The sequence below is a fragment of the Canis lupus genome, chromosome 28 (assembly GCF_003254725.2).
Source record: "Canis lupus dingo isolate Sandy chromosome 28, ASM325472v2, whole genome shotgun sequence".
NCBI lineage: Eukaryota > Metazoa > Chordata > Mammalia > Carnivora > Canidae > Canis > Canis lupus.
This window is the reverse complement of record NC_064270.1, coordinates 34,826,857-34,971,035: the sequence shown is the minus strand read 5'-3', so window position 1 is coordinate 34,971,035 and position 144,179 is coordinate 34,826,857. Positions and strand designations below refer to the sequence as shown.

General features: G+C 43.9%; 2 long non-coding RNA genes and 1 other non-coding gene across 3 annotated transcripts; 2 read left to right on the top strand and 1 right to left on the bottom strand.

The window, feature by feature from the left end:
- Positions 1 to 39,378: 39,378 nt before the first annotated feature.
- On the bottom strand, positions 39,379 to 72,175 carry LOC112672480 (uncharacterized). The gene is made up of 2 exons (XR_003144303.3): positions 71,711 to 72,175; positions 39,379 to 39,641 (listed from the first exon to the last, which is right to left on the bottom strand). It is a non-coding gene; the product is annotated as an uncharacterized LOC112672480 (long non-coding RNA).
- On the top strand, positions 66,107 to 66,209 carry LOC112672671 (U6 spliceosomal RNA). The gene has a single exon (XR_003144409.1). It is a non-coding gene; the product is annotated as a U6 spliceosomal RNA (small nuclear RNA).
- A 267-nt stretch (positions 72,176 to 72,442) lies between the features above and the next one.
- LOC112672481 (uncharacterized) lies at positions 72,443 to 106,171 on the top strand. Its single transcript, XR_007406773.1, has 2 exons — positions 72,443 to 72,500; positions 105,611 to 106,171. It is a non-coding gene; the product is annotated as an uncharacterized LOC112672481 (long non-coding RNA).
- The last annotated feature ends 38,008 nt before the right edge of the window (positions 106,172 to 144,179 follow it).

Below are 144,179 nucleotides of genomic sequence, written 5' to 3'. Positions count from 1 at the left end.
GAAAGTAGCCGCAGAGGCCTCACCAAGCAAGATCTTGACTTTGGGTCGAGAGTTGAATGAATGGTTGGGAGCCCTTGGTGTGATGAGCTGGGGAGAAGCAGTAGAGGCAGGAACCAATTTGTGGTGTTGGGAAACTAGAAGGGAGGCCTGAGTGGCCTGGGTGCAGTGTAAGAAAGGGAAAGGGTAGGGAGTCAGAAATGGATTCCATTTGTAGGGCCATGGGCCATGATGAAGAGTGAGGGTTTTGATTCAGAGTAATAGGAAGCTGTGGGCAGGAGGTTGATACTTGAGGTTCCAGCCTTTGAAAGATCCTCCTTGCTTTTGTGAGGCTGACCTGCAGGAGTGCAGGTGAGAGCTGAGCAGGTGGTAGCAGGGGAGAGTCTAGAGGTAGAACAGGTGGTTTTCGCTGATGGGCAGGATAAACAGGGTGAAGAATGGGAGGAGACGGAGGACATGGCACCCTCTTCCCTCAGTGCTGCTCAAGGAAAGCTGAGCCTGTTGGCCGCCGAGTGAGCCCGTAGCCCAACTTGGCTGCATGTGGCGAACTGTGTTTTCTGAGTCACTGACAGTACCTGGGTTCTGTCTGTGTTAACTAGGGGGAAAAATCTGAGTCAGAGAATGACATAAAATTTAGTCTTGTTACAATTTAATTCCAGTTGAAATGTCGTTTCTGTGCCAGCAAACAAGCTCTACTCCATCACTATCTTTGTGTGACCTGGGGATTTATTTTCACCATCCATAGTAGTCAAGTTGAGCTAAACCAGAATTTGGTTTGGATGTGAATTTCAATTAAGCAGCTTCAAAGCCCGTGGGTTTGGATGCACATATTATCAGCAGCTCTCAGAATAGCATCCTGTCCTCACCTGAAGCTGGAAGTGCCTTGCAAAAACCCTATTACCACCCACAACTCACAACAAATTTATGGATTCTCTGGGAAGGCACTCCTTTCCCTGCAGGACTCTGTGGCAGGAAAACATAACCCTCCCCTGGCTCTGGGACTGTCCCGTGAGCTGGATTACTTAAAAAAGCGGGGTGGGGGGGGGGATTGCCTTTGGTGATAAATGACTATAACTGATACAAGCATTTCACATAGAATGTGTCATCTGTTCGTCTCGGCAGCTCTGCACGGGTCACAGAGGCTTGTGCCTTTAATCTTTCTTTCTCCTCTCTTTGCTCAAATTCCCCTAAATTAAAAAAGCCCTCCTTCCAGCTTCTTGTGCAGGCTACACATTCTTCTGCCAAAGAGCTGGAGTGGGAAAGGAAGTGGATTTGTGCAGGGCATGGAGTCAAAGGAAATAACATGAGAAAATCCTTCTGTTATAATTTCAAGTAAAAAGAGCAGGATGCAAAATCGTCTATACGATATGGTAGCACCATATTCAACATGTACATGTGCCCAGAGAAAAAGGACTTGGAGGAGGAAATATTCCATGGTGTTAACTGCGGTTGATTTGGGGTGACAGGATGACGGGTGATGTTTTTGATCTGAATTTGTAATATTTTCCATGATTTAAAATAATGAATATTAGTAGTAGATGTTTATTGTCTTGTTCATTCAGAAGAAACTAGAAAGCCTCTTCCTCTGCTTCAACTCTCGGCCTCGGCTGTGGGCTGCCCATCACCGCATCCCATCCCTCTGAGTTCAAGGGATAGAGACATATAGGATCCGAATAGAACCAGTAATGCTGCCCCATTCCCTGACCCCAGCTCAGAAACGGGCATAGGACTCGAGCCAGGTCATCCCGCCTCCTTCCCCTGGTCCAGTAAGTGGAAGAGAAAGGCAGGCCAAAGAGTCAGAGCGATGCAGTGCGGGGAAGACATAACGATGCCACGGCTGGCTTTGACGATGGAAGGGGGCCACAAAACAAAGTATGCCGGCAGCTTCCAGAAGTCTGAAAAGCAAGAAAATGATTCACTAAAGAGTCTCCAACACCTTGACTTTAGCTGGGGGACTTCTCCCCAGGACTGTAAGATAATAAACTTGTGTTGTTTTAGGTCACGAAATTTGTGGCCATTTGTTGCAACAAGCAGGAAGAAACTCATACAGAAGAAGAGAAGCCAACTCCAGATGTGGGGTGTCTGAGCTTAGTCAAAATGTTAAGGCACACACAGCTGCAAGGCAGCTGCAAACTCCACCCTGGGAAACTTGGGGGTGAGCCTTCCTCTCCCACTCCAGCCAGGATATCCAGCAGATGCCGTGGGTTATGGGGCTCCAAGCACACATCTCAGGTCTGTGAGTGCTCACAGGGCCTTGGGATAACTGAGGTGCTGTTGTGCAGAGAGGCAGTCCCTGTGGGGTGGCAAAAGCAGGCCATCTTCCATCCAGGATCTGTGGGAATAGGGTGCCTGGGGGCAGAGGGGGCCTGCTGTGTGGGAGCATCGGTGCCTTGGAGGTCAGCTGAAGGGTCATGGGCAGGGAATGAGCACTGCACTGGCACCTTGGGCCCCAGGGGTTTTTGGGGAAGGTCAATGCTAAGGTACCCTCCCATCCCCGTTTCCACCTCATGGACGCTGAGTTAAACCCAGCCAAGGCAAGAGATGCCTGGTGGCTCAGTTGGTTGAGCTATAGACTCTTGATTGCGGCTCAGGTCGTGATTGCAGGGTTGTAGGATCGAGCCCTCCCCCACCCTCCCCCACACCCCGTTTGGTGTAGAGACTACTTAAAAACAAAATAATTAAGGGATGCCTGGGTGACTCCATCAGTTAAATGTCTGACTCTTGATTTTGGCTCAGGCCCTGATCTCAGGGTTCTGAGATTGAGCAGTGCATCAGGATCCACGCTCAGCTTGGAGTCTGCTTGTCCCTCCCCCTCTGCTCCTCCCCTCACCGTGCATGCTCTTTGTCTCTCTCAAATAAATTAAATTAAATTAAATTAAATTAAATTAAATTAAATTAAAATCTTTAAACCAAAAATACCAAATAACACCAATGTCACAAGCTCTTAAATAAAACATGCTCCATCCTTCTTGCTTTGAGGCAAGATACTTTCTTCATAAGAATAAGTTAAAAATGTTTAAATATGTAGATGTATATTAAATATTAACACATTAAAATGTTATCATATATTAAGAATATGTTTGACTACAGTTTCTACATGACAGAAAGTTGGCCAAAATATCAAAGGTGACCAAATTTAATTATTATTCTGTGTCAAGTAATGGATGGGTGAGTAATAAAGAATCCATAATTCATAAATTATATTCTTATTTAATAAAATGTATATTTCTGACCTTGATTTCAGCAAAATCACTAATTACATTGTTTTAATAAAGATTTTCACATACTTTATGTATTCCCTGGAATAATGTCAAATGAGACATGTCTTGAGCTATCAGAATTCCTAGTTTCTTTTTTTTCCAAGATTTTATTTATTTATTCATGAAAGACACAGAGAGAGAGGCAGAGGCATAGGCAGAGGGAGGAGCAGGCTCCCTGAAGGGGAGCCTGGCGCGGGACTCGATCCCAGGACCCCAGAATCATGCCCTGAGCCAAAGGCAGAAGCTCACCCGCTTCACCACCCAGCCACCCCAGAAGAATCCCTAGTTTCTATTAATTTCACATTAGAGAAACTTTGCTCTATGAATAACTGCTTACCATCAATATACTTCTTCAAGCAATACTTAGATTCTAAAATGGACTGTGATTATACATACCATGTTCATATATTATAATGGAATCACATATGATAAATTATGTTAGAAAATATTATGTTCTATATTTTATATTTATTATGTATTATATACATATTATATATTATTCATATATTATACATATAAATATCATAATATATAATCTATATTATAAAATGTAATTTTATCATATAAATCACTATCACTTATTTAGCAATTTTATCATCTCTTAAAAGCAATGTCTAGATTAATATTTCTTAAATTCTTTCAAAATGTTCAATACTGGTATATTACAAAGAGAACTGCAAATAACAGTAAAATGCTCAATTTTTTCCAATTTTAACTGAGAGTATTCCTTGATCCATAATGACCAGAAAATATTCTCTCTAATAACTAATTTGGGAATTATTATTTTTTTTAAATTTTTATTTATTTATGATAGTCACACAGAGAGAGAGAGAGGCAGAGACATAGGCAGAGGGAGAAGCAGGCTCCATGCACCGGGAGCCCAACGTGGGATTCGATCCTGGGTCTCCAGGATTGCGCCCTGGGCCAAAGGCAGGCGCTAAACCGCTGTGCCACCCAGGGATCCCTAATTTGGGAATTATTTTTATGTGGATATTCATAGTTATTCAATCAGTTCCATTTCTTTGTTCTAATTTCCTTACATTTTAATGAACTGCCACATAATTTGCATGTATTTTCCTTTGATGAAGAAAATTCATTTTCTTTAAACTTCCAAAAATGCTTTTTAATAATTAAAAAGTGAAGTAGAGGGACACCTGAGTGGCTCAGTTGGTTAAGTGGCTGCCTTCAGCTCAGGTCAGGATCTCAAGGTCCTGGGAAGGAGACCCAGGTCCCAGCTCAGCAGGGAGTCTGCTTCTCTCTCTCCATTTGCACCCCTCCCTCGCCCTCCCCACTTGTGCTCTTTCTCTAAGTGAATAAATAAAACCTTTTTAATAAAAGAAGTAGCTATACTTAAATTATTTTTTTCCTTTGGAAACTTCTGATAATATTATTAAGAGCAAGCAACAATAAATATATACTCAACAACAATGGATAATGCAAATTCAAAATTGATTTCATTTTCCATCCATTTACTTTTTCAGTGGATCTTCTGTTCTTTTGCTTAATTCTTCTTGTGTCTTGTTTAAGTTAAATCTAATTGCTTGAGCGGCATTTATTTGGCATTCTCATTTTAAATCTTAGGTTGTAGATTAGATCTGATACATGTTTGATCAAGCTGTTCCCTTTTTGGGCAGATCTAGAAAATACCCTTTATATATTTGTTTAATTATTCTGAAGAATGCATCACTAGCTAACTTGAGACCATGTGTCTCAGTAACAAAGTCAAATTATAAGCTACACATGGGATGCTTCTGACTTCTTGGCCAAAAAATTTGGGGCCATACATTTTTTTATTTACTATGTTTGATGTATTCTCAACATTTTTAGAAGTAATCTCTACACTCATTTGGGACTCAAATTCATGACCCTGAAATCAAGAGTCACGTCCTCTACCAACTGAGCCAGCCAGGTGCCGCTCCTCAACAAGCTTTTAAATCAATGCCACAAACTGAAAGTTATTTTTCCAGTTCTTGAATAAAAAAACTTCTAGGAATAAAGACAGTGTGATACGTTCTTGTTTTCTTCTTCAACAATACATATAATCAATGTTTGTTGTTTGACGTGACTTTTGTCAGTGCATCTAGTTGCACTGAGCAATGTTTACTTGTGTTTTTATTATATGTAGGATTGATTCTCTCACTTTCTTACCTACTGAATTAGTCATCTCATTTTGAATTATTCCATCCTGAAGAGTGATCGTTTATTTTATTACTTTTATCCATCTCACATTTTTGGCCATCCTAGCCTAAAAATTGGGATTATATCTATTATACCTAGAACATTTTTATTGCTTTCTGTAAATATTGGGGCTTCAGTACTGTAAAAAGCACCATAACTCTTGGCTAAACATGGAGTCCAAAATCTATCACTGCAGAAGATCACAATAGTGTTGTAGACTGGCATTTACTAGTCTCTGTTGATCATCATTAGTGGTTTGGTCTCTATTCATCATATTCTTTGATTTTTAGTACTTGCATATGTGTACTTTTCTCATACGTGTGCAAATGATGTTTTGTGTTATTTTAATAAAAAATCCAAATGTTTCTGGCTATAGATAACATCTTTGGCCAAAGCTGATCTTGAAAATCAGTTGTGAATTATGTAACACGTAACAAACTACTTTGTCTTTCACTTTGGAATTTGAAAACCTGCTTTTAGAGGTTCTTTCTCCATTTGAAAGAATGTTAGTATAAAGTGAAATATTCAGTTCTCTGCCATGCTCATCCAATGAAAAATTGGATTTGCTAATTTGAATCGGATTGTGTTTTGCTAGAAACATTCTCATGCTGTCAAAGAGGTTTTGACGCCATTTTTAGTATCGTCCTACAATAAATGAGGGAAGCTCCAGAGATTTCTCTTTCTCATCCAATTTGCTAATTTCATGAATGGATTTTTCTTCATCTTCCAACAGACAGGCCAGAGTTGCACTTGCTGCTTCTGAGTTGTGAATTTGTTATGAACAATCCTCTTTTTCATTCTCATTGCTTTGATCAGTAATTAAATCTTCATGTAGTGGAGAATATGAGGTCCTAGGGATTTCCTCTGACCTCTTGAAGTTGTGAATTTGATTAGAATAATTTTCTCCCTCACTTTCATTGTTTTGATCAGTAATTAAAACTTTATTAAATATAGAATTTCTGATGTCTTACTAGCAAATTTTATGTGGGTCATGCCTGACATAGACTTCTCACTTTAATTGTTTCTAGCTTTAAAAAATTTATGCAGATCACTTATTTGAAGGTATTCTTTTTTTCTTTTCAGGTTTTTTTCTTTTCTGAGCTCTACGATCTATTTTTTATTCCTATCATGATCTTGCCTCATATTTGCTCTCTGTGATTTAAAGATTTAAAATGGAATGTAGTTGTATCTAGAGTAAGTACAACTTAAATATTTTTATATGGAAAAACAAATGAAAGCAAATGTGACCCCAAAAAATCAACATTATTTTTCATGTTTTTAAAAGTCACTTTCTTTTAAATTATTAATATCCATGATATTTATTTTTTAAATTTTTTTAATATCCATGAAATTTAAAAGGAAAAATAGAAAAATATCATTAGCAGGTATAAAAAGTCAAACTATTTTTTAAGAGACAAATTTCTACGTAATTTTGAAAGTCTAGCTAATCCCATCATGTAGTCTATAAAAATAGATTGCTTTTGGTGCTAGCATTCAGTTCACCTAGTTGCAACCACAGGAGATGGTGCCATGCTTCATGCCTGGTATATCTAGATCTACATGTATGCAAATTTAAGGGCAATATGAATTATTTAACTACTGCTAAGTGTTCTTTAGCACATCTGGGCCACAAATTGGAATACAAAGAGAAGCAAGAAAATGGACTCTCAGTATCACAAAAAATGCTTCACTGTGCGAGAATCTCTGGTGTTCATCCTATCTGGGAGGATGGATTTGACAAGGGAATTAATTAGTCCTTTATCTTACCTAAGCACTTCTGCTGCTCAAATCTTCTCCTGTTTTGAAGCTGTGTCTATTTCTGACATCCACAGGCACAACACACAAACCTTCGTGGCATTTGGGCTCAGGTACTTTTCGTTCTGAGGACATAGGGCGAGAGATGTAGAGATGGGCCTGAGCTGTTTCCACCTGAGTGGATGTTTGGGGCTGGAGGTGGTGCTACTAATATCACCTGTTGGACCTCCCCCCAAGACAGCGGCACCCGAGTGTTCTCTGAAACATCACTATGTGTGTGTTTGTGACGTGCGAAGCCCTCAGAAATTCAGAACTAAGAACTAAGGCCTTCTACCATAGATCCAAACTAAACTACTTAAAAAAAAAAAAAAAAGATTCTAAGCAATCTTTACACCCAACATGGGGATTGAACCTGTAACCCCCAGATCAAGAGTCACATGCTCTATACTAAGCCAGTCGGGTGCCCCAGACTAAGCTACTATCTAAATAGGCCACACATCCCAGGTTCTGTGTCAGGTGCTGGAGTCAGAGTCTAGAGGCATCGAGTGCCCTTCGGGGCAAGGAAACCAGAAAGGTGTATGGACCAGGCAACATGGGAGATGCTCTTGAAGAGTGAGAAATCACCAGGGAGAAGGGAGGGAAACAGACCATTTAGAGGGAATAGTCTGCACACACACAGATTGATGGACGGCTGTGATGTCTGGGTGTGAACATGGCCAGAGGGCAGAGGTCCAGGGAGCCAGGGACACACAACCCCTTGGAGAGGTCAGAGGCCTCATTTTGAGTGACCTTGTGGCCGGGAAGGAGTTGGCTCTTCATCCTACAGGCATTAGCCTGATGTGATCGGATGCGTCATGTTGGGGAGGGACCCGTCTCCTCTGCCTTCTCAGAGCAGTGCTGGGGAAATTAAACTAACAAAGAGAGACTAGCAGGAGAGGAAACCAGACAAAATGACACATGTGCACAGGGGTTTTAGAAGAATGTGAGTCAGAAGATGGCTAGAATCCGTGGCTTTTGTCCCATCTGATAGGGGATGGGGAGGGGAGTGGGGCCCTTCTAGGAGAACGAATGCCTTCTTCCAAGATGGGAGAGAGGGCACTGATGGAGGAGCCAACAACGTCTTGGAAAGATAAATGGCCCCTTAGGAGGACAGATGGGAGATGTGATAGTCGGGTGCCAAAGTCAGTTGGGGTCAGAGAAGATTAGAGGTGATCAGGGGAGGGGATGTATGACCACTGAGCTCCTTCAGGGAGGCTCTGCTTTTAGATCAGAGATTTCAGGAACACAAATGCCTTCAGCTCAAGATAATTTGACAGTGGTTTATTCTGAATCCCTGCAATAGTGTGGCGATTGCCTTGAAATAAAGGGAATAGAGAAAAGAAGCCCCCTGGGGGAGCCGACCGTGGATGAGTGCAGGCAGGAGGTACTAAGGCCAAGGTGGGTGCTCCTTACAGTTAAACAGGCACACGACGCAGCTGGGGGTCTGGTTAAAATGCGGGATCTGATCAGAAGGTCTGGGCTGGGGCCTGAGATTCTGTGGCTCCTGAGCTCCCCGGTTCTGTCTGCTGATGCTCTGCTCCCTGGACCCCCCTTGACGCAGGGATGGCTGGGACCGAAGCAGGAGGAGGTAGCTGAGACAGGAAGGCACGTTCTTGACTCTGGCTGCTCAATACCATCATCTGCCTGGACCAGAACCCTCGCATTCGAGTTGTAACGGGGTGGACTTGGAGATCAGAGTCTTGTAAAGCTCCCCAGGTGATTCAAACTGCTGGCAAGGTTGGGTGGTGGGGCTCCGAGCTGGGGGTGGCTGAACTCAGGTTGGGGAGGCAGGCCGGTGCCGCCCAGGAAGTGCTCCAGCTCCTGATGTCTGAGCTGGCCCCTTCCCCTGCACAATGGCTCTGCCTGGCCCTGGTGGGGACAGAAGGACAAGCAGAAGACACACCTGGCAGGACAGAAATGATGACCACTTTCCTCTCCATCGGCTTTGTTATTTTCCATTGTGCTGTCTTCCTGGGACACCGTCTTCCTGTGTCTGATTCCTCGTGGGGTCAGAAAGCAAAAGCAAAAATCTGCTGTTGTTTTCCCATGATTGGGTAAACAGCCTTGAACCCTGGGCCTCCACCACCAGCCGCAGGAGACTGAGCTAGGCCAACAACAAAAAAAAAAACCCGCAAAAAAAACGAGCCTTAAAAAGCCCATTGTTTTCTTCTGTTTTAAAGACTGTCAATTGCTTTTTCTAATTACAAAAATTATATGGGCTCATTGTAAAAACTTTCAAACATGATGATAGGTAAAACCAGAAAGGGCCAGTCGCCAGCATCAAGTTATCAAGTTGTTTTATCTTAATTTCCATTACAAAAAAAAAAGAAAGAAAGAAAGAAAAAGAAGAACATCACCCGAAAGCAGGGCCCTGGAGCTCACACACGTTGGAACAAGAGCAGCCTCCTCGTCAAGCTCTGACTGCATCAGGCATTTGCTTTTTGACTTCCAAACTTTCGAAATGTGAAGCTGCTCTCATTTCCTCACCTGGAGTGATCACTACTTAATGGTAGTGATTAACTCTCCAGCTCAGAAGGCAGCTAGTGATTAAATAACAACCTCCTGCCACGTTATCCTTCTCCAAAACAATGTGCTCCCCAACCCCGGAGTTCTCCTCCCTTCAGCCAGGCCCTGGCTTCGGGGCAGGTGGCACCAGCAGTCCCCTGGGCAGGGCGGGTGGGCGCCAGACCTCACAACCAGCTTCTCTCACTGGGGTTTCAGGACCATGGTGGCCACACTTTCCAGTGTTTCAACTCGCTTTCTCTGGTTCAAAGCCCACAAGTTTGTGCTCACGATGAAATCCCGTCATAAATCTGTGAATGGAATTAATGAAATAAAACATAGATTATTTTTAAAACATTGTATTGGCATCACTGGGGGACATCTGGGGAAGATATTAAAATTCTGTAAATTCTTGAGGATGCCAGAGGAAGGGAGGGGAGAGGCAGGCAGGACTGAGGAACGAGGCAACAGGCTTCTTTCACCAGAGACAGAGAGCGGGGGAACAGAGCCTGCGTGGGGCTGGGGCGCACACACCTACCTGTATGTGCTCCCAGTGGAACTAAGAAGGAGATGGATCCTTTTGGAAGTACCTCTTTCAAAGGGCTTAAGGGATTCATGCAATGATTGAATGAAGCAAGCGGGGAAGGAATGAGGCCTGGATGACAATCTAGCAAGAGGAGGACAGTCTCGATGGGGTGATGATGAACACTACCACAGAGGTCTATAGATGGAATATTCTAGCCAGAATGAACTCTTCCCCTTTTCTCACCTCGTTTTACTTCCCTCCAGAAGGTCAAGAGAATTTCATCAGTTAAGATAATTTAAGGTTAATCCCTTTTAATACTCAGTGGCCGCTCTCTGTACCCCATTGGTTCGTCTGATGCAATTCATTCCGTCCCCCTTGACCATGAATCCTGAGCTCTCTGGCTGATGAGTGAGAGCTCTGCTCAGGATGAGCCCACCTGCAGTGACAAGGTGAATTTTCAAGTGGATCCCAGTTTCCCACAACACATACCGCTCTTGCAAGCGGCCCTCGTTCCCTTGTGAGCAATGGTGCCATTTTGCTTGGAGCAGTTGATCTCCGATTATAGGGTTTGACAAACCTCGTGCCCTGGTGAATGGGTCTCACCTTTCGGGTGCTATTTACTCTTCAGAGTGTCCCGTGGGAGCTCTAGAATATAAAATGGTTCCCATTTAGCCATTTCTCATCTTCCTGAGCCATTGCCACCCATTTGAACTGTCAGTGAATCAATTCAAGCCACAGCTCGGTTATGCTGATTTTTAAAATAAGTTGGGATCAAATTATGATAGAGTATGTCCCTGATGGGAGCTGGGAAAGGGCCGTGTGTTTTTAGACCCACTCTAATCAACCACAATTGACTGGATGATTCAGGTAGAAATGGGATCTCCTTCCACCCAGATGATCCAGGTAACTCAGGCTGTGAACTTTGGTGCGCTCTGGTAGACGCTGATCGTAGACGATTCACATACTTGTCATCAAGTGATAACCAAATACTTTGCAAAAATTACTACCATCGGAAGTCTTGATCTCTTTGTGTTTGTGATGCTCAAAAACCCATCACAAAAGCTCTCCAAATATATTAAGTGAAAAATACAAGGTTTAGAACAATGTATGCAATATGCTACCATCTATGATTAAGGTATGGGGAGAAGGCATATTTGCATTGGACGGTAAATGCTTTAAACTCTCTGGAGGGAGAAAGAAAACAGAAGCACAAACAGAAATCTAGTAATCCTGGTCTCCTGCTGGGAGAGATGGGAAATTAACATCATTTTGAGATTTTTTTCAGTGTTTGAACTATAGAAATGAATAGTTTGGCAAAAAATCAAAAATTATTTAATTAAAAAAACCCTTCATACCACGCATTGGCTATTAGGGGCTAAACGAAGGAAGGCTGTGTTTAGATGCCCCACTGGCTTCTCTCTATTATTTTCTTTAACTGGAGGGAATACTTTGGGCAGAAATAAGGACTGATGTATTTGCCATCTCTCACAAACAACTCAAGGAGAGAACTTGACTGTCCAGCCTGAGGTAGAGGAAGAAACCTCATCCCTTGGAAGATCACTGGCCAATCTGTAGAGTGCATAGCACAAGGCCTCGTGCCCCAGTGTACACTTAACTGGTTAAATTAGCAAATTTCATGTTACATAGATTTTATCATAATCTCAAAACTTAATATACAAACCGCCATTGAATTTTATACTTTAAATGGGTAAATTATATAGTATGTGAGATATATCTCAGTAAAGCTGTTAAAGCAAATCAGGCAAAAATCTGCCTTTCTCCAAGTTCTTGTAAGCTCTCTGGAGGCAGAGCCCAGGTCTTCGACATACTCATATCTCATATTTAGGAAGGCTGGTTGAATGATGATTCAATTAGCCATAGGAAGAGTTCAAAGTAACCTACTAATGCTCTCTGGCTTGTATTGGGAGCCACCCCTGTACAATTATCTGGATCTTCATTTTAGTAATCTAGTTAATTTTTTCTTTTAGTTTTTTATGATTAAAAACAAAACACGAAACCTTCTTATGTCTCTACTTACAAAGAAATCACACTCAGCCACAACAACAAAAAATCAATTAAAAAATGGGCACAGGATCTGACTAGACACTTCTCCAAAGATGATGTACAAGTGGCTAGCAGGTACATGAAAAGCAGCTCAAGATCACTCATCACCAGAGAAATGCAAATCAAAACCACAATGGGATATCACTCCATACCCACCAGTATGGCCACTATCAAGAAACCCAAAGAGCAAAATAACAAGTGTTGGTGGGGATGCAAAGATATTAGAACCTTTGCACACTGTTGGGCGACTGTAAAAATGATGGAACTCCTGGAGAAATTCCACAGAAAGCTAAAAACAGAACCGCCACATGATCCAGCAGCCCCAATTCTGGGTATATATCCAAAAGAATTGAAATCAGGATCTTGGACACCCAGGTATTTGGGCACCTGTGTTGATAGCAGTACTATTCACGATTGCCAAAAGGTGGAAGCCACTCAAGTGTTCATCGACAGATGGATGGATACACAAAATGTGGTCCATCCACACAGTGGAATATTATTCAGGCTTAAAAGGGGGATCCCTGGGTGGTGCAGCAGTTTGGCGCCTGCCTTTGGCCCAGGGCGCGATCCTGGGGACCCGGGATCGAATCCCACATCGGGCTCCCGGTGCATGGAGCCTGCTTCTCCCTCTGCCTGTGTCTCTGCGTCTCTCTCTCTCTCTGTGACTATCATAAATAAATAAAAATTTAAAAAAAATACATTTAAAAAAGGGATGGAAGCCCTGTCATATGCTACCGCATGGGATAAGCCTTGAGGACGTTATGCTAAATGAAATAAGCTAGTCACAGAAACACAAATGCTGTATGATTGATTCCATTAACATGAAGTATCTAAAGTAGTAAAATTCAGAGATGGAAAACATGGTGGTGGTTTCCAGGGGAAGAGGGAGGTTGTTCAGTGGATACAGGGCTTCAGGTTTACAAGACAAAAAAGTTCTGGAGATCTGTTTCACAACAATATGAATATACTTACCACTGAACCGTACCCTTTAAAAGAGTTAAGATGGTAAATTTTATGTTTTGTTTTTTTTTTGCCAAAATAGAAAAAAATCAGCTGTAAGATTGGCAAAAGGTTGCCAGTAATTGAAGCTGATGGGTACCCTGAGATTCATTATGCTGCTCTATTTTAGTAGATGCTTGAAATTTCCTATAACATAGAGTAACTAAGAAAAGAACACAGTTCTTTTAGCAAAAGCCACACTGAGGAAGACCCATTGGGCATCTGGAGTTATGAAACATCCAGAGGGATTTAAGATGCATGAGTTTGGGCGGACACATAGTGCTGCACACAGGACACTTCCAGCATCCAAGGGGCAAGAGACTGCTTGGTGCTGCCCGTCAGACCCCGGACCACATCTGCTAGGACCTTAGCGACAGAAGGTGGCATGTTTTGGCTCTTCAGGTTCTTCTAACACGCTAGGATAATCTGAGCATTATCCCGATTTGATAACTCTCTACTGGAGTGATGCAAATAATACCAATTATAGGACATGTATTTTATTTACATTTTCTAGTTACCTGCCTGATACCTGATTAAACTTCTCTGCCTACCTTCCTGGAATCAGCAGTATCAACACTCTTAATGTTTTATTAAGCTTCTCAAACACACCATCGATCCCCCAGCCAGAATATGCTGCTTTGTTACCATGGCTTTAGTCCCAACGCAGCTTTCCTGGGGATATTTGCCAAAACATTCTTGGATTCATTCGTAATCCACTTACTAACTTACATTTGAAGGATAATTGTTTGTGCAAAATATTAACCACATTATTATGCCCGTTGATGCTACCTAAACGAATGGATGAATTACACAAAAATAACAATAAATAACAACGTAATGATAACCAAATGCGGAAAATCAAAAGTCTGGGCTAGCCTTCATCCAAGAGATCACCACATCATGCCAAAGCTCCAGATGAAAACGGAAGCAGTCACACATCCGGATGTTTTATTTATCTGCTGTCAGATATCTACACGTTGGGACAGATCAGGGATAGTTTTCAGTGCTGTGAGTACAGAGGCAACCACAGGCGGCTCAAAGAGAGACTTCAAAGGTGATAAAGATGATGTTGAAGAGTGAGTTGGCGGGAGAAAAGTCTGGGGGATGTGGCTGTATTATGAGAGGAGAAAGTGCCAGGAAGTAATAAGGATGGAATATATGCGACACGTGCACACACAGTCACCTGGTGTCCAGCTCAGGAAAGCAGTGTCTGAGACGTGGGAGGGTTATGCTGCATCATTGACAGGGGTCTTGTGCCACCTTCTTTGTTGGGGAGGGGGTAGGCTAAGGTACGAGAGCAAGTTCGAAGGGCAATGTATCCCTCGCCGTTCGGCCAGCGGACTGACCTCTTGTGACACTGGCTCATGAATTTCCAACCTTGAGTTATGGGTCAAAAATACAAGTTACCCCCCCCCCCAATAATAATAAAAACAAAGGGTGTGCCATTTTTTTCGGTATTTCACTTCTGAGGCTAGCCTTTGATCTCTGTGGCATATTGAGAAATCAAGTTGCTAGGGTTTTTTTTTTCCACTCAGCCATTTGTCAGCATATGCCATAAAAATCTGAGTTGTCCCTCTTGATCTTTATCAGAGATCGAAGTTGCCTTTGACCTCCTCCATGTGTGACATTTGTGCATGGTTTCCCCACTTAATTGTCTGACTTTTAGTTTTTAGTTGCTGTTTTAGTTTAAAAGTTAACAGGTTTTTTTTTTTTTTTTAAACTCCTATCCTCCAGCCAGCCCTCCGGGTAGAGGACCTGATCTCCCAATGACACCTCGTCAGTTCTGTGCATTCATGAACTTTCTGAAATTATGAAGAGCGTCATCTCACAGAAAGGTGCACGAGCTGGGCACGTCTCCTCTTTCGCCAGGGTCAGTGTAGAAGGCATCCAGGCTGGTTTGCTAAGGTCCCCACGGCAGGGCCCAGTCTCTCCAGTTCAGCCCTGTTCCTCAGCTTACCTCCCTCATTCCCTTCCTTCCAGGTGATAATCACCGGCGAAGCAGGAAGCAGAAACAGGTGACCGCCCGTGTCTGCCCTCCCCACACGGTCCCTCCCTGTTCCGAGGTGGAGATCTGTGCAGATTGCCTGCCCATGGGGGCCCCCAGAGCCCATCCCCATGAACACTGAAGCTTTTTGTATAGTTTACCACACTTGTTTGGGCTCATGCTAGGTTCACAATTGGTACTTTTTTAGAGAGGGTGTGAGCACACACCTAAGGAGGGGTACGAAGGGCAGCAGGACAAGGAGAAAATCTCCGGCAGGCTCCACGCCCAGTGCAGAGCCTGACACAGGGCTCGATCTCACCACCCGGAGATCATGACTTGAGCCAAAACCAAGAGTTGGATGCTTAACTGACTGAGCCACCCAGGCGCCCCTACAATCGGGACTTCTAAATGGCATATCTCAGGGAAAGCGGATGGACATTTATTGGGGCAAGTGATGTATGCAATACTTTGGAAATCTCTCTGTGCCACGGCTTTCCCACCTGACGCAAGGGAAAACTGAGGCTGGGGGTGGTAATTAATGAGTTTCTTGTCTTTGTTCGCTACTTTTGTGCCATTTGAGACTCACACGGTGTCTCCATTGTGCTGTATCACAGGCACCTGTCGGCTCTCCCAGCCCAGCACGCACACCTGTTTGCAAGTTCCCAGTCCAGCTTCACCCCGCGTGGCTGCAAATGATAAGGGAGCAAGTGCTGGGAGGAGGCTGCAGTCCCGCGTGGGGGGTGCAAGGGAAGGCCGAGGAAACGTGCTCGTGCTTTTTGAGAGCAGAACACTCGAAAGCACACTAGAGGCCGCACAAAGCGCTTAGATGTGCCATGGGCCCGAGCACCCTCCCCAGGGCAAGGACCACCACCCAGTGGTTTTCCCCAACCCAGTTCCCCAAGAGTGAGAGAAAACTGGGAGGCCGTGTCCACTTTCCGTCCTCCGAGGCCGGACGATCTCAAAAGCAGGTGCATTTTTCCCGGAGTAGCAGCAGTGAGGGCGCACAGGGCCCGGGGGCCTTACCTAGAGTGAGCACACAGGACACATGTTGACCGACGACAGACTTGCTTTGTCCCCTGCGTGGCTGTCATGCTAAGTGTGCTAGACGTTTGCTTGGTGTGCATTTCCCCTTTGGGCCTCACGTGTCTCGAAAGCAGGGCCTGTGACTGTCTCACTAACCACAGGATCCCTGGTTCTCTGGAGCCTGGTACGTACGCAGAAAGTGCTCGATGAGGAGCTGTGGATTCAATGAACAAGATCTTTACTCAGAGCAGCGCTTTTGTCCAAGAAAGATCCTTGGTGGCAGCTGAAGGGAAGCAAAGGCCCCACCAGGTGAGCCGGGGCTGATGGGCAGGAGAGGTGCCTCCTTATCAGGGCCACCAGGCCGTTAGAGGTGGTGGCTCAGTGGGGACAGGAGGGGGGACATGAAGCAGGGCCGGGGTTCAGGCTGGGGCCTGGGATGGGATGTGTGGGCGGCCGCAGCGGCTCCAAGGGCAGGGAAGGGATGGGGGGCAGAGTGACAGCTTCACTTCCTTTTGGGGAGACATTGGTGACAGGGAGTGGGGAAAGGATGGACAAAGAGAAAGGAAGAGGAAGAGGAGCCAGGGGATGGAGAAAAGGGGGAGAAATCAAGGAAGGAAGGAGGGAGGGAGGGCAGAGAAAGCAAAGACAAGCCAAGGAGAGAACAATGCGGCCTTCTCCTATTAGGTAGAAGAAGCACGAAGGCCAGGAGGACATGATTATTTTACAAAACATCACAGAAGGTGAGGGGAGACAAATAGTGGAGGAGCCGGAGGAGAGGCGCCCGGATCGGTAATGAGAGGGCGAGATTGACAGGGAGAAGATGGGCCAGGCGGAGGAGTATAAATAGTAGCCCGGCTTGTTTGTAACTTTCATTTTTAGGTAAGGATGATTGGCACCTGGATGGCTTGGATGAAGGGAGCCCCCTGATCTTTAACTTGCAGGTCACATGGAGAAAACTTTGAGAAAATGCTCCGACATGGAGATGTCAACTTGAGTGACAGCCCCGCGTGAGGTGCCCTGCACTGGCTGCCTCCTTTACATGCATCACTTCACAGAAATGATGACTGCCATTGGAACAGAAGAATATCCTTCCCGACCGGGGTCAGGAAACTGACAGGGCCCACCCATTAATAGAAATAACTGTCACTTAAAATAAAATGCTTGGTGGAAAACTTCAGAAATCTATTAGGGAACGTGGGGCCTGTGATCAGGGCCCCCATGAGTCACTGGCGCTCAGATGGGGCGCCGGGTGGGGGAGACGACTGCATCCAGAGCAGCTGCCTTGGCCGGCCATGTGACTTCTTCATGCCCCTTCTCCCCATTTCCTGGCCACCTCTGTCGGAATCAGGAGCTTTCCCTGTGGGACAAGCTGGGAGGGGATCCGAAGGGAAGGACCGACGGCCACATACTTTCTGATTTGACGACTTCTGGCAAGATCTCTTCCGGAGAACTTTCGTGAGGTCTTGTTGTTTCTGATGCAGATAAAATGTTGTATTGACATAGTTTGGCTCCTTAAAAGGACAATATAACATCTAGACGATTTTCCTTAAACATTCAATAGATTTCTTAATTAGAGGAGCCCACACTCAAGCCCAAATGATGGGCTTGATGATATTCTAGAGGGAAGTAGCCCTTCGTGGCGTGCTCTCAGGTGTGTGATGTGTGGGGTTTGTGCTCAGGCTGGTGAGGTAAATAAGAGACGTTGGTGTCACGCCCTGCATCCACTATCTGGTCTGATACGATCTTTAGAACAATGATATGATAAGTATTAATGAGGCCCTTTTTACGAGGAGACAGCTGAGGCGCAGAATGATCGAGGAGCCTCCCAAGAGCAACCACCTACCACAGACTCCAGTGAATGAGACGGCCCTGAAAGATAAGCATTATATCCATCACTTTATAGATCAGGAAACTGAGGCTCAGGGGTTGTGCCGCTGATAAGAGCTGGAAGGAATTCATCCACGGTGCTCTGAAATCTACTGCAAAGACTGCATCTGTCTTCCATTGCTGGGTAACAAATGAACACCAACGTAGTGCCTTTCAAACAACACGCATTCTCTCACGGTTCCATAGGCAGAAGTCCACTGGGCTTGGCTGGCCCTGGTTTAGGGTCTCACAGGACTGAAATCAAGGTGTCAGCTGGCTGGGCTTCATCTGGAGACTGGGGAAGAATCTGCTCATTCACACTATTGGCAGCATCTCGTTCCTCGTGGTTGTAGGACTGAGGTCCCCATGCTGACTGTTGGCCAGGGTCACTCTCGGCTCCTACAGGCCACTCTCTAGGCTTTGCATGTGGCCCTCTCCACCTTCAAAGTGAACAATGATGCACTGGATCCTTTTCCTCATCCAATGCCTCCGATTTCTCTTTCTGCCACCAGCCAGAGAAAAGTCTCTGATTGTGTTAGGCCCACCTGGGTAATACCCCTGCCTTATGGTCAATTGATTAGTAGCCTTAGTTACAGCGCACAGTCCCTCTGCCACATCATGTGCCATGACTACGGGATGACAGCTCATCATATACGGGGGAAGGGATTACAGTGGAGTCATCTCAGAATTCCACCCACCACAGACTATGGGACAGGGATCACTGGCCCTTGGGTGCACACCAGTGCACCTAATTCCTTCCTCCCAGGAGGGGAAGAGGGAGACAGCCCCCTGCCAGAGTCCAGAGACACAGCTCCTCCAGAGGCTCTGCCCCAGAGCCTCTGCCCTTCAACACTCGGCCAACAAGCCCTGTTTTCCTCAGAACCCCTTCCCCCACTCCAAGTGTTTCTGAGCCTCTCAAGAATGCTTTCTTCCATGAACTGTCTGGATTACAGTTGATCATCTTGTGTCCCTTCCCTTATGTCACTCTCGTTGTCTAGGCTCTTGGAACTCATCTTCTTCATACCAAGTGTGGATACAGGCACTTCCTTTATGTACACGACCATTGTGCCTTGGGGATAGCATCAAGGGCTGTAGTATAGACGAGGAAACATTTTGTTCTTTGTTTTGAAAGAGAGAGAGCACGTGTGCTTGGACACAAGGTGAGAGGAGAGGTGGGGGAGAGGGAAGGGGAAGGACTATCCAGCAGACAGTGCTGAGCACAGAGCCTGAGGCAGGGCTTGATCCCACGACCCTGAGATCATGATCTGAGCCAAAACCAAGAGTCAGACACCCAACTGACTGAGCCAGCCAGGTGTCCCATAATGAGGAAACTTTTAAAATAGATTCCAGAAATCACATCTCCTAGAGTCCACTGGCCATGCCCTTCACAGGGCCCTCTTTTGAATCTCTCTTTCCTCCTAGGTGTCCATCCCAGAGGGCCACCCTTGGCAGGACCAGCTAACTCCTCCCAGGAGCGAGGAGACAGTTTTCATCACATACCTCTAGCCAGAGTCGATTCAAAGCCATGCCTCCTCTCAGCCCAGAGAAGGAAAGAAACCCATCCTCTGTGCCTGGTTTTCCCAACAAGACAGAACCCCTCGCCTTGGAGAGACAGCCTTGAACATCAGCACACCGTGTTCGATCATGTTGTGGCCTCAATGTCTCCATCCCAGAGCACGCTTGGGGCTGCACACGACTACAAGGACACTGAAATGTCCTTCCCGCTCCTGAACGAACGAGACGAGACGAGATCAGCCTCCATCTCTAGACAAGGAGGAGACGAGATCAGCTTCCATCTCTAGACAAGGAGGAAACTTCGAGCAACCTTAAATCTGTAACTTCCTTCATTGTTAGCCATCAAGGTTTAAAAAAAAAAGAACTATCATGGTGAGTTCAGCCTCAGAGCACCCAGTGGGCAAACAAAATAAGACACAGGGTGCCACGGAGTGTCTCAATTCAGATTCCCCAGAGCCAACTCTGAGAGGAGAGCTGCGTGCGGAAGGCGTAGGGAGCAGTGTTGCTGGGAGGTGGGCCTGAGCAGCAGGAGAAGCGGGTTCACGATGCAGGTGCAATAAGCACAGGCCCCAGCCGATCCCCCAAGAGCTCTGAAGCCAAGATGTGCCGGAATCCCAGGAAATGGGCTGGGCTTGGTGTCCCTGCTTTGGCCAGGCCCTCACTGGCTGCAGGCTCCCCCGATGGGTGTAACCTTGGGCAAGTCAGTCTATTCCCTGTGGTCAAAGGCAATTGCCTGGGAGGCCTAGAGCTGTGGGCAGGGGTGGAGGATGAGTGCCCTCAGGTTAAAGAAGGAAGCAGCATCCACGGCAAAGGGCCACCAAGACAGGGCCTAGGGTTATGGAAGGAGAGATCCATCCCAGCCAGGCTTTCTGGAGAAGTAGCATGTGAGCAACCTCTGGAGGACTGGGAAGACTGGGAGGGAGGACCACGTCACGAGCAATGTGGGACCGGGTCAATAGCCTGCTGCAGTTGTGGAACTTGCCAACCACTCCCCCTGGCTCTGGAAAGCAGGAGGCGTGGGCTTGGTGAGTGCCGGGATGCCTGCGGCCCTAGCAGGGTTTGACCTCGGGGTCTTCTATCCGTCAGAAAAATGCACGGGGAAATAAAAATAATGGAGAGGTTAATTAATGGTGCCTGCAGACTTCTTTTTAACCTCCTCCACTTCACTATGTCAATAATAACTCAAGAGTAGACTTTCCCCAGGATATTCCAAAGCGTGACTAATTGCAATAACACCGAACACATTTCCCCCCTCCACGTCTGCTCCAATTTGGAAAATGATTTTGCCCTTTTCCAGATAAATGATGCGAAATGGGTGAAGCATTTGAGCGTATTTACATAGTAAAAGCTCGGATGCTAAGACCTGGGCACGCTTCGCAAATCCTAGGCACTTCGTCAGAAACCCGGCCCGGCGATGGCCTGACAGGGGGGTGCCCTGCTGCGGGCATGGACCAGAGACCCGAATCCCCCGCTTCCCTTGAGACAACGCTTTCGGGGAACTCATCTCTAGAACCACAGAGGCGAGATTTCTCTTCCTGAAGGTGAATCTTGCTACTAAGAGATTCACCTCGGTTGCCCAAAGGCCATGAAACACATTTCTCCGCTCGTTTTTATTCAACGCCCCAGAGTAAGGCTTATCCGCCGTATGTATGAGTGGAAAGTCAGCGAGGACAGGAAGTTTACGCGGCCCTGCGGGAAGCGCGGTGCATGTCTGGAACACATCAGGGACACAGATGACTTGCAGGCTACGCTTACCACATGCCTGTCAGCCCGGAGAACCAAAAAAGGAAGTCTGCAATGTGGTTACCGTGTGCCCCAAGCGAGGTGCTTTGGTGGATGGCCAAAAGGGCCATCATCGATTTAACTTGCTTTATCTACCCCTTTGGGTCACCCCCTCCCACGCTGGCTCCGGGTTGGCCTTACATCTTGATTTGGCTCCTGGGATAGGACCAAGCCAGCAAACCTAGGCCATCTGCTGGGCGAGGAGACACCCATGGCCCAGAGATCTCTGTCGCCCAGCCGATGGCCAGCCAACCGCCACACAGGTGGGTGAGGCCCGCTCAAACCCGCCAGCCTCCGGCCAACCCGCCAGCTGACCGCTGATGCGTAGTGGCCTCACCTGGGCTCGGCTGAGAGAGCCCGACTAGCCCAGTCCCAGCTGCTGACAGGTGGGCGGCACCGTGAGCTGCACAGATGGTGGTGTTCAGACACAGTCACCATTTGCAAGGGCTTTGTTATACAGCAAAAGCCGATGGTTCAGCCTTGGCCCTCAGTCTCTTCGTCTGTAAAATGGGTTCATGGGGGTTTCTTGAAGCAGAAACAGGTCCCAGTCCCTAAAGGGTACCCAGAATTTGTTTGGTCCATCCTTTTCTGCAAAAGATGAGATGTGAATTAGGGGCCCAGTCCTTTATGGGCTCTCCCACCACATCTGGCCGTGGCCTTCCTGGGGGAGCACTGGCTTAGGGCCTGTCTGGGTGACCTACTCTGGGTGAGGATACGTGGGCAGAAGTGGCAGTGGCTGGGTTTTGAGCATAGACCTTGAGAGACTTGGAGGGCTCCCCCCGACCCCAGCCCCTCAGGGTCCCTGCAACTGCCACGAGAAGGGCAGCCTCTGGTTGCAGGAGGAGGAGGAGAGACGAGTCCTCACGGAGCTGCCCCAGAATCCCCCCAACCAGAGCGGTCTGAAGGAGAGCTCAGCCCGCATTCATGGACACCTGCTGACCTTCACGTTGGTGAGAAGAAATCGCCATCGTCTTAAGCCACTGAGGTCTGGGGTAGCGCGTGATACCGCGTGATTGCGGCAGTGGTGACACACGGGCAGGACGCGGGCCCACTGACCTCACGGCAAAGTCTGCGCTCCGGCCGATCCTCGAGGGGGCCTGGGAAGGAGGCCAAGGGAGAGAGACGGAGGCTGGGGCTGCCCTTCCTCCTGCCCTGCGTGCGTCGGCCAGGACAATGCCTGTGGGGCCTGCAGAGTCCTCGCGGGAGCGGCTGAGATTAAGCCCCGCACAGCTTAATCTCGGGCCGTCCGCCCTGCGATGGGGGGCTGCCATGCGAACTGCACACATCAGCCTGCCCCCTCGAAACAGCACTAAGGGGGAAGGTCCTGCCTTTCCCAGTCGGGACGGAGCAGCCGGGCGAGACAGAGGACCGCAGCCTAGGTGCCAGCGTCCAGCCCACGGCGTGGCCTCCCGCGGCCACCACCCAGCAGCCTGGTCCCCCCGTGGTGAGCCCCACGTCTCCGGGGCTCAGCTGTGGCCGGGACACCCCATATTTCAGTGTAAGCACTGAGGAAGGCCTTTGTGCGGGAAACTGGTCCTTCGCCCCTGGAGTCTGCATTCATGACGGCTGCGCCACAAATTACACTTCTCTCTCTCTCTCTTTTTTTTTTTTTTTTTTTTTTTTTGCAAATGTGCAGCAGAGTGCCGATTTCTGTGAACACCTTCGATTTTCCCACCTGAGCTAGCTGCATCTCCAGAGAGGGCAGGTGTGGCCGGGCAGGACACTGCGGCAGAGCCACCAGCCTGGGGCTCGGGGGCTCCTCTGGCCCGGCTCCTGCACAGGTGATGCCCCTGGGATGCGCTCCTGTCGTGTGTCTGCCCGACTGCGGCACCTAGAAGCGGGGGACGCAGGGGCCGGGCAAACAGGTGTCACCTGGGACCGTCCTGGACAAACCAGGGGGTGCGTCCTCCCCTCCTGTCCTGGCCCCGGGAACTTCACAACAAGACTGACACGTTGCCTTTGGGAAGGACTTTACCCTTTGGGGAGCCCTTTCACCTCCCTGTGGAGCATCATCCGAGTTGGGGGGATCCTGGGACCGGGGTTGGAAAGGCGGGTGACCAAGCACGTGTGTGGCGCTTCGGGGCCTGGAATCTAGGCTTTTCTCACTCCAGATCCGATTCCTTCTCCCACAGGTGTTGGTGGGTCCTTAAAATCGCTTTCAGTGACCCGAGCACAGAAGTCACCCGACGAACGACGAACATTTGATGAGTGAATGGCCAGGAAAAGAACAAGGCCCAGAGCGCCGCACTCTCTGGGGACCTCACCGAGGACCCGGAGATGATGCGTGATGAGCCGGGAGGGCTCTGTTCTGTTGGAGCTTCTCTGAGATCCCCTAATACCTTAATTGCTCCTTAATATGAACTGATTCTGCCAATATCCCCTTCTTCTGTTCTGGGGTTACTAGAAATGACTACTTTGTTCTTTCCAGCGTGGGAGGATTTGGTGGAGCTCTATAATCAGCAAAGTGGGAATAATGTCTTTTTTCATGTGTTCTCTGCCCCCGCCCCCCCCCCCCCCTCCAGCGATCCTTTCCTCCTTTTGAGTTTTGAGACGCTCTTTTATTTGTGGGCCCCCCTTCCACCCGGTGTCAGAGGGGGTGCTGCTGCCTTTCATAAAGGCTTTGAAAGGCTCCCTCTTTCCCTCCAAAGTTTCCACTGAGGCTGTGTTGCTGGAAACACTTAGGAAATTAGTTAAGTGGTGTGATTCCCCAAGTACTTCTAACATTAGCCTTCATTTTTCTGGAGAAAATGCTTTCATTCCTAAGAACTGGAGACAGCAGGGAGTGAGGTGCTAGCAGTCATGTCCTACTAAAATATCGTGGCCACGGCGTCCACGAATATACCTCCTAATGATATTTTTTAAAGTGATGCTTTCTAGAAATAAACCCAAGACAAGGAGGGAAAGTGTGCTCTGATGCACAGTGGGGAGCCCGATGTGCAACGCGCGATACTCGATCCCCGGGGCTTCTGGGGCTGCCTTCTCATTCATAATCTCCACCTGTTTGCCAGATATCTGAGCTACGTGCTCTGATCTTCAGGAAGACCTTTCTCTGCCTTCTTGGATTAACCCAACCACCCCAGCCCACCCCTAACACAAGAGGATAAAGCCCTTAGCAAAGAAACAGAGGACACAGGTGGAGCCCCACTTAGAATTGGACAAGGTTAGGCCACATTTGGGTTCAGCCCACGTCTGTGGCAGTCAAATAGAAACAAGGGGACCCCGTCCCCAGGGTCTTGGATACTCCTGTCTGCACAGGGTGTGGATGCTCCTCACTGACCTCCAGCTCCCTGGCCCTGGTCTCTGCTGGCCCATCCCAGCACCAGGGCTCCTTCAGAGGCCCGTCTGGGCGCTACTGGGGCCCAAAGGGCTGTCGAGGTCCTGTTCCCCTGGGCTCAGCTTTGAGGTGTTGAATTAGGGTTCTCAGAGGAATAGAATCAATGGTATTGATTAAGATCAACAGATACAGATATTTATATTGATACAGATATGGATACAGATAGAGATGTGAGGAGATGTATTATAGGAATTGGCCCCCATGGTCATGGAGGCTGAGATGTTGCCCCAGGAAAGTTGGTGGTGTATTTTCAGTCTGAGTACAAAGGCCTGAGAACCACGGGAGCTGATGGTGTAAGTCCCGATCCAAGTCTGGAAACCCAAGAACCTGGGGTGCTGCTGTCTGAGGACAGGAGGAGATGCCCCAGCTCACACACACAGAGCATTTGCCCTTCCTCTGCCTTTTTTTTTTTCTTAAATATTTATTTACTTACTCATGAGAGACACAGAAAGAGAGGTAGAGACACAGGCAGAGGGAGAAGCAGGCTCCCTGCGGAAACCCCGATGCAGGACTTGATCCAAGGACCCCAGGATCACACCCTGAGCCAAAGGCAGATGTTGAACCACTGAGCCACCCAGGCGCCCCTCCTCTGCCTTTTTGACCCACGCACGCAGGTGCCCAGCAGATTGGCCGATGCCCCCCTGCTTTGGGGAGGGCAAACATCTTTTACTCAGTCGTCGGATTCGAATGTCAATCTCTTCTGGAGACACCAGCAGGGACACACTCAGGAATACCGTTTTGCCAGCTATCTGGCATCCCTTAGTCCGGGAAAGTGGACACAGACAATAAGCCATCACAGGTCTAACTCTTCCTGCAGAACTTTCCGTGGAATCAGGCTGGGGCTGAGATTGTTCCTGAAATTACCACCACTCCCACCTGTGCTTCTGGGAGCACTTCCCCCATAAATCACTCACACATGAAATCTTGTCCCATATGATTCCAGCTTGCAAGAAGAGAACACGTTAGCAGGAAGCAAGTGTTACCGCACGACTCCCTTTTGCCACGGTGTTTGCTCAGGAAACTCCTAATTACAAATCACTCCATCAACACATCTGCCCAACGGGGTTATCAGTAACCTCTCCACGTGACAGTGTGACAGTCGGTGGAAAGGTAGCGTCTCAGGGCTGGATGGTGCCTCGCAGTCCCGCACCATACCTTTGTGGCTAAGTCCATTTGTACACCCACCAGCTCGCTCATGTGTTCACTGAGGGCACAGGACTGTATGTGCTAGAACCTGTGCTTGGGGCGATATAAACATGGTTAGGACCCTTCCCAGGCCTCCAGAGTACACAGCGGGGGACCCAGACAAGAGAGTGTGATGCTCTGGAGAAGAGAATGCTGAAGCACAGGCACAGTCCTGTGTCCCCCACATCACCCTCCCAAGGGCCAAGACCATGTCTTTGTGTCCCCAGTGCCCACATGTGGCCAACACACAGGAGGCAGCCAACAGATGTTTGCTGAATGAGAGTCATTACAAAGAAGGGGCTCCCCGGGATGCCTGGGTGGCTCAGTTAAGTGGCAGCTGTTGGCTCAGGTCATGATCCCAGGGTCCTGGGATCGAGCCCTGCATCGGGCTCCCTGCTGGATGGGCAGCCCGCTCTCTCCCTCTCCCTCTCTCTCAAATAAATAAATAAAATCCTAAAAAAAAAAAAAAAAAAAATGAAGGGGCTCCCCCACCCGGAACCACGTGGGACTGGGGTGGAAGACGATGGTCAGAAAGGCCTTCCAGGAGGAGCTGGTGCCGAGCTGAGTCGGCCACAGCTGGATGAAGACAGGTGAGGGAATAGTGTTGGACTCGGAGCAAACAGCATGGGACAGTGGCGAGGTGCTTGTGACACCCCAGAGGGCATGAGAGGGAGCAGCACAGACTCAACTGAGCGAGGGAGCCTCTGGGTTCAGGACGGATGCTCCAAAAGGCCATTAGTAGGAGGGGATCCCGGTGAGGAGAAGTGGGGAAATAGAAACCATCTAGCAGGACTCAGCGGGGGTGAGCGCTGGGCAGATGGGAGGATGTCAAGGAGGTGCTGGCCGGCACAGATTGCACCTCTCTCACCGTGCTTCCCTGCCATCAGGACAGGGCTGTTCAGGGTGAAGCTCCCCCTCCTTCTTTGGATACAGAGAGGTGTGAGGGGAGCTGGAGTGGCAGGGGCAACAGGAGAACCGGGAGATGTAGGACAAGGCCTTCGGAGCTCTCAGGGATGGGGAGGCACAGAGAGTATTACAGCCTGAGGTTTTCTAGTAGGTTGTCCAGCCTGACTTTTGGAAAGCAGGTGAAGAGATGAGGTTGGGACCAGGGGGCTAGGGGAGGGGTGGTGCCAAAAACCCCCTCTGTAGGGCCTGTGATGTCCCTGGATGCAGCCATGCTGAGAACTTGGGGGGGGGGCATCTGCATCTCCTGAGTGTGATTGCCAGTTCCCTGAACAGGTGCCTACTGTGCACTCGGGCCTGTGGGCAGACACGCAGGGTGGTGGGAATCTGGTCCCAGCCTTGTCACCACCCCTCAGTGTGATTTTGGGCTTTAGATTAGATGAGCTTCAAAGTCACTTCTGGCTCTAACCCTCCAGGATCCAGTTCAAAACCCTCCATTCTCAGAGAGGACACAGGCAGAGGGACCGAGGTGATGGCTCAGACCACACCGGCGGTGGTGGCTGGGAGGTGGGAGACCGGAGCTCACGGCAGTCCCTTCTGGCAGGAGGCGTCGCTGCATGCCTGAAAATTTGGGGGGTGGGGGGAAATCACATGTGTCTAGATCATAAAGTAGAGCCCTCTGCCTCCAAAGCCTGACCACTTTAAACATCTTAACTTTCTGCAAAAGAGATCATCAGCAGATAGACGTCAGGGCCTTGGGGGAAGCCAAATGAGATAACAGGTCAAACAAGTCCCCTGGCAGCGGAAATAGTAGAAACTCTAACAGTAATAACAGGGCAACTGAGTGAGCTGAGAGCCCATGCCCTGCTTGTTCTTCTAGCTCACGGAAACACACACACACACACACACACACACACACATATACACACACACACACCACCCAGGACCACATTGCACCACACTCTTAATACACTATGTTACTTCTGTGGCATATTCAGTATCAAAAAGCCTACATTCCACCCCCCACCCCAAACTCCAGTCTAAAAATATCCAGTAGTACCCACAGGATCCTACTGACTTTCAGAAAGGATTGCTCATACACAAGCTTATCGACCATTAAGCTGAACGACAGGGCCAGGGAGCTCATAGGCCCACGTTCTCGAGACCAAGCGTGGTGCTATGAAGCACCACAATGCAGGCTGTAAAGCCCAGTGGAGGGCAACAGTCGGGAGCCCCAGGAATGCTGCTGAGCATGTGGCATCAGCACCAGGTGAAGTTACAAGTCATCCAGCAGACCAAAGACTTTGTTACAGCCTGACATATGAGGTTTTATTCAACCTTATTACATTCAGGGAGCTATAAATAAATTGTCTTAGGTTGGGGCAGAAACCTGAGTAAGGAAGCCTTAGTGAGATTTAAGTTACTTGTTCTGGGTTACAGGGGTCGTCTCAAAATGATCCAGCACCTCCATCCCAAAAAGGAGAGATTCAGAAGCGTTTTGATGTGTCTACATAGTCCTGGGGATCTGAACACAACCCCCCTTTATGCACACAGGACCCTTGCATGCCATTCCCACACGAGCCAGGCTAGGAGATGCGGGGGGCCGGGGAAGGCACCCACTCGCACTCTTTGTCTCGTGGGCATTCTTCATCATGGCTTTCCCCACCGGCGCGTGCCAGGGAGCTTGGCCGGTCCACGGGCATGTGCGGTGGGAAGAGATACTGTGCGATGCTCCCACCCTGTCACCTGCCCTACCTCCCATCTCTCTGGCTCATCCTCTCTTCCTCCTCTGTCCTCGAAGGGGATGGACACCTTTCCCCACCTGCTGCCAGACGTTTGAGATCCAGACCCAGGAAAATGACTAGAGAGACACAGGGCCTGGAGGAGGAAGAGGGAAGGAGGATCAACAGAAGGAATGGACTTAAAATCCCCCTGGGGGTGGGGGTCAGGGGTGGGGTGGGTGGCAGCCTCTGCACCTCTCGGAAGCAGAATTTTGAGAGTGAAATGTCCCAAATTATTATAATATGGGTTTCCTCTGCAATTCTTCTAAGGAGATTGGAATCTGTAATCCAGTCTTCGGGTGTAGGACCTGGTCCTACACGGTTATCCTGCAAAAGGTGGGAGCAGCTGCTAGGGCTTCTGCAGTCACTTTGCTCCCCAGCACACGAGGAACTGTGTACCACGTTCCAAGGAATACTTGAAGGCGATGGGTTGCACTATATGAACAACCACCTCCCTCTTGCTTTGTCTCCATCCTCAGAGGCTAGCCTGGCTCCTCCCGAGCTCTGTGCCCATTCGCTCTGCCGTAGCACGTCCACAGAACGTGACCTGCTCAAGAAATCTCCAAGGTCAAGTATGTCTGGTTTATCTCTGAGATTTTGCCAAGACCCCCTAGGGAAGGAAGAAAAAGTGAAAGGTAAGAGATGTGATACGGAAAGAAAGAAGAAAACGTGCCCACCCACTCGGTGCCAGACACTGGGCCCGCCACTCTGCACGCAGGACATGATTAATCCCCCACCAGCCAGACACAGCATGATTGACTGTCCCCAATTTTGAGGCAACCGACACACAGGGAGATGGAATAACTTACCCGGGCAGGAAGCAGAGACATTAAGACCCAGTTCTACCTGACTGACAAGTCTGGCCTCTCTGCAGCAAGGTGTTTGCTTTTCCCAGATTCACGTCGTACTGCCAACTGGGTCACTCCGAATGACCCAGTCCTCCCCATCCAGCGTCCCACGGGCTGAGAAAGATGAAGGATGGGTGTCTATGAGCTTCTCCAGGCGAGCAGCCGACAGGCATACAAGTTGAGTCCCAACTCACTGCAGCCCGGCTGGAAATGACCTACTGAGAAATAAAAACATGGCCCTAGAAACCTATCCAGCATCCCATATTCACCTGAAGACAGTGTGGTCCAGTGGGAATTGCGGAGGGTGGGAGGCCTGGGTTCTACTCTAAGACCCGGCAGGTCAAACTCAACACACCTTAGTTTTCCATTCTATAAAATGGGAAAACAGTATTTATTAAACCCTTCCAAAGCTGTTGGAGAATGAAATATACACTAGATGTGAAAGTCCTTTTAAAGAACAATACAGACAGGGCACCTGGGTGGCTCAGTTGGTCACTCGTCTGCCTTCGGCTCAGGTCACGATCCCAGGTCCTGGGATCAAGCCCTGCATTGGGCTCCCTGCTCAGCAGGGAACTTGCTTCTTCCCCTCCTCCTGCTGGTCCTCTCTCTCTCTCTGTCTGTCAGATAAATAAATAAAATCTTTAAAAATAATAAAGAACAATACAGAAATAATTTGTTTGCTTCAGTTATGATTATATCTCGTATGGTAATAAGGTTTTTGTTTCGTGTGCTTTCACATTTTTGTGAAGTAGGCAGGGCAAGGCATTTGTATCCTCATTTAGCAGATGTGGAAACTGAGACACAGGAAGCCTAGGTATCATGATTGGTAGGTGATGGAGGAGCCCTCACCTTCTGAGTCCTCATCACCCGCCTCTCCCCCCTGCTGCATCCCGCACCCGCCTGTCCTCCATCCAGGCCCATCACCCACCTAAAACATCACCAAGGGCTGGCAAGGCCGTGGTTTGATCTACGTGTGGTCCAGAATGTCACCCAAAGGGCTGCCAGCTGTGGCCAGGCACTCTACTGGGCTCAAATCAGGAAGGGAGTGTGAGCCTGGCGGGACACAATCGTTATCATGACTGGGCGGGGGGGGGGGGGTGGCGGTGGATGCCACCAAAAGACCTCATGCTGCCGGTGCCCGGGTGCAGAGTGTCACCTTCAGACAAGAGGGGGAAGTGACAAATGTGAGTGCCCCTCAGTCAGTGCTCAACAAATGAATTTACTACCTCCAGTCTCAAAGCGCTGGTCTCATTTCCATGGAATAACATTTATTTCAGTTTGATGGATGAGACATAAATCAACTTCTCTGTATTTGCTGGGTGTACTATACTGTTTCTTTAAAAAAAAAAAGTTTGAAAGGTAATTCTTCCCAGAACTGGATTGATGATTGCACGTCTCCTATTAGCAGGATTTGTAAGACCAGGATTGACAGCTGTTTTAGTGCTCCCCGGCTGGGAACGGTTTGTTTAACAAACACGGCAGGACACATACATGTTCCCCTGGCTGCCTGTTCTCATTCCCATCTCGTTGCATGGCACTGTGCCCACTCGCAAGCCGTCAGCTCCCTGCCCTTGGGCAGAGGTGCCAGGGAATTGGGGCTGTAAACTGGCATCGAGCAGAGCACTGAGGATGCCTGGCTTTGCCTCTGTCTGAAGTCACTTGGCACCCCCAGCAACCCGGGGCCCTGCATATTTCCATCTGCACGTCCTCAGTCTGGCGCCTGTGTGTCGTGACAAAACTCTGAACAAATGATAACGATTAGCAATAGTCACTAGCGTGTATTGAGTGTTCGTCATGGGTCAGGCACGGTGTTAAACTCTTTAGATTCTTTCTCTCATTTAAAATCCCAGTGACTCTCACAGGTTCTCAGGTGGGTATCATTATTACTCCCATTCTGCAGATGAAGAAGTAGAAGCTTGGAGAGCTTACATAGCCTCTCACCACCTGGAAGTCGTAAGTGGCAGAGCTAGCGGAGACCCAAGGGCAGGACCAAACGATTCACAGGTGGGAAAATTCAAGTGGCAACTATTATATGAAAAAGTGGAGGACTGGAATGGATAAATTATAATGAAGGTAATGCTTATCTAACCATATCTTATCTTTCATATTAGCAAGCAAATTAATATTTCTTACAATAATCCTCGATGCTCTTAGGGTGAATGAGTAGCAGCTGCAAATCTTTTGACATTCCTTCTGCTGAGACATAATGGCTTGATCCTCTCCCTTGAGGCTGGGTGGGCTCTGTGCTTTGACAACAGACTATGACAGAAGTGACACTGTGCCTTCAGAGGCTGGCAGCTTCCATTTCCTTCCTCTGGGAACACTGGCTCACTTGGGGCACCCTGAGCACCTTGTAACAAGTCTGGCTACATGTGGTATAGACCATGTGATAAGGCCTTGAGACCACATGGAGAGGGAAGGGATTTGATGGAGCCAGGGTTCGGGACATGCAGAGAAGCCATCCTGGACCCTCCAGACCAGACCAGCTGCCAACTGAACCCACCCTTCCCCAAGAAACCCCAGCCAGTGCTACTCGGGAAAGAAGAACCAGCCAGCTGAGCCCAGCCTGAATTCCTACCCACAAAACTATGAGAGAGAATGAAATGCTGATGGCTTTAAGCTGCTCACCTGGGGGATAGTTTGTTCTGCAGCAATATATAACTGGAAGAGCTGGTGAACAAGAATGTTGACAGCATCAAACCCCCTGGGAGCAGGGTACACTGAGGCAAACTTCCTAGAAAGCCATTTGGTAATACGTATCTAATTAGGATCCTTCAAATGTTTGTTTCCATGGATTCCATAATTTCTCTTTGAGGAACCTATTCCAATCAAATAACCCAAAATGTGGGTAACACTTTATAAAGATTTCATTTCAGCTCTATTTATATTAACGTAAAATTGGGACAAGCCAAATGTTGAACACGATGAAAATTTAAGTTATAGCGTTAGCAACAATGTCGCATTGCACAGTGCTCTAGGGAGCTGTTGAAGAGCTTTACTGACAGTGGAAAGTACTCTAAATTGTGTTTTTAATGGTGCTTATCAATGTTAAAAATACATACATATATGAATGCTGTAGAGGAATATGCCAAAAATAATTACTATGGTTGCCTCTAGGTAGTGGGATTATGGGTGATTTTTCCCCCTAATTCTTCAAACTTGTCTCTACTTTCCAAATTGTTTATGAGATGGCATTAGTTTTTTCTTTCTTTTTTTTTTTAAGATTTTATTTATTTATTCATGAGAGACTTAGAGGGAGGCAGAGCACAGGCAGAGGGAGAAGCAGGCTCCTTGCAGGGGGGCCTGATGTGGACTCCATCCCAGGATCCGGGGATCATGCCCTGAGCCAAAGGCAGACACTTAATCACTGAACCACCCAGGTACCCCAGCATTGCTTTTTTCTTATGAGAAAATAGAGCAAAACCAAGCAAACACAAAAAAAAACATGAGAGAAGTCTTTAAAACTAATACTAAGTGGGAGGTCCCTGAATGCAAATGGACACTGGGTAAAATAAGCCTTTGACCCAAATACAAGCTGTAGGATGTACAGGTTGACATTCTAACATCTTTTCCATGAATTTACACTTCATCTGTAAAGGTCTGAACAAAGACATCTTGTGAAGTTCTACAGATTACTAGGAGCTGCTAGGTCCAAACATTTCCTTGTTTTGGAAGCCTCAATCCACTGACCTACGCCAAGTAGGAAGTGATCCACCCCCAATCCCAACCCAACTCTGAATTTCCAAAGTGCTCGATGCTTCTTATTCATTTGACCATGTTAACCGAACGTTGGCTCTTGCCAGACCCTGGGCTTGGTGCTGAGATACAAAAAGAGCCGGTTCTTGCCTTTAGGGCATTTACAATGGAGTCTCAAAACCCTTGGTACCTTCTAGGTTGACCTAGATGGTGTGCCTATGGCTCATCTCTTCCATCAGCCTGCAAGGTTCGGGAGGGCAGCAGCCTCCAAGTCAGGCCCTCTTGTGTGTTCCCATGGTACCTGGGCAGGGGTCAGGCACATCGCAGGCACCTGTTAGGAATCCGTGAAAGGAATGATGCATAGAATGCCCTGCCCATTTCTCTGTATTGTTGTCAGGGTAAAATGTGCTAAGGCACAGGAAGTGGTGTGTAAGTAGCAATCTACCATATGAGCAGGAAGTAGTAGAGTTATTAATGACATGGAATGAAAGTCACTGAGCATTTTCACATAAGGTGGAAAGTCTTCCCTCATCTGCGTTTGTCTGGGAAGCAATTTTGTTTTCTAAATAAGATTTTCTTGTCCCAAAAAGTGGGAGCCGAGAAAACAGATCATCAGTGTCCAAGATGTCCATTCCCACATGTAAGCTGCTCAGAGCACATGCATGCGCCCCATGGCTCCCGCTCTTGTCCTGCTGTGGCTGCTGTGGCATCTTCAATACAGCTTTATGGAAGGGGTCAGTGCTGTAAGCAAACAGCAGGGATCGATGAAATGCCACAAGCATTACTGAACACCAGAGATAAAACTTATCTTTCCTTCATATCTGTGAATATTTTCAAAGGCATAATCCCTTCTTATGGTTTTCAATCTAATTGTTTGTAAGGAGATCCCTGAATCGTAAGGATTCACAGAAGGGCAGATATGGAGCATTGGTCTCCAACTGCCATGTGCCCGGGTTTCAACTCCAATAACTGCTGACACTGCATCATACTGGACCCCACCTGGAAAATCTTACTTTGCAGGTTGAGTGGGAGTGGGAGGTGGGCATGGGGGGTGCCCCAGGACCTCAGGCTGAGGAACTATGAGGTCAGGGAAAGGGGTGCTGATTTGGGGGATCTCCAGAGGTAAGCTGTTAGAGGGATGGGGAACAGAGTGGGGAGAAATAGGCTGGGTTATCTTAGAAGATTTTATATACTTGTTTGTTTGCATATTTTACACAGACATTTCTTTTTTTTTATAATAAATTTATTTTTTATTGGTGTTCAATTTACCAACATACAGAATAACACCCAGTGCTCATCCCGTCAAGTGCCCCCCTCAGTGCTGTGCCAAGACAATGACTGAAGTGACCCAGTGAAGATCACTGGCAAGATGAGAGGCATTTCTTTGGGGTGATGGGGGCAGAAGCCAGCTCGCCATGGACTGAGTAAGTGGAAGGTAAGGAAATGGAGCCCATGTGTGCTGGTGGCTTTTGCATGAAGCCTGGTTTTGAGCAGGAGGATAGGAAAGAGTGAGAGAGAGAATGAAGGGGCCTGGGAAGAAAGGAGGAGAGGCAGGAAGAGAGGGAGGCGGGGGAGGGAGAAGACAGCGAAAGACAGAAGAGGGATCCAGGACTTTTGGAAGATGGGGGGATGGCTGGCAGACTTGGGTGTATTTCATTGTTGTTGGGAAAGGGCCAATAAGAAGGGAAAGCTGGTGATCCGGGGGGTCAGGAAGGGTTGTGAGAGTGAACCCCGCAGAAGGTGGGCCGGGATAGGGCCCCGAGGCTGCAGAGAAACTGGCCGGAGCTGAGAAGCTGCTCTTCATCTTAGCACCGTGATGGATGGCCAAACAGTGCTCACGTCCCGGCTCTGACTCAGACTCCGTGTGTGGCCTCCGTGTTAACCCCTCCGTACCTCAGCTTCTCCATCTCTAAAATGGGGATGAGACCAGCACCTACATCACAGGGGTATCGTGAGGAGTAAGTAAAGGAGCAGAGGTAGAGACTCCATGTGCTATGTAGGCGTTGTCTGCGGTTGGCATAATTACTAAGACGAGAAATGAGGAGAGGATGGGTGAGGTCAGGTTAGTTTATAGGGTTGGTCATGTTCCTGCCTGAGGGCTTTTGTTTTCTCTGTGAACTGGGGAGGGGGGGCCGCTGCGGGAGAGCTGGGCAGACTTTTGAGGGGCAGAGATTCATGTCTTCAGTAGGAGCTGGAGGGCGCAGTGCTGAGGCCCACCACGCAGAGGCTCCAACCCGCCTGGGGTGTGACCCGTCCAGGGAGCCGCCGAGGGCCAGGCAGGGACATGGCACACAGCGGGGTCCGTGCAGGGTAGGGCCTGTGCCAGTGGGCAGGAGGGGCAGGGGACTCCCTTCGCCTCGCCCCTGTCTCTCTCCCTCTTCTGGGGCTACAGGTGCACATGTCCCCCCGCTGGCAGCAGACCCACAAGCGGGTCACCCAGACAAGTATGCAGATGGCTCAGGCCAAATTATGGCTCCTGCCAGGCAAACAACACACGTGCTCAGACCATGCTTCTGCGTTAGTAGCCTTCTCCGAGGCCTCGAGAAAATACCCACAAAGTGAGTCAACAGTCACATCACAAAGCTCCCATTCTGCTACAGGAGGCAAGTCCGACTGCAGTCCCATTTCTTTAAATTAACTTTTATTTAATTTCTCTCCACGGGTAACTCCTGTTGGGCACACCTGCTGGGTGCTCCTGTGTCATCAGCACCCAGGAAGCGCTTAGCTGTGGGCAGCCTCAGACTCCTCTTTCCTGTTTACAGCACAGGACACTGGCTCTGAGTGACGTGACACGGACTGTCAGCCTCAGAGCCGAGGAGCAAGCATCACTTTGTACGCACAACTCCTGAGGGCCAGGAGGAAAGCTTTGTCTCCTCCAACATCTAAACCTAACATCTGTTTGACAAAAACGTCTGATTGGATGGATGATTCTTATGGAAGAGAGTCTAGGATAGCAAGCTCCATTTCAAAAGAGCTTTTTCACTGCTCGCCACTTAACATTAGACTAATAACATTCGGCATTTGTATGGTTCATTTATGTTTTCAAAACACACAGAAACATTTAATTAAGCAGTAAATATCTATCTTTTTCTTTCAAAAAGAGCTCAAAGCGAGGTCCGTCAAAACATGATTTTAATTTGATCACCTGCCTTTTGAAGTCAAATCTCTCCGACTCCAGCAAAGTGTGGGGTGGAGGCAATTATCTAAATTATTCAGGAAGCAGAATTTTGGCCTAAATCATCACATTCCTGGAGAACAAAGAATATCTGTCAGTTCAGCCGAAAAAGCAGAAAAATGGAACACTTTGCTCTTTTTCTACATGAAATAGCATATATGCTGCCTTATTTTCTCGGAGCTGATTGGCTAATGAATTCTATTTGACCCTGTCCAAAGATGGAGAAAAATCCTGGGAAGGTGAAGCCAAGTTAAAGATTCCTTTCCTTTGCACACGTCGGAGGGCAGAGATCTACATTTACCAGAGGTTTTCCGCTGTAAGTTTCTGTGCCCAGTTGGAACTTTCTGAGGAACGATGCACCAGGAGTGTCAGTGGACCCCCTCTTCAATTCATAGCTTTTCACCTGAACGTATTCCACACTCGCAGGATGAACCGTAAAGGATTGTTTTGTATTCAAGGAGTCCATCCTTTACAAGTGATGCGGCCTCTGAGAAGTGACTCATGGAGCTGACACTAAAGTTTATAAGATACACTGCTTCGGTTGTGACAACGTAACTTAGGATGAAAACCAGCTTTGTGTAAAAAGCCTCTGACCCTAGAAATGAGGAGCTTAACCTATTCTGTTCATTAAAACAAAAAGTTTCTTCCCGAGATGAAAATGACTTCGACTTTACATAAAATCAAATAAACTCAAGTTTATCAGATAGGAGGGGAGTTTCAGGGGTGGATTATGGTTTTTTTTTTTTTTTTCAAATAAAACAACAGATTACTGGTTACTTAGCATCTGAAAGAACAGAAGGACCTTTGGCATTTCTAATTTTGAAATTCTCAAAGTGTCTTTTATTTATTTATTTGTGTGTGTAAGTCCTTTTAGACTCACAAAGCTTATAGGGCAACACCATATGTTTGGAATAAAGTCTGGGTGGAGTTTGGGTCTCTGTCCTGGAGTTTGTCCCAAGGAAGGAGCAGGAAGGTGCCATTATGCACAAACTGGAGCCACCAGGGTTTGGTCAACGCCTCCCGCAGATGACGAGCCATCAGCTGATTCATCTTGATTTCGATGCTGCTGACACCTGCTCTGAGAGCCCGTCCTGTTTCCATGGTAACCAAGGGAAAGCATCCTTGTCCACATACTTTCGGAACCTCATTAAATCAGGCAGCAGGACAGCAGCTGTGTTCTCCATGCGTTACTCTGACAGCCATGGACTAATTTTACGATGCTCAGGTGATTCTGGGCCCTTTCTAGGCCAGACTGTTGAGAATGTGTAGATAGTGAGACAGATGGCGGAATAAATAAATATTGCCAAAGTGTTTAATGCACACAAATTTTCTGAAAGGTGCTAACCAACAATGGTAATTTTATTGACTGAGGTAATTTGGAGCCAAAATAATAAATACGAAGGGGACGGGAAAGCTCTTGGAAAATGTTAACTTGAGACACTCTTCTGATGATAATAATCCCTTGAGAAAATAAGGCCTCCTTCCACAAGTGCCCCTGATGTGGTTCTAGGGCGGTGTGAGATGTGAACCCCAGAACTTTCTCTGTCCTCCCCACCATCTTAATTTTTGCTGGATTCTGGAAAACCTAAAGACGTTCCCTTCACACACACACCAGGATATAGATGTTTGATAAAAACGAGAAGTCAGTCCAAAGCCCCAATTTATACCACAGTGACATGCGGATTTAACAAACACTGAGGCCATAGCTGGATCATTCCCACAGCTTGTTTTCCCCCAGGGGTGCTCGAAGATACGGGCTCTGTCGGAAGGAGTCTGGGATAGCCTGCCTGACCCAGAACAAACACGTCTTGCTGATTTCCACAGATAATCTGAAAACCTCTTCAAGCTGAGGACAGGAGAGCAAGCGTTGAATTCATCAGGTTTAATGGGGAGGACCAGCAGCCAAGAGGAGAGTCCCAAGGATTTCTGTTGTTCTCAAGTAGCATGGAGGAGTGGCTACTTCCTCTGACCTAGTACCAACCCTTTGGGGGCCAAGATCTGCTCTGCTGCTGCCAGGGGCATGGCCTTGGGCAAGTTGTCCCACCTATCAGGGCTTTTGCTTCACCTCTAAACTGAAGCTAATAATGTTGCCTGCGTCCTAGGGTTGGACTGAGGGTGTAATGAATTCCTACCTGGCAGAGGCTTAGAACAGTGCGTGGTGCATATTAAGTGCTGCTTAGGGGTTAGCAATTGGGGGTTTCTCTTCTATTGTTGTCATATTGGATGAGTACTGTCTATTTCATATGCTAATTCCAATTTTCCCATGAAGCTCTTACAAACAAATGGTTTGGCTTTGGAGAGAGTGAGCCCTGTACTGACACCCCCGTGTTTTGCTAATTTAGTAGCCACGCCATCCTATGTAGTGACCTCGCCTTCCTGAGTCTCAGCCTGTATACCTGCAAACCTGCCTGCAATTGCAGAACCCACCACCCAGGGGGGATTCTGAGGATGCGGCGAGTGACATTCACCTGGTGTCTGGCTCCGAGGAGGAGCTCAGTCCAGGAAAGCTATTAGGATCATGCCGCTCATGGTATTAAGAATTCGTTGTCAACGCTGTGTTAAAATCTTAGGACAGCCAGGCTTTATGTTATCTGACAGAGAATTTTAAAATAATATAGAGTGAGGTAGTGGCCAAATGGATTCTGGATTGCACATGATTTTTGAAAGGAGCAAAGAGACTCCTCCGTTCCTCCTCGAAAAATATGCTCTTGACTTTGTGTGTGTATGTGTGCGTGCATGTGTGTGCAAGCACACGTGTGTGGATTCAGACCTTATGGGAGATTCTATATTTTAGCTTTCAAAAATTGCATAGCAAAATGCTCTCCGTGTTAGAAGAGGTCAAGAATTATGTAAACTGTCATGTATTAATTAGCATCAGAATACCATTAATAAATATGTCAAGAGTTGGCGTTGTCACTAGATACCCCAATTCTCTCTGTTATTAAAAAAAGATGTCCCCTATTAGGTGATTGTTCAACATACAGAATTTTATTGTTACTCTGAAATTGGGTACAGTCATATGCAATCAATTAAAATTACATTATGCAAAGCAGAAAATCCCTACTTTAAGAGGGAGGAGTCCAAAGTCTCATTAGAGAAGACAAATTTGGAGAGAGAATCTGGAGTGGCCTCAGTGACTGGATAAAGCTGCCCGTTCCTCCAGCAGTTGTCCTTCCTGGAGCTCCAGAATTCTTCTGCTCCCTTCTCCACTCTTTCATGCTGAACGGGACTGATTTGGGGGCATGTAAAGAGAATGACACCACTTACATCATTTTAAAATGTGAAAAAAACACTTGTTGACATGTGTCATGCCTACAGTCATGTGCTAATTACCAGAGGGAACTCAGAGGTCCATCAGACATGGTCCTCCTTGGAGAAGCTGGAGGTCCCAAGGGAAGGAGAGTCATACATAGCTCCCATAGCAAGAATGGGATGGAAAGGAGTCGGATAGAAGGGTTGGAACACATTCTGCCGCAGCCTGTTGTGCTAAGTTAGAACCTGGTGTTGGTGTGTACAAGAGGCTGCTCACACTTAAATCCACACGAGGGATATGGCCAGCTCTTAGGAAGCCCTTCTACAGGCAGGAGGTAAAGAATGTTAGGCAGAGGCCCTGGCACCCACCACCTTCTCCTAGACGTTCTTCCCTCTGCCAACAAACTTCCACTTCCATGGAGGAAATGGAGAGTTTCTCTTATTTTGATATTGCCATTTTCCCAAATATGGAAGCAATCCATGCTTGTAGAAACATAGGGGAAAAAATAAAACAAACAAAACCCCCGATCATCCAAGATGACTATTTGAATCTTGTTTGATTTACTCCTAATCATTCTCTTTGTTTTCATCTCTTTGTTTGGTGTTAATGTACGTATGATGACATAGTATATTTTTATCCTGATTTTTCACTTACCATTGAAAGAATGCATTTTCATGCCTTTATAAAAATCTTTGCGCACAGCAGTTTCTGAGTTTCTGACTGCATGATGTTCCGTTCTCCCATAATTTACCTAAACATCCCCCTCTTGTTTACGTTGTTCTCTAATCTTCGCTGTTATAAATAATTTGCGAGAAACAGCTTTGTGCTTACAGCAGCATTTCCAAAACTGATATCTCTTTAAAGATATCGTGTAGGATGTTTTTAATAGGTAAGCTTAAAAAAACGAAGTGTCTGTGCTCAAATTAGTTTGGAAAGCCTGGGTTGAAGAAATAAGCTTCTTCCCAGCAGGAATTTCCAAAGTCTTTGTACCTAGTGTACGGTAAATTTCTAACAGAGGGATATGATTCCCAGACCTGTTGGTCCATGGAATCCTTTCTTTTCAAGAGCTGGTAAGCATGACTGACACTTTTCAATAGAATTAAGATATAATTCATATATTTTTTGCAAAAATACATTTGGAGTGTCTTTCAGACACATTTTAAGTGACTAACATATTCCTGATATCAAAATCAGACAAAGGCAGTTGAAGATAGGAAACTAAAGGTCATTTGCTCATGAACAAAGATGCAAAACCAAAAGAAAATATTAGCAAATAAATTGCAACAGAAAATAAAATGGATTAAAAGTGCAAAGACTGGGCAGGTGGGTGGCTCAATTGGTTAAGCGTCTGCCTTTGGCTCAGGTCATGATCTCAGGGTCCTGGGATCCAGCCCCACATTGAGCTCCCTGCTCAGCAGGGAGTCTGCTTCTCCCTCTGCCCCTCCCCCCTTACTCTCTCATTCTCTCTCCCTCTCAAGTAAATCAATAAAAATCTTTAAAAAAAAAAAGGTTACAAAAGCCATTCACTCTTAAGAAATCTATTAGTGTAAATCATTACATTAAAAGATCAAGAGAAAGTCTTGTGATCATCTCAGGGAACATTAAGACAGCCTACAAAATTTCAGACTTATTCAGGATTTAAATAAAAAGAAACGACTCTTAGAAAATAGCTATAAAACAAAACCTTAAAAATGATATACAATATATATTAGAATATAAAAATTAATATTTAAAGATATTTAAATGAAGATATTTGGGCTGAAGTTAGGATTAAGACAAGAATGTCTTCTCTAAGAACCATTATTCTACACTATGTGGGACCTCTCGTTAGAGCAATAGAACAAAAAAAAGGAAATTAAAGAAACAGGTATTGGAAATCATCATTATTAATAGATTATATGGTTGTTTTTAATAGATTATATGGTTGTTTATCTAGAAAATCCAAGGAACCAAATGAAGAACTATTATCAACTTTAGAATTAGTATACTGGTAATTTTCTAAATAGATAGAAGATGAATATATAAAATTCAATGCATTCCTTTATTACAATGATAATCAGCTAGACAACAGAATGGAAATGGAGATGCCATTCACAATAGCAATGAAAAGTACAGAATTTGGAAAACAAATTTGATATATGCATAACTTTGATATAAAAATTGACAAAGCTTTTCTGAAGGATATTATATCCTAATTAATAGAGACAGATCATGTTTTCAGTTCAGGAAAGTCAATGTTTAAAAATGCCACTATTCCTCAAAATCCACTTAATGCAGTTTCGATCACAATCTCAATTTCCTTTTTGGTTCTGAGCTTGTTAATTTTTCTAAAATTTAATAAATCAGTGCTAAAATTTATCAAAATAAAATTTCAAGAATAACCAAGAACATCTTGAAAATGGTTTGACCTTGCTGGGATATAGGGTAGAGGAAAAAAGAAACAGTGTGTCCTGATTGGGAATACTTAGTATCTTCACTGAAAAGAAAAACTTAGAAATATGTTTCTGTGTAAGAGTTTTTGGGGAAGTCCAATAGCCATTTATTGAAGAGAAATGTTCAGTTAAAGTTCTACATTAGCTACAGAAAAATAAAATGAATAACAACTGGACTAAACAAGAAAATTTTTTTACAGGTGAAAGAGGAAACAATAATGAAAAATCAAAAAGTAAGCATGGACACAGAACAGACACATGAAAAAATGTTCAACATCACTTGGTATCAGGGAATACAAATAAAAATCACAAAGAGATACCACCTCATATTGGTCAGAATGGCTAAAATGAACAACTCAGGAAACAACAAATGTTGGCGAGGATGCAGAGAAAGGGGAACCCTTTTACATTATTGGTGGGAATACCAACTGGTGCAGTCACTCTGGAAAACAGTATGGAGGGTCCTCCACCCTACCATCTAGCAATTGCACTACTAGGTATTTACCCAAAGGGTAAAAAAACAGTGATTCGAAAGGGCACATGCACCCCAATGCTTATAGCAATAATGTCTACAATAGCCAAATTATGGAAAGAGCCCAGATGTCCATTGACAGATGAATGGATAAAGCAGTGCTCTATATATACAATGGAATATTACTCAGCCATCAAAAGAATGAAATCTTGCCATTCGCAATGACATGGATGGAACTAGAGGGTATTATTATGCTGAATGAAATAAGTCTGTCAGAGAAAGACATATACCATATGATTTCACTCATATGAGGAGCTTAAGAAGTGAAATAGATGAACATAGGGGGAGGGAAGGAAAAATAAAATAAGATGAAAACAGAGAGGGAGATAAAACCGTAAGAGATTCTTAACTATAGGAAACAAACTGAGGGTTGCTGGAGGGGAGGTGGGTAGAGACGGGGTAACTGGGTGATGGACATTAAGGAGGGCACGTGATGTGATGAGCTCTGGGTGTGACATGCAACTGATGAATCACTAAATTCTACCCCTGAAACAAAACAAAACAAAAGCCAATTAGAGCACTAAGAATAAATAAATAAATAAATAAATAAATAAATAAATAAATAAATAAATAAATAAATAGGCATGGGCACGGAAGGATAAAAAATAGATAAGGTAAAGGCCATATTAGTATACCAAAATTGAAAAATTAAATAAATATTGACCAAAAATCTTGTGAATTAAGACTCACAGTCCTAGTAAATCCTTAAGTCAAATAAAAAATTAAAGGGAAGCCCACAGTGCAAATGAAACCAGGTCACTATCTTATAGCATACACTAAGAATGACTCAAAATGGATTGCGGACTTGAATGTAAGACCTAAAACCATAAAATTCCAAGCTAACATAGGCAGTTAGCTCTTGGACATCGGTCTCAGTGATGTATTTGTGGATCTGGATCTGACTTCAACGGCAAGGGAAACAAAAGCAAAAATAAACATGTGGGATGACATCAAACTAAAAAGCTTTCTGCACAGCAAAAGAAACTCTCATCAAAATGAAAAGACATCTGCTGAATGGGAGAAAATACTTGCAAATCATATATCCTGATGAGGGTTAACATCCAAAACATATAAAGAACTCATGCAACACCACAATAAAAAAACAAACCCAATTTAAAAATGAGCAGAGGATCTGACTAGACATATTTTCTGAAGAAGACATACAGATGGCCAACAGGCCCTGGAAAAGATGTTCAAAATTACAAATTATTAGGGACACGCAAATCAAAAAACAATGAGCTATCACTTCACACCTGTGAGAATGGCTAGTATCAAAAGGCAAGAAATAAAAAGTATTGGAGAAGATGTGGAGAAAAGGAAGCTTCATGCACTGTTGGTGGGGCTGCAAACTGGTGCAGCCACTGTGGAAGACAGTATGGACGCTCTTCAAATCTACCATGTGATCTTGCTATTCCACTTCTGAGAATTTATCCAAATAATGCAAAAACAGTAATTTGAACAGATATATGCATCCCCATGTTCACTACAGCATTATTTACAGTAGACAAGATAAGGATAGAACCTAACTGTCCATCAATAGAGGCATGGAGGATGTGGCATATATACACAATAGAATACTACTCAGCCACAAGGAAGAATGAAATCTTGTCATTTGTGACAATATAGATGGATGCAGAAGGTGTTACTCAAGTGAAGTAAGTCTGATGGAGACAGACACATACCATATGATTTCACTCCTGTGTGGAATCTGAAAACAGACAAAACAATACAAAGCAAACTCATAGATAGGGAGAGCCATTTGATGGTTACCAGGGAGGAAAGGGGTTGAGGGTTGGACAAAATGGGCCAAGGGGGTCAACAGTATGGTGATGGATGGTAACTAGACTTCGGGGGGGGGGGATCACTTTGTAGTACACACAGATGTTGAATTAGCATGTTGTACATTTGAAACTTAAATATTGTATACCAATTTTATCTCAGTAAAAAAATAAACTAAAATCACTAAAACATGAATGCACACACAAAGAAAATTATAGAGAAATAGCAAATCACTTAGAAAACAATGAACTGACTGTGTGGCTCAGTCGGTTAAGTGTCTATCTCTTGATTTCGGCTCAGGTCATGATCTCGGGGTTGTGGGATCAAGCCTGGTGTCAGGCTCTGTGCTCAGTGGGGAGTCTGCTTGGGGTTCTCTCTCTCCCTCAGCCCCTCCCCATCACCATTTGTGCATGCACGTCCTCTCTCTCAAATAAATAAATAAATAAAACCTTTTAAAAAAGAATGAAGAGAACATTTTATTCTACAAACCTAGGGTGCACATCTGAAAGCTTTATAACACTATAGATTTAAGTAGTTAATCATCAAAGGTGAAAAATACGGAAAAAATAATAAATGTTTTAAAAGACAAAATACTAAAAATAAAGAAACCAGAAATTAGAAAGGAACTATAAAATAAATAAAAAGCCAGGAAGTGGGCTTTTATTCATTTAAAAGACAAAATTAGTGAAATAGAAAACCATAGCAACAAAGACAATAGAAGGATAAATTAATCCAAAAGCTATTTCTTTGGAAATAACACTAAAAAAGATAAATTCCTTTCAAGTTTGACAAAGGAACAGAGAGCGAGGGCAAAACATGCAGGATTAAGAATGAGAAAAGAGATAGAATTGCAAATAAAAGAGAACCTAGAAAAAACATGAGAGAGTATCACATGTAATACTGTGGCAAACATTTTGAACATGTAGAAGGAAAAAACCCAAACTAACTAAAAATTACCTAAATTGACCCAATAAAAAATGGAAATAAACCAATTACCATTGAAGAAATTGTAAAGCTTCTTAAGGATGTGTCATTAAGAAGCATATAGAACATGGTAGGTTCACAGCTGAAATTTATTTAACTTTTAAAGATCAGATAAATAATTCTAATTATGTAAACTATTCTAAGCCAGAGATAAAGAAAGAAATCTTCCCAATTAAATTTATAAAGTTTGCATAACTTTAATACCAAAATCTGATAAAGAGTTGTCAAAAAGAACAACTATACTCTGACCTTACAAAAATAATTGTAAAAATTCTTAATAAATATGAGCAAATAGAACCTATCAACATAGCAAATGAATAATAAATTTTTATCAAAAAGAATTTTTTACAGGAAGGCAAGAGAGATTCAACAATCCTACAGTTGTCAACACAATCCATTACATCAATAAATTAAAAGAGTAGAGTTATTTGATCAAATCAACAGATGCTACAAAGACAATTGACAAAAATATAGTGGTAATCTCATTCCTAACGGAAATTTTAAGTCAAACGGAAAAAGAGCAAATAATTTAATTTAATAACTATGTTGTTTGTTTACTATTTTTGACTATGTTATTCAATAGATTATTTACCAAAAATAAACAGGAAACATATCCTATAAGAGGAAAACTTAAAATAATTTCAACTACATTAGAAATTAGACAGTGATGCCTGCCATTGCTGCTATTAATAAGCACTGTCTTAAAGATGATAGGACAGGTGTTGTGGGTTGAATTGTTGAACTGGGTACCCCCACCCCCACAAAAGATGTCCTAACCCCCAGTACCTGCAGTAGGACCTTATTTGGAAATAGGGTTTTGGCAGATGATCAAGTTAAAATGAGATCATTAGGGTGGGCCCTCGTCCAATATGACAGATGTCCTTATAAAAGGGGGAACACACAGAGAGAATGCCCTGTGAAGGGGAAGGCAGGCATCAGGGTGATTGACCTGCTAGTCAAGGAATGCACCAAAGGTGGCCAGCACACCCCCCAGACTCTGAGGGACAGACACAGAACAGGTCCTTCCTCAGTCTGCAGAAGGAGCCAGCCCTCATGTCTCTGCGATCTTGTCCATAGAACTGTAGGGCAATACATTTCTGCCACTTAAGCCGGTGGATTTATGCTACTTTGTCATGGCAACCTTCACAAGTAATACAACAGGAGGATGAAATGATGGATCTAAACAGTGGAAGAGGATCGCCTGTTTTAAAGAATGATAGCATTGTACAGCCAGAAAACCCAAAGGGATTCGATTTTTTTTTAAGTTACTAGAATTAATAAGATGTAAAGTAGCCCAATACAAGACAAGGGCCCAGGAATTCAGTAGCTTTCCTCTGTTCTAAATTTGAACATGGTCCTGGATGGTCTCCATTCGCCTTCCTGATCTTCCCTCCTTGCCCCTCTTTGCTCTCTGGCTTCCTGCTGGGCTCAGGCACTGGGAGGCACTGGGAGGCACTGGGAGGCACTGGCAGGAGGCGGGAGAGACAGGCCGTCTCCCTTTCTGCTGGATGGAGGGTGGGCCACGGCTGCCTCCTCTGCCAGGGGCTCCTGGGCAGCTGTCCTTTCCTGCAGCTCTCTCTCCAAGTCTGTAAAGTGCTCACTGCCAGCTCCTGCTGTTCCCACCTGGGTCTGCCCTGCTGTGCTTCTCCATCATTTCTCTTACTCATGTCCACACCTTTCCAAACTCTTTCTTTTAAAACTCTTCTCAGTACCCCATTTGAGTATATCATGTGCCTCCTGCTGGGACCCTGATGCAAGGCACCTAGAAGTAAAAACTACCATTCTCAATGGCAACAAAAGCCACACATAGTTGGAAATGCATTTAACCAAGAAGTGTGGTCACTAAAAGAAGAAAAGGAAAGACCCTTTATAAACGTATAAAACCAGATCTGAACAGATATTCTTCTTGGATTGGAAGACATACATAAAAAAAGTCAATTCCTCCAAATAAATATGTAAAAGTAATCTAATTCTAATTAAAATCTCAGAGACTTGTTTCCAAATTGGATGGCATGATATTGAAACTCACATGGAAGGATAAGTGTGCTCAGAATAGCTAAGAAACTTATGAAAGAGAACAGTGGGTGTACTTGCCTTACAAAATAACAGGTCTGCAATCAAGTCATGGTGGATTCAGGAACAGGCAAAGAGATCAGTGAAACTGAATAGAGAATTCAAAATCAGATCCCAGTAAATACAAAAGTATAATAAATGACGAAGTTTCATTTCAGTGGGACAAAGATTATTTGATCAATAGTGTCAGTACAAGGGCTATCTGAAACAAAATATAATTGGGACTTATTTACATCACACTAAAAAAATATAATCTATGTGGACTGAAGATACAAATACAAAAAAAAAAAATAGAACTCTAAAAATCTCAAGAAAATCTAGGGGTGTACACACACCATCTAAGGGCTGAAATGGCCTTAACCACCACTGGAAACCTAGACGTTATTCTATATGTTGGCAAATAGAACTCCAAACAAAACAAAACAAAACAAACCCCCCCCCAAAAAAAAACGAAAAAGTAAACCTAGAAGTTATAGATTAAAAAGAGAGAGAGAGAGACATGGATAGGACTAGAAACAGTTTTTAAACTCTTAGAAGACAAATTGGAGTCTGTACAAAGTCAATAGACAAGTGGTAAATTCAGAAAAAAAATATTTGTAAAGAAGATTTTTGGAAAACAAGTATTTGTATTTGAAACTATTCGTAATGTAAAATATTACCAAACGATTGTAAAACTGTCATGTAATTAGGCACCAGTTTTGCTGGAGGGGGCTTTCTTCCCAGTCTCAGTATGTTGCTGGCCTCCTCCTGCCGAGTCCCAGCAGTTGGCCGGACACTCCACGGTGCCACCCCCAGCGAGTCTCAAGGGCACTAGCTCTGCAGATGGCTTCCAAGGAGCACTGAGCTGGGGGGTGGGGGGGTGTCCCCGCCAGCCGCACTGGGCCCTCACTGTTCCTCATGAAAGCCATGCCAAACATGCACCAGCCTTAGGACCCTCACTGGCTGTCCCTCCTTCCTGCAATCCAATTCCCTCCTTTTTCTTTTCTTTTCTTTTTTTAAGATTTTATGTATTTATTCATGAGACACAGAGAGGCAGAGGAAGAAGCAGGCTCCCAGGGAGGAGCCTGATGTGGGACTTGATCCCAGGACCCTGGGATCACGACCTGAGCCAAAGGCAGACATTCAACTGCTGAGCCGAGGCATCCCAATTCCCTACTTTTTCAAGTCTCTGCTCCAGTGCCACCTCTGAGATGTCTTTCCTGGCACCCCATCTCAAATAGCACTGCCTGCTTCACTGCCTCTGTCAGCCTTGTCCTGTTCTCTCCAGGTCCCCTCTGACTCCACACCTGTCTGCTGTCCATTTACCTCTCTAGAATGGGAGCTCCAGGAGCACAAGAAATAAACCTGCTCTGCTCACAGCTATATACAGCTGCCAGCAACAGTGCCTGGTATGCAAAAGGTGCTCAAAAAAATGTTTTTTAGATGAGTGAGTAAATCACAGCCATTGACCTAGAATCAAGCTTAAATAACTCAATATTAATTCTTAGTGTCATTAGGAATGATCAAAAAAGGGGTTATATACCTTGTAAGTTGTCATAGCCTTTTCTAAGAGGTTATGTTCCCATTCCTGGGAATCTAATCCAGAAAAATAAAAGCAGAAGGACACAGGACATAACAGAGATGATATTTATTTGTGCATTATTTGTCCAAAAAAGGAAATTAAGTCAGACTCTATCAATAGGAGAATGACTGAATAGATTATGGCACATCCATGTAATGAAATATTATGCAGCTCTTTAAAATGAATTAGAGTTATACCAGTTGTTTCAAAGGGATTTCCATGAGGTTTTGTTGAGATTCAAAAGCAAGATTCTGAAATATGTGTGTAATATGATCCTTTGTATGTACATTTAAAATCCTAATGCAATTATTAGTATTAAAAATATTATGTTTGCTAAAAACATAAAATGAGTACATTCAATGCGTTGAGGAATAATGCTAACATACCAAAGAAATAGAAATAATTGTTTCACTTGAAAGATGTTATATCATTAATTATTAATACTAATACACTGTTTATTTTCTTATAGAGTAACAAAATGATTATATAACACAACAGGAGTGTGGAAAAATTCCAAGGAAGTGTGGGGGGTGATTCATGACTCAAAGATTTTCTTGAGGATATAAGCTATAACATAGTTTTAAAAGATATGAAAGTTTGGATCAAAAGGAAGATAGTAAATGGCAGGGGTGCCTGGGTGGCTCAGTTGGTGAAGCATCTCACTGTGGCTCAGGTCATGATCTTGGGATGCTGGGATTGAGCCCTGAGTCAGACTCCGCTAAACAGGAAATCTGCTTCTCCCTCTGCCTCTTCCCCTTCTCATTTTCTCTCCTCCCCCCAAATAAACAAATAAATCTTAAAAAAAAAAAAAAAAAGATAGTAAATGGCTAGCAAATCTTCTTGCCAAAAAGTTTTTACTCATTGGGCGCACCAGCCTCGAAGGCTCAGGTACACAAGTTCCATGAGCCAGAGAATTTAAACTAGAAGTCCTATAAATCAAGATGATAGGCTCATTCATAATGGTGTAATTAAATAATTTGCACCATTAGTATATCATTTTTCAAAAAAGATCGTGTTGCTGCATCTACTGAAGAATTATGTTTGGTGTTATATGACATTCATTGGGACACACTAGCTTGAAAACTTCTGCAATATAGTGATCCCTAATAAACAGAAAAAATTGAAGACTAACAAAGAAAACAAGGTATCTGTTTGTAGCAATAAGAAATTGAGTTGTCTGTATGGTCAATGATTCCTAATGCTTCCAAACTCCATTTTGTATTTGAGAATGTTGGGTTGTGCAAATCCTGACAAGGCTAACCATGGCCTATTTCATGGTAAGAGTCAATGTTCATTGAAGAGAGAAGTAATTAACTGCTTTAAAAAACAAACGCAAACCATGGAAAAATTGCAAGTATGGTACCAAGAATTTTTTATGCCATTTCAGAGAAAGTTGTCTCCATGATGTCCCAACATTCCCAAATATTGGTAAGTATTGTGTATGCCTATAAACAAGGATGTTCTCCAGCATAAACAAAATTCAAGAAATTAACATTGATATAATACTGCTATCTGACCCTCCGTCGGTGTTCAAGCTTTTCTAATTGTCCCAGTGATGTTTTTAGAGCAAAAGGATCCAGTTCAGAATCGCATGTTGAGTTGTCATTTCTCTTTAATTTCTTTGGTCTTTCCTGATCATGACCTTGACACTAAAGATTACAGGTTGGTTGTTTTGTGAAATTTCCCTCCTATCAGAGTTTGCTATCTCCTTGTGATTAGATTCACGCTATGTATCTGGGGCAGGAATACCACAGATGTGATATCGTGTTCTTCTTTGGGATCCTATCAGGGGGCGTACAATCTCAATTTGTCCCATTACTGATATTACTTACTCCACTTAACGTGGAATCTATCAGATTTCTTCACAGTATCAGCTCTGCTTTTCTATTTGTATTTAATAAGTATTTTGTGGGGAGAAATTCTGAGACTCTGGAAACATCCTATTCCTCATCATATTTTCAATTTATTCATTCACTTATATCAGTCTGGACTTCATGGTTTCCTATTTTATTCAATGGGTTATAATTCATTACTAAAATTATTTAGTTTGATACTCAAATCGTACCCTATTTGACCAGTAAGAGCCCCTCCACCTGCTCCTTCGGCGTGTCCTCCTCATTCTTCAAACACTTTCTTACTTTGGGGCACAAACAGAAATTTCAAATTCATTCTGTTCTTCCTCGGTGCTGGCTATAGAGTCAGACATTTCTCCAAGGATCCCTCATTTCTTTTCATAAAGGATGGTATTTAGGAAGCAGTACCTGTGTGCTATATGTGCTCAGTGCAGTTGAGGTGTCCCTGCTTCCAGGTATATATGTAGCCATGTGTTCACACTAGTACTCACAGGGGCTGAGCTTCTTTTATTCCAGAACTGTAACTCCATTATCATATTGTAATCTAAATGGACTTTCTGGGGGTCCATAGTGTCAGAAAGGGGGGCACAGTCTGGTGGAGCCTCCTCATTGGCTTGCAGGAGACAGTCCACTCCCCTGCTCCACCTGGCCTGCCCTAATGGGGGCTGTCACCCTGCGACAGATATAATGTAATGTGAAGAACTGGCTGCTTCCATGCACTGGGAAGTCTGCACTAAAGGCCTTTGCAACCTTCAAAACTCTTGCCATGGTAAATCCTGACTCTCCCCAAACCATCCTTCCTTAAGTTCGGCTAAAGACAGATATTCCGGGCTGTAGCTGCCATCTGTGCCACAACATGGAACTGTACTCTCTGCCCACTGCCACCCTGCCTGCTGTCTTATGGTGCACCATTTAGAGACTAGGGAACAGAGAGGGAAAGACCTCTATGGAAGAGTCTGCTTGACTACAGATCTAATCTTTCAAACATGGCTAAAGATACTAGGGTCTTTTGCCATTAAATGCCTGAAGGTGAAACTGAGTGAACTTAATGTATCTTGGAGAGTAATTATGAGACAATTTTGATTGCCAGATCGTCCCATCTAAATTAGAAATTGTTAAAAGCAGAGTCATGCTCATAAACATTTAACATTTTATACTAATTTTTATTTTATGCCTGTAATAAAAATGATTTAACTGTGTTGTCTTATATTTGAAAGGTTTGGAAATGCCTGTGCTTGGACTATTACATTTTTGGCTCTCTGACACTTATGCAGAAGGATGTCATTTCTCAGTTTGCTTTTTCTTACATTTCAACAATAATGATACAGTTAGGAGAAAAACCTTGCCACAGTCTGGGAACTTAAATAACTGTGAGAACATTCCAGTCACAGGTTTGGATTTGTTCATATGAAATCCGAGGTGTAAGTTTGTCACAGTGTTTGCAATTTCTGTTTCTCAGGAATCATCTTTTATTTTGATAACAGTCACACAAGCTCCATCTCCAGAGGCTTCCAGGGAGGGGCTTTAGTCTTCTGTTGTGTCGGAGAATCTCTCAGACATACAGAACATTCTAGCAACTCCAAAGCGGGGCTCAGAGTTCATCGAGGCATGATTGAGAACCCAGCCAAATTATGTACTGATCTACAGGGCATTTCCTTTTTTGTTTAAAAAATTTTTTAAGTTCCTCAAATCCAGATCATTTAAATTTTTTTTTGTTTTATTTTTGTCCATTTATGTCAGCTGTAAAACTTTTTTTTTTTTTTTTTTTTTTTTTTTTTTTACCTGGCTGGCTGTGAGGGGAAGCAAGTGCCTGGAGCACAGCCACCAGCAATGCTGAGGCATTTTCCAGCTCCCTTAGGAACCAATCTGACTAGGAGAAGTGAAGAGAAAATGATCCTTCATGCTTCCTCATCAGCTCAAGTTGAGATGCCTGCCCTCAGCCTCTGCATATCTCAACTCAGAGGGCTTCCAAGGCCTGCTCAGGCACAGGCTCCTCCTCGAAGCCATCTCTGACCACCAGAGCCGGAAGCAGCCCTCCCCTCTTCTGAAGAGCTGCTGTCCTTCTGATGCCTTCCTAGTGACCCTCACCAACTTGAACAAATCGTGATGACTACCCCTGTCCTTTGTGCCATCTTCTGATCTCTCTGGGTAACTCCGAGCTCTTTGAACTCAGGTACTGCACGGAATTCAGCCCCAGATCTCTCTTGCTGTGCATCAGTAGCACATAAACAGTTGTTGAATGAATGAAGGCGAGAATCCAGTGTTCTGGAGAGGAAAACCTACGTACGATGGAGTTAGCCCATGGGCAACTGATCTGAGTCCTTTGTATCTTAGGGGTGAGGAGTCTGAGCTAATGGAGAGGAGAATATCTAGGCAGGCACGGATAGTCTTAGATGCTCCTGAAATCCCTTTAGCTTGAAGAGGCCGTGAAAAATTAGAGACATGTTCTCTGCTTCACAATCTGGACTCAGGACTGGGAGGTGATATAGTCAGATGAAAGCCCAAATCTTTAATAAGAAAGAAAGAAAAAAAAAAGAGCCACGTTTGTTTACTGAAGACAGACTGGATGAGACACAACAGGATGACGAGAGAGGAGGGCCTGGGGTGCAGACAGAGGTGCTCCTGCAGCCCCACCAGGCCCGGACGAGCTGACCCCTGAAACGTCAGAAACACATGCCCCCGACGAGTGGCTCCGCCACTCAGGCCGTGCCCCCCATCCTGAGCCTGCTCTGTTGCAGTCTGACTCACTGTGGTCATGGGGCTCCTTCGTCTCTCCTCCCAATTGTGTGGAGTGGTTCTTTGGCCTCCATTTCACAAAGCCGGCTTTGGATGCTCTCCAGCGACTCTGCTCCCTGCTTACAAAGAACTGGGCCGAGAGGGCAAATTGGGACCAGGGAAGGTTTTTTTGGAACTTCTTTTGGCAACAAGCCTAAAAGGCCATTAAACCTAAAAGCCATGTAATTTTTCTGCTGGGCAGGGAATGGAGTAAGGGTCTGGTTCTACTTATGAAGTAAGATTCCTGCTTTTGTGGGAAGTTTGCGGTAGAAACAACCCATTTTGTGTTTTTAGTTTAAAAATTATTTCCTCTGCTCTGCTAGGTGAATAAATAATTGTGCTCCATTATGACGGAAATAGTCATTTTGTTCACATAAGAAAGCCTCTGGCATCTTGGAAACAACAGACAATAAAGCATCCGTGCTGGGTATTAGTAAGTCTTAACTTTTTCAAGTGTGTATCTTTGAAAAATGTTAAAGAATAAAGACATCTGGTAAAGGTCAAATTCATGTTCTTATTTCAGGCCTCTGTTCATTTGACATTTCGGTTGAGGAAAGACAGTTTCTCTGCTACTCGGGGAGGAAGTAAAAGTTGTCCAATGGCAGATGTAGTGCCGCTGTTAAACAAAACCCTAATATTAATTTCCTCTCTGTTCTAAATCACTGGGGGGCAATGGGGTGGCTTAGTCTTTGCCACGTGAGGGAAGACAAGCAGTAAAGAAAATAAAACATTTCCCTATCCGTGAAAAGACAAACACAAAAACCACACCAAGTGAAACATTTTTGACAGACGTCTTTAGTTTTCTCACACACACACACACACACACACACACACACACACCAGATCTGCAACCTGAAAACATGGCATTGGAGAAAAAAGGAAACAAAATACTAGCAGAACATCCCACAAATCTCAAACTTTGCACTGACTTGGAGGAAGAGAGTGTTCGACAGAGACACTCGTGAGTTTGGACAGCTCGACTTAATTGATGTTGTCCAATGACAGTCCCTTGTCCAAAAGAACCTCACGTTGGTTTCTATGTCTCCTCCTCTGGCCACTACGTCCCTGGGGCAGAGCCATGAAGGAGTCTGGAAGGCTTGGCCAGTTGGACTGATGAGCTGAGACCCTCGCTGCTGGGCCTGCCTGGGGTCGGGCCTGGAAGTCCTGACCTCTGACGGCCTCTGGGCACAGGCCCACAGCAGCCCACCTGCCCACCTGCAGACACCATCACAATGTCTGGAATCCCCCACACCAAGTCCTCCCACCTCTCCGGAGGCCAGGGAGCAATCATGCTTCTGCTGAGCTTAATTCATCTTCCTCTTACAGGCTGTGTTTAAGACTGGCCGGCAGAGATCAATGCCTCTCCTGCATGCTTTAGACCAGACAGGAAATGAGCAGAGATGTTCTTAGTTTACTGCAGCTCTAACTGTCTTTGTACAACATTGTCTTCCCCACCTTGACCCACAGCGGTTGCCTTGTTTGGACCATGGCTGGCATTAGTGGATTGAATTCTGTTCAAGAAAAATCACCTGCCCAACCACCTGCTCTTTGACGTGATTATTCCAGCTGAGATATTCTGTTCCTCACAGTGTGCTTATTGCAAAATCTTTACTCTCTTTTTATTGAATTTACTACATTTTTCAAGTGGCCAGAAAAATTCTTTCATATAAGGCCGTTGGTATATCTTCCTTTAAACAAGAATGATCTGAAAATTTATTTAAATATTTATAGAGGGCGTAAAGTAGGAAATGATTGTTGCAAAAGCAATGCCTTTCGATATAATTTTCAAAAATTCAGTTTTTCACATTTTAAGAGTATATGCTCTGCACATGTTGTTGATACATGGGAAAGAGGGTTTTTTTTTTCCCTTCATGAAAGAAGAGAAAGAAGCAGAAAGAGGCCAGGATGCAGGGTTTTAATGAACAAGTACTTGGAAGTTTTGAGCATCACTATGTGTTCAGTAGAGAAAGGGACAGGGAATGAGATGTCTTGCCTCAGCTATAGAGAGAGGAGAATCAACACTTTTGGACTTTTGCCTGAGAGGGTCACCTGCAGGCATTGTCACTATGGCCAATGTTTTCCATCAGGGTACGAGGATGCCGGGTTGCCACCACAAAGGACACCTTTGTTGAAGACTCTTAATGTTTTATTTTATTGGGATTTCTGAGAAGCACACATTTTGAAACTCCAAATACCATTTTCTGACTATTAACCGCTAGATATGTCAGGGTTGATGACATGAGAGAGCTCTCCTTCCTTTTCCCTACATCTCTCTCTCTCTCTCTCTCTCTCTCTTAAAGATTCACAGGTAAAGTCCTCTTACTGTGATATTCCATGGCTGTTTCTGTTTTAAGGAAAAGCTGGGACAAGGCCGGGAGCTTGGCCTAGCCAGGGTGTATTTTAAAAGATCATGATTTCTGACCTTAGAGAAGCAGCACTTCATTATCAAGAAGAGGCAGTTCTAGAAAACACATTTGGAATGCTCTCTAAGGCCTCTCTACCTCCAACATGCCCAAATTCATTGTGTGATGTATTGTTGTTTGCTATTTGGATACCCTTCACTGAATGGTGAGCAAAAGAGGCAATTTTTTATTCTTTTTTTTCAGTAAGTCAATAATAGAAAAAAATTCCTATGCATTCTAACCTATTTGGTCTCCCACAATGCCCTTTAATTTGAAAGAAAATGAAGAATTATTATAGAAATCCACCAAAAAAAATTAATGCAAAATGAGCAGAGCTGTTTTGTTTCTGCTAGTGGTGCAATATTTTCTCATGGTTGTGTTCTTGAAACATGAATCTGTGATAGTTTAAGAGCTGAATACATAATTTAATACTGCCCAAGGCCAGCATTAGCTAAAGCAGATGTTTGTGAAAGATGCATGTCTTTATTGGAGGCCTGAGCTGCCCTAATTCGGTCCATTTCACTCTGCCTCCCTTTTGGTGCTCTCTTCTGCAATGATGGAGTCTGAGAATGGCCCCCTTCGAGGAGCCCCAGGAGGGCCCATTACACACGACAGAAAGCTGCCCAAAATGCAGAAGCTGGTTGTCTTTCGGGGTTGTTTTATGTATCCAACTGTTGACATGTCATTGAATCCCTGGATCTCACAATGGGAAGATCCTCAGAAGGTTCTCTTGAGGCCTGGATCCTCTATGATATTCAGAGCTTCACATTTGTTCCATGACAGCATAATCCTCACAAGGAAGCAGTCTGAGTGGGGTGACCAACAGCGGCAATTTTGAAATTCCAACTCGACCGTGTCCTCACTGTGTGGCCCTGAACTAGTTATTGGAACTTCTCTGTTTTCTCATGACATTTACCTCGCAGTGTTGTTTTGAGGCTCCGATGAGGTAATGGATAGAAAATCCTTACCATGTGCCTGGAATACTGGAAGGACTAAGTGGAAACCATGACTATAGTTGCATTTTTCGTCAATGTGCGTTTCCCTGGAAGCTCCCGCCTGGATTCTAGTTGTGCCCCGCAGCTAGCTAGCTGCAGAAAGCAAACCCAACCTCTATCTCACATACCTGTCAATCTGATGTTTGAAATGTTCATTCTTTTCACCTCTTTCCTCTCCATCCTTTGGACTCTTTATCACAATCACCATAAATTGCTCTCATTTCTCCAAGTGTCCACTGTTCTTGCTCATCCCTGGTCTTTTGCACATGCTGTTTCTCTCAGCCTGGGCTTCTTCCTCCACTACTTCCCCCATTTTGGCCACATCAAATCCACTTCAAACTTCAGGTCTCAACTAAAATGTCCCTTCTGCAATAAGCCTCCCTCGATCCCTGGCATATTTCCCAGGGCCAACTGCCCCTTACATCCCCAAGCACTAATTGAGTTTTGCAGGAAGAAGATATAAGGAAAAAATTAGGCAGAGGTGGAGGAAAAGAAGCATATGTCTCATTACTTGGAACTGAGCTACCCTGCAGCAACATGGAGACTGAATTAAAGTCCCTAACTGAAGATAATACTTATAATGATTTTCTATCTCCAGGGGCTGTGACTTTACCTCTCCGTGGCTGAAAGCATTGGTCTCCATGAGGCAGGGTCGGTGTCATCTTCATTTCTAATCTGTAGAGACTGGCAGTGTCTGGCACAAGTTTGCTGCTCACTAGGTAAGTATTTCTTAAACATGTCAGTAGACTTCTTTTCTGAGAGCTTTCACATCCTTTTTCTGATCTGCCCATCTTAACAAAACAGGGAAGCCCTCATAGCTTTTTTACTGCCAACTCTTTTTGCAGGGGAATCAACTGAAACTAAGGAGTACTGGCTCATGAATGACAAATCAAATCCTACATATTCAGAGTCCTAGTCCAGAGGTCCTTTCATGCCATGAATGTCTCTCCCTTTCCTTCTTCACAGCAGATGGAAGGCTACAGACCTATAGCTCAACAAATAAGACGTTAAACTGAATAAATGTCTACACAGACACTTTCTCTCAGGGAGGGAGAAAGGATTATACCCACCAACTTTATTTCACACAGAGGGTAAGGACAGGAAGGCAGCTCTCTGGTAACATGAAAGGATAAGAGGTCAGATATAGTTTGTACCAACCCAGCTTAGACTAATTCTGAAGCCTACTCAAGTATTGTCACCTAAAACACCAAAGCTTGATTTTCACAGGGTATCTGATGTTGGTTATATTAGCTGGTGCCAGCAATATCCTCCTCTTAGCTAGGATGGTCCCGTTATTCAGTGGGTTCTTCTAGGAACAAACAAAAGCAGGGGATCCTTAACAAAAATTTTTTTTTAATTTATTTGAGAAAAGGTATGCATGTATGCATGCACATGAGCAGAAAGAGGGACAGAAGGAGGGGCAGAGGGAGAGGGATAAGCAGATTCTGTGCTAAGTGTGGAGCCTGATGTGGGGCTTGATCCTATGACCTTGAGATCATGACCTGAGTCTAAATCAAGAGTCTGCTGCTCAGCTACTCAACTGACTGAGACACCCAGACACCTCCCTTTTTTGTTCTGAAGGTACTTTGCCCAGCTGCTGTAGTAGGTAAAGGTCTTCTTACAATACCTGGAAGTTAGGAATGGGTCTTCATCTTCCTTTGCCTTCTAGAAAGACTTGAGCCTGAGCTGACCCTGAATACTGAGTGCCTAGAATCAGTAAAGAGAATTTTGACCAGGGCCAGAGAAACAACTGTTCCTTCGTGCTCTCCCATCTCTGGGCTCTCTCTCAGATGTATTAAGCCCAAGCCAGCAACAAAGCTGGCCAAATGACAGACTAAAGCCCACAGCTGTCCTTTGATAGTGGCAAGATCCAACTGAAAAATCATCATGAAGATGGCCCTGAGAGTTTTGGGAGATAAGTAAGCATAGATTGACTGCAGGCCTAGTAGGGAGACTGAACCGTTGATCCCAGGTCCACCAGCCAAGAAGCCTATTTGGAGCTATGGCTATCCCAGAAGCCAACCAGGACTAATGGAGGAATCCATTTTCCCAGCCACACCCTAGTGGAGGAATGCATTTAGCCCAGCATAAAGGAAATAGGGAAATGGAAAGGAAGATGGAAAAGGAATCAACATTGTTGAAGAAGGCATCATCACGAGCCCTGAGGCTGGTGAGAAAGCAGAGCTCACAGCAGTGCAGCCCAAATGGGTTTTGAGCCTTTGTCTCAGGAAGACTAAAATCAACATGGCAGAGGTAATGGTATCTGACCCCTTAGCCAGCAAGAGCAAGAGAAGAAACCATGGGATTTGGGGAGTGGAGAGGTGCGAAGACCACCACAAGATCTCCTTTTATATGAGCCTTTGCCGGTACGGTTTGTGAACACTGCCTGAGCATTTGAAAAAATATTCCAAATTTACTCACCTGAGTTAGACCACAAATCAGAATACAGTTTGATTTTTAGTCACTTGTCAAGATCACATGTGCACCGACATGAAATTCTACGCAAGATACTGTGGCCACTGAACTACAGTAAATATAAAAGCTTTAACTGATAGATTGCTTGACAACAACTTGTAGTTCAACAATGTAAAATTTAAAGAAAAAAAGAGAAAACCTTCCTAAACCAGTTACTTCTAGTTGTAAATAGTTCAAAGGACTGATGCTTAGTTTAATTCTTTCACCTCAAGAAACAGCTTCGGGGCTTTGTTGGCCTATAGAGGAGACAAGGGTAAGCCAAAATGAATTGGTTGAGGGAATACCACATTGGCATAAACTAAACAAAGAAAGGAAGAGACTTACAACTGAGTTTCAGGCAAATAAGTGCTATCACTTGCAAAATTCTGGGATGCTAGATGTCAAAATTTGATCTGCAAGGTTTGGGGGCTTATGGAGAAGCCTGCACACGTAAAAGTATGATCTCCAGAGTGTAGCCAGGATTACAGAGCTTACTGTGGAAGCTGTAACATACTCGCAGCTTCCTTTCTCTGGGAAATAATTTTACATTATGACTGTTTGTGACTAAAATGTAGTTCTATTGCATAATATCATCATCAGAGCCATCTTCCTCTGTGTCCAGGCATCTGAATTACATCCGCAATATGCCTTCAGGCATATTACATACAATTAGGAAATCTTCTTTAGTAGCTCATTTTTTCCCAAATATGTAATTTTGGCTGAATGATATTAAGGGATTAAAAAAAAAGATATCATTACATTAACTGAAATTATTACTATTTTAATTTGCTGCAAAGCCTTTATTTCAAGTATCATTTCTTATAACTTGTAACTCAGTGGGTATCATAATCCTGATAGAATTTTAGCTACTTGATAGCCTGAGACATTTTGGGGGAATCATTCCCAACAGAAAATCAGTTTAATGAGCACTTCTGGTGTTAACTGTGAACAGCTATTTTCCACACTCTTAAAGTACATGACTAAGCCAGGGACTCATGCCACCTTTTGTAATGTAACACCTGGTGTTCTGTTCCTCCCCCTCCTGACCCTAACAATCATCCTCGAGTAACGCCTAGCCAATTTATGGAATTGATGGACTCCAGAGAAAGTGGAGGAGCTGAGCCAGCTTCCTGAAATAGCAAGTTTTAAGATGAATTTCTGGAACAACCACTTTAAAGTGCAATACAATGAAACTTTCTCTTATAATTTTCAACCAGCTAAGCCTTTGCCAAAAGGGTATTATTTGTTGAAGAAAGTGACATCCCTGGGAATGCAGAAAGCAAATCACTGATAGAAATAGAAATATCTAACCACTCACTAAATTTTTTTCTTCAACTAAAACATGGTGAAAACCTGGGACATGGTGTTTTCTGAAATGTTAATCATACATCCGGGGCGCCTTGGTGGTTCAGTCAGTTGGGCGTCTGGCTCTTAATTTTGGCTCAGGTCCTGATCTCAGGATCATGGGACTGAGCTCTGCATCAAGCTCTGCACTCAGCAGGGAATCTGCTTGAGATTCTCTCTCTCCCTCTGCGCCCCGTCCCCCAGCTCATTAGCATGCGCACACCCAAGCACGCCCTCTCTCTCTCTCTTAAATGAATAGATACATCTTAAAAAAAATCATACATCCTACATATTACAGTCTTGTGGTCAAGGTAGTGCTTGGAATTTCTCTCCCCTTCTCCAAACACAGCAATGACAAAATATGTGGCCAGTATTTCATATGTATTTTACAAATTACATTCTATTACATATATATTATAAATTGAAAAGTATGGCTATGCTAAAAAAATGAGCTAAACATCCTGATGGACCAGAAAAAGAACTACAGAGAAGAAAGTGTATCAAGAGCTAGAGACCTACAGAGCTTTAACACTAAAGCAGACACAGGGGTAAAGATCTGATTCCCGTGGGAAAGCCTGGGCAGGAGCACCCTGTGCCCAGCTGGGGACCAGAGCTTTACTTCTTGCATATAATCAAGGGTTAATCATGCTCTCTAATATGTGAAAAGAGCCAGAAAAAGCTCCTATTGCTGTTCCCTGACTGTGGCAGCAATTGGACTGAGCTGCCCGCTAGTCCCCTTGGCTTATCCTGGGACAGCACCCATATCACTGTGGGACTGGACATGGAGTTACCAGGTTATGACCTGGGGTCCCAAGGAACTTCCTTGTTTCCACAAAAGGATTGACAAGGTGAGGAAAGTATTAAGAGCAGGGGGAAACCCCACTCAAGATGAACCCACAAGCTAAAATGTCAAAGCTCATGAGAGTAAAGGAGCAATGAGAAAAGCAGCCAGCAGTCTTAACTATCAGCTGTATTAGTTTCTTATTGCTGCTTTAACAAATTATCCCACACTTAGTGGCTTAAAACACCAACTTATTGTTCCAGTTTTGTAGTTGAGACGTCTGAACTGGCTCTGGGTGGGCTAAACTCCAGGTGCTAACAGGGCTGACTCCTTCCTGGAGAGAATCCACCACCTTGGCCCTTCCAGCTTCTAGAGGCTGCCTATACTCGTTGGCTCATGGCTCCTCTCCGTCTTTAAAGCCAGCAATGACGGGGTGAGTCTTTCTCACACTGCAGTGCTCTGAACTCTTCTTCTACTTCTCCCTTCCACATTTAAGGACCCTTGTTATTACATCAGGCCCACCTGGATAATCCACGAGAATCTCTGTTTTAACATCAGGGGATGAACAACCATAATTCTTTTTTTTTTTTTAATTTTTATTTATTTATGATAGTCACAGAGAGAGAGAGAGAGAGAGAGAGAGAGAGGCAGAGACACAGGCAGAGGGAGAACAACCGTAATTCTATCTGCAACTTTAATTCTCCTTTTTCATGTAATGTAACAAATTCCCAGGTTCCAAGCATTATGACATAAACATCTTTGCAGGAAGACATTACTCTGCCTACTATATCAGGACCTATTTACTCCTGACAAATGAAAGAGATAGAACAATCTCAAGTGACTTTAAGAAAACTAGCATAAGAACCCCAAAAAGATAAAAGATTTTTAAAAAATAGGAAACTATGAAAGAATTTATGCATGGCTAACCAGTAGTAGAAAATGAGTCTACGGGTATTGGAGTAGATTTGGTAAAGTACCTCAACTCTGTTCTAACCTCCTATCAGCATGCTCTCCTGGATCAAAAAGACTAGAAAAGTAAAACAAAATCTATATTACCCAGGTTCTCGCACAGCTTAAGAAACCGTTCAGGTTTGGCCAGTCAGATGCATGCTTGTGAGTTCTGTATGTGGAGCCAAGTTCAGGGGAGGGAGAAGTAGTGATGCAGGAGACATCCATTCTCCTCTTGTGGGTTAGGCAGGCACAGCATGGCCCTGAAGAGGTGGGACTTCAAGTTCTCCTCAGTAGACCGAAGCCTAGGTAGCCAACAATTTCCTGGAGCCAGCAACTGTAGTGTGTGGCCTCCTGATGCTTGGAAAGCAGCTAAAGTCCGACATCTGCGGTGATCCTGGGGGGTGGCAGGTGCTATTGCAGCTTCCTGACTCGGTGTCCTTAGAAGCTAGCATCTGCAAAATTGTCCTTGGAGTCATTCCTGGTGATCAGTGTAGAACCTGTTCTCAACCTTCTAATGATTGCTTAAGTTCTGAATTCCCTGTAAAGTACCCTTTCTATTTAAAATCATGAACATGAAAAAAGTAAAAAATAAATAATAAAATCACGAACATGCCTCCTATTATTTACAGAACCCTGACTGTTATATGCACAACATACATTTCCTAAAACTGGGGATGGGCTGCTATTAATTGTGCTTTCTTCGCAAGACTTAGTGGTGCTTGGTGATCTTTCTCCCATCACTACAAATTTGCTACTAGGTACAGGTAAACAATGTATGCCATAACTAAACTTTAAATTATAAACAAGTGATTTTACAAAGTTAAAAGTATGTCACTGAACAGCTGGAAGGAGACAAAATGACTTTCTAGGGAGCATCATAATCCCATTTTTTATTTTAATAAAAACAAACATCATACAATTGGGTAAAATGAAAATAGACCTTAGGTAATAGATGGGGGCCACAGCAGCATTTGGCTGACAGTATTGACAAATTATCTCCTTCTAGTCCCTGGATGGTATGTGTCAGGTTAGTAAGAATGAATCCATTTTTTCTGATGACTTCTTTATTTCAAATGGGGCATTGTAAAGGGAAAAGCTCAGGACTTACACATTTTCAATTTTCTGTCATCAGAAAATGAGTTGCATGGTCATTTGGGGAGGGCTTGGCAGGCCAAGTCCCTCTTTCTCTGTGCATTGCCCATTGCTGTCATGGGAAGCTTTATACTCCTTCACTCAAAAACTTCTTCATGAGTGTGAGTGGATCAAGGTAAGAACCCAGTACAGAATGTTGGCTTTTTTTTTTTTCAGTCCTGCTATTTAGAAAAAATAATGAGTTTCTTTGATTTGTTGAGTAGAATCAAGATAGCTGAGAGCTACCCCTAGAGAAAACATACCATTCATTGCTACCATTGTCATCCTTTTCCAAAGCAAATTCCAAATTTCAAAGTCTGGATTTACTTTTGTAGCTTTCTCACATACTTCTTGAGATCATAAATTAAACTCATACCACATCCTTTATCTTTTTATTTCAAGATCATGACATGAACCCATCCAGAGAATAGATTCCCATTAACTTTCCAGCCAATATTTTCTGTTAAGAAAATTTTGCATGCTATTTTCCTTAAAATCGATTTTTCAAAAATAACATACATTGCCAGAGGATGGTGAGTCAATCACAATAACAGCTGAAGCAAAAAAAAATAATAATTTTTCAATTAAGAGAGAAAAGTCTAAAGAAAACGCATCAATTATTTCATTGAAAAATGACTTCTTATATTGCAATGAGGTAGCCTTGTTGTAGGCCAGTCATCTTTAATAAGATGCATCCCTATCACTAGGGGCATTTGGGATGGCACAGATGGTACTGCTCTGTGAAGGGGGTGAAGGGGTGCCTTGGGAAGGACATTGAAAATACATGTGCCCTTTGTATGCCATGGTGAGCTCCTTCTATTATCTTGTAAAGTGGGAAAATGGGTTCCACTGCCTTATCCTTATTTGGGATTTTGATCTAAAATGCATTCTATATCTCAAATTTGGCTAAGTATTCCTAGGACAGAAATATGCACAAATTCTCATCTAGAAGTACTGTTGAGTAGGGGATAAGAAGGTAAGAAAAGAATAAGTATGTCTAAGCAGAGAAAATCAAAATATAGTTGAGCACCTAATTGGCCAACTGCCTTCTACCACTTCAACACTTGAATCTTCCTGGCTACCTGCACAGTATTATTAACGTAGAATAAATCGTTTGACATGACTAGCTTTTAGGAAAATATGTGAGAGTCATTCAGGCAAAAAATCAGTTTGAAATAGATGAAATTTTCCATCTGAGCGGCTTCTACCAGGAGAGAATGTTTCTAGGAGTGCAGTATTTTTAATCTTGTTTTAAAATAAATACTTTAATGTATAAATCACACAATTGTAAAGGCACTTCAATTTTACTTTCCTTTAGTTTTGAGGTTTTGGAATTGCTCTGTGCAGTTCCCAGTAAAAGCTCTTAGATAAAACTTGCATGCCGAAAACCACCATCACAAATGTGCAAGTACAACTATAAATTTATACAACACTCAAGCTGTTTGTAGTTTGCAAAATTTGCTAATAAAATGCAGAAGTAGGGTTTCCATTTAACATTCTCTGGCACTGGCACTGCATGTATATCTTGGGTGCAGGCAAAAGATGGAAATTTCCATGCACAGAGAATCTTTTGTGGTTGTGACAGTTTGCTAATATCTTAATGAGTGAATTATGATAATTATGAAAATCTTAGCTTTACATTATTTGTGAAGAGTGTCTGTGAGTGTGTGTGTGTGTGTGTGAGAAAGAGAGAGGGAGAGACAGCCTTCCCAGGCAAATACAGCATTCTGATTCAGCAGCATTCAATGAGGAACATTTCATGGGCTAATAATACAAAATGGATCTTAAACTGCTGCATATTAATCAAATTCATTAAAGTACATTCATTAATTTGTGTGTATAACAGCCAAACTGGGAATGTGGAATTTGCTGATCTTGCACAAAATACATACATTAATGAATGCTAAAACTTCAACATGAGTAATAGCTTTAACAATATTTTTATAAAGCAAAATTCTAAGTATTCTAAATACCTAATTGTTAATTATTTTCTTTTTAATAGTTCCACTTTCATTTCATTTTGTTATTTAGCTGTAAGTGGAAAAACAAATACGGAAGAAGAAAACAATAGAAATAAAGGATAACCCCAAAAGGTTGTAAAGAAAAACTACAGGACATTAATATTAAGTTTCCTACCTCTCCTTCCAATCATTTAATTTAAAAATGGGTTCAGGGCACCTTAGACATGGTCATACTTCTATGTACAAGAAACATGACTTTGAAGCTAAATTAGAAGTCTTTCATTTCCTCTCTGGAACTGGAGGCTGGGAGGGCATGGCAAAGGAAAACACACCATCGGACAGTGTGTATGTAAATGCCTACAACTAATGGAAAATTTTTACATTTCTTCCATGGATTTAAGACTTGTGCTAATAATGACTAGTGTCCCTTCAGCAGGACATATACAGATATTCTGTATCTGGAATGATACAGAGATTAATTAGCATGTCCCCTGCACAAGGATCACATGCAAATTTTCGAAGTGTCCCATATTAAAAAAATAAAAGGTTACTATGTGATGTGATGGATGTTAATTAACTTGATTGTGGTGGTCATTTCAAAATGTATATATATCATGTTGTACCCTTACAATATATAAACTTTTGTCAATTATTCATCAGTTTATTTGTTAAAAAATAAGTCAATAACTACCTTTCTAATATGTTACTTTTTACCTTGGATGCTAATTGCTCTGAAGGCAAGACTCCCTTCCTTGTCCTGAATAGCATTTAGCAAATATCTGGAAATATTTAATATCCAATTGGAGTTTTAAAAAGGTATACAGGTGTCTTCAACACAAGACTGCTCAGACCCCTTGATATGTTCATGTACATTATAAAGCTCTGAGCACAAGGGAACCAGAGCATTTTACAAACAATTAAATGAAGGACTTTCCCCCTACCTCTTCATATCTCACAAAACACTGGAGTTCTAGGGAATGCAGGTATTTTATCAATGTTATTAAGCAAGCCAGTGATTGGCAGATACCTCCCAATTAAAAAGAAAACTAATAGTTATCTATTAATACATTAATATATATTAAATTTAAAATAACTATTGTACAAAGCAAAATATGGTAAGAATTATGAGACAGGTGCAAACATAACCACAGGTTCAGAAGAGTCAGTGCAAGGAAACATTGGCAGTCAGGTCAGAGGCTACGTGCTGATCTGGAAGCTTGTGGAGGGCAGGACCCTTCAGTTCCTTCTTCAACTCCCACCAGCTCTGGACTCTCTGACTAACCGGTGCTTAGTGCAAAACCCTCCACGTGGAGAAAGTCAATCCAACACAGGAAGGAAGGTGAGGATTTCTAGGTCACACTGGGTTAGCAAAAACCAAAAAATGTGCTAGAACAGCCTGACCCAAAGGACCAGGGTGTTCCATAGAACCCCTAGTCCTGTGTGATGTCAGGCAGAGGACTACTAGTGTGAAATTACTATGCTTGCTTCCAGATATGTTGAGCTTTCTTCTTAATTAGGAGGTATTTGCCAACTTTCTAACTTGCTTAGGAACATTGCTGGACATCAGCATTCTCCAGAACTCCAGTATTTAGTGAGTTATGAAAGGGTAAGGAAAAGAGTTGATAATTTAGCTGTTTGTAAAATGCTTTTGGTTCCCTTATGCTCTCAGCTTTACAATGTACATGAACATATGAAGGGGGGTCTAAGAAGTCTTATCCTGTTATTATCTGAGTCCATTTCTATGTATGAAAAAGATGAATGAACAGTTCACAAACTTCAGTATTTTAATCATCAGTGGAAACAATTATTTTTCAGCCTCCAGTTGGGAGATGGTATATCTAAAGAAGTGCAATTAGTGATCAGTATCTTGACTATAATATTGAAATAAAAAGTTACCTTAGTGGGAGAAGAGACTCAATAGGGGTCAATGAAAAACAGAAAATTAGGAAAGAAAAACAAAATGCCTGGGCAGAAGATGGGGGAAGTGTGTAATGTAACTGGAATCAACGTAGCAATCAGAATTATAACATTCAACACTCATCTGTGATGAAGCCCTTGAATCTTGCACGTGGCAAGTACATTCAACCCTGGTCAGATGTTCACTGATGAACTTTCCAAGTTCTACATTTCTTTTCCTTCTGAGGACCTAAAAGCATCCTGATGTGGAATAAGAAGGAGCCACAACTATCAGGGAAATGTAAATCAAAACCACAATGAGATATCACCTCCCATCTGTTAGAATGACTCTTGTCAAAAAGAAAGGAAATAAGCATTGTTGAAGATGTGAAGAAAAGGGAACCCTATGCCCTGTTGATGGGATGTAAATTGGTGCAGTCATTATGGAAAACAGCATGGAGTTTCCTCAAAAAGTTTTAAAAAATAGATCTACCATATGATGCAGCAAATCCACTTCTGGGTATTTATCAGAGGAAATGAAAATACTAACTGAAAAAGAGAGATGCACCCCCATGTTCACTGCAGCATTATTTACAATAGCTAAGACACGGAAGCAACCTGACTGCCGACTGTTGGGTGAACAGATAAAGAAAATGTGTAAATATGCAATGGAATACTACTCAGCCACAAAAGGAAAGAAATCCTGCCATTTGCAGCAACATGGATGGACCTTAAGGGCATTATGCTAAATGAAATAAGTCAGACAGAGAAAGAAAATACTGTATGATCTCACTCATATATGGAATTTAAAACAAAACAAACCTGAACCCACGGATACAGAGAACAGACTGGTGGTTCCCAAAGGCAGGGGGTGAACTGTTCATCTTGTTCATAAATAAAAATGGACTTTGATAATAACATCACCCTGTCCTCCAATGTGCTTCCTCAAGTGGGAAAGAAAGGGCCAGATTCACAGGTGGGGATTACACACGTATCCCAGCCCTCTGCAATCGGTGACCTGAGTGAGCCATAGGCCTGTGGTGCACGTGACTGTCATCACTCACTTCTGCTGTAGAAGGATAACATTAAGAAACGTGGGCAGCCCCGGTGGTGCAGCGGTTTAGCGCCGCCTTCAGCCTGGGGTGTGATCCTGGAGACCCGGGATCGAGTCCCACATCGGGCTTCCTGCATGGAGCCTGCTTCTCCCTCTGCCTGTGTCTCTGCCTCTCTCTTCGCTCTCTCTGAATGAATAAATAAATAAATCTTAAAAAAAAAAAAAAAAAAAAGAAACGCTCATGCTTTACATAAATTCTTCTTCAGCCTACTTGGATGTTAGAAAACATCCTGAGCATATGTTCTATTGTTACAGACAGTATGAATTAATGAGGAAAAACAAGTCAAAGCAGAAGATTTGGGTTCAAGCCCTAAATCTAATCACTCAATAATTATGTGGCAGTGGGAAAATGAATTGATCTGAGTCTCTGTTTTCTCACCTGTAAAATGAGAAAACATTGAATATTGTGGGAATGAAATACTATCACATATAAAAGCCCACCACAAATATAGGGCATTACATAGGACAACAATTTCAAAGTGTGCTCCAGAAATTCTACAGGCTCCATGAATGGGCTTGCAGGCCACTGAGAGTGAACCTAAAAGGCTACCTTTGGGTCCCCCACCCCATTTCCAGCCCCAACAAACACTTTGATCAGAGCGGAGCTACCTGTGTCTGTTTTGCAAATTAGGCTTCCAAGTAAGAATTCGATTGAAAGATTCCATGACAACAGGGGGGAAAAGGACGAAAACCACGAATACAAATTATCAATCCACATATTATACTTACAAAGTGATTATTTCAGATTTGTATATATACTGTCCAGATCTGTACATGTAAGATACACATAATCTGTAGGTTTGTATTTTTGTACATGTAATGTACAAATACTAAAAGCAGGCCTCTGAAGCATGTAAAATCTTTTGCTATTCACACCATCACCATGAAAACCTATGTTTTAACTCTCAAAAGATGGTAGGTAGGTTTTTTGTTCTTCCTTAATAAACATATCAAATGGCACTGTTCATTAAATTGCACAGTAGAAAACAATATTGTACACAACACATATATATGACCAACACAACCAAACAGTATGCTACACAACATGAGTTCTCTTAATTATTAGCTGTCATATTGAGATTAAATTGGGCATTAAATTAAGTTTAAAGAGGGATTAAATTGTGACATGAGGTAAAGCTGCAACAGGCATTGAAAATAAAAGGCAGTTATTTAGGATAAAATCATGAATACTTGTCTGCTTTTGAATCTAAATCTAAATTTATTTGGATTTAAAAATAGTAATGAAAGGTGAATTTCATGATCTAGTTCCTCAGTTTCGGGAATCTACAGTCTATCATTCATCGCCTAAAGTTGAAGTCTCCTAATGTGATGTTGATTAACTGTTAATTCAACTATCATTCAGCGAGGAAGTTTCCATCAGTTTATGCCCTATTTTATGCTTTTATGTGACTATTTTCTCTACCTAAGCAGACTGCTGGCCCAGCCCCAGGTGTGCGTGTGGCAGGGGGGCGGGGGGGGGGGGGGGGGGGGAGGTGTGCTCTATCCCACCACCAGGAGATCATGATGTGAGCTGACACGAAGAGTGGGTTGCAACGACTGAGCCACCCACACGTCCCAGTAGATAAATTCTCTAGGCCAGCTTAATATTAAGAAATTTCCCGATTTTTATTTAAATTAGCTTACTTTAATTAACTTCCCCTCTTTAAACCTCGCATAGCCCCCTACTGGCAAAGATTTCGTCAAGCTTTAAGTTCTCTAATTTGTATCATGAAAATAGTCTGTAGAATAATAGTCTTTCTTCACCACATCACAGACTTTACCATGGAAATTCTAACATGCCCCTCCCTTTTTCGTCACCCCTCCTACTTGAAGATCACCACCTTCAGGGAATACAGGGTTAAGTATGCGATGTACACAACCCTGAAATAACATTGTAGGCCAGTTGTTTTATGGGTGCAGCCCTCAGACTAGCCTTTTTGGGGGTTGGGGTTTATGGAGTTCTGATTTTTTTTTTCATCCAAAATGCCTTCTAGGGGCATCTCAATGTGGTGAGATGGTGTGCCGCCCCCCAAATCTGGCTCTGTGCTCAGTGGGGGAGTCTGCTTAAGACTTTCCCCATCCCTCTTTCTCTTGCCCCTCCCCCCTCACACCCAGGCCTGCGGGCAGGTTCTCTTGCTCTAAAAAAATCTTTTGTTGTTAAATGCCTTCCAAAAGAAAAAAAAAAAAAACCCACAAAAAAATGACCTTACCCAACTAAGGTATATAAGTGATGCAAAGTTATTCTCTTTCAGCGATAAAATGATAAAGTCATCCCTTTACCTGCATTATCAATCAGTGCTGGAGATACGGCGATAAGCTTGGAATTTTAAGCTTCCAAGATGAAATTTCGTTTCCAAGAATGGAACTGCCACCTTTTGCCCTAAACCTCTTCTTCTCTCTTTAGGCCATTCTAGGACACACTTCCAGGCCATGCTCTGTACTGAGGTCTGGCACCAAGCACCAAGTTTGAAATTTCATTAAAGGAACAAATCCAGTTTCTGTTGATTTCTTCACGGAAGTCTTTCTGCCCCTGCAGCCTGCAGCCTGTCTGGCGGCCTCATTCATAGGGTTTGGAAATGTGAGGTGCCTCGAGTGGCCTCGGATTCTGAAACCCAAGTCACCCATTCTCCGCAGACACTTCCACAGCAGGAACCTGTTGAGGAAACGGCCAGCGAAGCAGGCCATCTCTCTGCCAGGGCGGGTCTGCCAAAGTCCCAAGTTCCTTTTTTTTTTTTTTTAAGATTTACTCACTTACTTACTTACTTATTTACTTATTTACTTATTTATTGGGGGGGGGGCAGAGACACAGGCAGAGGGAGAAGCAAGCTCCACACAGGGAGCCCGAGGTGGGACTCGATCCCGGGACTCCAGGATCGCGCCCTGGGCCGAAGGCAGGCGCTAAACCGCTGAGCCACCCAGGGATCCCCCAAAGTCCAAGTTCTGAAGACGCACAGCAACTCCAGCCCCCCAGGACTCCCGGGCCATGCAGCCGGGAGAAGAGGCCGCAGGGCCGCTCGCAGAACAGACCTGTCCGCCCCTGCCGTCCTCCTTCCTCCCCGTCCTCCGCAGCTGCTCCTGGGCCTTCTGCACCCCAGGCTCTCCAGGCAGACGCCGCTGACCCCAGTGACAAAGCCCCGGGCCCGCGGACAGTGAGAGGCGCGTCCTGTCCATCACCCAGCACGGCCGGGCCGGGCGTCCTCTCACACCTGCCCGTAGGGGCCGCCGCGGGGCCACGCGCACACCCGGGCGTCTAACTAATCCACAAATCAGGGTCTTCGAGAAGTCTTCCCACCGCAGAGCGAGGGGCGCTGCCGTAAATAAAGCAGACTCCGAATCTCTTTGCCCTTCCAGGATTCCAGAACGTGCTGAGGCCTCGAACAAGCTGGCGCCTCGGACAAGGGTCCGGGCGGGCGGCTGTGCTCAGCTCAGCGTCAAGTCCCCCCCAAGTCCCGGGCGCCTCGCCACACATCCGAGGCCGAAGCCCGCGAAGCGCAGCCGGGCCCCCCAGCTCCCCCGCGCTCCTGGGGCCGGGAGGGAACGGCGGCAGCGGCCAGCTCCTCCGCGGGAGCGCGGCGGGGGCGCCCGGGGCCGCCAACTGGGTCGCGGACGGCGTGGCCGCGGGATCACGGCGGCGGGCAGCAACCCCTGGGTAGCGGTGCCAGGCAGCGGGATGGGCCGCGGCTGCTGGGCAGGGCCTGCCGGGTGGGGTCCCACGGGGGGCAGAGCCGCGGGCAGGGGCCTACAGGGGCAGAGCCGGCAGGTAGGGGCCTCGGGGCAAAGCCCACGGGGTAGGGACCCGTGGAGCAAAGCCTGCCAGGTAGGGGCCTTAGGACAAAGCCCACAGGGTAGGGACCCGCGGAGCAAAGCCTGCCGGGTAGGGACCTCAGGGCAAAGCCCTCTGGGTAGGGACCCGCGGAGCAAAGCCCACAGGGTAGGGACCTGTGGAGCAAAGCCTGCCTGGTAGGGGCCTCGGGGCAAAGCCGGCCGGGTAGGGACCTCGGGGCAAAGCCCGCTGGGTAGAGACCGGTGGAGCAAAGCCTGCCGGGTAGGGGCCTCGGGGCAAAGCCCATGGGGTAGGGACCCGTGGAGCAAAGCCTGCCGGGTAGGGGCCTCGGGGCAAAGCCCACAGGGTAGGGACCCACGGAGCAAAGCCTGCCTGGTAGGGGCCTCGGGGCAAAGTCCGCTGGGTAGAGACCCGCGGAGCAAAGCCTGCCGGGTAGGGGCCTCGGGGCAAAGCCCACGGGGTAGGGACCCGCGGAGCAAAGCCTGCCTGGTAGGGGCCTCGGGGCAAAGCCCGCTGGGTAGAGACCCGCGGAGCAAAGCCTGCCCGGTAGGGGCCTCGGGACAGAGCCCGCCGGGTAGGGACCCGTGGAGCACAGCCCACCCGGCAGGGATCCCCGGGCGACGGCGGGGAATTGGCCTGTGGCTTCTGGGCAGCGACGGCGGACGGTGGCCGGAAGCTGCAGGCCTAGTCCCAGGCCTTGGGGGCGCCGCCACCTGTGAGGGCCGCACTGAACGCCCCGACTCACGGGGCTCCGGGAGGGAAAGGCGGCCGACTCCTGGGGAGCTGATGCTCCCGTCCCCTTTCCCGCCGTTTTCATCACCGCTTCCCAAGCGGCCTTCCCCGTGAGCCTCTCGTTCCTGCGCCGCCTAAACCGAAATTCACGCCGAATCCTGGAGACATTTATTTTTCGTCTCTGTCTAATTAACTGTAGGCTTGTTAATAAATTTTAAAGTAATATGTGTAGATGGTACACGGATGACTTCCTGATGTGCTTCATCCCAGTCAACTAAACGTCAAATGAAGGAAGAAAAATATGGGTATCTTGTCAATACCGTTTCTTAGTGAATTTTTGCTGAACCCCCATCTCGGTTTTTTTTTTTTTTTTTTTTTAAGAGAGGTGGCAGTTGGGGAGGAAGGTGGAGTGTGTTACTGTTAAATATTTAGGATAAGGTAAACACAATTCAGAAACGCTTGCCCAGGAATGAAATGATTTGCCAAAGCTTGCACAGCATGGGATGGGCAAGCCGAGAACCACATCCCATACATTTTATTTGTTTCCCTACTCAGTGCCCTCATTTCCTCTCTTAGTATCTGTCAGAATTTATATATACCAACTGCAAGTACAAGCATTATTTTCTAAATCAAAGAAGTGAAAACTTTTAGAGAAGCTCAGAGGCTGTGCCTTGATTAGCATAGACAACTGGATTAGAATCAGTGGCGGTATCTCTCTGAGCAAAATCTTCCAATTTTAGTCTTGTTACTCCCTGGGGAGCACTTGCAATTGTGGGTGCATTAGGCTCCCTGGCTTCCTTTGGTCTCTTTATTTGGATCTCCTGTGTACGGTATTAAAATGACTCACTCCGTTCATCGGCCAGTCTTTGTTCATCAGATCAGATATTTTTCACCTTTGTTTTTACCCAGTGCACAAGGGCGTCGTGTGGCCCGGGTTAGGAGTCCTCCGACAAAGGCTAAATTTTATTTTTCCCATCTTTCGAGAGTTGTGCTGCAGAGATTTCCAAGAGGAAGGCAAGTATCGATAATTTCCCCCCTGCCCGTCATCCCTCCTTCTGGATGCAGAGTCAAGTTTCCTTGCTGGGATTCTCGTTCCGGAGAAAGCAAAGCTTATCTCTTTGGAGATGTTTGGAGAGGCTGGGCACTCCATTTTATAATGATGGGGTCAAGATGTTTGGATTTGTGACAACCCCTGTCAGTCTTGTTCTGATTCTCTCTGGAATAAGGAAGATTGCCTTTTCTTTCTCTCCCTCGCTGTGCTGTTATTTGTCAGTGGGCCGAAGCTCGAAGGTGGTGCTGTTTAGCATGTAAATAAACCAACACTTTTTCCAGTAAATAGCTCTGTCTAGCATTATATGCCAGGAACTCTCATCTACACAATGATGACTTCAATTCCTGTATTGTGCCTTTCCTTTCCTGTCCTTTTACAGAGGGAAAGGTGATCACGTTGTAATTACAGAAGTCCTTTATACTTTATTTTTTTAATCGTGCCTCCAATTTTCCTAGTATCCCCGCAGATAGCATTTCCCATTGCTAAGATAAAATTCCTAAGGCAGCCTTTTGGAATTAATTTACTTCCTATAGTCCAGTGTTTTATAGATGATGTAAATGAAGGATGTGGCTCACAGATCTATTTAAAGAGACGTGCTTATACTTCACTGTTCTGGCCAGATGAGTGGGCACATGCTTTTGCATTTTTATTTGAACCCCACTGAAGTTGGTCATTATATTTTGAATGCCACAGCACGTCTATACCATTATTTAAAGGATCTTGTTCATTCATCCATATAATGATTGGCATTGGCTATAACTTGATGCAATGTTACACTATTTTAATTCTTTCTCAGGCAATGTTATCTTTGATCACTTCCTATTCACTGGGGAAAAAACCCCACACAATTGCAGTCCCACATTATGTTTCAGTGATGATGCCAAGTACTCCTTGGAATATAGCTATTCAAGACACTTTCTCCACCCGCAGGCTGCTCATTAAAGGGATGGCAGCTTCTAACTTTAATGAATAAGGTAGAGTGCAAATTCTACTTTTCTTTCAAAGAGACTTCATGGTTTTAAAAAAAGTGTTTTCTACTGCCTCTTTCTTTGTTTAATTGGAAATGATGTACGCTCCTACATAACCATGGTCACAACTCAGTATGCAAAGTATTTCCTTGTCACATTTTCTTTTTTTGTGTGTGATTCAAGTGTATATTTCACCAAAGAATTCTGAGAAAGTTCTGTATCTTCCCTCGAAAAAAAAATACACCACACATTATGCATAGTGCATCTAGATTATCATCTTGTCTATATGGGTAGAGTGAGTCTTACATTCTTTGGGTTTTTTTCTCTTCTTCTAACCAAGCACTGACTTAATATGTTCTTTTAACTTAGGGATATTTGTGGCAGATCCAAAACCTCATTGAAAAGTTTAGCAAGAAGGAGCCAAGTAAGAAAGAATGACAGAGACCAGTGTTTTAGAAATGCTGTCGTCTTTTCAAAATCTGGTTGCCTAAAACCCGGGAAAACCTGAGTTAGTTTCCATGTTTAAAAGTGCAAATTGTCTTTCTTCTTTTTTGAGAAATCAAATAGACTCTAAAGATTTCTGTTTACCTTTTAGTGAGTCATAGCCATGTAGCAACACTCAAGCAGAGTGTAGGAGGAATTTAAGGTTTTAAGCCAAGTGCAGGTGATTTAAGCACCCGAGTTTTGTGGTGTGAGAGCACATAGGAATGAGCTTATCTCCACTAGTGTCATCCTAGGTTTCTGGGACCTTATTTCCTTAACTTCTAGAAATGGGCAAGTGTCTGAACTGTTTCATAGGTTCCCAGGGCAGCCAAATGAGAGGACCCTATAGATAATAGCAAGTTCATTCAAGCCCTGATCATATTAGAGGGGACTAATGACACCCCAACCAAATCTTTGCTGTCATCATCGTTTATTAGTATCTGTTATAAGCGTAACAGTGCTTGAGCATCCTGGAGCATACCTGGATAATAGGTAATCATACCTGTTATCCAAGATAAGTATATGATATGATATATGTGTTCCCACAGAGCTTTCAAAAAAGTTGGGGAGATGTACCTGACTTATTTGAAATGAGAGAACAATAGGAAATAGTTGATATTAAATGTTAACTTGTGCTCGGTTATCATGGAACTTACTTATACTAGAAAATTTTTTATTGTTATCTGAAATTCACATTTAACTAGGCATCCTGTATTTCATCCGGCAACCCTAGTCCTGTCATGGTGCGTTGCATTCATGAGCTGAGAGTTACGGTCCTACTCCTACCTTCTACTGGTTTACATATTCCACAAGTAGTATCATAACAATTTATACATCCACAGTCTTACTATATATGGTGTCCCATACACATGTTTATTTTACTTATTTTTTAAGAAACCTCTACACCCAACATGGGGCTCAAACCCATGACCCCAAGTTCAAGAGTCACACACTTTACCAACTCAGCCAGGTGCCCCTCTATACACATGTTTAAATGTGATCTTTCAGGGGCCCCCAGATAGTGCAGTCTGTTAAGCATCCAACTCTTGGTTCCCGCTCAGGTGGTGATCTCAGGGTCGTGAGATGCAGCCTAAATTGAGCCCCATGGGCATCAGGCTCCATGGTCAGTGTGGAGTCTGCTTCAGTTTCTCTCTCCCTCTCCCTCTGCCCCTACTCCCTTCTTCTCCCCCCTCCCCACTGCTCTCATGGTGTCTCTCTCTCTCAAATAAATTCTTTAAAAAATCTTGATCTTTCACCACAACCCTATGAAATAGGTATCATTAATCTCATCTTTCAGAGGAAGAAAATGAGGCTCAAAGTAACTCACAAATTCTCTAACTCAATCTCCATGGATATACCCAACCCAAATTTCAGAACTCTCAAATCCAGTGTTCCTTCATTACATCATAGTTGCCATCAGTGTTCCACACAGGGGGTGGGCTTTCTTCACTTCACAAATGTTCCATTTGTTCAGTGCTCCCACCACGTTTCCCACTGGAATGGCAGCTTCCAATCCAAAGCTGCCTATTTACCACTCACTGTCCCTGGCTGATGCCACCATCAGGCTGCTAGGAGAATGAAGGACTAGAGAAGTTTGTGGGAGACGTTTTGATGGTTTTCTGTGGATCTTTTCTCTTATTCCCATTTCTTATTGTTCCTTATGAAGGAACTAGGACTCTGGCTAAAAATTTGAGATTGCTTATGGCACTGCACTCATTCAGCTGGCTTATCAATCAAGTTGGTTGCCCTTTTTTTGTTAGAGAAATTTTCATTTTGCTAATAAATACAGAATATAAGAGTGAGAAAAGAACCTTAGCAATTTGGTTCCTGTGTCTCTGACATATCCTCATAGTTCGGGATGTTAAATATATATATATATATATTGGCCCTACCAGATGCTCCTGACTCATCTTTTATATTTTTTGCTGCAGTCCTGGAATCAGCCATTTCTCTAAGAAGTCCTGGTTCCTTTCATTGGAGAATGGAATTGGAAACCAAAATGTGGGCTCTGGCATGTTTGTTGCTACCAGAGTGTTTCTCTTCCAATTTTCTTTTGATATCTGCCCTTGGCTATGTCAACCATGTTATTTTCATAGCAAGAAATTTCCAACTCTTCAGTGGACTCTTCTAGGAAACAAAGATAGGGTCCTTTTCACTGCTCTTGGCATGTCTCTCTTTCAGTCCCTGCAGTGGGATGGAGGAGGCAGGCCATTGGCTTCCTTAGACTTAGGAGCTGGTCTTAAACACAGGCCTCATTCCCTCTGTGTTTCATGTTGGTGTGATCAGTTTTGAAATGTTTTATGCTACCTGATAGGGTCTAAATTTAAGTGGGAAATTCAAATGCTTGTGTTTTTATCAGTAGAAATGACTTTATTGAGGTGAAAATGGAATGCAGACTGCGCTTCCAAGCAAAGCTAAGGTCTGCCACATGTGGGCAATGACAGCCACCACAATATCCTCCTCTGCCTGGCGATGGTTACACTTCTCTTAATGTAATTTATAAGATTTATTAAAACATCTTCGTAGGAGAGAGAGTATGCAAATTTTCTTATTAAATTTTTCCCATGACTTTGATGATGCCTCATATGTCTTTTCTAATATTTTTATGTATGTTTTCTCCATTTTTTTCATGGTTAGAATTACCAGAGATTTGTCTATTTTATCGGCTATTTTAAAAGAAGCCACTATTGATTATGCTGATCAGGTTTACCATTTTGCTCTCTATTGCAGTAATTTCTGATTTTATTCTAGAGATGAGATATGAATAAATCAGCCTTTCCTTGTAGGCTATTATTCTTTCTCTAAACTTCTTGAATCGAATGCTTAATTATTTAATTTTTAGTCTTCATTGCTTTCCAATAAACGCACTTAAGGCAATACATTTTTTTAATGTTATTTTGACCGCATCTCAATAACTTTGAGTTGTAGTCCCTCGATTTTTATCAGTTTCTAAATATCCTATAATTTTTCTTTTCTTTTTAAAGATTTTTAAAAATTTATTTATTTGAAAGAGAGATAGTGAGAGCACGAGCAGTGGGGGGAGAGGGAGAAGCAGGCTCCCTGCTCAGCGGGAAGCCTGACATGAGATTCTATTCCAGGACGCCGGGATCATGACTTGAGCTGAAAACAGAAGCTTAACTGACTCAGCCACCCAGGTGCCCCTAATATTTTTTTTTTGATGCATGTTATCTAGAAGAGAATTTGTAAATGCCCAAGCTTTTAGAATTATTAATTTCTAGTTTAATTGAATTATAATCAAAGGAAGTGGTATTTATGATTTCTACTTTTACAAACTAAGAATTCTTTATGGTATATATATATATTTATATATATATACCAGTGTGTATATATAAACATTTTGAAATGCTAAGCGGTCTTTAGAAGGGCTATTTTCCATTTGTTGGGCGTACATTTCTGCATATACCTACTAAATTAAGATTGTTCATTATGGCTTTCAGATCCTCATGTCTTCATTTATCTGTTCCTTTCTGAGAGAATTGTGCTACATTGTCTATTTTCTTTTTATTAATATTATTCTGATTTTTCTAACAATTTTTGCACTGCACAATTCATTACATTAAAATTTATAACTATTTTATCTTCTCAGTAGGTTGCTTCTTTATCAAGATCAAGTAGCCCTCTTTGTTCCATTTAGTGTTTTTCTTCATGATTTTCATTTGGTTTACTTTAATATTGCTTTCATCAGCTTTCTTTTGTTAAGAGTGTATTGAGTTTATAATTCAAAGAGGGAAAAACTAACATTATAATATTAGTCATTACTTTCGAAGAACAAATAGATTTTGAGAGTTTTAAGTCTCACTTTTCCAGACGTGTTCCTAGTTATTTTATCAATTATTTGCTTTTATAAATGGGATCTTTTTTCCATTATATTCTCTAATTAGTGATTATATAGTAAAGCCCATTTATTTTTGCATACTAATTTTGTAGCCAGCCACCTCATTAAGTTATATTTTTAATAATGGTTTTTAGTTCATTCATTTGGGGACTCCATCAGTCATAGCATCGAAAATGATGATAACCTGCCTTCTTCTTTTTACTGTTTCTATTTCTTATTTGGTTCTCTTGTCTATTTGTATTGGCTAACACTTCCAGCATAATGATAAATGAGAGTAGTGATAGTGCCATCCTTGCTTTGTGCCTGTTCTTAAAATAAATGTGAGGTGTTTTCTTTGTCCCAGTAACAAAGTATATGCTCCTGCCAAGAAATACATTTCATTGCAAATAACAGAAAACTTTAGTAATAAAGATTTATATAAAACATTCCTTTTTCTCAGTAACAGAGGGTGTTCGTTCATTCTGCATTTCAACCATGCCTATGTCTGTAAGCCTTTGCTTTTTCCTTATGGCTGCAGGGAGACCGCAGCAGCTTTATGAGAACAGGAGAAGCCAGTGCACCCTTGTTTGTTCTTTAGCGGAAATGCCCTTTCCCAACAGCCCCCCCCCCAACAGATACCCCTTTAGCAGGGGAGGCTGGGAAGCTGGGGAGTGGAAATGTAATAATTGACTTTTCAGCCAGGTTTTCCAACGTATTAGCTGGAGTCATGCAACATACTGTTTTGAATTCCCTAAACTCCCTTTGTATCTATGGGTTTTTTTCCCCCCTATTCTTGTTTCTAATTTTGTGTTTTCATGCTTTCTCACTTTTTTCTTGATTAGTCTAGCACATAGTTTATTTTACTCTGGGTCTTTATTGCTTTTCCCTTAACAGCTCTTGATTCTATGTATCAAGTCTGCCAGTTTTGTATGCTTATTCACTTATATCTGCATTTTTCTTTATTAATTCCTTTTTTGGTGTTTATTTTAGTGTTATTTATCTAAATAATGATTTTGGTGTCAAATTCATTTGTTTCATTCTTGAATGATTGTTAGTGAAAATTTAAAACTGATATTTTCATCTTGAGTACAGCTTTAGGATTTAATGTGTATTATTTTTGTTATCATTTGTAGCTACTCTAGGCTTATGGTTTCAATTTCTTTCTTGGCTTAAGAGTAGTTTGGGAGATGTCTGTGCATTTACTACTAGTGGGGATTTTTTATTTTTATGTTTTCTTCTTCGCTATTTAATTTTAGTTTTATTGAATTGTGGTCAGAAAACCTGTACCATTTATATTTTCTGAGAATTGACTGAGGTTTTATTTGTTATCCAATTTTTGCAAAATAGATGAACACTTGAAAAGAAATTGCTATTAATTATATTAATCAGATCTAGTGGGATATTTTTGTCTATTCTTTACTTATTGTTAGTCTATGGAAGTCATTAGTGATTAAGAGAAGTGTTTTAAAGTCTCCTCTTACTATTGTGTTTCAAATACTTTATCCTTTTATTTTCCTGCCATTTTTACTTTTTATCTGCCTTGATATGCTATATTGTTTGGTGTATAAAGATGAATGAAACATGCAGTTTAATTATGAATTTTATACCTCAGCATTATAATGCTTTCCCCCCTGAATCCAGCTGTGTCTAATATTCAAATTGCAAATCATGCTTTTTATTTGTGGCTGCCTGCTATATCCTGGGTCATTCTTTTACTTTCAAAGTTTGTCCCTAAGAGCAAGTAGATGACTTTAGTCTTTGATCTCATTTGCATTGATTTTTGTAGTGGCTGTATTTCATTTCAACTTTGTAATTCTATGTAGTAATTTTTGGGTGTTTTGTTTTCTTGACTTTGTGTGTGTTCTTTCTTTCACTATATATTTTGGCTTGATTTTGAAGGTTTATTGTCCTGGGAGGCAAATGGAAGATAGAGACTGTTTTAATTTCCAACTCATGGCTACCTTTATAACTTTAAACAATATTCTGAAAATTTCCCTCATTTATCAATTTAGGAAATTAAACATTATGAGGAAATTAGGATCTTTACATTTCTTTTTCTTTCTTCACTCTTTTTCTTCCTAATTTTAATTGGTATATTCTGGTGTATTTAATTGGTGTACATATATATATATATAATATATATATATATATCCTAATCTGTTATCATTATGTTTTTATTTTTGCACAAAACATTTACATTCCCTTTGTAGTAACAAGTTTTGTTAATTTTAAAATTATTTTCATTAAAAATTTTAAAATGTTTGCATATAAATTTGCATTCTGTTTTGAATAACATAACCACCATACTTCTTTACCTTTATTTATGTGGATTCAGTATTCATCTCTAATTCTTTAGAACAATAACTTTCCTGTTTTATATCCTCTCTGAGCTCCTTAGATTGCTTCATTAAGACTTTTCTGATTCACATATAAGAGCAATATGTCCCTTTAGTCCTTGCACACTTGTGAATGTCTTTTCATTTTTCCCATTCAAAGAGACTTGTCCTATCTTCGCAGCTGTGTGCAGTTGTCTTTATTTCTACAGTTCAATAAAATTACCAAGATATATCTTCCTGTTTTGATCATTTTTCATGTGTTGAATTTGGCGAGCCTGTGTGATGGGAAGTGTGATGGTTACTTTTATGTGTCAGCTTATCTGGGCTACGGATGCCCAGAGAGCTGGTAAAACATTATATCTAGATGTGTATGTGAGGTTTTTCTGGATGAGATTAGCATTTAAATCAGTTTAGTGGGTAAAGAAGATTGCCCTTAACTGATGCCAGTGGGCATCACTTGATCTGTTGAGGAGCTGAGGAGAATAAAAATGTGGAAGATGGGATGGGCAAATTTGCTCTTTGCTTGATCTGGGACATCCACTTTCTCCTGCCTTTGGACATCAATGCTCTTGGTTTTGGGGCCTTCTGACTCAGACTGGGACTTAACACCTGTGGTCCTCTGATTCTTAGGCCTTTGGATGCAGACTGAATTACACCACCAGCTCTCCTGGTTCTCCAGCTTGCAGACAGCAGATCCCAGGACTTCTCAGCCTCTGTAACCATGTGGGCTGATTGCTATAATAACTCTCATATATATATCCCTATATATCATGTTTCTCTGGAGAGCCTAATATAGGCAGATGCAGTTTTTTTCATGCCAGAAAAGTTTTTTTCTATTATCTTTTGAATATATTTTTCTGTTCCTTTTGATATGTTCTCTGTTTTTGGATGTTAGTTATTTGAATATCGATCTCTGCTGTCTGCCCTCCATATGCATCATCATACCTCCTTTCAGTGTTGATTCATTCTGTATTTTGTTCAGCTTTCTCAAATCTCTTCTCCGTGTCTCTGACTCAGTCTCTACAAAGCCAAATTCTCTTCTCCTTGTTTGTAATGGATCAATTAGTTCTGCATTTGGATTCATTTTACCCTCAATTTCCTATTTCCCCAGCTATCTCTCCATATTATTCTTGTGCTTTATCATCTCACTATTGGTCTTAAGTTTCATGAAGATCCTGTTTTAGTTAATTTCCTTGAGAATGTTTATATTTCTAACAATGCTATCCTGGAAGCCGAGACCTGTGGGATGAGAAGGCATTTTCTGGGTGAAAGGTGAAAGGTAGGGGCTGAGGAAAAATAGCCTGGTAAAGGCACAAGTGGAAGAAAGCTTGGAACACGATGGGGCATACAGATAGAGTTATGGTTGCTTATATAACTGGAAAATGGTGAGTGAGAGAGTAGCACAATTTGAGGCGTGAGAGCTAAGCAGGAGACAGATGGTGCAGGGCCTTATAGCTCATGTCAAGGAGTTACATTTTGTTTTGTTTTTAAGTCCGGTAGAAAACCAGTGAATGATTTTAAGCAAGAGGATGTGATCTAATGTACATTTTTAAAAATTCACTTTTACCAAACATTGAGGATGGACAGGAGAGGGACATGAGGAATGATGGAACCAGTTGGGAGACAGACACAGGTGAGGGCTGGACTAGAGTAATAACAGAGAGATTGGAGGAAAGTGAGTGGACTCAAAAGCAATCTCAGTGGCAGCATCAGGAGGACTTAGCAGTGGATTGACAGGGGAGTAAAGGATAGAAGTGAATGTGAAAAAACATGTAGGAATGGATTTTAGGAGAAGTTGAGAAGCAGCAGAAAGTCTCATCCTGATAGCGTACATGAAATATTTGAGTGGAAGAACAACTGATGAACGATGGGGAAGATTAACAAGTCAGCAGTTTTCCAGGACACCTGGGGGGTGCAGTCAGTTAAGTATCCGACTCTTGATTTCAGCTCAGGTCATGATCTCAGGGTCATGAGATCAAGCCCCCCCCCCCCCCCCCCGCGTTGGGCTTCACACTGGGTATGGAACCTGCACAAGATTCTCTCTCTCTCTCTCTCTCTCTCTCTGCCTGCGCCCCTCCCCAAATGTCAACAATGTTCAGATGGAAGATGAAAAAGGAAAAAGAGCAACCAGGCTCTACATTAGAAATAAAGCAGTGAGGACATCAAGGAAAGAATAAATAGACTCAAAGGAAGGTGTTTTGGAACTTGACACCAAATCGATGTAGGCAAGATAGAAAGCATGGTCAATGATGTTATAATAGAAATGGAGAAACTAAGAAATAAGGGAAGATGGAAGGTTGGATGGGGGATTGTATAACCTGTTTAGTTGAAAACAATGTCTTGAAAGCAAACACTGTTGACACCAGTGGTACTCACAATTTACGAAAAGTTAAGTTTAATGATGTATTTTTCTTTAACTTTCATCAAGCAAAACATTAGCTGCATAATAAGCTACTACAAAGTTGCTCCTTAAAATGCTCGTGCTCGTGATCCTTCTCCATTCTCTCATTCTCTCCTCATCCAGTCCTTTCCTCATCCAGTCCTCCCCACCTGACACAAAACAGAGAAGCTGATCTGTCTTCATTCTCACACTAAGCGTCTTTAGGTTACCTTTATCAAAAACATACACCCAATACTGGCTAAATGGCCTGTCCTACGTTTAAATCCCTAAAGAATCAATAAACATGTTGTCTAAGTCTGTTTATACTAAACTGTTGTTTCCTTTATCACCGTTGCTTCCTCCAATCCAAGCAGCAGTATCCTTACGTGGAGGAGGATAACAGAGTCACCATCACATCTACAAAACCAGATTGTAAAGTCTTTGAGTCTTTTACCTTGGTGTTAGCTAGTTAGAGTTGCTGCATTCCTTGTGGTTGGCTGGTATCCCAGACTGGTTCTAGGGTGGAAACCATCCCGTGATCCTTGTAGCTTCCTCTTTTTCCCCAGCTCCCCTTCAGGTTATCACAAAGGTCCCACTGCCCTCACTCTCTGAGAATCTTTCAGGATCAGCTTCCTGATTTCATGGTCGAGACCCTCTTCACCATCTCACCTGTTTTGGATGTTTGGGTCCTTCGTTTTTCCTGGGCCAGCTCTTGACTAAGATACAGACTCCCACACTTCAGAAGTCCTGCCTGTGCCAAGCCCCAGGCTCCCACTTGCTGAGAAGTAAGCCTCTTGTTCCTTGCACATCGGGAACAAGGCAGGATAGACAGTCTTAAGGTACCAGCCACGCACATTCTGGAGTTCTCAGGTGATTCTCATTTTTAGTATTGATCGTGGTCTGTTAGGTTGACAGAGTTTTACAGGTGTCTGAAAGCACACCTAACATCCATCTCTAGGTCTCTTGATTCAAATTCATAGTTAGACATAGTTTAGTGAGTCTGAGCCTCTTGATGATGTAGACTGATGAATTAGCAGGGGCATGGTCTGTTCTTATACAGGTGTGTTGTAGTGAAAACTCAAATCCCACAAGAAGAATTGCTGTCAGCAATATGACTTTCTGAAATAGTGAAGAACCCATGATAAAATGCCCAATGAAACCAAAAAAGCTGTCGTCCCTTAATTTACATCATTGTTGCACTTTGGGAAATTTCAATGTATGTGGAAACCATCCAAAAAGTATTTTGTGTTTTTATGTTGAACAGAGTTAAGTTCTAGGATTGGATGATGATGTGAAATCAGACCTTTCAAAGTTATACTGAGGGCAGGATGATGCTTTGTTGTGGAGGACTTTCCCATTCATTGCACCCTAGGGGGTGGTACAACTAACTTGAGAACTACTGATTAAATAAACTGAGTCCTCTTTCACGATTCTTTTAAAAGATCCCAGGATAGATGAGAATCAAATGAGTTAATACAGACCTTAGAACAATGCTTGGCATGTTGTAAGCTCTGTACATGGTATTTATTATATACATAAAGAAATACAGTCCGTGACAATCAAAATATGCTCACTTTTTTTTAAGTTAATGAGCGACAATGAAGAGGGCTGAGCTTATGTGACCTGATGATCTTTTCTAAGTTATATGAAATCTCTACAACTTATGGTGGGTCATCATTTGTGTGAAAAGGAAGGAAGAGGGCCACCTGGGTGGCTCAACGGTTGAGCATCTGCCTTCGGCTCAGGGCGTGATCCCAGGGTCCTGGGATCGAGTTCTATATCGGGCTCCCCGCAGGGGGCCTGCTTCTCCCTCTGCCTATGTCTCTGCCTCTCTCTCTGTGTCTCTCATGAATGAATAAATAAGATCTTTTAAAAAAATAAAAAGGAAAAATAATCTGTATATTTAATCTATGTATTTACTTTTATTTATTTATATGAGAAAGAGATTGCTAGAGCAAGTATGGAGGGGATGAGGAGTCTTAAGCAGATTCCTCACTGAGTGCAGAGCATGACACAGGGCTCCATCCTAGGACCTTGAGACTATGACCTGAGCTGAAACCAAGAGTCGGCTGCTTAACTGACTGAGCTACCCAGGCTCCCCTAGGTATTTACTTTTATAAACAAGGATACGTAGGAAACATTCTCAACAAGTAAGGTGGGAAACTGGATGCCCGTGGAAAACTTTTCATTGTACACACATGGAAATTTTTGTATTTTGAACAAAGTAATTGAAATGCTTAATTCAAAATAAATAATAAATACATATTTTTAAGATTTATGCAATTTAATTTTATATATATTCAGAAATAACAGGATTCTGTGTAGTAATGAGATATAAATTAGGGTTTCACATAAATGACTGTACTATTTAGTTTTTATAACCAAATCAAATTTTTGTAGTTTTACTTTTCTGACTTAGTCCTCCATTTTCTATTATTAAAATCAATGTCAACTATATTCCCTGATACCATATGCTTTCATCTCCATTAAACTAGAAATACATTTATGTCATTGACACTCAAACCCAAGTCAGTCCCCCAATCCCTTGGTGCTCAGGACTTTGGAGATTTGTAGACAGTGAAAACTCTGCCTACTAATCCCAGCTTGCTGGACCATCCTGGATAGTAGGACCATGGTCATCATGTCACCAGGAGGTGGGAGAGGGTGAGGCTGGCAGGACAGAAGAGAGGTAGGAGGTATAGCAGATAAGGATGGATGAATCTGGAATTTCAAAGCCATAGATTCAAGTTTGGAAGGAAGCTTTAGAGACGGCCCTCCTCCCTTTCTTCCCCTCTTCTGTCCTTTCATCTTTGCCCTCTCTCCTCCTTCTTTCCCTCCTTCCTTAACAGATAGTGAGACAGGGTTTCAAAGAGAACTTCTTTCTCCAAGATCACCCAGTGAGGGAGTGGCCAGGAGTGGCCAAACTGGAATTCAGACCCCTGTCTTCTTCTCATAGCAAAGGTGCAGATTTAAGAGGCTCTTTCCGTGTCCTCTGACATTTCTCAGCATCTACTTTCTTCCCTTCCCAGTGTGGATGGCAGGGAGAGGGAAGTAGGTGACAAAATTGGGCAGGGAAGCTCTTCTGTCCCACATCAAAGTTTGAAAAACACTCATGTGGCATCTAAAGGACCGTAATTCTCAAGCTGTGGTAAAAACCTTTCCTTGCACGGTCAGGGTCCTTGCAACAAAGAGTAAAATGGAAAGTGATATCCTCATACCGAATTCATCACAGATTTGGGAGAACCATTTGCTTCCCTCTCTGGTAGGGGGAGTAGGAGACATCAGAAATTATCCCACCTTACCTGAGGCTTTTTTTTCCCCCCGTCTCCTTCTTTTCTCTACAAAAAGCATAAGATGATTAAAAAGATTCCCATATCTATTTTCAAATTATGTCAGAAAAGTAGATTAAAGGTTTTATGCTTAGGAAAACGGGGATAAATATTCAAACATAAATTATGGCAGTATTAATAATTGCACATTTGTGCTAAGTAACTAGAAAATTATTTGAGCATTAATTCCATTTACATATGTTCATTCAGATTTGTATCCCTGAAGCATGCAAGTATTTGGGGTTTGAAACATTTAATCACTTAGTAAGCAGCCCTCAATGGGATTGCCATTTATTTATTGTCTTTATTGATTTTCCTGCACAGGAGAAAAAGCTGGCAGTGAATAGAAGCCGGCTGCTGAAGGGAAAGAACTCTATCTTTTCTAGTTCAGAACAAAAGCTCCTGTTTTTTGTTTTTTGTTTTTTTTTAAAGAGCAACCTGTTTTCTTCAGATCATCCCAGCACAGGGCCAGAATGAGACTTCATTCATTTGTTAGAAACTCTGCTCCCCACGGTGTGGATCTTTATGGTTTCTAGACAGACACATCGGGTAGTACTCGGTTTTCTGTTCAGGTTGAATTTACAGAGTAAGTTCTTGTATGGACCATGGTGGACAGTCCAGGCTCCCACAAGTACATTTCTTATTTGATACATGAGATACTCCTTGCTCCCGCCCAGCCCACCCCACCATCACCACCAAAGGCATGCCTGGAAAAAACTAGAGCCCAGTTCATCGGTCTAGACATATCATCTTCCTTAATCTGTCTTCAGAGCTCTCTCTGGTGACTTCGTTATAAGGGCCTCAGTAACAAGAGAACTTGAACTCACCACAGCAGTCCTAATAGCAAGAAGGACCCCAAGGCCTGAGAACACTCGTCGGAACTGTTAGGAGTTCCTCAAAACCTGACTCGGACCAGCCTTAGTGAAGAAAAAAAAAAAAAAAAAAAAAGACATACATGTTCAAGGACAACTGCTCAGGGAGGTGGAGCATAACTGCTGCACTTTGTGACTTCCTTCCAGGAGGACAATATGGAAAGAGGCCCGGAGTTGGCAGCCCAGGTGACCAGGGTTGGCACCGAGAAGGACAGTCAGAGTCTGGTCTGGTTCTGATGGCTAGACCGTATTAGTCTCTGCTGAGATGCCATCTCCCAGAATATCCAACCCAGAGTTATCCTGAGACCAAGATAAAATGAGACAAAGCAAGGCCACTTTATCCTGTTATCTAAGCACAGAGAGAAACGAGGTCACTATGCCACCCACAGAATAGCAAACCCTCCCCTTCTGAGCCCCGAAGAGCGACCCCACGTCTTTACCAGGAGAGCCTTCCCCTGGGCTGGCCTTGCCTGCCCACCATAAGATTTAGATAACTACATCTGTCTATGTGTAGCTAGATAAATACAGATAAGGATCAGCATGCCTCTGGCTAGAGATTTACTGTGTCCATCTTGGGAGGAGGAGAAGAAAGACCATAAAAAGAAATAGCTGGTTCAAAATCCAGTCTGATTTTATAGATGTGAGGTGTCGTGGTTGCTGCTGGATCAGCGCAGTTTGCAGCCATGCTCAGGCAGCAGGAGCTTCTTTCTGCAGGATTTCAGCAATGCCGTGCAAGCCAATGGGAGGACAAGCCCGACTCAGCCAGGAATGCTTCTTCCTCAGAGGGAAGCAGCCCTGGCCATCACATGCCTTTTGCCATTCAAAAATATGCCAATCACATATTTTGTCACTGAAAGGCATATCCAATAATTCTAGTTAATCTATCCAGATCGTGTAATATGTTTTATTTTGTATGGTATACACCTGGGATCTCCTATTTGGTATCAGTCTTTCAATAGAATTTAATCACTGGGTGGGGGTGTAGGGGAGACTTGTGCTAGTCTCCTCTTCCTATAGGTAAGATTTATTGAGATACCAATCACCAATCCCCAACACTTCCAAGGCCAATAAAAACAAGGGTCATCTGAGAAAGTGTCACAGCCCAGAGAGGTCTAAGGAGACCTGATGGCTAATGTCATGTGGCATCCCAGATGGGATTCTAGAACAGAAAATGGACATTAGGGGCAAACTAATGAAATTGGAAAAGAGAATGAAGTCAACAACAACAGCAGCAGCAAACATTTTAAGAGATAGAGTTGGCTTCAGGGCACGAGTAAATGATGTTGTAACATTATGCCATGTCCCTCCTTCTCCTATTTCCCAGTGTTGGCTATTCCTCAGCAGACTCATCTTATGCCGAGCAATGAGACCACTGCAGCTCAGGCCCATGTGATCCTATTGGCTTGAGGACCCAGGAAATAGGACTTTGTCCTAATGTAGGGCATGATCCTGACACCCAAGGCTAGCTGCCAGCTGGCACCCCACTTCTGTCCCAGATTGCCCTTCTTCCCAGCTCTCCAGTCCAGCTGTTGATTATATGATTCCTCTGATACATCCATTCTCATGCCGATGTGTCTACATCTGCCTCCTGCTAGCCCTCCCCACTTCTGTATTTAAACCTTTCAAGGCCCAACAAAATTGTACTTGCTGTCTGCAGCCTTTATTGGTCGAAAAACAAGACAAAACAAAAAAAAAAACCCAGTGTTGACCCATCCTCATCCTGTGCTCTGAGTGGCCACCTGGTTCATATGCTCCTTCCTGGACTCAGATTCAGAGGTCAGCTCCACTCAAACTCCATAGACCCAGCAAGATTATTCGTGATTGAAGGAGAACTGGCTTCCCAGAATAAGGGATATTTGCAGGCAAATACTACACGTACCCCATAGACTAACCTTCTCACTCAGCAAGAGTGCTTTGACAAGCATCTCTTACATCCAACCCTAGCCCACTGAGGAGAGAGGCAGAAAGGGCAGTGCACGTGGCCTTGGAAAAGCCACATCAGCATGACTTCTGCCCCCATCCCCTCGTTTGTGAAATGGGAGCATATCTAACCATACGGGACCTATGGGGAGATTGAATGGGATCTCATTTGTCTGAGCGCCTAGGACACAGTAGTGCTCAGTAAGTGTTAGTTTAATCTGAGCCTTTCTCAAAGAATTAACCCGAGTAATTCTACCTCTGTAGTCTTCAAGCAATTATCATCAGGAGGCTACACTAGTGCCTTTATAGAACCGCATTTCTGCCACAAGTAACAATGAAGAAACTTGTATGCTATTAACCTGTGTGAATTTTAGATTTTTTTAAAATAGGAAGTTATATAGGTCACTCTGTTGTACCTGTAGCTAATTGCACCGCTAGCTATCAATTTCTCATTGTTGGCTAATTTACCTTCAAAGACTCAAGAATGCAATTTGAGTAATTACTACCTGTATGCCGTATTTCATTTATGGCATCTATGAGTCATGAATCTTCTTTCTCTAACTGAAAACACTGAATGCAGTTAATTCAAGAGGTCTGCCACATATGTTGTAGAACCAAACTTAATGCAAATTGCATAAATGTGTGTTGTATTTTATGACTGCGTCCTGGAGTTCTCACACGGAATATGGCGTCTCCTAGTAACCCTGGTTGAGGGGGTGGGGAGGGAAGAGAGAACTGTGTTCTCCATTTCTCACATTAACGAGGGTTTCGTTAATATTTTTTTCTTAAACAGGAGATAGAAACCCTTGAAACATCTTGGCAATGCATTTCTCAATGTTTTTGAACTACTGAATTCTATAAACACACCTTGCTTCTATTTGATTTTGATTGCTTTCTTGGCCTAGTTTCCCTGCAAGCATTTGGTATGATTGAATAATTTTTAGTTGTGTTTTCTCGCCGTGCCTATGCTAATCTACTAACAGTTGGTTATTGAAGCATTGCTATAATCTACTGTCTTTATCTTTTGCCGGATTTTTAAAGGGGTATTTTATTGCCTGTCATTACTGTTCACAGTAGCTTCTGGGCACTGTCATTCCACCAGGCTCCCGCATTTTCCAGCACGCCACTCACTGGGCCCTCTGTTCTTAGAGAGAGAGTCTCGGCGCCTTCCCCAAGAGCCACATCATTATTCCTCCAGCCGCTCTGCTTTTTGGCACTTTTGATTTTTCATTTTAGACGAGTTGTTAAAGTTTCAATATGAGAGATAATGCCATTTAAGATGAGAATAAACTCCTTGATGCCTGTGATGATTTAATTTGCACAGTACATTCCCAAGCCTTTGCCTAGACTGCAGCATGGCCAGTAATGTCCCATCCTATGTATGGGTGGCTGTTGTGGTTCCTTAGACTTTCTCTAGTAGAAGCATCTGGTTGCTCAGGTACTAAATCTACCTCCTTACCCATCAAAGAGGGGGACAATGTCCTTTTGCAAAGCATGTATTGAAATCTGTCCACACAAGATGTCTTAATTTGTGTCTTCATGGTGGAATATGTCTTTGTGTTATACTTGGACACAACCGAACGGTTGAGCATGGCCACCAGATTCAGGGAGCACATGCCTGCCTGCGCCTCAGCAGATGGGCTTTGCTGCCTGAGAGACACAGAGAGAGACCTCCCATTCAGATGAGTTCCACCAACGTTTGTTGACTGGCTACTATGCACCAGCTGCCAACCACAGAGTTGGCTATGGCACGGAAGTAAAAATAAGGAACTGACAGCCTAACCTATTTGCTTGGAAGTTAGCATTTCTGTCCTCATTTGTTCACTTATTCATTCAACAAACATCCACTGGGTGCTGGCAATCGGTCAGACATTGGGCTAGGTGTTATCAATATGGTGGTAAGCAAGGCACACAAGATATTGTCCCTGCCCTAATGGAGCTAATCATCTACCCTATTTCTAGATTAGGAAAGGACATAGTGAAAACGAGTTTAATTTACAGCATTAACCATGTAGCAAATGTGCAACTGTAAAGAGTAACTTGCTGGGGAAAAATCAAAATGGTTGCTCTATACCTCCGAGATCCATGGTGACCATGATACCATGCCTACTGCTTGAGTGTCTTTCCTTCATTTTATAGACTATGCCTGGCTTTCTTTTTATATCTCAGCAAGTAGAAAGCGTTGAACATCTATGTTGCTGCTATACCTTAGGAGTGTAACAGTCTGTGCTTTTATTGGGACAAAGTATTGCTCACTACATGAATGGACAGGAGACCAAACACTTTTGCCAATTGTTTGAAGGTAGAATGCAGAGATTTTCTGCAGTCAGAAAGAGATTTTTGAAGGCAGTCAGCAGAGATTTTCTGGAACTCATGTAAATTAGTTATTGTACACTACTGTTGGGTTACACTCCAGATTAATTTGGCGTACAAATTTTTTTAACCAAATTAACATTTTATTATAAGTAATGCTCTTTAAAGGATGAAGCGCATATGATTCAGAGAGGAAGTAATTCACTGGTGTAGTTTATATTGTTGCTTTCTCAAATGGGGGCAGATCTTCCCCCATGGAGACTTTGGCAATGTCTGGAGATTTTTGGTTGTCACAGCTGAGAGAACAGGTGCTACTGGCATCCCCGGGGGTAGAGGCCAGGGATGCTGCTAAACATCCTGTGATGCAGAGGACGACCCCACAACACAGAATGCTCTGGCCCCAAATGTCACTAGTTCTAAGGTTGAGAAACCTTCTATTATAATGATCCAACTGGAGAGAGAGCACTACATGTGACGCGCAGGTGAAGTTGCCAAAACCAGAGGAATTTTGTGAAAGCAAGTCCAGCTTTCTCTTCTGCTCTCTGATTATCTTCTTTGTCTATTTACCCATCGTTTAGTTCCCTTGTGCTGCAAAGCTTTTTGTGGGTTTTTTTTATAGACTCAATACTTAACTATATGAGCTTTTCATTACCCATTCTAAAATCGTGACTGGTTGTAATGTAAATTGTATAACACATCTTTCTGCAGCTTCAGATTCTGCAACTTAAACCTCATGGCTGCTTATCTGTCTTCCACCACCTACCTGCGTTTTATGCACTGCACTTGGCATTCTTGATTGTTCCTTTCATATTAATTTCAATGGTGCCCGGAGGGTACCTCTCACCATATAATAGGTTGCTTTGTGAACAATTCCAGTAAGAGAACCATTCTGCCCAAACAGTGAGATACTCTGGAATGTAGAAAAGATGCCCCTCAGTGTATCATTCATGTTTCTAGTGTACCACAGTATTCTGCAATTGTATTGAAATTAAAATGAAGATGAATTATTTGTTTCTCCTCTCCCTTTAGAAGTGCTCCCACCATTGCAGGTAGTACTATCAGCCATACAGAATGGTCAGAACTTGAAAGTTACCAGTTGGACATGGATGAATATTTATCTTGTACTTAAATTTGCAAATCATTAAGTATCCCTTGTCCTGAGATCATTATTTTCATCATAAAGGACTTCTGTTATTACATTCACGCTGTTCCAGCTTTTGATTGACCGTTTGGAATATGACAGTTGTTTGTCGCATTTCATTTGGCTACAGCTTCCCTTAGTTCATTTGCAATTGTCCCTCGAGCGTAGTTTGCTTTATGTGATGTCTAAAGAAGCTTGCTTCTGTCTTTCCAGAAACCTTTGTCCTGATGGGAAAACTAAAAGGACTTTCTGAAAATGGTGATCTTTCTTTTTTAATGTAATGCCTTTGGTTGGCAGAGAAAATGGGATGTTTCAGACTTTCAGAGATTCTGGATTTGAGCTGCTCACTTGAAAATCAAGTCTGGTACAACACGAACACCCATTGGCATTGCCGCCCTTCTATTGTCAGTGGATTAAGAAAAGGCACCATGAAAAACTAGTTTAAAATCAACAGTTCTATTTTTAAGTTGGGTCTTTCTTTGTGGAAAGGCTCTGTTACCATTTTCCTCTTTAGTTCCTAAATTTAAGCCTTTATAATGAATTTTAACCCTGGTGGCATCGTTGACCTCTAACCCCCTGGCTGCCCAACATCTCACCAAGTGTCCAAATGTTGCTGATGCTTCCTCTGGCCCCACTCTAGGTCTGCCATCCTTGCACCATGCTCTAATTCATCCTGTACCCGTGGGGACTTAAGTGGTCATCTCAAGGCTCAGATGGCTTCACCTCCTGCACAATTCCAGCACAGCTGACCTAAACTCCCTAGTACATCTGCTCAGGCCTTCTGCAGTTGGACACTAAGATTTTCTCCTAGTCATTTCATTTGCTCCTTGCCAAATACCTTTCTCCAGGTGAGCATCTGTATTCCTTGTCCTACAAAATTGCCTTACCCTTTCTTATCAGTGTCTCTCACCAGCAATGGACCATTCTTTTTTTTTTTTTTTAGGTTTATTTATTTATTCACGAGCATACACAGAGAGGAGGTGGGGGGGCAAAGACAAAGGCAGAGGGAGAAGCAGGCTCCATGCAGGGAGCCTGACATGGGACTCGATCCCGGGTCTCCAGGATCATGCCCTGGGCTGAATGCGCCGCTAAACTGCTGAGCCACCCGAGCCGCCCGCAATGGACCATTCTTTATGAAAATCTTGTGGAAATTCAAATGTAACTTTTGTGAGCCTTCACTAACCACCCTAGTTTGAAAGGGAAACCTTCTCTGAAATGTGGGGGTCACTTGTTCTTACTACTTGCTTCGCTGTGTTCGGGTCTCCCCTCTAATGGCCTTGCATCAGAGAAGCTTCCCCTTGCAAAATAACACCCCAGCCATTCTCTGTCCCCTTACCCTGTTTAATCCTCCTTTGTTGCTCATATTACTTCCTAATATTACAGTTATTGACTTATCTGCTTTTTGTCTGTTTCCCCATTAAAATGTGAGCTTTGTGAAGGAAGGGATTGTATCTGCTTCATCACTTCACCTCCCAGCAACTAGAATAGGCTCTCAATATATATTCCTTGATCCTTCTCTTCTTTGCAATGTTAGTTATCTTAAGTCTGACCTATAACTGTATCTTGTTTCCCCAGCCAGACTGTGAGTTCCTCAAGGGGATGATCACGTGTTGCCAATCATGCATTCTACCTCCTTCCCCCCACCCTAATGCCACATCTCTTGAGACCAAACAAAACCCTAGGGAACCATGCAACTAGTAGACATAGTGCCTTATACATAGTAGATGTTGAATAAAAAGTTGTAATAAAAGCCCCTTCAAAGCATATTGATTCGACTTTGCTTTGGCCTGAATGAAGAAACAGGTTTTATACATTTACTGTTCCACCAAAAACAACTAAAGAGGAGGACATACTATATGAACCAGTGGCTCTTAAGACATTCCACATCAAGCACAAAGGAAAGAGATTCCTGAGAGATGGGGAACTAATGAGATGCGTCCTCTAACTGTTCCAGCTTGCTGCCTAGAGAAGGTTCCCAGGCTATTGTACAGGAAGGGGAAATGCAGACAGAGCCGAGAGGACTCCCTGAGTTGAGGAGTTAGAGCAGGGAGTCCTGGGATACCAGAGCAGCTGAGAGACGACAATGAGGACTACTGTAGAGGGGAGAGCTCTGGAGATCTGCAGAGTCCCACTGAAATATTCAAGTGAGCACTGACTAGCACATCCATATGAGGAAACTACTCAAGGCAAGGGAGTCACCCAAAAGGATTAGAGAGAGAGTGTCTGGATTCATGGAGGGTAGAGAATAGTGCCAATTTGCAATGCCTAGAGTGAAAATCTTATCATTCATGAGGTATTAGACTACTATGAAGGCTCCTGCCTCGGTGGTGAGACTATTAGCCCTAAGCTAAGCACATTTCTGGCTCCACCTAACAAAGCTTAAAAGCAAAACACAAAAAATCAAATGATTTCCAAATAACTGAATCTCAGATCAAAGCTCAAGAATATTTTTAGGAATGAATGACCTAAAAAGAATTACAAACATGCAAAGCAGCAGAAAATACAACTTATAAGGAAAAGAAAAATCAATCAATTGAAACTGACCAAGAAATGACAGCAATGATATAATTGGTAGATGACATTAAAACAACTATTGTGACTTATATACTATACTCCATATCAAAAAGCTCTGATAAAGTTGAATATGTCAGAAGCATGGAGAAGGGGATATAAAACAAGTCATGCTAGGATTGAAAACTACCAAGGTTTAAACCTAAGATGGATGAGGCTAACAGCAGATCAGCCATTTCAAAAGAAAAGAATAGTGAACTTGAAGAGATAGCAATAGAAACTATCCAAAATGAAGTATGCAGAGAAAAAAAAAAAAAAGACCAGAAAACGAATAGAGCATCAGTGAACTGTGGGACAACCTCAAGTGGCCTAATTTACTTAATTGGAGTCTCTAAAAGACAGGAAAGAACAAGAAAGGAAAAATAACCAGAATCTTTCCAAATTTGATGAAAACTATAAATCCATAGATAGAAAAAGCTCAAAGAACACAAGCTAAAGAGACATAAAAGTACACCAATGCACATCAAATCACTTAAAAACAAGTGATAAGAGAAAATCTTAAGTAGATTTAGAAAATAAGACATATCATATACAGAATAAGAAAGATACAGATGACAGCAGATTTCTTGGTGGAAATACTGCAAGCTATAAGACAATGAAGCATTATCTTTAAAGTACTGATGAAAAAAAATTCTCAACCTAGAACATCTTTCAAAATAAAAGCAATACATACATATGTATACAAAAGCTAAAACAATTCAGTGGCAGAACTAAACAATAAGAAATATTAAAAGATATCATTCAGGTGAGAGGAAAGTGATACAAGATGGAAAACAGATTTACACAAAGAAACAAAGAGCATCAGATATAATAACTACATAGATGAATAGAAAGAATTTTTTTTTACTATTTTAATCTCTTTGAAAGGTAATCAACTATTTAAATGAAAAATAGCAAAGTTTTATGGGGCTTATAATATTTGCAGAAGTAAAATATATGAAAGCAATAGCACAAAGCCAGGAGGAATGAAGGGGTAGTGTATATAGTCTTATAAGGTTCCTATGACATATGTGATGCAGTATAAGGTCACCTGAAGGTAGACTGTAGGTTAAATATTTATAATATAAACCTTAAAGCAAATTCTATAATAACAAAATTAAGAGTAATAGCTAATAAACCAACAAGGCAGATGAAATAGAATTTTTTAAAAGATTTTATTTATTTATTCATGAGAGGCAGAGACATAGACAGAGGGAGAAGCGGCTTCCCTCAGGGAGCTTGATGCAGGACTCGATCCCAGCACCCCGGGATCATGACCTGAGACAAAGGCAGTGCTCAATCACTGAGCCATGCAGGTGTCCCTGAAATCGAATTTTAAAACACAATCCAAAGAAGGCATAAAAAGAGGAAAAAGAAAACCCAAAACTGATGAAACAGCAACAAGACCATCAAGATAGTAGTTTAATTTTTTTAAGATGTATTTATTTATTTATTTATTTATTTATTTATTTATTTATGAGAGAGAGAGAGAGAGCATGCATGGGGGGAGTGGTAGAGGGAAAAAGAGAATCTCATACAGACTCCCTGCATAGCATGGAGCCTGATGTGGGATTCCATCTCACAACCCTGATCATGACCAGAGCTGAAATCAATAGCCCGATGCTTAACCAACTGAGCCACCCAAATGCCCCAAGATGGTAGTTTTAGATTATGAATGGGGTCTCAGCAGATCCTCTCTTGAAAACACAATGCAAAACTAAACAAACCAGTCAAAAAGAATCATTCTGGGACTCTAGAAATTGACCAGAGTCTGACAACAGATTGAGAAATGCTCATTCAGAAAAACTGCTGAACTGGGAAGGAACCATGGGAGCCTGTGGAATTCTAGCCGAGGCCTGCTGCCTCCCTCCCCTGCCTACCAGCTTCATGGTACCATGCTTCTACCAGGGTGTGGCAAAGAGACTGACTTCATCAGGAGTAGATTGCAGAAAAATCCGTGCTTAAGAAATACTAAAGGAAGTTCTTTAGGCTGAAAGGGAACAACAACTGGCTATAACTCAAATCCACACAAAGGAATAAAGCATACCAGTAAGGTAATTATGTAGGTAATTATAAAAGTAGAAATATATGCTTTCTTCTGGTAATTGGTTTAAAAGACAATTGCATGAACAATAATTATAAAACCATATTATTAAGCTTATCACATATAATTATAGACACACATGACAATAATAGCACAACAGAATGGGTAGGGAAGGCAGGTATACTGGAGCAAAGAAATGACCCCAAATGGTAACTCCAATCCATATGAAGAAATGAAGAGTACCGACATGATAAATGTGTAGGTTAATATAAAAGACTCTACACAAACAGTTTTCTTCTTTCTCCTCTTAACTTCTTTAAATGACATAAGATTGTAAAAAAAGCAACGCCTACAAAACTGTACTGTTGAGTCTATAGCATATGTAGATGAAATATATATGCCAACCATCACACAAAGAAGGGAGGAGGGAAGGGTGCTATACTGGAGAAGAATGTCTTCATTTTCATGAAATTAAGTTGATATTAATCTAAAGTAGATTATGATAAATTAAGATGTACATAGTAATCCTCAGAGCAACCACCAATAGCTCAAAACAGTTAAGAAACCAACAAAGGGATCAATATGGCATACTAGGAAATATCTATTTATTACACAAGAATGCAGTAAAGAAGGATCAGGGGAACAACGACAACAACAACAACAAAAAACCATGACGCGTACAGAAAACAAAGAGCAAAATGGTAGATATAAATCCAACCACATCAATAATTACATGAAATGTCAATGGAATATATGCACCAATTAAAAGGTGGACATTTGACTGGATTAAAGAAAAAAAAAAAAAACAACCCAAGATGCTACTATATGTGTTTCTCTGCTCTTCAAAAGACAGCACTAAGAGAATGGGAAAATGAACTACAGAATTGGAAACGATATTTGCAGATCACATGTGGCTGAAATTAAAAAGATGGGGCCGTAAAGGTGTGCTGGAGAGAATGAAGAGTACCTGGAGCTCTCACCGCTGGGGTAGGCGGGGTGCGGTGGGATGCGATGTAGTGCAACCAGTTTGGAAAACAGCTCAGCAGCATCTCACAAGGCCAAACAGACACCTACTGTATGACTCAGCCATTGCACTGCTATGTATTTACCCAAAAGAAGTGAAAGCTTCAATCTGCACAAGGACTTGGACGCGAATGTTCACAGCTTCATTTGTAATAGACCCAAACTGGAAACAACACAAGTATCTATCAGCAGGTGAAGGGAAGAGTTAGTTGTGACATATCCTCACCATAGGCTACTATTCAGACATAAAAATAAATGTTATGTTATAAATGTTACATTCATCCACATAATGTGGATGAATCTTGTTTTTTTCACTTCCTCTTTATAAATGATTTATTTTACCAAGGACGGGGGGGAAAAGACTTTTCCTAGAACCGGGCAACTTTCCTTACATTGTTTCTTTTTTCCTTTCCAAATTATTATTTTATTTGCTTGACCTTGGATTTCCCAAGTTTGCTACAGACGCTCTTCCCTTTGGATGTGGGGATGTGGGGACTCTGCCCCACAACATGGATGAATCTTAAAATAATGATGCTGAGTTAAAGAACCAAACCAAAAAAAAAAAAAAGGAAAAGAAAAAGTACATGCTGTGTGATTTCAATTATATGAAATTCTACAAAGTGAACCTTAATCTGTAGTGACAGAAGCAGATCGGTGGTGGCTCAGGGGATCGGAGGGGGGATGAGGTGTATGGAGAGGGGTGGGAGAAAAAGATTACAAAGAGACGTAAGGATGGTTTTGAGGGTGATAGATATGTTCATTATCTTTTTTTTTCTTTTTTTTTGATATGTTCATTATCTTAATTGTGATGACGATTTCATAGGTGTACAGACATGCCAACATGTATGACTATATATACCCTTTATGACTATATATACCCTATTGCATGTCAATGATAACCTCAATAAAGTTAGTTTAAAAGGATAGTGATCAGTGAAGCGTACCACCTCCAGCTTACCTGTACCTTGTCTCCTTCCCCCAAACTATGAACCTGCCGGCGCCTAGTAATGATCCCAGCTTGTTCCTTGAACTTGTGCATGAGTAAAGGAATGAATAAATTAGTCCGGTTACCAACCTGTTCTATGTCCTAACAGAAATGCCTCAATATTTTCATTTCCCTCTGGAAAATGGGAATGTACAGTTTATTCTTTCAGGATAATTTTCTCACGTGGCCGGACATTGATCCCAATTTCAGAACACTTAAAGAATATGGAACACTAAGTAGCTTTAAAATTTATGGCTCTACAATTTGTAGCAAACACAAAGTGGGTGTCACACTCAGTAATTAGAGCTATTCATTTTGCTCTATGAAGGTATCCAAGAATTGCTTCTGTCTTCAACCCTATTTCTTAAATCAATAAATTGATATCTTTTAGACTACAGTTCACATAAAATTAATCCAGATGATTTGTGCTTTTATAATATTGCTGTAGTTACCTGTCAGAATTTAAGGTTCCCTTCCAGATATTGTCTTGAAAATAACTAATTATGATGGTTATAAAAACTAAAACTATAGGACAAATAACTAGTGAGCCTATGAAATATTTATAAGCCTTTATTGTGGGTCTTTCCAACTAGATTCTAATACGCATTGTGCTACTTTTGTCCAGCTTTTTCCAGATATTGGGTTCCTGCCCTTTAGAGAATAATAGACGATTTGTGTCCAAGGTGATTTATGCAGTAACTATTAAGTAATCAATAGCGTTTCACTTTCTCAAATGGTTCCTAAGCTTAGTTAGTTTCATAAAGCATCACTTTTGTATTACAAAAGCAGCATCCTCCTTGATCAGAATTAAATTGTACTAAAAGGTTTATTTGTCAACGCCCTGATGATGGTTAAGTCCGATGAGGAGCAGTGTACATTTGGAAAAGAGCATAAGCCTCGGACCCATGACCTGGGTTCAAATTCTGGCTCTCCTACTTGTGACCTTGGCAGATTTCTGTCTGGTTTCCTCATCGGTATAGAGAATGGATGTAGATTATAAATACCTCGCAAAGTCCTTGTGAGGACAGACTAAGGTAATAATTTTTGGAAGGCACCAGCACCATGCTTAGCACACAGTAGGGACTCCATAAATCAATAAATATTGACTTGGTTACTTATTTTCATGAACTCTTCAATTTTCATTTAGACTGAGGCCAAATCTTAGCTTTGCCACTTGCCAGCCGTGACCTTGGGTGAGTTGGGCTTCAGTTTCAACCTCTGAAAAATGGGAAATGTCATCCTGTTTTAGGATCAAAACCAAATAATTTATGCTCAAGAGTTTGGTCAGTTGCAGAGTGTATACAAATTAAAAGTGGTATTTTTCCTCCAGAGCTTGGCCAGGCATGATATTTGCTGGAGATGGGGAGGTTTGTAACTAAATGTTCCCTCTGAGTGGGATTATGTGCTGAGTGGCAGACTAATACAAATTTTCACCAAAGCTATGAGTCACTTGGCTTGGGTCTGGGCCTGTGCTTGGCCCTGGGATCCAGTGCTGAATAAACCGGACAGGCTCTTACTCGGGATGAGCAAGGCTGGAGCCCAGACAGTGAGGGACTGGGGGAGTGGGGGCAGCCAGACCCATTCCCAAGGTCTGTTGGTTGTGCTTCTAGATCACTCTTAGCCCACGAGATCATCTCCATCCACTCCACACCCCTAGGAAAACTGCCCTCACTGCATCTTTGCTACTACTTACATACATGGCACCTGTGATCCATTTGGAAATAATAGTTATAAATACTATGGAGCAAATTAAAAGGATTTTTTTTACCTCATATCCAAAGTTGTGCAGGTTTTTTTTTTTTTTTCCTTTTCTATCCTTGAGTACTAGTTTCAGGTTTAATGCAGTATGGGCAGCAAAGTTGGCCTCAAAGATTTCTACTTTGGGGACAGTTGGGATTAGAATGCATATTTAGTTTTTGTGACTGCTTTATGGATGTTTGAAGAGAATGTTTATTCTCTATTTTGGTTTAGAAAATTCTGTATAGCTACTAGGTCAAGTTTATAAACTGTGGTATTCCAATATTCCATGGCCGCCTTCTATTTTTGTCTATTTGATCTGTAGGTTCTGAGAAGTGTCTCCTGTGGCTGTGATTTCCCGCACTCTTCTTTCTCCACGATTTCTATCTACTCTGCTTCCTTTTATCCAGGAAACCACGAACATTTCTTTTTCTCCTCGGTGTGATAATGTCAATATTAAATTTTTTTTCCTACCATCTGGTGCTTGGATGCAGGAGTAAGAGTAGATACCTATACCCAGTCACCGTGCCTTCATATGATTGTTCCATGCATCTAAAAATTCATATTCTAGGAAGTGCTTGTGTTGGGGGGCAAGGAGGTCAGCACAGGATGCCAGGGGTGCCACCTACATGTCTGTGGTCACACGTGAGCTGTGGAGAAGGCAGACTGCGGACTAGAGTGTGGTTTTCCTCCTAAGTCTGCACCTGACCTGCTGTGTTACCTAGCAAAGTACTTAATCTTCTCTGCTCAGTTTCCTGATCTATAAAATGGGGATAATAATAGGAATGGCCTTAGAGGGTTATTGAATGATTAAAAGAAATAATAAAGCACTCAGAAGAGATCTGACATGGTATTATAACCCCTCAGCAAATATTCCATAGAGGTCATCACAGCTCTAGGGACCATTTCCATGAGCATGAGCCACCTCTGAAACCACAAGAATGAGAGGCAAGGCTGAGCTCCGAAATCCCTTCATATTTGCCTAGCTCAGCATTGAATACAATTAGGCACTTAATAGATATGCCTGATTATTAGGCTCAGTAGAAATACGGTTTTTACACTGGAGGAATTTTCATTCTAACAGAGGAAAGAGAACCCAAATTCCCAAGAACACAAATTAGATTTACATAAATAGGCACAAATATGTTTCACCAATTGCAGGCTGAGGAGTTGTGGAAAAATTAGAATCATCCAAACCAAAGGAGACTGGTTCCATAAATCGAGCTCCAACAAAAAATCAGTTACAGGCTCCTTTAAAGTATACAGATATTTAAAAAAAAAAAATAAAGTATACAGATAAAAGAAGGTCTGCATATACAATGTAATTACACACACACACACACACACACACACGTGCACGCACGCTCATTTAAACCTTTCTTTTATGAATGTAAGAGACAATGGTAATTTGATAAAGGTACCAAAAAGGTGCAAATGAATACATTAAGGCTAATTCATCATGAGCATCACCTGAAGGATGCTTGGTTTCACCAATATTCCTTAAAGTTTTTCCCATTGTCTTACACCTGGTTACATCTCATTTTCATGCCACCTGCCTGGAGACAGTTGAATCTGTGGCCCCTTCAGAATAGTCTAATAATGTCTTTAGAACTTAGAGAATTATTCTGTTGGATATATTCAATTTATCTAACCTAAAGGATATATTTGGATCTTTTTTAAAAAAAACAGAGATCTTTCAAATCAATGTGATGAATAACAAGGGTGACCAAGACTGGTAATTCATTCCAATCTGGGGTCAAAATGAAATGAGAGTATATTGCAATAGTAAGAGCTACTGCTTATGCCATGCTTACCATATGCCAGGCACATATTACTCAAGCATCATCAACTATGTACTGATTTAATTAATCTTACAAAGGAGCTACCTAAGTAGTAGAAGTGGGATTGGCACAGAAGCAACACGACACAGATTCCATGCTCTTACCCACTGTACCATGTGGCCATTTGTCGGTAAATGGACTGGTTTTCTTGTGTGATTCCCAAACTGGTTGGAACTTGTGGCTACACAGGGATTCTCAACAGCAGAAGCTGTAAAACACATAACAGCAAGTGACTACCTCAGATCACTGGAAATTTGAGATGTTGATTCACACTGACATGTTAAGTGGCTCACAACTGGGTTTCAAGATTATTGGGTTTCATTTCTCATTTCTGTTGAGTTTCCTCTGGAAACATAGTTTGGGTTTTTCTCTTGTTTCCTTATTTATAAGAGGCAACCAGCATCTGCCCACTCCCTATTTTATGATGATGTGAGGAATAATTACACATTGTGTGCTTAGTTTTGCAGAACACTGTGTTAGAGACATGATATTCATTAATTATGTATTGGCCTTTATTGTATACTTTATGCTCCTTCTGAGACTATATTCTTGACTTCTTTCACTGATGTTGTTGTAACAAACACAGTGGAATTAGTTTTCTTTGATCATTGCCTGTAGTGATCAGATAAAATTCTTCCCTGAAATATTTCTCAAGGGACACTTGTCAGAGATGGAGCTGAATACCAGATTGGCTGGAGACTTGCTCACTTCCCAGAGGGAGACAGAAGTCAGGTCATGGGAGCCCAAACACCACTGGGGGGAAGAAAGCTTGGGGGAGACACACAAAGAGAATAGCCAGGTAACCCCAGTGTGTCTGAGAGGGCAACCATTCCAGTTCATCCCAGATTTTGGAATCTAGCCAGGATGATGGGATGTCAGAGACAAATCAGAAGTCCATCAGACAGAGTAGTCACTGTTCCAGAAGATCTGATGATGAGCTCCAGGGAAGGATTAGGGTAGGATGCAGCCCCTATGGAAGAAGTTTAGCAAGAACTAGATGAGGCAATGGGTTCCACCTTAGAATGAGGAACGGGGCTGTGGAGGAGGATAGCCCACTGTCACTCTGAGTCAGAAGCCTGGTCAGAGATCCCTGAGCCAACCAAGGCAGTGGAGGTGGGAGCACCTTGGCTTAGGAGCTGCATAAACATAGAGTCCAACCCAGGCACAAAGAGCTCTAGGGTTGAATGCTGTAAAGGACCCCTAGTACATTTGGGGTCAGTGGAGAGAAGGAGCCACAAGGCCAGGTTCCAGAGACCGGTCAGAGGGCTTGGATAAAGCTCTGCCTCTGAAGGGGTTGGTTCGGGGAATGGGATGTACCACCATATTGTACGACTCCAGGGGCTCGGATCTCGCTGCTGCCCATGTGCATTTTGTCCACCTCACCTCCACCCACCGGCTGCCATTGTGCAGTGCACAGCCCTCAAGGCTTTAGGCAGTGCTCCTGGGCCACGGTTCTTGCTGAGGGAAGCCATCTGCAGACTTATCTTCTGGGACCTGGGGGAGCAAGCCAGGAGCCAGCCATGTCCATCCGCCCACAGGTGCCCCACAGTGCAAGTTGCCAAGGCCATGTTCACTCATCTTCCACCTTGTCTTGTCTCCCCAGAGAGTAAGGAAGGAGACCCTACTTAACAAGGAGGAAGAGTGGATATTTGGAGCATGGAAAAGGAGGGATAAAAAGTTACCGTGCCTTGCTGATACGGTTTTCCAACGGCCTGTTTGCTTTCTGCTGCACATTTTTTTGTTATACTGACTTCTGATACACAAATATTACACTATCTGTTTACTGCTGTTACAGAGGTATAAAGAACACTTGTTATCACGGTTCTTTTTATTCTGTACTTAGGCTTTCATTTTATTTTTAAAATAAGTCCTTGAACATGAATGGTCATGGAAAATTTACTGTTGTATAATTGCACATAATCCCCAAACTTCATCCAAAAACAATTCCTGGGTAGCAGAGAACTGTCATATTCAATTGTGTTTCTTCATAACAACAACCTTTGTGGGGGAAAAAGCAATTTCGCTTGCTTCATTTTCATACAGACTAGAAGTCCAATTGTGCTTTTGTAATTAAGTCCCCTCACATCAAGAGAAAAGAGTATGTCTATGAAATGTGCATTGAACCCAAATGGGAAAGTTAATTCAAAATAAAAAGCAGTGATTATCTCGTGTTTATTAATGAGATAAATATTTAATAAAATATCTCTGTTCTCATCTTTCTATTAAAAACATGGCAATTTAAAAGCATTTTTGGACATAATAGCACATTAAGGCTTGAGTTACTATTTGGATTAAGTACTCGGAACTTCTCAACAAAGTGCCTCTGGGCCATCTTGTCACAGACACCATGCGGGACCTCAAGTGACAACAACCTCATCAAAGCCCTTTCTGCCTGAGTCAGGATCAGGTTTTATGTGAATGTTGGGAGTCCTCAGATGGAGGCCTCACAGGTTGTGCGGGGAAATCACAGGGCATTATGATGTCAGGTTTCATCAATTTGTAATTTAGTTTTAAAACGTTCAGAATCTTAGCAAGATTTTTTTATCCACTAGCAACCCTGCCAGAAGTCAATACTATCATCCCTCAGTGGGCCCAGGAATTCTCATCAGGAACTTGACCAGCGTATTGGGCCCACGGAAGGACAGAGCCTGGTCCCTGATCCCTTCCACCACAGCAAGATGGATTCACTCTTTGTTTGAACCTCTGCACATCTTTATATCTCTCTTGCCCATATGCCCATTTCTTCCTTTTTGTCCAGGAAGCACTGTGGACCCATGGAAAGAACATAGGTTCTGAAGTCCTAGAAACCAGTAGTTCAAATCCTATTTCGGATGGGGTAGGCCAGCAAGCTGGAGACTCGGGGAGGAGTTGTAGATTGAGTCCAAAGGCAGTCTACTGGGAGAACCCCCTCTTGAGCAGGGGAGGTCAGTCTTTGTTCTTATAAGGCCTTCAATTGATGGGATGAGAGCAATCTGCTTTATTCAAAGTCTTCTGATTTAAAAGCAATCTCATCTGGGATGCCTAGGTGTCTGAGCTGAAGGTTGTGGCCCTGGGGTCCTGGGATCGAGTCCCTCATCAGGCTCCCTATGAGGAGCCTGCTTCTCCCTCTATGTCTCTACCTCTCTGTTTCTCATGAATAAATAAATAAAATTTTCAAAAAATAAAAAGAATAAAAGCAATCTCATCTGAAAAGCACATTCACAGAAACATCCAGAATAATGTTTGACCAAATATCTGGGCACTATAGCCTAGACGACTTACCACATAAAATTAATTATCACGGGGTAATAGACATCCAATAGTTGTGTCATAGGCACCCTGGGTCAGAAATGGATGTGGGCCATAGCCCAGTCCACCGAGGCCAGGGTGGCCTCTCCTATTCCCTGTGTGACCCTGGGCAAGTCAGTCAAGCTCAGTGAGCCTCAGTCTCCTCATCTGTAAAATAGGGATAACAAGCTCTACTTCCCAGAGTCACTGAGGGCCTTGTACAAGGCAGCAGGCTCAGAGCTGAAAGATACCTGAGTTCCTGTCCAGGACACAGAGCATGTGTTTTACCTTCCACATGTTATCTTTACTTCAATTATGTTACTGTTACTTATGTTGCTGCTGAATTCACATGTTACTGAACATGTGGTTTTGAGCACATACTATCTGCCAGGCACTGTTCTGGGTGGGGGACCTAGTTGTGAAAAAACAAAACAGAGCTCCACTCTCTGGAGCATATGGTCTCGCAGGATGGTGGAGGGCAGGCAAGACAAAGCACAAACAAAATAATGAGGTCGGATCAGATGATAAGTGCCATCTAGGAAATGTACGGGGTGCGACAACAGAGGCAGGAGCAGGTGAGCTGGTCAGGGAGGGCCTCAGGGAAGAGGTGACCTCTGATCTGTCACCTGAACAGCAGGAAGGAGCCAGTCCTGAAATGCTCTGGGGGCTGTACATTCCCAGCAGAGGGGCCCACAGGTGCAGGGGGCCTGGGACAGCAAGGGGCTCAGCTCAATGCTTGAGGAGGAGGAGAAAGGCCAGGGTGGTGCTAGAACATGGGCAGCAAGGGGGAGAGCATGGGTAGCTGGTGATGGGTGGGGGTGCTGCTGGCAGCACAGGTTGGGTCTTGCAGGCCAGAGTGTAGGTATGAATTTTATTCCCAGTGCACCGGGGCTTAGTTTGGTGGAGAGTTCAACACATGGCAGTGATGCAGCAAGATTTTTTAAAGATCCCCTGAGCCGCTCTGTTGTGATAGACACGGGGGGACTGGTTAGGAGGCTAATGGTCTCGATCTAGGTGAGAAATAAAGGCATCTTGGGTGAAATGGGAGCAGCGAGATTGAGGAAACAGTTTGGAGGCGGAGCCCTGTGTGGGAGAGGCGGACAAAAGAGGAACCGAGAATGAGTGAACGGGGATCCCTGGAGCGACAGGTGGATGGTGAGCAGGTCTCTGCAATGGGGGAGGCTGGAGGACGCACATGTCCCCTCCCCAGGATGTGATCGGCCGGGCGGGTTGAGGAAGCGCCCGTGCAAAATCTCGAGTTTTGTTTGGCCTTATGAGGATGGAGGTGCCCGGAGATGCCCGAGAACAGCCTGATGCAGGAGCCCGACCAAGGCCGGCGCCGCCCACAACCTGGGGTCTCATCAGCCCGCCCGCCCGCAGCGTTGAAAGCCCCAGGACAAGGTGCAACTAGTAAGGGGGGGGGGACGCAGGTGAAGGTAAGGCCCCAGCTCTCGAGACCGGGCCCCTCGTGGAGGAGCCAAACGGGAAGCCAAGCCTTCCCTCCGGGGAAGGACCGTCGGAGGGGCGAGCGGCTGCCCACGGGTTCAAGGAGTTGCGGGCAGCAGAAGACCGTGGGGTGGGGCAGGCTGGGGACTCTGGCCAGACCCTGGGGAGGGGGGGAACGCAGCTGGCAAGAGTGGCTTCGCAGGCCAGTGCCCAGGGAGATGGATGGGGCTGTGGATCCGGGTGGGGCTTGCCCCCCCTCCCCCGCAGGTGTCCTAAGGGCTCCAGGGCTCCTGGACAGAGTGCTTCGGGCTGCCTCAACCACCCGCAGGTAGTGACTTCTGAGCTACCCATCCTGCAAAGGCCCCCTAAGTCTTAAAAGCCCTGAAATCTCACCCCCTCTTAAACCCAATAATTCTAGATCTCATCCTCGAATCAAGCAAATAATTTAAAATATATGCTCGTGTGACCAGGCACCAGGGGCTGGGAGGCAAGGACACCAGGTGTTGCTTCACACAGGAGCAGGGACGCCGCTTTCACAGTGTAAGAGGGGAGGCCTGCAGCTGGGGACACCCCCCACCCTGGCAAGGAGCGGGGTGCCCCAGCTGATGGACACAGGAGGCCGTCTGTCTTCTCAGGGCAGGAGCCAGGCAGGAGCTTAATACACTTAGGGAACCCAGGGGAAATCGGTGGAGCCGGAATCTGGCTGGTGCGGGGGAGAGGGTCGGTGGCTGAGGCCAGAGACGCCGAGGGCGGCAGATAGGGACCCGCCGGTGCTCACGGTGAGCGCGCAGGGGTGCAGGGGGGGTGCGGAGGGGCTACTTTGAGATGAGGAAAGATGCCACAGCGAGGACATTTAGAAGGACCATCATGCAGGGTATGTGCTGGTTGGAGGGTTAGAACTCACTTCATTTCAGCAGCTTGGCCGCTGGCCTGGGGGGAACAGATGGCTCAGAGTCTCCGGGGTCTGTGACGGCTGGGCGGGGCGACTGGAATGTCCCCTGACTCCAGGCTGGGTGAGCAGGTGTATCTGCCCCGAGGGAACAGATGAAAAAGTCAGAGGATTCGCCTGCAGGAGAGCTTCCTGAAGGTTCTCCTTGCAGACACGGTTGATGGTGAAGTGCCCACGGCCCAGCTGCGGTAGAAAACCACCCTGAACCCTGGGGCTGATGGGCAAGGGGGGATGCTGTTCCCAGGGCCCACAAGAGCTTGGAAGCGGGGCCTCCAACAGCAGCCGCAAGCACAGAATCCACCAGAACTGGGATGGGGCAGCAGGAGTGGTGGGACCTCTCCTCTCTCTACCGCTCTCTGATTTGTCCATGCTGTCCATGACCCAACCCGGAATCAGAGGGCAGCGCCCTCAGGCAGTGCAGTTCCCAGAGGTCGGATGCTCGGGCCACAGAGCAAAGAATGACAGAGAACAGATCAGGAGGTGGGCAGGGGTGGGGGGAAGCAGCAGGAGCCAACCCCCTCCCCCCAGGAGGAAGGTGGTGGATGATGCACAGATGCGCTGCGGTGACCCCAGCTGGTAGAGGAAGGGCTGCTCGGGGTCAAGAAGTGTGCCTTGAATTCTTTTCCTGCAACCACAGAGCTGAGCACAGTGCTCTCCGTGGAGAGACCCAGCGAACGGTGTACCCGGTCAGGTGGCCGACGTGACAAAGTGCTGCCTCAACTACCCATGGGTAGTGATTTATGAGCTACCCGTCCTGCGAAGGCCTCCTAAGTCTCAAAAGCCCTGAAATCTCACCCCCTCTTAAACCCAGTAATTCTAGATCTCATCCTTGAATTAAGCAAATAATTTAAAATATATGCATGAAACCCCTTGATGCACAAGCAAGTTCCTGTGTAAGTTTAATAAGAAAAAACCCCAATAATCTAAAGCTGTAGAAGAATGGTCATATAAACTATGGGGCAGCCGCTCGAAGGCGTGTTTGGAAATGTATAAAATGATATGAAAAATACAGAATGATGAGAATAAAATCATCTCCTGTGATATTAATTGAAAATGCAAACCTGCACACACAATAGAATATAAATTGTGGAGGAAAAATGAGAAGAGGAAGCGGGGAAAGCCCTCAAAGCTGGAATTACGTTAACTGTTTTCCCATTGTTTTCTATTTTACTGTAAATTTCAAATCTTCGATATTTCAATATCATGAATTTATTTCATGATAAAAGAAATAACAAATTTTATTCCAAAAATATATCCTGAAGGAACAAATGGGAATACGGAAGCACCTTTTGCAACACAATCTCCACGGGATTGAGCCAACACGAGTCTTCCAGCATTTTCCCTCTCTGCCTCCATTGTGTTTACACCTTGTCTTTATATGTCCAGGACTCCACTTCAGAAAAGCTGTTTTACATGCATTAGAACTCAGTTGAAATGGTATTTGATATTCGGGACTCCAATATTCTGTAGCTCCAACCACGTCCACCCCGTCACATGCAGCTGGAAAAGTCTGGAAGAAAAGTCTAGAAGAGGTTGGTTGCTATTAAAAGATGTGATACCCTTGATGAGTTTCAGTGGATAATATCACTGGGCATTTTAATTATGACTTAATACGGAATAAAACAGGGATGGGAAGCCAGCTTGCTTTTAAAATTACCTCAGGGGGCACCTGGGGGGCTCACCCAGTTGAGCATCTGACTCTTGGTGTCGGCTCATGTCGTGATTTCAGGGTCATGGGATCGAGCCTCTCGTTGGGCTCTGTGCTCGGCGGGGAGTCTGCTTGAGATTCTCTTTCCCTCTGCCCCTCCCCTCCCTATCTCAATAATGAAAACTTTTAAAAATAAAAATAAATAAATAAAAACAAATAAAACTACCTCTGTTGGCTCTTGGTTCTGGAAAAGACTTAGTTCAGGCTGCTACAACATAATACCACAGACTGGAGGGCTTATGGGCTTATAAACAACGGACATTTCTTTCTCACAGTTCTCAAGGGTAGAAAGTCCAAGACGAAGACACCCACAGATTCGGTGGCGAGAATTTGCTTCCAGGGTCAGAGATGACATTTTGCTGTGTCCTCCTGTCGCAGGAGGGGTGAGGGGGCTCTCAGGAGTCCCTCTTATAAGGGCACTAGTCCCATGAGTGATTAGGTGACACCTCATCACCTCCCCCAAAGCCCCACCTCCTGCCATCATCACTCTGAGGGTCAGATTTCATTATACGAATTTGGGGGAGACGCAAACATTTAGTCCATAGCAGACTCTCGTCCAACAACAGGAGACAGGCTCCTTCTCAACATATCAGTTTTTCACAGGCCAAGAAACGTGCCAACTCTGGGGAGCCCAATGCAGGTCATTCTGTAGACCTGAGTCTCCAAGTGGCTCAGACTTTTCGCTGCGGGTGTCGGGGGTGGGGGGTGGAGAACTTGAGCCTGCGTCAGCTCCAACTGAGCTCTCATAAATTGTTCTATGCCACATGCACTAAAGTGGATGTAACTTTTTATTAGTACAGCCACTTACTTAAAGGCATATAGTACCATCTGGAAGAGTTTTTCGAGGCAGTAGTAATTGATCACTCAGGAATTCAACCATTTGAAAAACAAAACAAAAAAAGACATGGCTTTAAGGTTTAGCTGTTTGTCTCCCATGCTTGACAAGAACACCCCTCATTCTGTCATGTGCCTTTCTTTTTTGTATCAGTCTTAAAGAGTAAGTCTTTTAGGGTGAAGGTGCCTAGACTCCCGTTCAAACCATCTCTAAACACTTGGAAAAATCCCCCAATTTTGTTTATTGTGGACAACCTTATTTCAGAGCTACAATAGGTATGAAGGAGCGGCCTGCATGATGTCCCATGGCACTACCGCTTCTCGAGCATGGCATCCTTGCCGTGAGCCGTGTGCTGAGCTCTGTAAATGCGTCGTAGCATTTTGCCTTCATTTAACAACCCCAAGTGGAAGGTACTACTACTATCCCCATTTTATGGATGAGGAGGCTGAAATTTAGAGAGGTCATATGACTCTCCAAAAGCTCTCCCCAGCTGGTAAATAATGGAATTGGACCTGCGTCTGGCTAACCCGCACCCCCTGCATGCTGTCCTGCTCCTCAGCAATCATCCACTGAGTGCGTGGGCGCCACCAGGGCCTAGCTCACCAAGGATACCCCTGTAGTCAGCAATGGTAGGTCTAGGTCCACTTAGCTTGATGCAGCAAGGGAGGATGTATCCCCAAGGAAATTTGGGAATATCTCAACAGGAGGAGGTGACCTCATGCCGGATGGTCTAAGGAGGGACTGGGGAGGAGGGAGCCAGCTCCAGTTGGGGCAGTTCAGCAACTGGTATCTTACTAATCTTTAGAGGTGGGAGGACTAACGTAGGGTGGGCTGTCATTAGCAAGAGAGCAGCGATACCTTAGAACCATCACACAGAAGTCTTTTCTGGACTCAAATATGGCCATGGGTAGAAAAAAATCATTAATGCAGGATGCCTGGGTGGCTCAGTCAGTTTAGCATCTGCCTTAAGCTCAGGTCATAATCCCAGGGTCCTGGAATCGAGTCCACGTCAAGGTCCCTGCTCAGCAGGGAGTCTGCTTTTCCCTCTGCCTCTGCCTCTCCCCCTGCTCATGCTCTCTCTCTCTATCTCTCTGTCTCAAATGAATAAATAAAATATTTAAAAAAAAGAAAAGAAAAATCATTAATGCAATACTGTCGTGGTGTCACAGCTCGTATGTCACTGGAACATCTTCGTCTACACATCCACGAGACTGAGCTTCATGCTCTTACGTACAAGTGATGTGGGTGACCCTATACTAGGTGTTGGGGATACATCGGCGAAGACGACATGCCACTCTCCAGATGCTTATAGGCTCATGAGAGAGGGCCGGGGAGATGGGATCCATGACCGTAGGTGACTTGTCCCCACTTTGTAACCAGGCTTCAGTCTTATTTGTGAAAATCTGCTGTTCCCCTTCTACCATTGGAGACAGTGATGGTGAAATCGTAAAGGCAGGCACACCGACTCCAGCCCCTGGCCACTGCCTGGGTTACCAACGCAGGTACCTCCCGACAGGATGCATGGAACAGCCAGCCCTCTGTACCTCCCATCCTCCTCATCACTGCCAGAGAGAGCTTTCCCATCATCCAGATCCTCTCACCAAAGCTGAATCCCCCAGCCCCTCCCATAGCATTTAGGTTCTGCTTTTCTTGCCAAGCAGCTGCCTGCCAGGCCAGTTCCCCTGTGCTCCTGCAGGCAACCCCCACCCCACCATCCCCAGTCCCCTCCCGTCCTCCTGGGCTCACACCCTGCTCCCTCTGCCTAGAAAGCCCTGCCTCAAACATTCCCCCTTGCAAAACAACTAATTATTTATCCTTCAAACCCCGCAGGGCCTCCTGCCTGCGCCCACCCCTTGGACCTTTTCCTGCCAGCACTGAGCAGTCCTTCCTGTTTGCTCCCTCTGGACCGTGTCTAGAGGAAGTATTCAGTAAGCAGTAGTTAATTATTGTTATTTTTTTTTGTGGAGCCTGGTCGCCAGTCCCCTTGAATTTCCTCTCCTCTCCCACCCTGGCTCCTCCAAACACACGGAAGAGAGATGGGGGGGGGGGGTCTCAAAAATGCAAATCTGATGGCACCACTCAGCTGCCTAAAACTGCCTTGTCCCCAGAGCGAGGCTCAGAATCCCTGAGTTGGTCCCTGCTCGGGATCAGCCCAGGACCACGATGAGACTTTCAGAAGCCTGAAACACTGGAAAGCCGGCGGTATGTGCTTGCAGAATGGGAGGAGACACAAAGGCAATAGTAAACCACACAGTAGATGTACAGCCGCTCAGTAAAGTTCTGATTTTTCACACAATGCTCCCTTTTTTCTTTTTTTCAAATAGAATTCTTCTTTTTTTTTTTTCAAATAGAATTCTTAAGAAATTTCTTTTTCTTCGGTGGCTTTGTGGTTGTCATGTGTGTCATCTTTTCACAAAGCATCCTCTGGCTCCTTCTATGAGGATTGGTACCATGTACCATGGGCTCACAGTCCGGGCCATATTCACCATTAAGTAACCATACAGTCCTTTGTTTCTCATGCAGGACAGACACCTGTGTCTCATGCAGGATACCTGTGCCCCATGAAGACAGGAATGATCTGAGTCATCCAGTGCAGTCCCCCAGTGCCTAGCATGGTGGAGACTTTGACTGAAGCTCAACAATGCTCATAAATTAATGTCTTCCTGAGTGCATGTTCATCTCCCCACAGAGGCATATGCCACTTAAGAAGAAGGACCGTGGAGGCGCCTGGGTGGCTCAGCTGGTTGAACATCTGACTCTCAATTTTGGCTCAGGTCATGATCTCAGGATCGTGGGATCAAGCCCTGCATCAGGCTCCGCACTCAGCACAGAGTCAGCTTATCCCTCTCCCTCCCTCTCACAAATAAATAAATAAAATGTTTAAAGAAAAGGAGGACCATGTATTTTCATCTTTACATCGAGAAATTAGCACCGGACTTGTCACACAGTAACCATCTCCTACAAAATGCATGGATGAACATTTCCTCCTTTGGTCACGTGGCAAATCAGTGTAGAACCATGAAAAGGGAATAATCCTGGGTTCTTGGACCTGACTCAAATAGAAATTTTAATCTCTCCAGAATGTAATCATTCTCAAGTCTCAGTAGGCATGTGAAATTTTTTCAAAGCTCTACACTTTGACTTTTCATCACGATTCAAATCACCATGCTCTGCGGAAAATGCAATTTAGATGTCTTAGGTCCGCATGGGGCCTTAGGCTCTCAAAAGAAAAACACAGCATTTCTCACCGAAGACACTGTAACTCTACATCCGAGCAGAACCACGTCTCTCCTCTCTGAAGGAAGTCTGTAAAAAGAAGTCGTTGAGATGACTGACCCAGCGCATGAACGGAGGGAGCCATCCTCACTGCACTTTCATCACTGGACACGGGAGGCAGCCTGGGGGGTCCCTAGATGCCCTTCCAGCCACACCCCTCCCGGCTGTAAACCTTGCTCTCTGCCCACGTCCCAAGATCCAAATGCAGCATCCAGGACATCATGAACAAGTCCACTACTGGGGAGCTTGCGTGTCTTCTGGAACAGCTGCTTGCTTGAGAGGAGCCGACTCCGAAACCAGTGCTCGTCCAAGTGACCTGGTCCCATGTTCCCACATGACACCGGGTGAAGAGGTAAGCAGCCCGGAGTCCGAGGGGCCCACAGAGGTAGCACATGGAGTACCTGAGCTGTCGGGCAGGTGACACGCAGGTGACACACCCCTGTAGGGAGCTCTGCAGGCATGAAAAGTGACTCTTCTGAAGATTTTTTTCTTTTAGGTTCTGCAATTTTACAGGACCCCGGTTTTCCCTTATCTGAGAAGTTAGCAATGCTCATGGTCACAAGTCACAACCAAGTGATAAAAGTATCTTGCAAGAAGTTGCTGTGGCCAAGTTCAAAAGGGTGTTGCCTGTGTTTTCCTCTAGGATTTTGATGGAATCTTGTCTCACATTTAGATCTTTCATCCATTTTAAGTTTATCTTTGTGCCTGGTGTAAGAGAATGGTCTAGTTTCATTCTTCTGCACGTGGCTGTCCAATTTTCCCAGCATCACTTATTGAAGAGACTGTCTTTTTTTCCTGGTGCAGCCACTCTGGAAAACTGTTTGGAGGTTCCTCAAAGAGTTAAAAATAGAGCTTCCCTACGACCCAGCAATTGCACTGCTGGGGATTTACCCCAAAGATACAGATGCAGTGAAACGCCGGGACACCTGCACCCCGATGTTTATAGCAGCAATGTCCACAATAGCCAAACTGTGGAAGGAGCCTCAGTGTCCACCGAAAGATGAATGGATAATAGAAGCTGTGGTCTGTGTGTCCAATGGAATATTCCTCAGCCATTAGAAACGACGAATACCCACCATTTGCTTCGACGTGGATGAAACTGGAGGGTATTATGCTGAGTGAAATAAGTCAATCAGACATGAGCAAACATTATAAGGTCTCATTCATTTGAGGAATATAAAAAATAGTGAAAGGGAATAAAGGGGAAAGGAGAGAAAATGAGTGGGAAATATCAGAAAGGGAGACAGAACATGAGAGACTCCTAACTGGGAAACGAACAAGGGGTAGTGGAAGGGGAGGTGGGTGGGGGGTGGAGGTGAGTGGGTGACGGGCACTGAGGGGGCACTTGGAGGGATGAGCACTGGTTGATATGCTATATGTTGGCAAATTGAACTCCAATTTTTAAAAAAAGTGATAAAGTAAGCTCTTTTTTTTTTTTTTTTTTAAAGGACTTTTTCGGTTCTGTCACTGATTTTCTCTGCTTTCCTCGTGGTGTTTGCACAACACGGGGCCTCACGCTAAAAGATCACACCGGGGACAGCAGAAAGCGACAAAGGAACAGAGGGCAGTTCCTTACCACTCTTGGGAAAAGGCAAACCTTGTCACTGGTTTTCAAAAAGAAAAAGCCTCGAAGCCCTTGCCTGTCTCAGGAAAGGTGCAGAAGCCTCAAACTTCTCATCCTGGCTTAGTGACCCAGACACCGTGACTTATTCTCCTTCAGATTTGGCCACATTCTCAACCAAAAGACACGGACTAGATTTAAGGCAAGGAGAGGTGGATTAGTCACTAGTGGAGCCTTTCTGCCCTTTCCCTTGGGGTAGGAGGATAGACTGCGACTCTGCTGGCCTCCCTCTAACTCTGCTGGTGGTCCTTGGGGTCTCTGGAACTAAGATCCAGCAGAGAGGAGCAATCGGAGAGACAGTGGCACATCCCCTGATCTGAGAGAGGAAGCCAAGGAACCACATACACGCGGCTGTGACTGTTAATCCAGGCAATCTATAGGCTGTTTGGATGGTTCTTAGTTGGGTGACACTTGGTATTTCGCTGTGTCAGTTCCTCCTGCCATTTCAGTGCTGAGTTGGGGGGTGGCACACAGGACACAGTCCTGTCTCATTGCTTTCAGGTCACTCAAATAAAATATTTATGGATTTCCAGCTACAGCTTTTTGAAAACACTCTGTAAGGTCAACGGCAATTTTAAAATAAATTGCTGCTCATCCAGACTTACCTTTGGAAGGGGGTGCTACAGCAGAGAGAGGGGAGTGATATTCATGAGCACATTTTTTTTTTAAACAAATTCTTTAGAAGACTTTGTTTATTTGAGAGAGAGACTGAGTGCATGAGGGGACAAGAAGTGAAGAGGGAAAAGCAGGCTGCCCGTCAAGCGGGGAGTCCAATGGGGAGCTCAATCCCAAGACCCTGGGATCATGACCTGAGCTGAAGGCAGATGCTTAACCGACTGACCTCCCAGGTGCCCCCATGAGCACATTTCAATGGATATTCCATAAATACTGGTGGAAGTGGCACTGATTAGGGAGGCAATGGGCCACACCTGCCTGTTGCATCTGATGTGTACAGAACAAGCATCAAATACAGCTGTCCCAGGAGGCGGGGAGCTGCAGACAACCCTCTGGGTTAAGGCCTATTTGGTCTCCTCCATACTGAATTTGCTCTGGCAAATATTCCAATCCCCACCCACTGGAGCCAGATAAATTAAGGATTTTAAATACCAATAAAATAATTATATATACTATACTTGAATAATGGGTAAAGTAACCGAGTAACTCAATAAATATTTTCAACCTAGGTCTTCAGCATTATTATTTCCTAAAAAATACCAATACAGAATTTGTGTTACATTGTGCCATTTTATGGAGCACAATAAAGGGTTATATTTTTATTAACGTGAGTGACCTTGCATACTGTTTGAGAAAGTCGATCTCCTGTCCAGGATGTATAAAATTAATAGACCTTAAGGGAAAATGTTATTAGTATGTAACTCAGATGATGCAGGAAATATCACCGGTTGAATATAATGTCCAAAAGCCAGATACTGGTTAAAAACAAAATAGAAAAAAAAACACTCTTCTAACATTGAGCTCAAACAAAATAATATATGCTGGCTGTATTTTCATTTAATTTATCTTGCAGGGAGACGAGTTTAAAACCAAATGGAGTGGAGGCGGGGAGAGCAATTAAAGAAAACCAACATATTAAAAGGTACCCACAATGAGTATATTAAAATACATTATTCAGTAGCGAAATTCAGGGAGGCTGTGTTTGCTTCTGAAGTTCTCACCGCTACCAGAAAGGAATTCTTTTTCCCTTAATCTATTTTCCTACTGCCGACTTTACCCAAGCAGTTCTGACTTATTCTACTGATCAAACAGGCCGAGCAGGATAATTATCTATGCATGGATGCTTGGGAGCAAAAGACATCTCGGGAGTCGTTCAACTTTCTTATTTAAAAAACAACAACAACAACAACAACAAAAGGGGCAAAAGAGGGAAGAGAGGTGCGACCGAGCTTCATACACAACTAATGAAATGCTAATGTGCACAAATGAATTTCGAAAGAACACAAATATTGCTTTGAAATTAATTATACCTCTCCCATTGTCTTAAAAACTGGAAGATTGAAACCTGTTTCGCGATGTTTACTATGTTTAATTTTCAATTGTTTCTTTGATGTTTTCGATGGAAAGGTTTGCACCTGCAAAGAAAAAAGGCTCTGAACAGCTTGCAAACACTCTGCAAACACTTCATCAGGAATGTTAGTTGTCAGCCTCCCCCCAGCACAAGGGAGCCTTGATGATATCTTGTGTGCCTTTGACTCCTTTTGATTAATAAATGCAAACAATTTTTCTCAGTAACCTCTGTTGCAATCTATGCATGACAATTAGGGACAACCTCTGGTGAAGGGATGCACTGAAGTCTTTTCGCTTCTTCTGCTGCAAAATAAATAGTTGATGTTTAATGCTTTTTGACAATTAGAGAATGAAATCTCTGCAGCTATGCAATTTCAGGAACTGTTTATTATTTCTGTTCCCTGCAACGAAGGATCAATGTTTATGACAATTTTAACTCCACTCTGGATGGACAATTTGATTATTTCTTTCCCTGAGTTTCATGTCCTATTATTGAATTCTTGGGTGCAAATATCATTGGCTTTCACAAAATGGATTTGTGATGTTTCCATCAAAACAATGTATTGAATGGGCCTTATAAGGAAGCCAGGTGTGACTCTCAGGGAATATTCCATCACTTTCCAGGGCAGACACAGGTCTGAAACTTGTGGAGAGCCGGGTTGGTCCTGTTCTGAGCTCTGCAGCCTTCCACAGAGGCCCGGCTGGCGATGCCCCAGCAGATACGTCCTTGTGTAGGCGTCAGGGCCCTGGAATGGCAGTGGTTAGATTTTTCTGCTGCCAGGAGCCTTCGTGAAGTGTCAAGGTAGCAAAGGGACGTGGGTGCTGCCACTCTGCATGGCTTTAGGAGGCATCATCCCCACTGGATCCAGGATGGATGGGGACCCGTGCAAAACACCCGGAGCTGCATGGGCCTGTGTGCAGGCCAACATGTCATGCATGCCGAGGGGGCCAGGGTGCAGAGAAAAGAGCCCAAACCTTAGAGACTGACAGACTTGGGCTTGGGTTCAGGAGCATGATCTTGGGTGTCTGATGTGCCCTCCCAGCCAGAACCCATGGCTTCTATCCATCATCTGTGCACTGCCATCGCTTAATGTGATTCACTCAGTTATTCAATTCACACTCCCTTATCTCCCAATAAGCAAGTCCCCCAGGGGCAGTGGTGGAAAGCTGGTGGCCCCATGGAAAGGAGGGTTAGCCGGTAGTCAGCTGTAGCTGCTATAATAGAACCCCATAGACTGAGTGGTTTATAAACAAGAGAAACCCAGGGCACCTGAGTGCCTCAGTCAGTTAAGTGGCTGACTCTTGATTTTGACTCAGGTCATGATCTTAGAGTCATGGGATTGAGCCTGCGTCAGGCTCTGAGCTCAGTACAGAGTCTGCTTGAGATTTTCTCCCTCTCCTTCTCCCTCTACCTCTCCCTCTGCTTGTGTGCTCATGCTCTCTCTCTCTAATACAGTAAATAAATCTTTTTTAAAAAACATAGAAATATATTCCTTGCAGTTCTAGAGGCTGAAAGTCCTAGACCAGGGTGCCAGCACAGTCAGGTCTAGAGAGACCCTCTTCTAGGTTGCAGACTGCCATTTTCTTGTTGCATCTTCACATCATTGAGAGGGTGAGAAATCTCTCCCAGGTCTCTTTTGTAAGGGCACTAATCCCATTCATGAGGACTCCACACTCATGCAACTAATCACCTCCCAAAGGCCACTCCTCACAGTGCCATCCCATAGGGGGTTAGTATTTCAACATAAGAATTGAGGGTTTGAAGGAGACACAGTGAGTCCATAAGAGTAGCTATGACTGGGTGGTGGGTTAAGGGCTAGACCAAGGCCTGCTTGGGGCGATGGGGCCTACCAGGAGAGAGGTCTGGGTGTTGAGAATTAAAGCAGCTCATAGAGGGGTGGGAAGTTCTAGACAGAACTGCCCAGTGGCCAAAGAAGGCAATGCTAGCTTGTTGGACCAGCCCAGAACAGGAAGTGTGGGAGATCCCAAAATGGCAAGGCCAGAGGCATGGACAGAAGATAAACAAGGGATCCCAGGGGGTGGGTTAGCCTCAAGGAACAGGCAGAGGATGGAGCAAGTGGTCTAAGATGCGGAGTCTGGAGAGCTTCTGGAATGTAGGGGACAGGAGGGCAGAGGAGAAGCTTGTGTAAGCCAACCCCGCAGTCAGACAGAGCATTCCTTGGCCTTGGGGAGTTGAGGCAAATTACCGAAACCACTGGACAGTTGCTGCATCTTGAAAGCAAGGGCAATAATACCCACCCACAAGCTGGTTGGAGGGTTTCAATGAAATAGCATATATAAAGCTGGGATAGACTATGTGCTAGCAAACGGCAGGTGTAATGGCCAACACTGCAATGATTCATCACCCCTGGGCCTCAAACTTTCAGAAGGCTCTCACTGGCTGAAAACCCTATGTTCCTCTCCACATCTACAGTCTTCACATTTCTTTTTACTTATTGTATGATCTTGGCATCTGTATACTTGTTACCATAAGTCACCTCAAACAATTTCGAGAGATGGTTGGGGATCCATTGTGAGTAAATATAGTTATCTGAGATAATAAGTAGATTTCACATCCTACTGATAAATTCATTCCTTATTTTCCAGGTGCTTTCTATTTAGGAAAGGACACTATATATCCTTTCACTATATATCCAAAGATAAGATGGAAGAGTCATCTCCCTTTAAGGTTATTATTTTTAGTTGGATGAGTTGAGAGGAAAAATTTCCCAAATATTATGCAAAATGAGATTTATGTGATATGAATGTACTGCTGTCATTAGATAGAGCCATCTTACGTTCCAGCCGATAATCAGCGTGGCAGGAGTTCGATGTGAAGAATGATTGCAGATAATAAATACTCCACCCTTCATACCCAGAGCTGGTGCTCCGGCTTCTCCAACACTCTGCTCGGATCCACTGGCACATTCTGAGCCATGGTCTCGGGACTCTAGGCAGATGTGGGAAGTGAGGGGCCAGCCTAGGTGAAACCATGAGGCATCATGGCCCATGAGAGATGCCGACCTTTCCTGCAGGGCAAATTTGGGAGGTAGTGCGGGGTGGGCAGGCCTAAGCCTACATCCCATCTTGCTGCTTGCTTACCAGCTTCATGACCTTGCAAGGACTTGCAGCCTCTCTTGGCCTCAGTTTTTCCTTATCTGTAAAATGAGCGAAAAAACCACCCACCTTGCAAGGTTTTACAAGTGAAGCATATTTGCCCTACACCTCGCCTTGAGCCTGGTGTACAATTAGTATATATTTTTAAAACTTTTTAAAGAAAGATAGCAATAATACTTTGAAATTTGGTCCAGTTGATACCAGATTTCCACTGATATTATGAGCCACTGAGATGTTTTTATAAAATAAACCTGAAAGCAAATTTGGATTAAAGAAATGAAGTGACACAAGCCTAAGAGTCTTGTTGGATCTGAATTAGTGAGTGTGAATGCCCATACTTCCTTATGTGGAGGAAGACTATCGAGGACCAGCCACATTTGGCTGGTGCAAGTTTGACCTCGGGCCAGGCAGCAGCAATGGTAGGTTTTAAATTTTGCTGAGCCACTCCGGTTGAGACCAAGGCAAGAAGAAGATCAGCGAGGACTGTTCTACAAGATGTTCCTCTGGGGGAGAGAAAGGCTTCAGTCTGACCCATGGTAATAAGACCTACACGTACCAGGTGCTTACACAGGCCATCTCATTCTGTCCTCAGGATAATCCTGCAGGAGGTGTTATTATTATTCCCATTTCACGGATGGAATGGGAATCGGACTCAGAGAGGCTCAGTGTCACCTAACAGATGGTGTAAGGTGGACTCACCGGCCATTTGACCCCCAGAGCAATACTCTTGGCCACTGTCCCTCTCCACCTGGGTACGGAGCCTGTAAAGCTGTGCCGCGAAGGTACAGACAAAGATAGCCTGCTAATGAAGACATTCCACAGAGCAAACTACATCACTGATTTTATTTCATATTTACAAATGCCAGCGTAGAGAGAAAAATATTAAATGCACAGCAATAGATTCAAATACCTTTAGAGAAGAGATGTAATTAAAAAGCAACGGTGAAAAAGGCCAGGTTGTTTAAAAGAAAAATTGTTCGCGTGAAAGGAGATACCCTCAGAGCAGCCAACAGAAGAGTGTGGAAAACCAGTTCTTTGGGAAGGAGGAGAACATGCAGCTTTTTGAAAGCACTGATTTGGGACACACCAGTAATAGAAGAGTCTGCGGTCATTATGGATGGAGCCCGGCGTCAGCTCCTAGTGTGAACTTGTTATCGGAGTATTTTATAGTCCACCTGACCGAAAAGAACAACTGGACTGTGAAATGATAGAGCAAATAAAAAAAGCCGTAAAAGAGCCAGAGTGATAGTAATGGGAGATTTTAAGTACCTGAGCACAGAGCAGAGTGCATTAAGTGGATGAAATAAAGCTTGAAGCGTGAGGGGAAGAGGCTTTGGGGAGGGGAGAGCAGGGGGAGGGGGCGGGGAGGGGGCAGGTGGCGAGGAGGCGGGGGTTTCTGCGGAGGGGACTCTATCTCAGCATCTAACATATCAGTATACAACGTGGAGGATATCATCGTGACGGGGATCTGCGTTAGGACACTCGTCCCTGTGACATGGACAGCCCAGCTCTTTCTCTCGGCCTCTGCGCCCCAGGAAGATGCTCTGTGCCCAGCCTTCTGCATCTTTCGAAGGTCCTCGCACCACCCCTAGGCTCACCACATCGTTGCCTTGTTCACATTGCACTGTTTAGTGCATTTATTTAAAATTTAAATTACATTCCCCGATTATGGTTTTAAGACGTGTTTCTGAATAAGTCTCAGAGTGAGAGCTTCCTCTAGCAATACGTTGATAAATGCGTTACTTCGAGATGACGGCCAAGCAACGGTTGCTGCAGGGCAGCGGTGTGTCAAGCGCCTGGGTCCTGCACTGAGGGGCCAAGGCTACAGGACAGGATGCCGAGCACCCACATGCTCCTACGTCCTGGGAAATAAGGCCTGGGAAGCCCGATGGCAAATCCACAGTGAAGCACGTTCATACCCATTCAGTGAAGGGAGCCAGGGGGCTCTGGTGACAGGAAAGCCACTGTCATGTCTCTGTTTTCAGGGTGGTGTGTGAACCAAGCTGCCCCTGGCCCTGGGGTAGGGCTGATCCAAACTCCCAGTCCAGGTGCCAAGAAATGGGGTCCCAAAACCTTTGCCAGCCCAAAGGTCGAGAAAACTCGATAATGTAGGTAGAGTGCTCAGCATGGTGTGGCCAGAAGTGCCATGAACTAAACACGTTGATTATTTGTGACGATAGCTCAGTTGCCAAATTCTGAGCTTGCAGGTGCAAGGGGCAAAATGGATGGAGAACGATCCCGGGTCCCAACCACCACCCAGGAGCACGTAGGCAAGGTGTAGGAGGCTGGGTCCCCTCTCCGAAAGGCATGATAACTGGACCCAATGGCTGGAAAGGAATGCAGTCTCCAGCACCACCCCCTTCTCCTGCCCCATTCAGTTCAGTTTCCTTTGTCTCTAAAGCACTTTGTTCTAGCACACCAAACTCCAGAAGAAAAAAGACATAGAACAACTGCTTAGCGTTCCCTCATCACAACGCAAAAATAAAACCCTGGCACAATATTATTTTAGCTATTTGTTCTGAGATTATGCTTTCCATTTTCAGGATGTTAATAATGGGCTCTGGGGGGATTTTTTTTCTGAGCCCAATAGCAATGTTATAAAATTAAACATCCATGTGAGTGAGGGAAATTGAAGTAATTATCCTGTAGAGTGGAAGAAAGCCTCTTCTATTCCCGAGCACCCTCAGCCGGAGTACAGCAAGGAAACTCGTAATAACCACCACACCAAAAGTATAACTCGTCTCTGTGTTCAGCCACCAACGTTCTGAAGCCTCATTCTGCTGAAGCATGTCCTCGGGAAGCACTGTGCCTTTCCCGGTGGCCCTTTAGGGTCTTGTGAGACAGAAGATAGGGTAACACAGGGGCTTATGTGAAGGGCACCCAAATCCCTACAGGTACCACCCAAGATCGACCCAGCAATGCTCCTACTGCCTGCCGGGACTCACCACTTCTCATGGGCTCTGATGACCGGGTGAAGATGGGGAATGAAAGGAGCTTTGGGGAAGGCATTGTTCCTTGTCCAGCTCAGGCCACTCTCTAAGAATGAGCTGAACATGCAGTACCTGGAAACGTTCTGATGGGAGACCAAAGCAAACTGAAAGGCTTCTGACAGCCCAGGGAGGTGGAACCAAGGACAGCCATGGCACAGCGGTGTGCCTTGACACTAGCCCACACACAGGTCATTCATTCTTCACTGGTTCCTTCAGAAGCACACTGGCTCAGCTTCTCACTGGCTGTGAAATTTTAGTCAACTTACCAAATCTCTCTGTTCCTCCATTTCTATTCCTAAGTTTCCATCTGTGGCCCTCACAGGATTTGGAGAATTCCATGGATCCACCTAACACTCTAGGAACAGTGTTTGGTGTGTAATAAACATCCAGTAAATGTGAACCATGATGATGATGACTAGGGCAATTGTCTCAGCAGGGGCCTCGTCAAGCAAACAGAAGCTATATCAGTTGCTTCAACAGAGAGAATTTAGTAAGAAAAATTGTCCAAATAAGCATTGGAGAGCAGAAGTTAAAGTGGAACATGGACAGAAACTGTTAAAAGCAGCCTCCACTCACCTAGAGCTGAGGGAACATGGAGATTGTTATTCAATATAGTGTGTGTGTGTATTTAAAATACAATATATGTTATATGGTACATAATATATATGTTATATGTAATTATATTTATTATAATATATAATTTATTATTATATAATTTATATATATAACATATATAATATATACTATATGATGCATACTCTATAATACACATTATATATTATTTAACCTATGCCTTTGGCAGGGATACCCTGCAGAGCTGGGGTGAGGGCCTATGGGGATCACAATGAACAGGTGGAAAGAAAAAAAACTCCTGGAAACTGCAAGGGAAACTCTGGCAGGAAGAATCAGCAAAAAGAAAGGAGTGAATCCCTCCTCCCTGGTCCTGCTGCCTGCCCAGCCTGCCTCTCCACACCCTATTGGGAACAGCTGGCAGAGGAGAGTTGTGTTTGTCAAGCTTCAGCCCTCACCTCTGGAGGAAGAGTATGGAAGACTGGGTTTGGAGCCTAGAAACAGAACCTAATAACAGACACAGTGCAGATGGGGTGCCGACCACGAAGTAGGTTATAGCACAGAATAAACCAGAAAGGGTCTCTGCTCCAGGTGCAGCTCAGGGCTCCTGAGGTAGGCAGACCTTTAATAAATATACACAGGGATAAATGTCATCGCAAAGTTCGGCAAGATTGAGAAGGACATGAATTGTAGGATGAATCTGAATGGGGTACCTCTCTGAAAAGTTTGCTTAAGCTGAGATATGATGTTCTCTACCTGTAGAAGGGATGGGGGGAGGTGATCTAGGCAGAGAGTCTATGGGGACAAGTGGTCAAAAGTGGGAAGAATTTGGTGTCCTGGTGGAACGCTAGGAACTGGGTCTCCTGCTAGTTGTAGGCAGAGCCAAGAGGAAGAGTGGGGACTTCTACCCAGCTCACCCGTGACCCTGAGGCCACCCAGGCCAAGCTGTGGAGCTTCACAACAGAGGACAAGGTCTGTCCTGCTCTCCTCCCAGAGATACTTAGTGTGGAAACAAGATAGAGGATAAAAGGGTTTTTTCAAAGTGCTGTAAAAATGGAAAATAGCGTTGCCACTGCTGGAGCTCAGGTCACTCTGGCGCTTTATCCTAGTACTAGGGGCCACACTGGAAATATATGTTAAGGTAGTCTTCTGGGCTAGAAGATTCCAATTGGATTTTAGCCCATCATGACATTGGAAGCTGTTTCTGCCACACATGAAATGGTAGTGTTTGTTGACAAAGAGTCATTACACTGGCGAATCTCCGTGTCTACAATCACTAATCTTTATGCCTAAAACAAATGCTTGCAGCAACTCTGCCCCCAGAGCCCTACCGACATCTGTTTGCTTCATGTGGATTGGCTTTTGTCGTATTTCTGCTAAGAAGGATGGTCTGAGTATTAAGATGGAATGCTTTACTTCACTCTGGGGTAGCATGTATGTTCTTGGGGTCACGATTCATTCATTCATTCAATAAATCCTTGAGCACCCCCTATGTGTCAGTATAAATTCCAAAGTATGATTGTCTCTTAATAAATCTTATAGTGTTTGTATTTCAAAGTATTTTCTTAGATCCATAAGACTCAAGAAATCCATTTATCAAGGAAAATTGGGGGGCTGATTGCTGTTCAGTCTTGGTACCATTCATGGATCTGTTGGGTGATTTCCCCAGGTCACTGGGAACACCCTCTATGTGTGGGGTTTCACTGCTCACTCTCTGGCTACATCTAGCCTTATGCCACAAGCTTTGTTTTGCAACATCTTATGAGGGCTTCTCTCCCTGGAAAGAATATCCGATGGCCAAAGGGTAGGTGGTACCCGTGAACCAGACCTTAGGTCCGAGACGTCCGGTGAATTTTGATTCCAGAAGGAGAGCTGGGAAAGCCATCTGCTAGATCCCTCCACAGTGGACCGAAACCCAAGGACATTGTCAAGTGGCCACATCCCCAAGAGAAAGCCAGGCTGGGGAATGAGGAGGGGATCCCAGCACCCAGCATCCAGCACTGGGAGCTGAAGAGAGGATGTTGGAGCCCAGTACACGGCACCTGCTCACCATCCTTGAGACACAAGTTAATGAGAAGTGTTTATTTTATTTACTGCTATGTCCTGAGCCTTTTATGGCCACCCCATGCATATCTTAATGTGCCAGTGGTCCCCGCCTGAGTACCTCCTGACATTTAATGCATCCTGGTGACATTTTTCCCAGCAGCCACCAGATCCTGAATTGTTTTAATGAACCATTCCATTCACCCACCATGCCGCTGCCCTACCTGAGTCGTAACCCAGATGCAGCCTTAGCTCATCACTTTGGCTCAGTGGGGACGAGTCAGCACCGTGCTGCTCTTTGTTTCCCCGAATCTGTGGTTGGGACATCTGCAGATTAGCTAATGGAGGGTGCTCTGTCTTGCCAAATGTTAATGGTGTAAAATACGATCATTTTGCTGACAAATGTAAACAGGTTTCATTCTGACTTGCAGTAGAAATAATCCCTCAATTTTGCAACCTGGGAACAATAGATTTTGTTGATGTTGATTACTCCATTTCTCGCTTCTTCCAGTGATACAGTGATTCTTTCAATTGCAGCTTTCAGGTGATATGTGTATGATGTTTTCTCGTTAGCACCTTAATGATAGATACCGCCGATTCCGTGTCTGTACTGCACCGTCTTAGAACCGCAAATGAATTTGCCAGAGCAGTTGCCGCAAACGCATCTCTGTTTCCCTCTTGGCCTGCTCGGAGAAGTTTCTCTCTCCTCGCCCAAAGTCGCCAGGAGCTCAGAGGTCTCTGAGGGGACACCGCACCCTCACGCACTGCTTCCTAGCTCAGCACAACCCATGGGGGAAGGGGCTTTCAACCTCGGGTAAATATTAATAGTCTGGGAATTTTGGCATAAAATGTCATTTTACACCTCCACGCCTGCAAATGTATGCAAAATGTAGCCCCCGCGTGGCTCTCATCATGGTGTCTCTCCCCCAATTTTAGTAAAAGAACTGTTTAAAATTACATAGGAATTTGGCATTAAATTCCACACTTAAGGAGCCCACTGGTAGGTCTCCGCTTGATGTCCTCTAAATTAATAATGAGGAATTCATTAATTTATATTGCGTTTCTACTACTGTCCTAGACCCTGGAGGGACCAGAGGGAGCAGAAACATCCCTCGGGGAAACGGTGAGCTGGTGATGGGGACAGAATGACGGCACCAGTGGCAGAGGCTGAGGCATGACAGGGTGTGGGGCAGGCTACCTGGGGACAGGAGCTCCAAGGATGCGTGACCGGGCACCTGAGGCCACATGACTGTGACGGGAGCTTCCCTGCGGGAATGCTAGGAGAGCGGAGTTCTGAAGGAGGCATTGGAGGGAATGTGGAGATGCAGAGTCTCCCAGTAGGAGATGCACAAAGGCCCAGGAGGATGGGGGGTGGAGGAAGAGCAGAGGAAGCCAGTGTGGGGACAAGTGGAACCAGGAGCCTGGCATCGTTGGTCCTGGAGAGGATTTAGATCTTCATCCTAGGAACAGACAGAGGCTGGAGGAGGAGAATGGGTGCTGGAGACAGAACCAGACCACCCCAGCTTGGGGCTGGGCTACCGACTGGGAGAGTTCAAGATGAGATGTGGCTGGCCCCAGGTAGGAGCTTTCTTAGGAGTCCAGGAAAGACCCGGTGGTGGCCAGGACATGGCAGGTGATGGGAAGAGGGGAAGCTGATGCACATGGACTTGAAGACACGTAGGAGGCAAGATGGGAGGGACTTGGTAGTGGAGGTACAGGGAGTGAGGCAGGAAACGTTAAGAGTGGCTCCCGAGCGCTTGGCTGGCTCAACGTTTGCCGAAACAGGCCCCCCTGAGAGAGCACCCGGTCACAGAGAAGGATCGAGAGTCTGAGGTGCCTTCAATGCGTCCTTTGGTTTTCTTTACAGAGTTCTGACTCTGAATGAGTCCCGGTGGCATTGCACACACGTGCCTGCCCCTGATACACAGCAGCGGGATTCGGGGTCGGGGGGCAGGTGGGAATCCCCACTGCAGAGGGAGTTTGTATAGACACGCACGGGGAGGACAGAGTGGAGCACAGCAGGTGCTGGTCGGTCACATCACGCTAGGGACCCACTTCTCCCTGCTGCACGCTCCCCACCAGAAGTCACTTCTGGGCAGTGGGCAGTGGGGTAGTGGAGAGGCCGACGGGGGCACGGAGAGAGCCCCCCTCCCAGTTCTGTCTCCTTCTCAAAGCAATTCTGCTCGCCTGCGTGGTTGACACCTGGGGAGGCTCTACGCCCAGGAAGAAGCCAGAGGTTTGGGGGGTGCTGCAGGGAGCCAGCCTGTAGCTGAAGAGTGAGCTACACTCTCAGGGGGAGTTCATCTACCCTCGAGCTGCTGTTCTTAAAGACTTTTTTAATTCATTTTTTTAAAGATATTTTTAATTCATTTTTTTAAAGATTTTTTTAATTTTTAAAATTTATTCATCCTTAAGCTGCTGTTCTGATCTACTTCTGTGGAGCCCAGCGTTTTCCCCGCCACATCCAGTAACAGTCCGCTCCCTCTGGTTGGGGGCTTCCCTTGGATCAGATCACTTTTGCCTCCACTCCTCAGTTCACGTTGTCCCCTCTGCCTGGAAGGCGCTGCCCGGTGCCCTAACCAGTGCCCCCTCCCCATCCCATGCGTGGCCCTAGCCCGGCTTCCTCGGGGCCTCTGCATAGCCTCTTCCTCGCCTCACCTGGCCCAGGGGGGCCCACGCCTGCGCCTGCTGCTGTCCCCCACAATGGGTATTTGAGGCTCTATGCATCTGTTCCCACCTCATGCCACCGGGGTCCTGGGAGGTGTCTCTGTGTCACCTGGCCCTGGGCCTCGCTCCCCGTGTTTGTCAAGTAACCGAAGGTGGTGGTTTTGGAGGCACAAAAACAGAAAATGCAGATTTAAGTCCAGTTGCTTCATCTACCAGCGATACCCAGAGAAGCACCTTCTGACCCTCCTTCCCCCAGTGCTTCTGGTACCACTAAAGCACCCAAGGGGGCAAAAGGGCAGCATGGCAGGAGGAACGCGGTGCAGACCAGGGCAGGAACTGGAGGTGATCTCCGCCCAGCCCGACTTCTCCCTGCAGTTTCTGAGTGACTCCGCCTAAGAAAAAAGCAGAAATAAGAAAACATGGAGAGACTTGCTACTGGTGGTGGGAGTCTAATCCAAATATTTACCGAGAACATTACTACTACACTCCAACATGAAGCATTTTACAGGCATTATCTCATAGGATCCTCGCCATGACTCCATGAGATTATTATCCCTGTTGTACAGATGAGGCACAGAGAGGCTAAGTAACTGGCCCAACGGTGCACAGCTAGAGAGCAGGAGAGCTAGATTCAAACCCAGGCTGCCCGGCTCCAGAGCCCGTGCTCTGCTGTGACTTTAACAGGAAGGACGGTGGCAAAGACAAGTTTTAAAATGGGAAAAGGCTTTTTCCCCCAAGACTGGAAGCCCCTGTGTCATTAAAATCAGATCACAATAATGCACGGGACTTTCGTCATAAAGGCTGACATGGTTCCCAGACATGGTTCCCAAACAAGGCAAGCAAAGGCAAGCATCGGTTTAAAAAAAATAAAAATGAAAAAAATAAAAATAAAAATAAATAAATAAATAAATAAATAAATAATGAAAAGGAGGAAGAAAGAAAGACAGACAAAAGGCAGACCACAGATTTCCTCTCTTGGGGAGGGACCAGAGAAAGGTGAAAGAGGAGTTGAGCCACAAGGGAAGACTGGCCTGGGGTGAGGATGGGGCCGGAGGAGGCAAGCTTTCTCTGGACGAGACTGTAGAAAGGTGTGAGGGCATCCAAGCATGGAAGAAAGGTGAGGATCTCTGAAGATGAGGAGCATGCCAGAACTGAGGGAAGAGCCTAGAAAGGAAGAGTGTGTGTGTTTCCACTGTAGACACAAGCGTGAGAGGCCCGGCTGGGCCGGGGGAAGGGTGCCGTTAGGGAAGGCTCAAGGAGGGGCTGCTGGAGCCCCTGGGGCACGCATGGTGTCATAGAGCATCACTCGTCTTGATCCTCCTACCTGCCTCCATCCAGGCTCAGCTCCATGCCAGCCAGGCCGGGTGTGGGCCCAGGGGTCCAGCAGGGGAGGCGGGGGAGGCAAGGCCCTGCCCCGGGTTTGGGGGGCGGTGGGCAGCATGCAGTCCAGACCCTGAAGGATGGCCAGCCGTGTAGGGACTATGGGGCCAAGCACCCACCCGTGCTGGCTCCTCAACTCCCACAGCGAGTTAGACGCTGTAAAGACCTTTCACGCTACAGAGGAGGAAACAGAGGCTCCCAAATCGGAGTTGCCGGCCCGAATTCACAGAGCTAACAAAAATCCAGCAAGTGGTGGTTGTAGGGTCCAACCAAACCCCCACATCTGGCTCAGAGCCACATTTTGAACTGCTGTGCCGAGCTGTCCCCTGCCCGCCTGCCTCCCTCCAGGGCCACGTTCAAGCCCACTGTCCCATGAAGGCTGCTGGAGGGTAGGGCCCATGAGGCAAGGCGGAGACTGAGCTCGTGTCATGGGACAGTCAGGCCAACATGATTAAACGCCAGGGTGATGAGAAGACGGTGGGTTTAGCTCACTACGGAGGACAACCGTCGTAAAACTCAGAGATTTTCTTTGGAGTCAGATGCTTTTCAAGCTACCATGTCATTTGCAAGAAGAACACAGAAAACGTTCTCAAATGTCCAATTTCCTCTTTAGAGACTTTATGCAAAGGGTCAGCACCAGCAAGGGGACGTGACAATGGACTGGGGAAGGAGGCCGGATGGGAGGCAGAGATACTCCTTGGCAAGAGGAGGAACAGAGAGGTGCTGAACACACGTGGCAGGGGCCGCACCTGAGCGAGCAGCTTTAGGAGAGCGCTGAGGCCACCCCAGACCCAGAAATGGAGGCGAATGTCCCCAGGAATGAGAAAATGCTGTCACCGAAGGCAGATAGGGAACTATGGGTGGAATATCATGGAAGAGGTCTTGGTTGGGGCACACAGGGCCTTCCGTCGTGGGAGTCGTGGGAGGAGGTAAACAACCCAGACGTGGGGCGGCCGGTGGGTTAGAAGTTAGAAGTGCCTTGGAAGGAAACCAGATGGGTCTGAGGTTGTCTACACCCAAGGCGCAGGTGAAGGGTTGCGTTTTAATTGATGCACAATAAATGAGCTGAGAGGCGCCAGGAGTCAGTACAAGTCAGTACAGTGGACGAAGCGAAGGCGTGACCAGAAGTGCAAAATGTGTGCTCAGGCTGTGCTCTGCGTGAAGCAAGGCGCAGGGGACACACAAAAGAAAACAAAGCAAAACAAAGGCACTGCCCAACAAAACCAAACCTGCCAACACAAAAACAAAATGAACCCCCTTAAAAAAAGGTGTGCAGTAGGGTACAGAAGATACTACGGAATGGGGTATGTACGTACAGAAGCAAACTGGAAACCGTGGTTATGCTTTAAAATAAGAGCTACCACAGCTGAGCAGAAAGCATTTCACACCTTCTAGGAGGGATGGGGTTAGTGGCCAAGGAAGTTCTTTGTCAACCAGTCTGAGCTGGGTAACTGAAACTTGATATTTAAAAGACCAATAGTTAAATCAAAGTAGGTAGATCTAGAGGTGAGGTGGGGAGCATGGCAACTTCTCTTTACTGCGGTAAAATACACATAATACAAAATTAACCTTTTTGTAAGCATTTTATTTCGTTTTATTTATTTTTAGATATTTTGTAAAATTCAAATTCAATTTGCCAACATATAGTATTACACCAGTGCTCATCCCATCAAGTGCCCTCCTCAGTGCCTGTCACCCAGGTACCCCATCCCCCTACTTTTTAACCATTTTTAATTGCACAGGTCAGTGGCACGAAGTACATTCACATTGTTGTACATTATCCGTCTCTAGAACCTTCTCACTCTTTCCAGCTGAAGCTCTGTACCCATTAAATGCACTCTGTATTCCTCTTCCCCAGTTCCTGGTGGCCTCGATTCTACTACCTGTCTCAATGAATTTGACTATTATTCCAGAAGGGAAATTACAATTTTTGTCCTTTCATGTCTCCTTATTTCACTTAGCAAAATATCCTCAAGTTTCTTTCATGGTGTAGCAGGTGTCAGACTTTCATTCCTTCTGAAGGCTGAATAATATTCCATCACATGGGACAGACCACATTTTGTTTACCCATTCATCCCCCAGTGGACATGGGGTGTTTCCACATTTTAGCCACAGTGAATAATGCTGCTAAGATCCTTGGGTTACAAATATCTGTTCAAGATCTTGCTTTCAATTCCTTTGAGTAAATACCCACAACTGAAAATGCTGGATCAAATGGTAATGCTATGTTTAAATTTTTTTTAAGCACCATATTTTCCATGTTTTCCACAGCAGCTGCACCATTTTATATTCCCACCAACCAATGCACAAGGGTTTCAATTTATCCACATCCTTGTCAGTGCTTGTAGATTTCTGGATTGGCATTTTTTTTTTTTTTTTTTTTTTAGTTTGATAGTAGTCTTTCTAATGGGTATGAGGTGAAAACCCATGTAAAAACGTGGAATTTCTATATTTTTAAATCATTAGAGAAAATTTGTATTCAGGTTGTACCAAATTCAATTCCAGTCTGAGAATCTGGATACCCATATTCCCATACAATCTAGAGGCAATAACTAGCCTCGAGCAGAATTTCACAGTTTACAAAACACTTTCACATGCCTGGTTTGTGTGCCTGGAAAACGTAATAGGAAATATTGGTGGGATGGCTGGGATTATTATTGTTGTGTTATTATCCTCACTTTAAAGATGGGGAAACTGAGGCAGTGAATGCGCACATTGACTTCCCAACACCTCACAACCAGTGGGTGCTAGAGCTGGGATTTGCTCTCGGGGCTGTTCTACTAAATGTCATATGCCTTTCCCGACTCCATGCTGTAGGTAAATTCCAACACCTACAAATATGGTTTGTACATATGGTTCTATGTAAATATTTCTATATGATTTGTGTGTGCCCATGAGTGTACACACACACCCACACGTGCCTATTTTGAGCTCAGGGTACACTTTTAGTTGTAGGATTACCAATCTCTCTCCCTCCCCCCGCCCTCTCTGAATTGGTCAAGACATTCCATTAGATAATTAAACGTGAACCAATTCTGAAACAAACTTGAACAGAAAATCTGCGATGATAGTAAGCAAGAGGGAGGCTATATGTAAAGCATGTTCATGCTTTATCCAAGGCATCTGTGAAATAAAACATGTACTGACACCAAATATTTCTACTCACTTATTAAGCCACCACATTGCAGATACCAGCAGCCCACACAGTAAAAAAATAAATAAATAAATAAAATGAGGCCAAGAAACAAAACATGGCTGCAGCACAAATTCAGAGTTTGTTTGGTAAGTCGGATGCTGCATTTTGCCCAGTGCTTGCACTCTTTCCCTCCCTCCCTGCCTCCGATGCCCCCTCCAGCCCCTCTCCCTGAAAGAACAGATATATGCTCATGAGGGACAACAAAATCAGACAGTTAGTGATAAGAGTGGAAGCCAAGTAAGGGGACAAAGGGAAATAGGACAGCTCTTGTCCTTCTACAGGCATTTTCTGGAGCCCTGTGCTTTGCAATGGCCGAGACATCCTCAATGACTTCTTCCTTCTTAGCTACGAGTTCACACCAGCTCTCATACAAGGGGGTCCCTGATGATTTCAGCAGCGCTGGCTGCAAATGAAGGGTTAATTTAGCTGCAGATCAACAGCATCCATGGCACAGGATCCTGCAAATTCAGGAAGAATTTTCTTTAGTTCACTGTACCTGATTAATGTAAAGGCTCTACTTTGCTTCCAAGAGTACAATAAATATTAATTAATTTGCAGTAATCTTACTAAACAGTTTTATAGTAGCTTCATAAAGCATAATTAAGATAACAGAATAAAAGACTATATCAATACTAGGTATTATTATCTTGCTTCATTAATTTTCAAAAATACAGTGTCTAAGCAATATCTTAATCACCTAGATAAGTAGAGCTCAGTCATAACACTTTCCAAGGGACACTTTCCAAGGGACCAGGGGAGTTAGCAAGTTTCTGGGTTGGAGAGCAAGAGTGGAGGCGGTGCATTAGTGGCCAGCTGCTCTTGGTCGGGGCTTCTCATAGATACTATGACAACCAATAATCGGATGAGGAGACCAAGCCTCAGAGAGGCCACTTGCTGCAAGGTCACGCAATGAACGAGTATGAGAACCCGCTCCCCACTTCCTGGAGCACAAGATCCTAGGCTCCTGGAAGACAGTGACTTTTCCCGCAGCGTGCTCTCGGCCAGAGGCCCAGGAGGCCCTTCTCTGGGGAGATTATAGGGAACATGAGAGGCGTGAACCATGAGGAGTCCTTGTCTCAGCGTGCGAGGTTGGAGTATGATTGAATGATTCTCCTCAAGGGTATGAAAGGTTATTTTACAGAAGATGGTTATGAGCTTTGCTTCGTTGCCTTTCAGGGAAGAAAAGGGAAGGAGTAAGTGGAAATGGAAGCATTAGGGATTTGGAGCAGACAAGGCGGACTTGGCAGTGAAATCAGGTACCGGGGAAGTTCGAACACCCCTTAGTAAGCTGCTAAAATAAAATAGTCTCATCGGTTGGTCCTGCCTGCAGGTATTCTAGACAAGAGGAGAGGAATGTGGGTGTACAGCTCATTCTAAGCCAAGGTCTTGGAGGTTTGCAACCGTTGGAGGAGAAAGGGAAAAGAGAGCCACCACGGCTTCACAGGGCTGCGGGTGATCCACAGGAAAAGCCCCCTGATGCCCCTGGAACAGCAGGATTAATAGCCTCTGACTAATGTTGCTTGTCTTAAGCAAGAATCAGCTCATCACTTCTCAAGTGATAAACTGTGTATATACCACAAGGGAGGAGAATGTGTCATTTTTGGCAAATGTCTTGCTTAAAGTCTCTATTGGTTTGGAAATCACTCTTGCCTTTTCTGGACACATCAGGAGAGTATGATTTACATGCAGTAAAATTTGCTCACGTCAAACGCAAGGTTAGATGAGTTTGGGCAAACGTACACAGTCACGTAAGCTCCACCACAGTCAGGACACGGAGCATTTCATCCCTCCAAACATTCCCTGGGCTCTGCTGCAGCCCATCGCCTAGGATTGTAGAGCCTGTGGTCTTCTGTGTCTTCCCTGGCTTCTTTCATTTAGCGGGCTTTCGAGACTTATTCATGTTGTTTTTATATCAGTAGCTTCTTCCTTTTCACTGCTGAGTAATATTCCATTGAATGGCTAAGCTGCAATGTGTTTAACCATATGATAGACAGTTGAGGTGTCTCTGTTTTGGGGGCTAGTGAATAACACTGCTACGGACATTCATATACAAGTATTTGTGTAGACATATTTCATTTCTCTTGAGTAGATATCCAGAAGTGCTATCACTAGAGTAATTTGTCAAGTATATGTTCAACGTCAGTGAAACTGCCTGGATATAACCAATAGAAAAGTGGTTATATCCTTTTCTATTTTTGCCAGTGATACATGAAAGTTCCACTTGCTCTGTGTTTTTTCTAATACTTGGTATTGTCAGGTGTTATTTTGCCATTCAAGTGCTCGATCAGTGATATCTCATTGTTGTTTTCATTTGCTTCCCTGAGCATCTTTTCATTTGCTTATTGGCCACTCGTAGATCTCCTTTGGTGAACCATCTGTTCAGATCTTTTGCTCTCTTTTAAAGTAAGTTAGGTTGTCTTTTTATTTTTTATTTATTGAGTTGTAAGAGGTCTTTATATATCCTGAACACCACTCCCCTGTCACATATGTGTTTTACAAATATGTCTTCCCAGACTGTGGCTTACTTTCCATTTTCTTAATTTTGATGAAGAGTAAAAGGGTTTCTTTCTTTCAGTTTTTTTTTCCTTTTAAGAAATCTTGTTTTTTTCTACCAAAGTTTACAGAATTTTTCTCTGATGTTAACTTACAAAAGTTTTATAGTATTAAACTCAGTTAAGTCTAAGACCTATTTTATATTATTTTTTATTTATGATGAGAGAGAAGAACTGAGATTCATTTTTTTCTATTGGACTATCCAGTTGTTTTAGCATCAGGTATTGAAAGGGCCAAAAGTTCACATTGAATTATGTGGTCCCTTTATGCAAAAACAATTAACCTTATAAATAGAAGTCTTGGTCTGTCTATCTTCATGCCAATACCATACTGTCTTGATTACTATGACTTTACACTACAGAGATTAGGGACTGTGTATCCTCTAACTTTTTTTTAATTATAATGTTGGCTATTCTAGGTCCTTTGAATTTCCATATAGATTTGGGACTCAGCTTGTCAGTTTCTACAAAAAAGATCTGCTAAGATTTTGATCAGAATTTTGTCGAATTTGTAGATCAATTTGGGGAACACTGGAGTCTTCACAATACTGAACCTTCCAATCCATGCGCATGTTACATCATGACTTTGTGTGTTTAAATGTATGTCATCAATATTTTGTAGTGTAGTCTTGCACATGTTTTGTTAAATTTATCCCTAAATACTTTATAATTTTTATACCACTGAAAATGATATTTTAAAATTGCATTTCCTAATTGTTCATTACTAGTGCATACAAATGTCATTGGCTCTTATACTGAACCTTTATATAGGGATCTTACTAAAATCAATGATTTGCCCCATTATCTTTTTGGATATTCCTTCAGAATCATTTTCTATATATAAAATCATGTGTTCTGAGAGTAAAGATGGTTTTACTTCTTCCTTTCCAATCTGTGCATGTGTGTGTACCTGACTTTTTCAGTATAATGTTGACTAGAAGTGGTAAAAGTAGACATCCTTTGACCTTCCTGATCTCAGAGGGAGGTGTTTATTTTATCATGAGATATGATATTAGCTGTAGGTTTTTCATAAATTTTATTTATCAGTTTGAGGAAGTTTCATTGTCTTGCTGGTATGCAGAGTTTTCAGGAATTGAATTTTATCAAATGCTTTTTCTGCCTCTACTGAGACGATCATATGACCTTCTTACAGTATTAATATCATGATTTATAGTGACTAATTTTCTAATGATAAACCAATGTTGCATTCCTGCATTCCTTCAACATTGGTTGCAACACAACAACCTGTATGTGTAGGTTTGTTTGTTTGTTTGTTACTGGATTGGATTTTCTAGTATTTGTTAAGGATTTTGCTTATAAGTTCACGCATGATATTGGCTCATATGTTCTTTTTCCCTCCAATGTTTTTGTCTGGCATTGATGTCAGCGTAACTCTGGCCTCATAAAATAACTTGGAATAATAATTGGAAGTGGTTCATCATCCTGTATTTTCAGAAAGGCTTTCTGTAGGACTGGTGTTATTTCTTCCTTAAATGTTTGGTAGACTTTACCAGTAAGGTCATGAATGTCTAGAATCTTATCTGCAGGACTGATTTCAATTAAGAATTCAATTTCTTTATTCATGTTTTTATTTCTTCTTGAGTTTGTTTTGGTAATGTCTTTCGAGGAATTTGTACTTCATCTAAATTGTCACATTCATTGAGGTAAAGTCATTCATAATAATTCCCTATTGCTTTCTTATAGAAATCAATAGATTTCCTATAGAATCATTAGAGTTGCCTCTTCTCTCACTCAGCATGATATCAGTACATTTAGTCTTCTTTCTTGATCAGTTTAGGTAGAGGCTTATTAAATTTATTGATATTTTCAAAAAACAAACTTTTGGTTTTAATTTTTTTGTCTGTGTTTTTTGTTTTCAGTTTCATCGATTTCCACTCTTTATTATTTCCCACTTTCTACTTACTTTGGGTTTAATTTGCTCATCTATTTCTAGCTTTTTAAAGTGGAAATATAGATAACTGATTTAAGAACATTTCACTTTTCTAACATAAGCATCTAACGGTGTTTATATTCCTTTAAGCACTGATTTAACTGCATTTCACTAATTTTAAAAGGGGTGTTTTCATTTTTACCCAGTTAAAATGTTTTCTAATTTCTCTTGAAATTGTTTCCCAGACCCGTGGGTTATTTAGAAGTGTTTGTTTAATTTCTAAATATTTGGGAGATACTCCAGAGATCATCCTGCTATTGATTGCTAATTTAATTCTGTTGTGATACATAATACAAAGCAAAACATAATATGTATTGTTTCAATCTTTAGTAATCTTTATTGAGACTTGTTCTATGGCCCAGTGTATGGTTTATCTTTGTAAATGTTCCATGTGTCCTTGAAAAAAAATGTACATTCCACTCTTATTTGATGGAATAAATGTCAACTAGGTCCAGTTGGTTAATAGTATTGGTGAAGTCTTTCATATCTTTACTGTTTTTTTTTTTAATCAATACTTAAATGGGAGTACAGAAATCTCCAACTCTAATTTTGGCGTAGCTTCTTTCTCCTTTTAGTTTTGCCATTTTGTTTCCTGTACTTCATAACCCTGTTATTATATGGGCCCACATTTATAATTGCTGAATCATCCTGCTGTAATAACCCTGTTGCCATTATGAATTATCCATCTTGGTCTCTAGTGATTCTCTTTGACTTGTTTATTTCATCTAATGTTAATATAGTCATTCCAGCTTTCTTATTCTTTTCTTTTGAATGGTGTGTCTGTTAGGGTGTGATTTTAAAAACAACAATAAGAACCACTAGGAGTGATAGAGAATATGCAATTTATCTAAGGGATCTGACTTTGTGTAATTTGGGGAGCTTGTTGGTCAGTTTATGACTGTTTGCTGCTTCTGCATCTCAGGATGAGCTTGGACTAGGAGTTGGAGAAGCTGAAGGGACCTAACAGGAGCTAACAGAGCTGTGGATCTGGCTGCTGCCCACCCCATCCACAAGGTGAGCTAGTAAATGAGCGACAGTGTGCATAAGATATAACAGTGCCTGATACCCTTGCACCCAAGTGTTGAAAGGACATCTTGCATAGTTTAGCAACCAGCCAAGATTTAGACATAGTCTGTACTCAGATTTTAGGACTCCTCCTCTTTGTGGTCCCCTACACTTCCAATTTCTCTGCCAATTTCTGATTCTGCCCTCTGATGAACCTGCCTCAGGAGAACTCACATCAAGCCTCATTTCTATCTCTGAGCAGCCAAGTGACCTCCTGAGTCCGCCACATAGGCCCCCAGATTTCCCATCTGTAAAGTCAGGCATTGGAGTGGGACCAGGTGATCCCTAAGAGTCCTTCTAGTGCTAAATAAGCTCTAAATATATATATACACTGTTGGGATCAGGAAAGATCTCATTTCATCATCTGATGTCTTAAAGACAGCCTGCCCCTGCACAGTCTTATTTCTAATAGAGAGATTGTAATTTATAGTTACTTCATTTTTCAGACTACTCATCATCAAAAGCATGTTGCTTAAATTATCCCTGTAGTTTAAGGAGATTACCAAAGCAGGAGGAAGAGATTGGCCTAGAAGATCCTTTAGATTCAACCACATAATCCAAATCCCATTGATATTTCCTAGCTCAATTGTATGTGCCATGTGGATTTGGTCAGCTAATAGGTCGTTTTTGGTCTCTGGCATTCAATAACATCTACATATCATCAACAAAAGAAATTCAGTCTTGAAATTGTGTATGCTATTTTTCTCATGGCCACTGGTTAGCCTTTATAAAAGTTAGACTTTATAAATGAACTGAGAGTAGTATATTTTTATCATAAACAATAAAAATTCTGGGAATTGGGTTAAGAAAAACATATTGCTGTGGTACACTGAGCTTCTGTTATTTTTTATATGAAGCAAGGACTTCTCTATCTCACCAACCGTTATTGTCGCATTCAATATGTGACATTGAATTATATGTGTAGCCACCCAAATGTTTGTATGTGCCTCTGGATCACAACAAAAATATCTTTCTATACTTCTGCTGAATCTAATTGTTTATAAACAAATATACGTGGAGGAAGATGATTCTAAGCATTTCTTGCTTGTTTGATAATTTACTTGTAGCATTTGCTTATGCCAGGGACTCATAACTGAGAAATTCCCGAACAATTTAGAAGGCCATCCACCAAATCTCTTCAAATGCATTGAAATGACCTTTTTTCTAAAGGGCATTGAAAACAGAATTATACTTACACTTAGGTTTCTTGAGCTGAGAATGAGTGAAAGGAGGCTGGCCTCCCCTTGAACAGGCTCTCTGAAGAACATTTCTTTTTTCAAGTTTTTGTAAACTTAGTCGATAAGTGCAAAAATATCATAGTAATCTCCAACAGGTAGCTCACAGGCTTGAACAAAAGTCTGGGAATGGTGGATGGGACAAGGCTTTATTTTCAGTCGCAAGGCATTTTTTGAAAGTGACAATGCATTTTGACACCATTTGCAGTTCCCGCAAAATAATTTGATAGCATTCGTCATGAATATGTTATTTTATGCAAAAGTTTGTCCAAAGAAAAGTTGGTTAAGCATCCCACTCTTGATATTGGCTCAGGTATGATCTCAGGGTCCAGGGATGGTGCTCTCCATGGGGCTCTGTCCTCAGAGGGGAGTCTGCTTGAGGTTTTCTCTCTCCTTCTCCTCTGCCCCTCCACCTGCTCAAACACACACTCTCTCTCTCTATCCCTCTATCATATATAAATAAGTCTCTAGGGGTGCCTGGGTGGCTCAGTGGTTGAGTGTCTGCCTTTGGCTCAAGTTGTGATCTCGGGCTCCTGGGATTGAGTCCCACATCAGGATCCCTGCAGGGAGCCTGCTTCTCCTCTGCCTGTGTCTCTGCCTCTCTCTCCCGCTGTGTCACTCATGAATAAATAAATAAAATCTTCTTTAAAAAAATCTTAAAAAAAAAGAAAAAGAATGAAGAAGAACTATATAGGTACCACCTGGGAAAATGATATATATATGCATCTTTTAAAAGATTTTATTCATTTTACTTAGAAAGAGTGCAAGCAGGGGGAAGAGCAAAAGGAGAGGGAGGGAGAGAATGTCAAGTAGACTTTGCTCAGCATGGGGCCTGGTGTGAGGCATGGAGCCTGGAGTGAGGCTGGATCCTAAGACTCTGAGATCATAACCCGAGTCAAAACCAAGAGTTGATTGCTTAACTGACTGAGCCACCCAGGCACCCCGAAATGATATGTTTTTAAGGGATTAAAGCTATTTGCAGAACAATACATATAGCATAATCACATTTTGTTTTTTAAAAATGTGCATGTCTACACAATCGTATCCTTTAAGAAAAATAACTAAAAGGTTGTGCTCCAAACTATTATCAGGGGTGAATTGAGAGGAATGGGAGAGGCAAGAACACTCACTTTTTACTTCCCATATCAAGTGTGAGATTGTGATGATTTTTCTTTCTAGTGTACCCTTTTATGCATTTTGCAAATCAAAAATAAATTCTTTTTTCAGAAGAAGAAAAACAGTGTGACGTGAGGAAGGAGTCCGGAGCCCAAAGAACTTGTTGCCTTCACCTGTGCTTTCAAGACTCAGTGTCATTATATGTGTAGCCACCCAAATGTTTGTATGTGCCTCTGGATCATCCAATTTTTTACCTGGATGCTTTGCATCTGCATAAATAAGTGCACACATACACTCATGCCCTGAATCAGTCCCCTGGGCACACGTAGGCATATATTTCTTCAACAAGCCTTCTTTACATGTCTGTTATGTGCTGAACACCTCTGTTGGGTTTCTGAGCCTTTCAAAGTTGGTCTTGGCTTTCAGGAGCTTCTAGTGTCCAGGTTGAACAAGAAGATGGACAATTATGTTTATGTCTAGAACTGAGAGGGGAACAAGGGCTGTGACAGCCAGGAGGATGGACCAGCTAACTCCTCCTGGGTCAGGTGAGAAAGGCTCCAGGAGGAAGTGACATTTGAACTGTGCCTTTAAGATTAATTAGAGCTTGTCAGATAAAAGGGTGGAAGAGAAGGCCCAAGAGATGGCATGCATGGAAACAGAGTCATAAGGTCCTTGGCACATCCAGGTGTGATATTGGCTCATCGTTCCAGAGCACATGGTGTGATGTTAGCAGAAATGACATCCTGAAGGGTTGAAATTGGGAGGAACAAAACGATCAGATCTGTAATGCAGAGGCAGCTCTGACAGTAGTATGATCTGTGGTCAGGAGTGGAGGGTGGCCAGCAGCAGGAAACCTAAAGGAGCCTTCAGCTGAGGCAATGGAATGAAGAGGACATGGGGGCTGGGAACTCACTTGGATGACCTAGGTGTGAGAGGTACAGAAGGAAAGAAGGTTCTTGCTCAGAAAACAGAGGGAATGAGGATACTTTGAGCCACAGCATAGCCCGTGTTTCTCAACCTCAGCACTACTGACTTTGGGGGCTGAGTAACTCTGTCCTGTGTGTTGAAAGATGTTTAGCAATAAGCAGTAGATGCCAGTAGCACCCCCATCCCAGTTGTGATGCCCAAAAGCATCTCCAGACTTTGTCATATGTCCCCTGGGA